Below are 138,544 nucleotides of genomic sequence, written 5' to 3' on the forward strand. Positions count from 1 at the left end.
GATGTTCTAATTCAAATATTTTTATATTATATATTTAGTTAATTTATTTGTTTCTCTTTAGTTCATAACTTTTTTAAAATTAATTATAATTAACTTTTTGTATTATATATTTTTTTGTTTTATTTATTTCTTCAATGTTTTTATTATCTGTTAATTTATTAACATATTTGCTTTTATTATTGTATATATTTAATATTGATAAATTAATATGTAAATTTATATTTTCTATTTTATTTTGCTATATTTTTTATTATTGAATTTTTTTGTCAACAACGGATGATACGAAAATAATAATGATTACTATTATATCTAACTCATAAAAAATACTATCAATTATGTTAAAAATGATTAAAAATAACAAATATTTCAAAAAAAAGTTTTTAAGCATAACATAAAAAATTATTGTTTCCCTTTTATCTAAAAAATAACTTTATTTTGTTGACATATACAAAAATAATTGTTAGTCCAATATATTTATGTAATAATTACTTGAAGTATGTAAAAAAAAAAAAAAACTAATAAAAAGCAAATGATTATAATAAAATTAATAATTGTGATTTGTTGTTCAATTAAATATATATATATATATATATATATACACACACACCACCTAATCAATATTATGATAAAAATAATTATTAATCTTAATTATTTAATTGTAAATTTTTGAATTTTTATCAAACAAGAAAAAAGCGATAGCAAAATTTTTAGTATTTGACAAACAAATTGAAGGAAATATTTTTTAATGAAAAAAAAAATTTATAATTCTTGAAAATTTATAAAAATTTAGACTTCTTTTAAATGAACAATATCATTTATAATATATTATGTATAAATTATCATTTAAATGTAACTTAGTATTTATAAATATATAATTATATATTAGATAAATAATTAAAAAATAAATTTAAAATTATGAAAAATTTAATAAAAATTCCCGTATATTGTATGGGTAAAAAAGTTAGTATTGATATATAATAATAAATGAGTTGATAATTTAAAACACAAAATGATAATACAACATAAAAATAATACGAACATATATATAAATCTGACATTATTTAAAATTTTAATAACAATTACATATGAATTTGATAAAATTTAAAAAATATATTTCATATTTTGATATCGATACGAATTACGACATATAATTTTTGTATAAAATATAATATTAATATATAAATTATTAATATTTTATATAACATAAATGCATGAATTATTAAATTTGAATAATCTAAATAAATTATGATTTAATTTTTATGAAAAATATTTAAAAAATACAAACTTGAACACATCAAATGAGAATAAATACCCTTAACATCGTTCCGAAAAGATATTACATTCGGATAAAATCTTGAAATACCTCCAGTCGTATTATATATATATATATATATATATATATATAGAGAGAGAGAGAGAGAGAGAGAGAGAGATTGGGTCAGTTGCCGTTTTTCGGTCGAACAGTTTACTTTTCACGAGGATTAGTCCATGATTCCATGAGGGGAAATCGCCCACTATTTTACATGCAACTGGATCAGCCAATTGACCCACTCCATGAAAAATTTGGGCTGCATTTCTTTACGCTTCATGATCTGCCCTTTTTTATTTTTAAGCAATCCACAATTACAAAGTTGAAGCTATAGATCGTCGACGGGGGCTAGTTTTGAATAATTTATTTATTTCAATAAAAAAATAATTTCTTTGTCAAGATATATATGATTTTGAGATAAGAAAATTGATACAATTTTTTTTTTGGTTCAAATTTCAAATTTATTTTATTGAATATTAATAGTAAATAATTCAAATATCCTTTGACCTTGCATTCCATGTTTCTTTTTTTTTTCTTTTTTAATTATTTGGGCGACGAATCTCATAATAATTGATTTAAACTTCGAAAAATTTAATATTTTAATGTATTTGTGAACAACTTTTTTTATTAAAAAATTAAAAAATATAATTGTATTCAACCATCAAGGTTGGGCGGTATGTTTTATAAGAGATGACATAAATGAAATGAGACATATTAGCTACTCTTTAAAAATAAATCATCAACAAGTATGTAATTTTTTGATAAAATACTAAAATTTTAATTTTATTAATTAAAAAGTTATTCATTAAAAATTTTTGAGAGTTAAAATCACAAATAACCATAATCATGCTTAATTAATTAAATCTAGTTTCATAAGTAATTAAATATTGAAATTTAAACCATTAGATAAATATTGTGCGCGTGCAACGAAAAATAAGACCCAATTGCTTCACTAAAAAATATATATATTTTAAAAAGTCAAGATTTAATTTAATTAATTTATGTAATTATTTGTAAAAAATAACATCCAATAATTTCATAATTTAAATCTTCAACACTTATAATATCATTTCATATTCTTAATTTTATGATAATTTTTGTAAACAAAAAAAAATTTCTTAGAAAATTTAATAAAAAATTGTGGTCAATATCAAGTAGTAGCACCACATGAAATATTTCATGAAAAACATATTTCACTGTTTTATGATAATGTATTTTAAATTACATAATTAATGTACCCTAATGGCTTTCATAAATTTCATTTTTCATCCTTAAATAATATAAAATGTTTTAAATTAACAAGTTACAAGTTTTAATCAATTTTGGCTATTTGATAATGATCAATTGATCACTTGTCAAAGGGTTTATCATGTGAAAACATGTTTTTTTAACCAAACATAACTTGCAAGGTTAAGTGAGAGTAAAAGTTACATACAAATGTGTGGGAAATGTTATAATAATTATAATAATCTTAATATTTCTCTTCCATTTACATCGATTGTGTCTTAAATATTTATTCAATTATGTCCATTTCCATTTCATTTATATATTGGTTATTTTGTTTGATAATTTAGCATTAAAAATCTAAGTTTATGATTATTTTTTACAAAATTTAAATTGCCTATTAATTATGTTATTAATATTTTTATTTTAAAATATGTTTATTTATTATATTTTAAATTGTCATTTCAATATTTTTGTTGTTAACAAATTTTATCCAATTTATAAATAAAAATTATAATTTTATTAAAATTTTTCATTAAGTGGATTTGTTTGATAATAAAAATAGACTTTTTTTATAGTATAATAAAAAAAAAAAGAATTAAAGTTTACATTGAATTGCTTTATCTTTAAAGTTTTAATGTTACATTAAAATTAAAATCAACAAAGTTTAATATGATATATTCTTGAAAATGGGATAAACTTTACATGTGAATGAAAATTTTATTTAATATGCACTTTATTAATGTAAGTTATTTGTACAATGTGCAATTCTTTGTTCAACATATAGTTATTATTAAAAAATAAAAAAAAATACAATCCATGTTTAATATATAATTATAATTAAAATTTAAAACAAATAAAAGACATATATTCATTTGCAACCCACATGAAATCAAAAACTAATATTTTGAAAGCAATCATTATTTGTTTTATCTGTTTAATTATATTATTTATTTTCATTTTAATTTATAATTATTCACTAATAAATAGATAAAATTGTATTATTCCTCATCAAGGTCAACATAGGAGTATGGGGATCTTTATTATTATGAAAGAAAATCTAAGGAAGTGGCCAAACTTGGATGCATGTTGAAGGAATGTCTTTAGGCACTAATCTTTTTATTTTGTTATTTGCAATTAGTGACCTAACATATTTCTACCCACTCCCTAACAAAATTTATTGAAAGTTAAGAAACAACTCAACAATTTTTTTTAATATTTTTTTTGCAAACCTAAATCCCAATTTGTCCTCCTTAATTACTAAATAAAAGGTTCAGGTCTCATTCTATAATAAAAAATTTTTATTTTTATAAAAATTATCAAAATTTAAAAAAATTAATATTTTACAAAAAATCGTACAAAAATTAATGACAAATTTTTTTTTTGCAACCACTTTCTTAAACATAGTTGTGGACCTATTACTTTTATAAAATAATGGTTTGTCCTTACATTTGTTGGTTTCATAACTAGTCCCCCAACTCATAAATGCAAAAAATTTAAAAATTTTACATTAATTATATTTTAATACTGATTTTATTTTAAAAATTTGTGTATTAATGCTTAAAATTCATTTATATATATACATACACTGTTTTTAATCGTTGAAATGTTTCATTAAATATATATTCTTAAAATTGTTTATTTTGCTGTTTTATTAGCAGTATTTAATAAACGGATCAAAACAGCCCCAAAAAAATTGGAATTTCTCGAAAAAAAAAAAAAAAAAAGGAAAGGTGCTATGGGAAGCTACCTGACAAGTACATAAAGACCACGTGGCGGGAAGCAGAGTGACGCCAATCTGCCTTCTGCACGTGCCTTCCCTTTTTGAAATCCACAACAAAAAGCAAGGGCAAAATCGTAATCGAGTTAACCAAGGAGCCATGATCCAAACCCCACCGCTGGTCCACAACGCGCTGAGAAACTTCAAAAGACGTTGACGCCGCAAAAGATTTGCGGGACCGCTTAATACCGCTAAAAAACGCTCCTTCCCCGTCCCTGCGATTTTTCATGTAGTTGCCGGTTTTAACTGTTCCATCAAGCACCGTACATCTTCGGTTCTTTCATTTTTTTAAAAAGATTACATGTTGTTCCCATTTTAACCCTTTGTTTACATTCAAATTCTCATTTTTATCCTTGGTTTCAACTTTATTGGACGCGCAAAGAAATAGCACTTCTATTTTTGCTCTTCCAAGCCACGTCTCTTCTATTCCTCTACGACGAAGTTCGTAGCAACTTTCACTGCATTAAAATTCATTTTTTAAAAATCAAATTATAAGAGGAATTTGAATTTGAATTGAATTCAGTTTTTTTTTGTTTGATATCAGAAATTAACGGTTAGAAATATTGCTACTATTCAGCATTGAATGTTCTATTTTATGGCCTTTTTTCGATTCAAACTCTGTTGTTTTTAAACTGTTTTTAGACTTTATTCGGTTTGGTTTTTGCAGAGCTCGAGTTTCGAGGTGGAAGAGTACGGTTAACGGATTCAGATCAGAGCAGAATGGAGGGAAAACGACAGTGTTTTGGTACTAAAGTTGATACTCTCTGTTCCTTTAACTGAACTGCCATTCTTCTTTCGAGGTAAAAAAAGAAAGCAGAAATGAGAAAATGAATAAGAATTTTTTTATTTATTTATGAGTAAAAGTTAAAGATTTTCGTTGCTTGGCATTTAAGCATAGTTGGTAATCACTAGGGAAAATTTTCTGCTCTGTCAGAATTAAAAATCAATATTTTTTTTTGTTTTTAAAATGAAATTTTGGGAGGTTGAAGATTAGAGAAGGAGCGTTTGATCTTAACTACCAGTTTCATTGAATTTGTTTTTGTTTTCATGTTTTAAATGTTTTTTAGTTGATGTTTAACCTTAAAAATAAAATAAGCATCAAATCATTGTCAGGTTGGTTGGATAAAGGCTTATGATTAGCTCGTTGTTGCTGATATAACCCGTAATTAGCCTTTATACTCATGGATCATTTTCTTTAGTTAGTTGGATTGATAATCATGATTAGCTTCTTGTTGCAGATAGGCTATGGTTGTGAAAGGTTGGGCCTAAGCCTAATACATCTTTGGCAACCACAACAACCTTGTTTTAACTTATACACTGTCTTGCATTTTTGGCAAAGCAAGAGTGAGTGTGTATTTGACCTGTTGAGTTTGATTTTTTCCTCTTTTTGAGAAATTCATGGGTCTTTTTTTGATTTAACGTGAGTAATGACAAAGGAGGAGAGTGAAAAATGGGGGCAATTGGTGGGGAAGAGTTAAAGAAGTTGGAGAAGGAGCAGAAGGTGCAAATGGCAGGTGCTCGTGAGGAGAGAATTCTAGTTGTGGTTAGGTTGAGGCCTTTGAGTGACAAGGAAATTGTAGCAAATGAAGTTGCCGATTGGGAGTGCATCAATGACAGTACTATCCTATATCGGAACACCCTCCGGGAAGGGTCCACATACCCTTCTACCTATACATTCGGTAAGCAAATTCCCGCTGTTTTCATGTTGGTTCTCGTCTAAAGAATTTTGTTGTGTTAAAGTAGGGATAACCGACTCTTAGTTTCTAACGAATTTGCTGAAGTTGGCATTTTTTTACTATGATATAGTTAAATGGAGACTAAATTTATCCTTTATAATGCCTGGCTAATTGAACCTTGGCCATCTTAATGATCAAGATCTTGATGCCTTTTTGTATAATGTACGTTGTTGGCTTAAGTTTTGGAAGCATCAAACTTGAAAATATTTATTTCCATTATGTGCTTGGGATTTGGAAGCAGTTTTGATCAATAGAGTTTCATTATAAGAGTTTTATGTTGCTGTTTATTTTTTATTCCTTGTTATTTTGGGGACAGATAGGGTATTTCGGGGTGACTGCTCTACAAAGCAAGTGTACGAGGAAGGAGCCAGGGAGATTGCTCTTTCAGTTGTTAGTGGTATTAATTGTAAGTTGGGGCATTGGCATCTTGGTGTTTGATTTCTGTTGATAAACTACTTGGTGAGAAAAAAAGTTTTCTCTAACAATTTTTTGTTCCTTCTATTCTCCAGCTAGCATTTTTGCATATGGACAAACTAGCAGTGGGAAGACATACACAATGACTGGAATAACTGAGTATACTGTTGCAGATATATTTGACTACATAAACAGAGTAATGAAAGTTTTAACTCATTTTAGTTCCTTCATGTTTGTTGCTTTTCCCATGCCTAACACTTAAAAGTGTTTTTCACATAATACTGATGTCATCATTGCAGCATGAAGAGAGAGCATTTGTTTTGAAGTTCTGTGCAATTGAGATATACAATGAAGCTATCAGAGACCTCCTAAGCTCGGATAACACTCAGCTTAGGCTACGTGATGATCCTGAGGTGAATACCCGCATCCTTATTAGTTTCATTTTATCAAGTATATGGTTGCACTAACAAGTTCTTCTCATCAGAGAGGAACCATTGTGGAAAAAGTTACAGAGGAACTGCTGAGGGACTGGAACCATTTGAAAGAACTCCTTGCAATTTGTGAAGGTAAAGCATTTAAAGGAGTTCTCTGTTTACCGGATGATGTTAAAAACTTGCACTTGTTATTAAATTTTTAATGCATTGCATTGTTGCAGCTCAAAGAAGGATAGGAGAAACCTCCTTGAATGAGAGAAGCTCCAGATCTCATCAAATTATAAGATTGGTATGCTCCTCTGTCTTTCTCCTTGTGTTGCTTGAACATTTAATTGCTAATAGCTTATGCGTAGTAGTGACCAGTTTTCCCTTCCCTTTTAGCTTAGCATGATGTGAGTTCTAACTTCTGTAGACAATTGAAAGCTCTGCTCGTGAGTTCCTAGGAAAAGAAAATTCAACAACCCTTGCAGCAAGTGTGGTATGGCTCATGGAATTTACTTTCACATTTGCGGTTCACTAAATAAGTAGTTCTCAAATGACAAAAATGGTAAGCCATGCTAAGATGGTATTTGAATGCAGAGTTTTGTTGATTTGGCTGGAAGTGAACGAGCATCTCAGGCGTTATCCACTGGGGCAAGACTGAAAGAGGGTTGCCATATAAATCGTAGTTTACTGACTCTGTCAACTGTTGTTCGAAAGCTAAGGTTGATTGGATTATCATATTCAGAATGCTCTTTTTTTTTTTTGTTTCAATCATCTGCAAGAGATTATTTAATAATTCTAAATTCTTTGGGCATAGTTGTAGATTGTTGGAGTAGTTATTTTGTTACTTTGAGGTTGATTGAATTCCTCTTTCCTTTTTGATTGTCACTCTTTCAATTTTAAAATCAAACAGAGAATTTGGGGCATAGTTTTATGATAGTTCTCTTATTTAGACTCAGAGTTGAATCTTTCTCAATGACACTAATATTTGAATCACTCTTTATTATTACATTTTTGAGTATTAGTTCCTTGAATCCAGTTGTTTAGTTTGTGTTATTTTCAGTAATAGCTACCAAAAGATTCTGGTCAAATACAGAATATTGATGATTTTCAAAAAAAGGCAATGTCTTCATAAAATATTGTCACCTACTAATTGCCCAACTCATCATTGTGGTTCTATGGTGAATGCAGTAAAGGTAGACAAGGACATATCAATTACAGAGATTCAAAGCTGACACGCATACTGCAGCCTTGTTTGGGTGGCAATGCCAGGACTGCCATCATCTGTACCTTGAGCCCTGCACGAAGTCATGTTGAACAAACCAGGAACACTCTTCTGTTTGCTTGTTGTGCAAAAGAAGTTACTACAAAAGCGCAGGTCAATGTGGTCATGTCTGATAAGACCTTAGTTAAACATTTACAAAGAGAGGTGGCCAGGCTAGAAAGTGAACTTAGGAGTCCTGTTCCTCCTTCCTCAAACAGTGACTATGCAGCTTTACTAAGAAAGAAAGATCTTCAGATTCAAAAGGTTATGCTCTGCATTTGAAACTCATTTTCAAATATAGTTGGACATTCTACCATGTTTACCTGTAAAAAAATGAATTGGTGTTACATATCACATATTTATTGCTGAAATGCTTCACACTGTGTGATTCTTAAGTTCCGTTACACTTGGAGAGTTGGAGTCATATGCATTGCGCTCAATAGTGACTGGAGGGGGTGTTGGGGTTTGACTTTTTGAAAGCATTTCTTAGTGACTATTTAGGTGAAATTAAGCTAAAGTTTTTGTTGTTCTAATAACCTGTACGTAGTCATGTCTTGAGAGTATGCATTTTATTTCTTGGTGTTTATAGGTTTTCACACTTCACTTGCTCGATATTTTAAGGAAAGTCATACAGGTTCCAAATGTTCTTTCAGACCTCACATAAATCATCCCCTTTTGGAAATTTGGGGAAAGTGTCGAGGGATCCTCTTTAGAAGCGGAATTAATTCTTATTTTTTCCAAAATAAATGGATTAACAGATTTGCAACATAGGCAACTACGCCTCCTCATCTTGTCTAGCATGATTTCGTTAAACATAAACCTGCTGGTGAATCGTGCATTCTGGTGTTCAAATTATAATGCTTGGATGATAGAAAATTGGATGCAGGATGGGTGAAGCTGGACTATAGCATACAAAGAGATACTTTTGCTTGTAGGAAATTAGGCCGCAAGCAAAACTGTTTTGTCTTCTGATTGAAAAGCCTATTACCTGTGCGGTATCACATCTGGGGTGTTGACATGTAAAATATGGAAGGAAAATCTTCGGCATTTTCATGTTACATGTTGCCTAACATTGATTGCATGGCTTTGCACTATGCAGATGGTGAAGGAGATTAGAGAGTTGACTAAGCAACGTGATCTTGCTCAATCTCGGGTTGAGAATTTGATAAGGATGATTGGAAATGATCAAGATTCAGGACAAATGGTATATGTTATTGCTTTATTCTATATCTTTACATGTTATGCCGTTCGCTGAATGTAGTGCCTAGTTGCTATATTATTCATTAGTTTTTTCGGAAGTATATTGTTCATTAAATTTTAATTGCTTAGTCACTAGTTAATGGTTCCTTTTTTTGTCGCTAACCCTTCTTTCCCTTTCTCTGATCAGGCAAGGATCAATTGCCATCCCAATCAACAAGCTGGGGATGCTTGGGAAGATGACTATTCAGCATCAGAGTCATCATTTTTGGGTGATTCTAATCGATTGGATGTGCATGTTCGAAACTTGAATTCGATCCATCGTTATGACACAGAAAGTGGGAGTAATCTTGAGGAGCCCTATCATGAGCCTCTGAACAATCATGAAGATCATTCCATGTCTGATTCTGGGCAAAGTCTGGATAAGACTCCAGGTGAAACTGCTTATGACCCTGAGGAATACTGCAAAGAGGTTCAATGTATTGAGGCAGAAGAATCAGGGAGGGATAATAATTCTGAATCTCGTGCCTTACCAAATGATGAAAGTGATGGAATGTTGGCATTGACACTGTATGGAGATGGAGATGTGGCTGGCCAGGAAACAATGTCTACCCCAGTGAATGGAGATAGAGAAGCAAATCATATTCAAAATGGTTTTGTGTATGATGCTTTGGAGCAGAGAGTCCATAATGTGCAGAAGACAATTGATTCTCCTGTTAGTTCTTACCCTAATAAATCATCCCCAGATGATCAGGTAGCAGATTTGCCAAGTTCTAGAAGCATAAAGTTGACCAGGAGCTGGAGTTGTAGAGCAGATGTCATGGGTGGTACATCTCCTTATACTGACAGAGAACATATTGAAAGCACCCCGACTAATGGGTTGGAGAAAAACTTCCCTGGAAGACCAGAAGGTTACCAAAAGAAGTTTCCTTCATTAAATTATGGTACCAATAATGGAGTGCTCTCCAGGAATAATTCTCAGTCTTCTCTTGGGAGTGCTTCCATCAAGACTTCTGCAGATGACGATATTACTAGCATTCATACTTTTGTTGCTGGACTGAAGAAGCAAGTTGCTAATGGTCAGGTGAGAATATGCCTATCATTTTCCCTTCCGTGTCTGGGGAAACTTTAATTGTGCACTAGGGCTGTTGGGCAAGTGTCACTTGATTTCTTTGAAATTTTTTGGTACATTCATCATAGGTTCAGGGCACGGGGCTAGCAGCAGATGACTCCGGAAAGAGTATGAAAGATGTAGGATTGGATCCAATGCATGAAGCATCAGGCACTCTTCTGGATTGGCCCCTGGAATTTGAGAGGCAGCAGAGAGCAATAGTTGAACTTTGGCAAACTTGCAATGTTTCCTTGGTTCACAGAACCTATTTCTTCCTGCTCTTTAAAGGTGATCCAACTGATTCCATTTACATGGAGGTAGAGCTTAGGAGACTTACCTTCCTCAAGGAAACATTTTCTCAAGGAAATCAAGCTGTAGAAGATGGTCGCATTCTCACACTGGCTTCAAGGTTCTCTCTCTCTCTCTCTCTCTCTCTCTCTCTCTCTTGCAAGCACTGATAGTCCAATGGACTTTGAACAATGATATATTCAAACACAGAGTTCATATCAAATTCCTTGTTTGAACACAGGACATATATCTCAGTTTGAAATCTCTTCCAATAGCGCAGAATTTTCTTCTATGAAAACTCCATGAGGTTTTCATACTTTCAGTATCTAGTGTTGGATAATGAATGTTAAGTATGCTTTAGTGCTTGTCTTGGAATTTGGACTTGGGACAATTAGTAAATGTTTGACATTTCTTCATGGTGACGTAGATGTTGTTTTATTTAATTTCTACGTAAATAACCTTTCTTTATCTGTTACTTTCTCGACACAGTGTGAGAGCTCTTCGCCGCGAGAGACAAACCTTGAGCAAGCTGTTGCGTAAAAGATTTACAGAACAAGAGAGACTGAAACTGTATCAGAAATGGGCCATCGAGTTGAACTCGAAGCAAAGAAGGCTCCAGCTGGTCAATCAGATATGGAGCAATAACAAGGACATGAATCACGTAACCGAGAGTGCTGCCATTGTTGCAAAGCTGATTAGGTTCGTGGAGCAGGGAAAGGCCCTCAAGGAAATGTTCGGACTCAGCTTTACTCCTCCACGCCCAAGGCGTAGATCCAATGGTTGGAAAAACAGCATGGCATCCCTTTTGTGAGCCTGTTTATGACCATTACCATTTAATAATTAATGAATACGAGGATCTGCTGGTGCATTTTATTGATAACATCTCCTGCTTGTATTCCCTAACCTTTCTTTGCGTTAATTTTCATTATTTTTGAGTAATTGAATCCGAATATAATTAATTTGATTTATATTATTATATTTAAAATATAATATCTATGTTTAATGGTTGCCATCTTCAATCTTCTTCCTATCCTCATTTTAAACCTAAACATAAAAATTTACTATTTTAATTTGTAAAAAGAAAAATCAATTTGATATATATTTATTCTTTTTATGAACTGATGTAAAATTTTTCATAAAAAAATATTTTAAAATATAAACTAAAAGCCTTTTTATATTTAAAGATGAAATATATTTTTAGTATCTTTAAAATAATTATTTAACTATTAATTCTTTTAATTCAATCATATTCAATTTTAAGTAAGTGATTTTTTTAGTTATTCAACTGTTAATTTTTTTGATTTAATCATTAAAATTTGAGTAAATAGTTTTTTTATTCATTTAATTGTTACTCTCTAATGATATGTTAACATAACAATATTACATGTCAAGTAGTATTGTCACTTCACCTGATATAACATTGATGATGGGTTTTTTTAAATTAAAATTTTTTTTTCTAACATAACAATATCATTTGATATTTGACAGTTGACATGATATTATCACATTAATAAATTTTTAGAAACTTATAATTAAGTAATAAAAAATTATTTACTTAAACTATAATGATCAAATAAAAAAATTAAATGACCATTTTAAAAAAACTATGAGGGTCTAATTATGTGTTTTACTCTGCATTGAAAGACGAAGAACGCTGTCGTTTTACACCAAAACTATGCATCATTGGAAAAACAGTTTTTCATATCCCATTAATTCAAACCAAAACTTTCTTATAAAACCACCAATGATTTCAATTGGATTAGATGTTGAGTGTTTATTTTAGTAATTTTTGTGTGGAAGGAATTTGTAAATGCATTTTCGGATTCATATGTTTTTTAAACTTTCTTTTGAAACAATTGAGAGGAAAATAGCTTGAAATTTTGAATCTGAGATGAATTCTTGTCGAAAACCAATTAACTATTAGTTAGGAATTCAATTTCTTCTCGGATGATAATTTGATGATGACCAGTGAACTTTTATTAGCTGTGAGAAACAAGTAGGTGAAGAGAAATGATACCAAACTATTACTATGTCACTTCGCCTCTCATTGCTTAGTTGCTTCTCTTTTCCACTCACATTCTTGTGTTTGGTCACTACTCACGAATAGTTGGTTATTACTGATTAGGTCTTGCTGTTGTTATGACATGTGACTGAGAATATAGGTAGGTTGCTTATGAGGTGCTTATTTTCCAGTTTTAAACCTGTTATGTTGTTTGAAGCTAACATATTATGTCGATTTTCGGTTCCTTGGGCTCCTGGTGGTTCCAAGTTTACTCGAAACCCTGTCCCGCCGTCTGGGGTAATTGTTACGATTCATTTCTTTCTAACCAGTGTGCTATTTCTTTTGTTTCACATGCTTCCCTTACTTCTCCACAATTCTTGTTGCACGTATGCATTCCAATTTTTTGAAGTATTCATGTGTCTAAGCCTTTGTTAGTGTAAGTGACTCTTTCTTAGCATTTAGAGTAGACATGCATTCTAGAGAATAGTAAGGTTCTTTCTTCCCTCTGCTTCTTAAAACTATTTCTTCCTTTAATTAGTTTTTATCTTTATCTTGATCAAGTGTCAAATTTTGATCTATATTGCTGAAGAAAGGTGGGGTGAAGGGAAGGGGGGAAGTCATCTTGTCCCATAATGGGCTTGCAACCTCCCAATATATGTGGTGTCGTGTTGTTTTATGTTGTTGATTACCTAGCTGACCTAAATCTTTCGGGTCCGTTAGCTACTGTTACTAAATTTCCGATTAGCTTTATTGCTTTTTATACAGTTCTGGTTTTTCATTCTTGATGCAGATTGAGATTGTCTACGATTATGGTAGAGAAGACAGTGACTAAAACATTGATCTCTTTCATCCCAAGAAATAAAGGTTAGCCATATGCTTTGTTATTTAGATTTACATCATTCATTGTATAGTTTCCTTAAATAAAGTGTGGTTTGTCTCAAATAACTGGCCACTTCTTGTTAGCACTTTCTTAAAAGTTTAGTTGTAAAAATCTTTTGGATTCATATTGAAAATACATTTTTATGTTAAGAGAGGAGCTTCTCCATCCGTACAGCAGATTGTAAGTGTGAAAAAATGTGAACTGACTTTGAAAAACAGTTTCATGGCTAGAGAGATTTGTGTGTTGAAAGCAGTAAAAACTATTTTCGATTTGAATTCGAAAGGGTTTATGTTATATGTTTTATTCTAGCTCATTTAGGAAGTGATTAATGTGTTCTTCTGTCACCAAATCAAATCTATGGGATGATATTTTACATGTTAGTCTCTTCCCAAATTTGAATGATGTTTTCAATAAGGTTCCAATCCTCCCCCAAAGCATCCTCTCTGATGAGAAAATCCCATGCAGATAGTGATTAAAAGAGTCTCTTTCCCCTGCCCTCCCCATTTGGCTATTTCTTTAATGTTGAACTTTTATTTTTTGGTTGATGCAGGTCTGGAGGATCCTTGACCATAATGAGCGATTGATAGCAGCAACTACTTTGCATTCATTCAAGTGAAATGAGATGAAGCTTGAATAACATCTCTGTTGATGCTTCTTTGTACTAATTGCAGTGTCTCTGGTTTTTTGTATAAGATCATTGCTCAGATTTAAGGTACCAAATGCTTGTTGACCTGGCATAGAAGTATGATGATCATCAATACTTCTTGTGATAAACTATTTTTCTCTAAATTTTATATGCATCTTTTGTCTTTCTGGCTACTGCATGCCGTTGGCAATTGGGCCATTGGAGACATTTCGATCAAGGGTGCCCGTTACAATTTGCTATTGTTAGGAACGGATATTTAATTAGCATTAAGAAACGTGTGGGAACCTAGTCAAGGTTCAGGCTGAATGACAAAGTGAAAAGGGAAAATTCGAAGGAAACCTAGTCAAGGTTACTTGCATGGTTGTTGGTAGCAAGTCTTTCCTTCTTTTGCAGATATATTAATTTTAAAATAGATACTAAAAGAAATGACACAGTTAAAAATTTTATTAAAAATTATATGAATTTGATAAAAATTAAAAAAAAATGTGTTTTATGTTTAACATATTGATTTAAATTTTATATATAATTAAAGAGAAGATTCGTACAATACTGTGGGTTTATTTTACTCATGTTAATAAAATTGTTAGTTATTAAAATGAAAGATAACATAAAGATAATTGCATCAAATTAAAATCAAAATTTTAAGTTATTTTATAAGTTTGACATTAGAATGGTTGAAAAAAAGAGAGTAAAAATTATATTAATATGTACCTCTGAGAGAATATGGTATTGAGTTGTCCCATCCCATCACCCAGAGTCCTAATATGAACACTGAGATAGTCATCTCCAGGGGCGAAAGTAATAAAAAATGGGTGCCTGTAGGTTCCTATGTGATCATTATGCTAAAAACAAAAGTATCCCTTTAACAGTGTTTGTTTAGGGTTAAAAAAAAAACCAATTACAGGATATGTTGAACCCATATTTTGAATTTGAAGGCTAAGGCTTACCATTGGAATGGAAACACCATAGCACAATTGACAAACATGTATTGTTCACTCTTGTATCTGAATCCATGAGGCTTTGACATGTGAGGTGCTAGTACATTTTCAGGATAAACAGCCATATAAAGATTTCAATGATAGAAATAAAAATCCTATTGAATTTTATTTTTCTAACCCAAGAAGTTAAATATTGCATTGGATTATGTAAAATGAGAAATTGCTTACCTTCTATATTGTAACAGCCTCAATGCTCGTCTAAGCAGCCTGGTAAATTTTTCACATAAATAAAGGATAACTGAAACTACCAAGTACATCCATGTCTGTCATTTCCAAAAGAATCAAGTTAACAGGGATGTTTAATATATATAACGTTGAATTGTTGGGATTTGATTTCATGATCATCGCTTACCTTTTTTTTTTTTTTTTTTACCATTTTTAGGTCAAGAAAAGCTTAATTTCATGCATGATAAGGAGAGTGTAAACAATAACAAATAGATGGTGAGAGTACCAAAAGGCATTAAAGCCGGTTAGCTTCTTGAGAGGCTTGAGAAGGTTCATCCTACCACGCTTGAAGTAAAGCACAGCTAATGTGAAAACTAAAACCATTAAAACCACAATTACAATCCCAATTACTCCTTCTGTATGCTTTACAAAATGCCAATAACTCTTGGGTTCTCCAAAATATTTTATCATTGGTTCATACTTATCAGGAGTGGCAAGAAGCAGGTGGGGAAAATTACATGCCAAATGGGAAATTGCATGTATGCCAACCCCAATTGAAATTCCAACCGCTATCACTTGTAATCAAGTAATCAAATAAACCCCATTAATGAATTTAAAACCTTATATTCTTAACATATATGAACACATGTTCACTGTTACCTTTAGGAAATTGAAGTTGTCATTAAAAGGAACAACAACACCTAATTTTGTCTTGTTCCTTAACCAGGTGATGGTGTTACGACAGATTGGTAGCAAAATTAGAGCCACATTCAATTTAAGTATCTCAGCTACATCTTTAGCAAAGCAAACACAATGCCCCATCACTTCAAATACATCTTTCTTCCTTCAATATTCCATATATTTGTATGTACATAGGCCACACATAACCCCAATCCATAGAGCCATTACCCCAGCTTTTTGCTAGTTATCCTACAAGAAATACTTGGTGTTGCGGCAAAATCTCCTCACTGGATTGTTGTTATATGTAGGCTTAAGCTTCTAGCTTAGAATTTTATCAAGTTTTGACTTTCTCCTCTTACATATTCGTTTGGTGCTTGTAGCAAAAGCATTTTCAAATTGTTTATTTCTTTAAAATATAAAAATTATAGTCATTGAATTGAAGCTAAAAAGTAAGCATAGAGCTAACAACAATAGTGAAAGAAATGCTTCAATTTACCATGATGTATCCTAGATGGTCTAGGTCTAATTCTTCCATAATCAAGGTTGCATATTCCTTAGCTTGTTGTTGGATATTGGAGAGTTTGTTTGCAAATGCACTGAGATTGATTATTTGTAAAAAAATTCAACAATGATGAAATAAATTGTAAAAGTACACCAACAATGAGATAAATTCTAACTAAAAAATTATCAGAACACAAAGCACATACCTAATCATACTTCTTTGATTTCATCTTTAGTTATTCTTCCATTTGTATCTTTATCCACCTTGCAGTTTGTTAACCGTTGGATTTAAGACCAAGCTCTGAAGGCTATGCAAGGTGTATAGCTTATTGATAAATAATTAATCTATGAAAAGTTTTAAAAAGAAAAAAAAATAGCAAATTCACATGTCAAAAAAAGTTTGAAGCCTAGCATCGAAACTTGGATTTGAGATTTGATCCCAAAACTCTTTTAGGTGAGCCTTATCAATTGAATCACCTTGAATGTTTCGTTTTAGAGCAAGTGCATCAAACAATAGTCCTGCAAACTCCTTTGACTCCATTCCTGGCCATTACATCGATTCACACAATTCTCATTGAATTAAAACATCAACAATATTTACTCATTTTCCTACTCCCAAAAGTACCTTTGACTGCATATATTTCTCTCCCACTTTTTGTGGCTATTGCTTACCTACCCATCAAGGTTCAACAACACCAACCTCCAAAATCACATTAAAATGGCCATAATAAAGAAAACCCATCATCAAAATGATCATAATAAAAAAAATTCATCTTCTAGAAAATCTAAAGTTCCTATAAATTATACTACTGATGGCCATTATAGTAAGAGTCTATAACTATATTGAATATATAGATTGTTATTCTTGATGTTTATATGCTTAAAGTTATATATTGTTATATTAAATTATATTATCTTGATGACTTTTATATTAAGTTATATATTGTTATAGATTGTGATTTTATTAGAAGTTTATAATCATATCTACAAATATGAATTTTTTTTTTTCTAAAAAAATTGCATGCAAAGCAAAAAGAGTATACTAAACATGCAAAGAAAATAAAAATGAGAAAAAAAAATTACCCATTTATAAAGAGTTCAATCTCAGATAGGCCATTATAGAGAACATACCAAATAAGGCAAATTGGGATTTGCAAGATCGATGCAAGAAACAAAATTATTACCAAATTGGCTTCTTTTGTTGTGACAATTTCTTTCATTAAAGTGTGTGAGATATAAAATACCAATATCAACAAAATCCTTTTAAGACCTACCATTTCATCCAGTATACAGATTAGCATAGGAAACAAAAAAAAAAAAAAAAAACCCAAGCAATGATAAGATAACATACTGCCTTAGCAGCATCTTTTGCTACTTTAAAACACCTACTTCGTTATTGATTCATTTTAGCTAAGAGGCAATGCCATCTACCGTGAGTTTCCAGATAAAAATCTAGTATCATCAAATAAGTATAAATATACTTTATTTGCAGGTAAAAAATATCCACAAATCTTTCAATTTAAAAGAAGCACTACTCCAAACAAAAAGTTAGTATTATCAAATTAGTATAAATACACTTTATCTGCATGTCAAAAATATCAACAAATCTTTTGATCTAAGAGAAGCACTACTCACCAATAGTCATAAATAAGAGCTTTTGAGGGCGGACCATAACAAATAATCCATCAATGTAATCAAACATGCACTAAAATACTTCATCAAAAGTTATTGGTGAAGGCTGCATGAGACGAAATCAAATTAACCAAATTACATTCATTATAATAATTTCAACGAAACTTAATACTGGAAATCTTAATGAGTTAAAAGGGTTAAACCAAAAAAATTTGTAGAGAACATGCAAAATCAAATCTCTAGGAAAATCAAAACAATCGTTGTATTTCTAAAGAACATGTAACATCAAAACCAAAATAATTTGCAAAGAAACAATTAAATACTCACCTAAAAAAAATCATTACCTTTTATAGCACCTGTACACTACTTTTATTTGATTTTTTCTTTCAAATTTTTTTAATATATATATATATATATCATTGCTCAGATAAGAAAAGAAAAAAGAAGAGAAACTAAAAAAAAAAGGGAAAGTTTGAAAAACAATGAAACAATTGAGAAAATCAAAGAAATAATTGAAAGATTTTTACTAAAATTATCCTTCCTATCGTGATATAATACATTATTGAGTTATTCTTATTAAAACTAACTCAAAACAATTTTTATATTATATAATAAAATTTTATATTTTATTTATATTTGATATAAAATAAACACGATAAAAATATATTAATTATCAAATTTATTTTCTTGGTATTGGCTTGAAAGCTTAACAATGGCAAATTGATCGAGATGTTTTGTTTGACATTGAAAAATAGTAAGGCTAACAACGATGTCAGTGTCAAACTTCTTATCCTTGATTACTTGAAAGTTAATAAAATTTAAACGGAAGTAACAACTCTTGCTCCCACCTCGTTGTTCTTCTCCTTAAAAATAGACCAAAAAGAAGAATTTCCATCAAGAAATCATTAACTAATTGTACGAGACAGAACGTCCTTGTACGCCATGAAACAAACAATGTACAAGTATTCCCTGGCAGATGGAACGTGATAAAAACATGATTGAAAATTTTGCAATTTGGTGGGTCACACGATAATCCGACGGACAAAAGGAACAAAGCTTTACGCAAATGGTGAATGCGAGGGGGCAAAAAAATATATCACGATAAACATTTGATCCCGTCCAATTCACAACCTTGACAAGACAAATCTTGGGTTTGAGCTCGTTTGATCATCACCCTGCAAAATTCTTATTCTATCCCCCCATTGAAAAGTACATTTTTTCAAACCATTACCACAGGCATCAGCCAACGAAAACGATTAAAAGCGACTCCAATTTCGACGTACATTGGTGATTCCTAGACAAAATTTTATGTCATAGTAAACTCCTCCCTGTTTCGTTCGCCTTCTATCTGTTTTCTCTTGCAATGGAGGGTGAGAAATTCAGGACGAGGATGAAGAAAATGAAACGCAGGTATGCTACAGCTACGTCTGCATTGTTGCGTATAACAGGCTCTGTGGCTACGATGGTATTGCTGTTATGGACCATTTGCTGCGGGTTTCAATTGACGACGGAACCTTGGCGGTACACTGCAGTTGCTGCTCGGGCTTTCCATGTTGGAATCACCACAATGGTCTTTGGTTTGTTGTTTCTGATCGTCGGACTTTCCATTCTGGCAGACCTGTTTCTGAATATATCGCAACAGTTGCCAGAGCTCTCTGTCACGCATCAAGGTAATAACAAGGTGCTTAACTCTTTTCTTTTGTTTTTGTTCGTTTTGTTTTGATGCATCTGGCTTTGAGAAAACATCTTATGATGGAAAAATATTACAGAACTTGATAATTTCTAGGATGAACAGAAAGTATAAACTGAGAAATTTAGGTCAAAATGCCTGGGGTTATTTATGAACATGGCCAGAAAATTTTCACGGTGAAATCTGTTGGTAGTAGTCAGCCAAGGAAAGACCAACCAAATTCAAAGAACCTCGAAGGTGAAGCTTGACTTAATTGGTGCATATAATCACTCTTAGCTTGATTTAAATTTCAGCAACTGTAATCTTTTTTTTTTATTTTTTTGTTCATAGACTGTAATCTCTTTTCTATCAAGAAAAAAATTCAAAGAATACCTCCCAATGCCTAGTCAATAGGAATCTGCTTAACTAACGTCAACCTGATTTTACTTTGGGCACTAGTTAACATTTAGCTTGTCGCTTAGTTGCATAGGAGAAGTTACTTTCTTTGTGTCTCCCAAGAAACAGGGCAGGAGACAAGGACGATCTCCAAAGCTATTGCCAAGGCCCTCGTAACTGTAATCACAATGTTGGTGATCTTGTGGGCAATGTACACCGGATTTAGGCTTGCAACTGAATCAGGAGAGAGCAAGCATCATCTCCTGACGGTTTCAATTGGAGTCACCACAATTTTATTTGGCTTAATTTATTTCATCATTGGATTTGCCATTGTTCTTGAGCTTGTACTAGAATTTTGGACCCGTTCAGAATAGAAAGGAAACTGGCTTTCATCACGCTTGTAAAGCAGATGTTAAAGTGTTTTCCTTGACATTACTTGTGCTGCATTTTTCCCATGTACTAATACTGAGATTAAAGGAGAATTCAGTTGCTGCAAACTTGAGCTCTCAAGCAGATGCTGACTCACAATTGCTTCATCAAAATTAGAATACACAGGCAAAAAAGTGGAAGATAACAAATTTAATGTTTGGAAGCACGGACGGGAAATGCTGATTTTTAGCACAAGGATTGTGAATACACAAATGAATAACGATCTCTCATCTCTTCTTCTACTTAAGATTCAGCAGGTGCTCTTTGTCCTGTGATACAAATAACATATATATCCATGTTGATGCGTATAGCAGTATTCAGAATCACATCCTTTCCAAAAATCTGGATATGAGATATCCTCCATGGTCAATTATTTGAATTTGCAAGACCATGCTTTATGTTAACACTATCTGATGCTGCATATGAAGACTAAGCCCTTCAATTATACCAGGGACATGCATCAAATTCATATCCTTCCATTTAGTGTACATAAAATCCAGATCAGATCTCCAATAACAAGCCATAACCTTGTAAATCCTAAAACCATAAATTACGTACCAAGTTTCCACACCAGGATTTAGGTGCAATTCAGCTTTTGGTTTTTAGTCAAAGAACTAACCAAACCATAAAAATCATGACACTCAAAAATTCCAGTTTGAACTCATGAGCAGCAAGTCTACTGAATCCAAAAGCATTCAATCTAGATGCTATCTATTCAAGGTTTGTTCAACCATTCTAATCCGCATCTTTGAAAGACTGTGCAACATGTTCTGTTTTAGTAATAATTTAAGGTGTGAACCAGTGACAGCAGTTAGCAGCTTTTCACTTCTAAAATGAGGCCACAAAAAGTAAGCTTTGAAATTTCTCAAAAAAGAGTTTGGAACCCATGCCTAAAACTCATAAAAAAACCATAAAATTGTACAAAAATTTCATAACCATAGAGAAATTTTAGCTTTATTATTACAGCTTTTACAAAAGCTAAAGCTTTTACAAAGAGAAAAAGGATAGTTTTTTTGAAGACAAAGAATTTTTTAGATGAGCTTGAAAGGCAGAGGCGAAGGGGTGGACCTGGGAACCTCGACCTTATCCTTGATACGCTCTATCTTCTTCTCCTTCTTTGGTCTGGCGTTCCCATACGATCCTTTAAATCTCTTTCCTTTCTTTGTCTTCTTGTCACCCCTGCCGCATAGGATCGGCACTCCCGCCGCTACCCCACTCGGCGAAGCAGATGTTAGAGAAGGCCGCTGCGTCATCATAACTCTCCTTGCTACTACGCCACACCACTGCATCATCGCCATATCCTTGTTTCTGCTTCTGCTGGCAACCTCTCATTACCATAGACGGAGGCTGACAACAGAAGCCTATAATCATTTATTCCTTAATGGGCTTCTTGTTGCTTTTAGTTGGGCTCATTAGAACAAGCCTGTGTCCAAATATTATTCATTCCAGAGCCTGGGTCCAAAAATGAACCTTCCAGACCAAAGGTTTCAGGGATTGGAGATTTGCTTTGGGCCAATGAAAATGTGTAATTTTTTTCTTCATGACTATTTTTCCCGGTTGAGAACAATTCAAGAAAAATGTTGAGCTTTAGTCCAGAGTCCAGAACAGGAAACGGGTGATGGAGATGGGATTTAGTTTGCTGTGGCTTGAGTGGCTCCCAATTAAACATGAGCATCTTTGGTGTGTGTTTCTAATCACACTAAGTTACCTCGTCTTCCTCTCAGGCTTTAAGCTAACAGCCTGACTGTAACTGGGAGAGTTTCCTTGGAACAGAAAACCCACGAAAATGGTGGTGTTTTGCAGTCCCACTTCTCTTTCATGGACTCATTTCATCTCTTCTTCTCTTCACATCCCTCAATCTTTCTCTGTAAGCCCAAAATTCACCTTATTTCCTCTTCTTTTATCATACATTCTTTTTGCTTTTAAGTAGTAGTTCTTTGTCTTTTTTTTGTGTTCTTTTAGGTGGGTGAGACTAATAGATTCAGGGTTTTTTGTGGAGCTGCTCCGTCCCAAAGGGTTTGTTCTAACAAATGCTCACTTCTATTAACTTCAAAGCAATTTTTTTTGTCTCCCAAGATTTGGGAACTATTACATTTCAGGGGCCACAAATGTGATAAGGCTTCATGGTCATGTTGGGTGTTGTCAATTTGTCATGTTGGATCAATTACGTTCCTTGGAGATTTTGTTGACTCTTTGTAGATTGTTGTAGGATAATCAGATGGCTGTATCAGTGACAGGAGCTACAGGTTTTATAGGTAAAAGATTGGTGCAAAGACTGCATGCAGGTAACTATAGTTATAAATTGAAGACTTCTTTTATATTTAACTTGTTTCAGATTTTTTAGCCACAACTTGACTTTAATATAATTGAAATGCAGACAACCATAATGTTTGTGTCTTGACACGCTCTAAATCCAAAGCAGAGTTAATATTTCCGGGTAAGAAGGTAATGAGTACTTTTGTTTTTGCTCTAATTGCTTTCTACAGGGAGAAGATAATAGAAATTTTATTGGCAGAAAAGGGTGAACCTTTGAGAGTCTAAAGCAAGCATACAATACATACATGCAGATGTACATATACACATACGTAACACTTATGCATAGACATGAATGTACTTACATGTCTTTTTTCCCTCTTAAACCTTAATTGTTTTTGTTCTTCTTGGCATTTGCAGTGAAGAACTTCCCAGGAATCATAATTGCAGAGGAGGCAGGGTGGAAGGATTGCATTGAAGGATCAAATGCTGTTGTAAATTTGGCTGGAATGCCCATAAGCACAAGATGGTCTCCCGAGGTTGGTTTAGAAGAATATCTTTCATCTTAGTTTTAGTATTATGTTGCTAGATAGACACAAACATTTTAGCCCAGGAGGGAAGAAGCTGTGTCTAATGTTTGATTTGCTATCATATTCCTGCATGAGTGACACCTAGATTTTTCCTTCTATTTCTTTTTTTTTTTCTTTTAATCAAAGGTTTCAGACAATGCAAGGATACAGAATTCTCAGCCTGATGCACACGCACACACACTCATTTGATTGATGACATCTGCTAAGTGATGCAGCAGATATTGACATTTCTTCAGTGTTCGACAACACTTAAATTAAGCATCAATTACACTTTCTATCAGTTAGGTCTCTGTACATCACTATTCAAATGGATATCTTCTCATACATCCTTAAATCCTGTATAAATCCATTATTCTTTAACTGTATTGCAGATTAAAAAGGAAATTAAGCAAAGCAGGATCAGAGTCACTTCAAAGGTTAGTCTTTATCATTTTTATTGTTACTCTCTGTGAGTTGGAAGCACTTGAAAGATCTTTCTTGTTCTTTTTAAAGCAATGTCTTTCTGTAACCTCTTAACTGTTTTTCCACTGCCCATTTTTGTTGATTTTGAAAGGTTGTAGATTTAATAAATAATTCACCTCAAGGAGTTCAGCCTACTGTGTTGGTTAGTGCAACAGCCGTTGGTTATTATGGTTTGTATCTATTACAATTTCCCCTTTTTTCCCTATCCTGTCATGAAGCACTGATCTAGGATGGCCAACTTTTTTATTTACTTACACAAACACGCATTTATCCATACATCCATAAGGTTTTTAAGGTGTGGAACACAGTCCATTTCCTGCATGAGAATTGATCCTATGAGCAATTAAATGCTGTAAACTTTAGCTGCAACTGGCTCCTCTAATAGGCGTAATTTCACCTGTTTCTCTTTCCTTAATGCTTATTGCTTAGGCACAAGTGAAACACGAGTATTTGATGAGAGCAGTCCATCAGGAAATGATTACTTAGCTGAGGTAAGGAAAAGAAAATGATTACTCAGCTGAGCTCTGTTGTTGCGATTTACTAATGCAATTTATTTGTTCAGGTTTGTAGAGAATGGGAGGCAACAGCGCTTAAAGTAAATAAGGATGTAAGATTAGCACTTATCCGCATTGGAGTGGTACTTGGCAAAGATGGTGGTGCTCTAGGTATGGCTGATGTTCTTTGTTCTCTCTCTCTCTCACCCCCACGCACATGCCTGTTATAATTAAAATCAATTGGGGTCTCAGCCAATCTAGTTAGTCTTATTTACTTATTACTAGTAAAATCAAGATATGATTTCTGAACAAAATCAAAGCCATTATAGTGTTTTTAATTTGGCCCAGATAAAAGAATGCTTTATGCATTCAGCTGGTTACTTTAAAAAGTTTTTCTTTTCAGCTGCATAGGTTGATCAAATCTCAAAGAACACAATATGCATATTCTTTCTTTTTAATTTGAGATTATGTACATATTCAGTTTCATCAACTTTAAAGAAATTAGAATCAAGTCTTTCTATCTTACATCTTTGAGCCTTTGCAGCTAAAATGATCCCTCTCTTCATGATGTTTGCTGGAGGACCTTTGGGCTCTGGACAGCAATGGTAGGCTATCATCTGCATGCTAAGGCACCATTAAATCATCAATTTGCTATTAAAATGCTTAAATAATTTGAGAATCTCCCGAGGATGTGGAATCATTGTTGAAATTGACTTGTTGATTTCTTTCCTTCTGCTCATATTGCTTTTGCATGTCATATTGTTGGTTATATTTCTTCTTATACAGGTTTTCCTGGATTCACTTGGAGGACATAGTGAACTTAATATATGAAGCTTTATCCAATCCATCTTATAGAGGTGTATATTCTTCCATTCATCAACTAGATCATTGTTCTTGTTTTCCATATAAGAGTGTATTTATTATGCTCTTTGACTTTTTCCATATGTTCATCCTCCTTTTGTTTACCAAAATCTCAGGAGTTATAAATGGAACTGCACCAAACCCTGTTCGATTGTCAGAGATGTGTGATCAATTGGGAAATGTCATGGGCCGACCATCATGGCTACCTGTGCCAGACTTTGCCCTCAAGGCAGTACTAGGGGAAGGTGCTTCAGTGGTAGGTGTTTTCCTTACTCTCCCTGTTCTTCCGTTTCCTTTCTTTTCCCTTTTTTTTTTTTTTTTTGTTTCTTCTGTAACTCCATTCATCCAAGACAATTGGATTTATTGCAGGTTCTGGAGGGTCAAAAGGTGCTTCCTGCTAAAGCCAAGGAGTTGGGTTTCCCATTTAAGTACCCTTACGTCAAGGATGCCCTCAAATCCATTCTTTCCTAAGACTACAAGATAGATGCGTCGTCGTATTCTTTTTTTTTTTTTTTAATGTTTTTTGGTAGAGGTATAACCCATAGCTACCAATAGAATCACTGAATTTTTTCTTTCTGCCTTAAAGAATCACCCAGTTGGAAGCTTTTGATTTTCTGCTGCTTTTCAATTGAACAAGAATGCACCACTGCAGTTAAACACTGAAATTCCGGAAATCAACAGAATGCTGAATAAAAAAACAGATCAACAGTCGTCAAATACAAGTGCAAATTATAGCAGGTTGATTTTAAGATCCTCTTTCTGTGCTCTTAAATCTTAAGATTCACAACAGAATGGAACAAAAGTTTGGGTTTCACTTCTTCATTTTGACACGAGAACCTACAGTTCTGTCATTGAAGATGAATATATAATTCTGTTGCTTTTCTTCATCGACGAAGACCCACGAAAGACAACATATTGCGGATTAATTTGATCAACCCTTTAATGAGAACTTTCTACCTGTAAATGGCTTGAACTTCGGATCTTCCTTCTTTTGAGGCTGCTCCTGTTTAGACTCTTTTCCAGATTCCTGCAAAATCATAGAAATAACTATCTTATATCTTCATTTTTTCATAAATAAAAAAATAAAAAACAACATATGATAGGTAATGGTAAGCAATTTGGCAAAAGGAAGATGATGCAAAAATGCTGAGTACCTGTTTTGTTTCCTTAGGACGGTTGACATTTGATCCAAATACAAGCTTGCCATGAGCCTGGCGTGCAGTAGTTTGCGAACTAGATCCTAAAGAAGGTCGGCTATCATTCCCATTTCTAACAGCAGGTCCCTTGCCTTTGGACCCAGACAAAGATACTGGTGGAGGCTGCTCCTTCAGAGGCTTCCCATCCAAGCGTCTTCCTGTACCAGTAAAGGCACTGAACTTTGGTTCAGCCTCAGCAGGAGCTTCTTCAACTGAAGGAACAAAGATGGTTTTTCTTAGAACAGAACATAAACCATCACTAAGATCTATCATGAACTTGAGTCAACTAGCCTACACAGGTGTGTCTTTCTAGATATCTCACTAGTCTACAGAGATCCAAACATGGCGAGAAAAAACATCATAACAAGCATAGTTTTAGAAACATAAAATTGTACCCAAAAAACCTTAAAAAAAAAAAAAGAAGAAGCAAAACTAACATTAAGATAAACCACTCAAATCCTGAACAATGAGTTAAGAGCAAGATAAACCAGTCATGGTTTCTAGCAAAGAAATTAGCTTTTCACCTTGAGACAGTGCCGTGCTTGAAGAACGGGGTATAGCAGGCCTTTCTGGTTCCTTGTAATCCAGGGGAGGAGCAAAATCCACCTCACAGTCTGTCTCAATGATACTTATTGCATTGGATGGCTTTGTCTCGATGATATCTATGTAATACTTCTTATTATTATATGCCACCATAATACTGTCCCCAGTGGTTAAACAGGAATAATTCCTCAGTGTTGTCTCTAAGCTGCATAATAAAAAGAAAAGTCAAATATAAAGTGAGATACCTAAATCAACTTGGAGAGCAACAAGTAGAGTAAGAAGAAAAAGTCCATAATAGCTAAATTATATGGCACGAAACAAAAACACAGATTCAAGGAGCTACGTTCCTCACAGCCAAATACAGAAACTCATTTGGCTTACATGAAGCTAAATTACACAAAATTGTCAACATATATGATACAGTATATGAATTGATGACAACACCCGTCTCAATTTTGAAAATTCCCTTCTTAGCTGAACATCAAATATCAAAGAATCAAGCATACATATCTTCAAAAACAACCCACTCACATAGCTTTGGGGTTTGAAATATCCAGAAAGTCCTTCGTGTGGGGTTGCAATTTAACATATGTTCCCTTTGGAAGAGTTACATTTTTCACCCTCACAATATCTCCCTCTTGTAGGAGCAAATTCTCCATCATCTACATGAAAACCATTGAAAACAACGTGGCATAAGTCAGATAAGTAGAAGATTTCTTAGATTCAGTGGACCTAAGCAATGCCACAATACTACTAAAGTGAAGCACATACAAACCAAAAGATGCATTGCCTACCCAATATGGCATATAGATCATGCCTTCTTCTGCAATAAACTCTAGTACTCCACAGTGAGAGGCACGCTCAGCAGTATCATTCCGAAGCTCAAACAACATTGGATAATCAATATGCAGAGATGCTGCATAATTTAGTAACACATTAGCATTCTGGATGATAAGGTCATGACTCGGGAGGAACCAAGACTAATTACACAAGTTAAATTAATGCCACAATTAAAACAACTACCTAAGCGATCAAGGGCTGACGGAGGCATTATAACTGAAACAACAATGAAAAAAATATATATTAGGAAGTTGCACGGCAAAAGGAACATATTGCACAACTAAAGCTATGAAAACTTACTTTTATCACCACTTTCAATTTGTGGCTGCAGGAAAACAAGGAAAAATTATAGGATCACAACCATTAGAAAGGTAAGAAAACTAAAAAATTTGCAGGATTAGAGATCATATACCTTACAAATAACAAATCAAGATGATAGGTTTTCCAAACTAATGACAGACAAGATAAAAAAACATTCTACTTTTCAAACCTTTTCAATGAAAGATGCAGGGTAACATCGGTAACTCTGCTCAAATGATGTCCCATGATAACCATATCCACCGAAAAACTGTGAAATCAAGCAAAGGATACATTAAAAATTACTAGTATGTACTGTCATCTCGCATCTATTGTAATCCAAATTTCAAAACTTACTGATTGAGTTAATAAAAATTCCAATGTCACAAAAAACAACATTGAAAGCTACCCATTACCCTAAACCGCATTCATTAACACTAGATAATAGAAACAGTGAAAAAAAGGTAATGTAAAACTTACCATCTTGTAATGCTGATAAACGGTCAAACCAGATAACTTATTGTTCAAGTTCCCTAGTTCCCTACAAGAAGAAGATCAAATTGATCAAATTATAAAAAAAATATAACCTAATTCACTAAAATTAAGAATAATGGTCAAAAACATTAATATGCACAATTTCTACAATTCTTTCTCTTTAGAATCGAAAGAACAGCAAATAAAATCAACAAAAAATTTTAAAAAAAAAACTTTGAACTGTAAAGCTCGTATTTTTGAACCAAAATTGAAACTTTTTTCCTCTTAATTCAGTTGTCAGCCAGTTAATTCTGTCCATTATCGAAAGCAAAAGGCAAAAACGAACAGATCTTAAGCCTAAATTCAAACAGATAAAAGAGTAATTGAAAGAAGAAAATATAAATACCTGAGAGATAGAGAGAGAGAGAGAGACGTTCTTTAGGAGTGTTGATCGGTGAGGGAAAACTGGTAGTGAAGAAGAGGCAAGATTACGTCAAGTGGGGAATCGCCTAAGATGCGCTTTAACTGCGTTTTTTGCATGCCACCATCATATTCCGCCACGTATTCATTTAAAAGAATTAAATTATTATGATCCATTTTAACTACTGAAAAAAATAAAGAAATTCCCTTTGGGGCCTAACGCAAAACACAGATCATACAACTTTTGGGCCTATAACAGTTAAGATGCCCAATGAATTAAAATGCCGAAGCTTGGAAAGGGTATTTCAATCCAAAATCAGCCAGCAAATTGCATTATTCCATATTTTCCTACGAAATTTTGGCTTTTTCTTGGCTATGTGTGATATTTTTTATCCATATTTTCGATCATGTAAAAAATTCAACATTCTGTTAACAATATGCGTGATGTTGGATTAGATATCGAGAGATAACAAAATTTGAACTTAATCCATTTGATATATGTAATTAAGATGATATTTAATTTATATATTTATTTTCAGATTACGATATTTTTTCGTAAAAAAAAAAAATTTCTGATATCACAAATCCACTCAATCTCATGATTTGAAATAGGAATTCCTAATATGAACATTTAAGTTTTAACTGTTGGAATGTGTTGTTAGAGATATCAATTAAGTGAATATAATAGGTACAAAACCCTAAATCAGGAGGCATCTGCATCCCTCTCTTCTTGTTACTTTGTGATATGCCCAATTCCAGCCAATGTCAATCAAATTTGTTAAATATTCCAAATGTTAAGAGCCCCACCTCATTGCTCTACTTGTGTGTGACCTAGAGGCACAACTCCATGGATTCAGCATACCACTTGGCAAGAATCAAATATCTTTACAATCTGAAAGAATCTAATATCTATACATTCTTAATTCGATTCAATGCTATGAATCATGATGCCAGAAGCAGCACCCACCTCCCCCTGATTTATGTATCTGCTATCAAATTCAACTGTAAAATCATTAATATTCTGGGCAAATCTATCTTCATCGATTCTAATATATGACATTCTACTAGAAAGTATGGTAAAACAGTAACAAGTACATTGATTCCAGCTAAAAAACATCCAAGCAAATCGACATGTAAGATTGTGCTCTTGCTGTGTGTCTGCAAAAGAGCTACTGAACTTGAAAAAAAGTAGTCATTCAGGACATGACAATCTACCCCCCCCTTGGTCCATGTTTGGATGTCAGAGCATGCCAAAAAAGTTCTATTCAGTTAACAATCAATCATCATAATATGTTACTGAATCTTCATTTTGGTTATGTTATGCCAATTCCATTTTAAAGTAATCTCCAATAATTCTGGTAGGTAGCAACTTGTTTATCTTAGATTTGACAGAAATGAATTATTATTGTACTAGTACCTTTTTTCTGTCTAAATTATTCATTTCTTCTTTCTTTGAACAAGTATCGAACCAAGTCTTATTAAGATGAGTGATAAAGAATCTTCTCACAAATAATTTAATCATAAAACGCATACCCCGAACCAATTAAAAAGCTCTCACCAAGCAGCCAAGTCATGCCTAAATTATCATAGAAATGATCAAAGCTTATATTTTACAAAGATAATAACAATTCAACTCTTTACAAATCTGGCTTACTACTCACAGAAAAGAGAAATTTTCGTTACTTTTTTCTTGATTTTATCTGTTCACGAATGCTTTCTTTATTCTCTCAGAATATTTTCAAATCATCATGAAGAATAAAGTGAAACAGCTCTGGTTAAAATTGAAAGCAAAGCACAAGATGGATGGATAAGCATCCAAAGTCAAATTACCTATCATGGAAGCAAACAGTCCTATTCTCATTAGCTTTTAAGGCTTAGCCATCTATAAAGAAAAATCATGGTATCTTGACTGTTTCTCCTCAAAAAATTGCCAGTATATTCAACGTGTCCGAACACTACCATCACCCTTCAAAACCATAATACTAGATATTCAATATTTTTCTTAATTGTAGAATCAATCCAATCCTTCATCGGATTTCTCTGGTTGACCATGTGACTGCTGTTTGGAGCAATCTCATCTACTCTTGCAATGCAAAATTTACATCACAAGCACCAAAACTTAACGTCTTTTATCCTAATAGTTCAGCCCTACGTCCCATCTTAACCACAAAGCGGACCTGAGTCCAACCAGAAGCCCACAAAATTGAGGTCAACAAAATGAAACCATAAATAACTCAAGGAAGGAGCAAGCGAATCAAACCACGCTTCACAACGCACAAAAGGCAGGTACCCCACATTCGTTGCAAAAGAAGAAAAGAAAAAAGGAAAACCTACCTTGAATTCGACGAATTCAAAATTGAAACACAATTAAAAGCTTCAGGCAATCGGTGGGACTCTGGTTTGGGTCAAATGGGCAGCCGTTGCAGTTAAAGCAAAGACAAGATACAACACAATCAAACTCCGCATGTCATAATTTCAGAATCTTGTTATCTAACCTTTTCTACAAGTAACATGCATAAAGGTTCAAAAGAATGAAGAATAAGGGAGCAACATCCATCAGAGTAAAAACAAGAATGAAAGCAAAATCGAAAATTTTAAGCTAAAACAGAGAAAGTACACTTAAAAGAAACATGAACAAGAGGGAATAAGATCCCATTTTAGGAAAAGGGTGGATTCGGTTCTCATCCCTCCTTCCCCACAAAACGCAAAAGACCCTGTCTGCTAACACCTTTTGCTCACTAGAGATGGAAATTAACAATTAGAAGGGGAAAAAATTAAAACAATGAGACATCCAATGACTGACAAATCATGGGATAAGGCAAATAGTAAAACGCTGCCTCAGGCGTAGCAATAGGACCACTGCTCGTCCTCACCAGCCCCAGACTCCACGACATCGTTGTAATCTTCCTCATTGCAATAGTAAAAACCATTGTTATTCATGGCAGTCAACGAACAAGAAGACACCGCTTCGAGATAAGGCATGTTTTGGAAAGAGCGAGCAAGGCTGCTTGCTAAAGTAGCATTGGAGCCATCATTGCCATGGTCCTGTCCAAAAAATTCTTCGGCACGGTGCTTGAGAGTCTCGAACATGAGCTCGGGCTCGTGCTGCATCACCCGGAGGACATCCCCACATGATGGCCCAGGCATCGCCCGCGTAACGGCGAAGCTATATGGGCCATCACTTTGCGACACCCTAACAATACTTGGGCCACCAAACAGGTTGTGGACTCCACCGAGGGCCTCCTCGTAAGCCCCACCCAAGAACATCCCCAAATAGTACCGACCATTAGCACCACCACTGCTACCACTAACGTTGCCTTCCAGCTCATGCAAAGGCAAGCTTGTTTCACCTCCAATGAACTTATCAATCTTTCCATCACTGTCGCAAGTTAAATCAGACAAAATCCCTCTCACTTCAGGCTTTTCATCCAATCGATGAATCGGAACTATAGGAAATATCTGACCAATACTCCAAAAATCAGGGATCGAAGTGAAAATCGAAAGATTCACATGATATGTCCTAGCAGGCTCAGATGCACCAATCACTTTTGAAACAAAGTCACATAACCCATCAACAGCAGCAAGTTGTTCAATCCCCAAAGTCCCTTCTTTAAACTGTTCCACGCATCTTTGCTTCAACTGATCCGCATAAAAAAGGCAGGTCTCATTTTCATGTCTGATTGCTGCATCACTCAAATTCCAATAATCAGCACGAGCATCCTCCGACAGCCCCTCCATTATAAATGGAAGGTTAATTTGGTTCATTGCTGGGTTAGTAGGGGCAGTAGCAGACATAGCCTCAAATATCAAAATAGAATGATGAGAAACGATAGCTCTCCCACTTTCACTACAAATAGTCGGATGCTTAACAGATTTACGGTCACAAACGAACCGAATTGCATTAACAACAGCTGAAGCATATTCCTCAAGGCCATAAGAAACAGAGAGATCCGAATTACCGGATTTTGACCCATCGTAATCGATTCCAAGGCCGCCTCCAATGTCAATAACCTTCATGTCAGCACCGAGACGGACTAATTCAGAATAGATCTGTGCAGCTTCACCGACACCATCTTGAAGCAAAGCTGTTGTAGGGATTTGGGATCCAATATGGAAGTGCAACAATTGCAAACAGTCAAGCATCCCCGAATTGTGAAGCATTTTAACAACCCTCAAAATCTGGGTCGTTGTTAATCCGAACTTCCCTTTTTCACCTGAAGTCGACCCGAAATGACCCGAGTGTTTGGTTCTCAGCTTAGCTCGGACTCCAATTACAGGTCGAACAGAAAGCTTTTTGCTTAAGTCAATGACCAAGTTCACCTCCTCTTCTTGCTCGAGAACAATTACAGTGTTCAACGCGAGCTTCCTTGCTAGCAAAGCAAGGGAAATGTATTCAGCATCTTTGAAACCATTGCAAACCAATAGCGCTTCTGCGTTTCCTTTGCAAAGGCAGCTCATGGCAAGAAGAAGTTCCGGTTTTGACCCGGCCTCCAGACCGAACCGGAATGGCGCTCCGAATTTGACTATGTCTTCAACAACGAACTTGTCTTGGTTACATTTCACTGGATAAACGCCTTGGTAATGAGACTCGTAGCCTTGGGCTCGGATGGCTAATTCAAAAGCCGATTGAAGAGACTCGAGCCGGTTTTTCAGCACATCAGGCAAGCGAACAATGAGGGGAAGCTGTAATCCGAGTCCACCCACCGATTTCGGATCCGAAACTTTCTTAACGATTTTCAACAAGTCGATTTCTTGGTGGGCCATAGTGTCCGTACCGTAAGGCCGGAGGGTGATATTGCCGGAGTTACCGACGGAAAAGTAAGGGGCACCCCAGCCATGGATACGGTAGAGATCGGAGGACTGAGCGGGGGACCAATGGGTTGAGTTAGAATTAGAAGAGGCGGCGGTGACGGTGGTGGTGGTGGTGGAGAAAGAAAATGGGACCGCCGCGGTAAGGGAGCTGTCCCCGGCAATAAAAGCCGCGTAGCCAGGACGCGCTACGGCAGCATCTACGCAGCAAGCTAGGGCCGGCATCCCTATAACGAATCCGCGACGATCTAAAATAGGATTTGAAAAAGAAAAAGGGAAAACAAGATGTTAGATTTGATAGTTTTCAAAAGGTGGGGGCTTTAAAACCCGCCGAGGCCGAGGCCCCGGCTACCCCCTCAAAAGAAGCAGTAGAAGACCCTATTATAACCGGAGCAACACCCTCTTTTTACCCTACACTTAGAAATCCCCACGCCGACCCTTCAGAAGAAGATTTTAACGGAGTCAATTTTTAAATTTTCCTTTTTCCTTAATGTGAAGCAACAAAATCTATGCTGGAGTTCACCATTCAGGTTGATTGATAGAATGTGGGAGAGGAAAGAAAGAGTTTTTCCCCGAAAAAGAGGGAAAATTGGAGGAAAATTAGCGCTTTAGCTTTATCCTCAAGCACCACGTCTTTCGAAGGTAAGTGGGCGAGGATTGCACGAATGGAGATGCTCCTTTATATAGGGGGTTTCACGGGCCTATTTGGGCTCCAGGTTTGGACTTCGGGGGCCGGAATAAATATCTTATCAGTTTCTCGTCTACTATTCAAATTTTCGTTACACTTTAAAAAAATTAAAGATTTTCCTAACGATTAATTAATCAGCGTCGAGTTGCCGCGTGGAAATGGATACCCTTTTACTTTTCGTTCTGTCATCAAAGATTCAAAGATCACTCAAACCGAGGGAACGAGAAATTGGGGCTGAGGTTTTTCGTGAAATGTTGTGCGATATCTTGGGACGAAAGCAGCATGAAGTTTCTTCTGATATGCATTTCTTTAAATGGCTGTGATTCTACCACGTAGTCATTGCGTGCAGTGGCCTTCTAATTTCTTGACAAATTGTTAGCTTTTTCTTTTAAAATAAAAGTGCAATAAATTGAATTTGAGTCTATATTAATATTAAATTTAAATTTGAATTTGATTTTAAATTTTATGGTTGAAATTTGACTCAAATTAAATTAAATTTTATATTTTTAATTCCAATATGATTTAAGATCAAGTTATTCGAGTTCACTTAATTAAATTCGATTAATATGTAAAAATAAGTTTAATTTTTATATTTGATAAAATTTTGATTATTTATATTTGAGTTTAATATATTTTATTAATTAAAATAATTTAAATATATTAAAATATAAAAATTCAATTAGACTCGTGAATTATTCGGATTGAGTATAAAAATACTCGAACTTGACTTGATCAATAAGTCGAACTATTTAAGCTCAAGTTTGACTCATTAATAATCGAATCAAATTTGAGTTTTATTCGAGTCAAATCTGAGTAATTTATAAATACTAATGTATCATTTATACTTCTAATAAAAAATTTTAAATAAATAAAATTTAAGATTTTATTATATATAAGCATATGGATGTCATGTGGAATAGAGTCCCTACACAGAAAAAAAAATTGATTTAAAATTATAATATTAAGTTTTGAATTGATTTTTTTTATTTGATTTGAATTAAGGTTAAATATTAAATATACATATTAAATTTGAAAAAAATTTTAGATCGAGATATAAATAAATTGAACCAAATTATATATTTATATATATATTTTATATATATATATATAAAATAAAAATAATTATTTTATATAAAAATCTATTAAAATTTTATTAAAAAAATATATAAAAAAATAAAAAAATCAATAAACAAAATCAAACAAATAAAATTCGATTCAAATCAGATTAATTTCAAAAAAAATCGACAAATTCAATTTTAATTTTAAAAATTCATAACAATATATATTATTAAAAAAATTGAATTAAATTTGATATGATTTAAATCGTTATCATCTTTAATCATTCTTTGACCTCTCATTAATGGATGGATTCATTGGTTCCTAGTTAGGATTGCTCTAGATCTATAATACATTTTTCTATTTTCCATAGATATGGTATTGATTTGATAAATGTCAATTATTTTATTTATAAAATTCAAATTTTACTTTGTTGTCATTAATTTTATTGTGAGAGATTTGTAAGGTTAATGTAAGTATATTCAATAAATTTACAACATGCCCTAACCCTAAAATGAATAATTACTCATCTAAACTTGATTTTGGATTTTTTTTAAATGTTGACCTACTATTTTTTTTATTATTATTGCTACTAACTAAAAAATTATACATACATAAAAATATGTACATATACATATATAATTGATTTTTTCTCACATCAGTATTTTATTTAGTAAAAATTTATTTTTTATTATTTTATTTTTAAAAAATACCATCATAAAACATCTATTTATACATTTTCCATGTGTTTATGGTATTATTTTTAATATATATATCATATTAATTTTAATGTAATTTTTGTTATATTTTAGTAATTGGTAATTGCATGAATTCTTAATGTGAGGTGTAAGACACTCATTTTGGTTCTTGAATTTGATGTTTTATATCGATGATAATTAATTCACTTTCTACATTTATTTAATCCAGTCATCTTCCTTATAAAATTCAACAATTTCCTTAAAAACCAATAATCCAGCCCAACTTAACCAAATATTTCATAAATCTGTTAAATTAAATCTATCCCTTAATTTTTATATAAAATCAAAAGAGATTTACTAACCTTTCATGATTCATCAAAAAATCAAGACTAAGAGAAAAAAAAAATGAAGGTTTAATATACTTGCTATAATTTGTGATTGAGATTAAATCCACGAAAATTTGTATCTAATTTACGAAAAATTATTTATTTTATTTAAAAGTTTTATGATTTTATGCTAAAAAATAAAAATATAATATAATATATATGTAAATATTTAAATGTCACATAATCAGTGTAACAATTTACAGTTATAAAAATATTTATTATAATTCTAGTTTTAATATTGTGGTTAAAGGTATTTCAATTTTTTTGTTCAAAAAAAAGTTATTATCTAAAAATTATTGAACTTTTATCTTTCTTGATAATTAAATTAATTATTAAATTCATAAACTATTATATAATATTTACGCGTAAAACGAGATATTAAAGAAATCGTGAGAAAATGAGGTGGGGGAAGCAAAGCATTTAATCGGTGAGCTAGGCGCAGGTGACCGGGAGTAAACGTTATCCGTAAGAGACTATTCAATTATGACGTTTAAAATTTGGTTTCCCAAAAAAAAAAAAAAATCACGTTGACACCTTGATACATACCTGACGGTTTTATTTGACGTGCATGTAATACGTAAACGCTTACGAAATTAAACGGGCAACTCTTCAAAATATCTTGCTGAAAAAAGAGGAATTAGGCCGTTTGGATTTTAACGTACCTCTTACGTAATTAAATTTTAGGATAATTAATTATTTTAGTGTTAAATTAAAAAAATTTTAAATTTTAAATCATAACAGTAATTGTTTTTAATGTACAATCTATTCTTATATCTAATTTTATCAAATTTTTTATGCATACATTCAAATAATTTCATTATTGCAATATTTAATTTTACATGCTCTTTCTGTCTTATTTTTTTCTTTTTCAAATTTATGTTTTTTTTTAATTTTTAAAATATTTTTTTATATTTTAAAATTATACTTTATAATTTTTTTGACATTAAAAATCATCTAATTTTATTTGGTTTTCATCTGGCCACGTTCATTTGGTATAGACTAAAAAAAAAAAATTCTAGAGGGGGCACTTCCTTTCTAACTAAACGTGCCACGACTGGCGCATTGGGTTGACTCTTTATCCATTTTTGTGGTTGTCTCCAGGCCTCAACCCACTCGTGTTCTCGAGATGACCCTGCCTCGCCCACAATAATATAACTCATCTAACACAGAGAGTTGATGGTTTTTTTTTTTTTTTTTAACTGTTTTTTACACAAAAATGTCTTAATTTGAAGATAAAAATTTAAATTTAAATATTAAATTTATTAAATATTATTTTTTTAATTTACACGTGTATTTTTGGATAAAAGATAGTTACTAAACATTTGTATAACAAATTTATTGAGTCGGCGATCATATTCATATGTCACCTTTTATAAATGAGGCATAAATTTTATATTTTAATTATAATGTTGGTTCTTGCCTTTAGTTTTGACTAAATAATAGAGCATATAAAGTACTAACATTCTTTAACTCAATTTTTTTAGTTTGAGAGAAAAGAAATTCAAATCCAACTTTTATTATATTTCTATAAAAATAAAGATAGATTTTATCTCAATGACTTTCTCTTTTTATATATATATATATATATTTATATCTTTAGTAATTATATTTTTTATTAAATAATATAAATTGTTTTTTAAAATTAATTAAAATTAATATATTTTTATTAAAATATATATTAATATATATTTATAAAAAAGTATTTAAACATATCAAATAAAATTTAAAAAAAATAAAATTTTATTTTTTAAAAAATTATAAATACAAAAATTACTCATAACCATTAAATATTTATAAAAATTTGGATGAAAATAAATTAAAAATATTCATTTAATATAACAAAAATAAATATAATATAAAAATTTTAAAAATAAAAATAAATAATATTATGCTTTTCTTGTATCCTACCTACTATCATTGACATCTTGCAAACGTGAAGGCCAAGTAGATCGTGCTCCATGTGCCAAGACTTGTTATTGAACATGACATTCGCAGGTTTTACCCGCAACTGATTGAATTTTTGACCATTTGACTTGGGAATATGAATTGCCCAATGCCATTGTTTTTGGTTTTTGGGCATTGTCATATGACTTGTCGCAGCCCCGCCGATGTTGATTTTACATGGGCAAACTCGTGAGTCCTTTTTGAACAAAATTAATAATTGGCGACAACTAAGGTTACAATTAAGGTTGGATTAGTTTTCAATGTGTTTAGTTTTTCCGACATGTATCTGTTAAATGACTCATATGAGTGGTGGAGGAAATTCCCACAATACCCAAATATCATTTTAACATTAAATCCATTCAAATGAAGCAATTTGCCTAAACAATTAACTTGTCGCCAAGGGTTTCTTTGTCTTTGTAGACCCTTTGATTTGAGATTTTTTAAATATTGTTATTGAAAAAGTCTTACACATCTTCCCCAAATCTGAATCCTAAGTCCCTTACACTACGTTTGGATTGAAAAGAAGAGAAGGAAAGGAAAGAAAAATAAAAGAAAATAACGAAAATAAAAAAATCTTTTCTTTGCTTGAATAAATTTTTAATTTAAAAAAAAAAGAAATAGATGAAACTTAATAACCTTTGATTTTTTTTATAATTCTCACTTTTTTAATATCCTAATTTGAGAAAAAAGCTAAAGAAAATAAAGTTGAAAAAATTTTATTTTTATAAAAAGACTATTATATCAATCTTTTTATTAATATTAAAAACTTAGTAAAAAAACTTAACCACATCACAATCTTTTTGTAATTTTTTGAAAGCCATATATTTTTTCAAGTAAATTTCACATGTATCTTCCAATATAAAATTTTTTTATAATTTTTTGATGATTTGATTTTGATGAATGATTGAATATGAATAGATATATTTTTTGAGTTTATGAGATGTAATATTTTTATATGATTGCATTTTTTATATTTAATAATTTTTCTATGAATACATCGTCAAAGTAATAATGTGTTGAAATTTTGATAATAACAAAAAAATCTATCAATACATGTTTGTAAAATATCTTTCTGTTTCACTTAATTAAAAACCACTGACATAACAGCAATTGTAAAACCATATAAAATAGCAAATATATCATGATCCATTAGTGCTCTAAAATCACAACTCATTATCATTCAATTTTATCTTAATTTGATATTAAAAAATCAATATTTCTAGAATAAAAAAATTGAAATTAAAATTTAGTTTTAAATAATTTAAATGTTATTTTTATAAAAATAATTATATAAATAAATTTAATTTAATTTAATAATTTTTAGAACACAAGAAAATGATAAATTGATTGAATCAATTATTCAAGTTTACACATCAACAAATGAACCAAAAACATAAGAATTTTTTATTTTGCATAATACTATTTTTCAATCTCCTAAATATTGTGTTGTTTGTGTATTATCTCAAATTAATGTTTTATTTGAAAAATAATTTTATTTTATTTTCTCTCAATATTCTTAACTATATTTATTATCTTTTCTTCAAATTAAGGGTAATTCCAAATATTATTGTAATAAATAAAACTTAAAATTCAACCCATTCAAAAGAAAATCAGTACAATGTTTGGAAGAGGAAGTAGTACCAATATTGCAAGATGTACACTAACTTTTTTGGTATGACATAAAAAACATATATGTTTTTTTTTTTAAATCACAATATTAAAATATAAAGAAACATTTAAATTTATTAAATATTATTGTTTAAAAATAATTATATAAAATAATTAAAACATGGAAAACATGACTATAATAATAATAAAAAAATGCATGCATGGATGCATACAAGCAAAAAGAAAAAGGAAAAAAAAGAAATAATTGGTGCCTGTGGTGGAGTCCATTCAGAAGGATGAGTTCTTCAAAATTGGTGTCCTCAAAAGTCCAAGGTCCAAAATTTATGGGATTTTATTAAATGTTGGTGTCTTAAATAAGTTTTTTTTTTTTCCTATTTGTGGTGGTCCATGCAGGGCAACCCTCCAAATACTTTAATCTAATTCTTTTAATTTTTTGAGGAAATTTATTTTCATTTTCTTATAAAATTTAAAAATTATTGCATTGTGTAATTTTTTTATGAAAAATATTTAAAATTTTATTCAAAGTCATGGTTTTGCTGCTCATGATTAAAATAATAGAATTTAGAGGCCAAATGAATAAAAAATTTACTTTATTTATTTGATTATAAAATCAACATATTTTAATTACATTGACATCGGATCCAATAATATATGATGAAAAATTATTAAATACAATAAAATTTTTTAATTTTATAAGTGGAGATAGGATAATAACACATATTATTTATATATTTTAAAAAATAAAATATATATCATCATCTTAATCTCGCTTATAAAATTTAAAATTTTTATTATTAATATATCAAATAATTTTTTTATACATAATTATATATCCTTTTTGGGTCCTGAAAAGCTCTTTCAAGAATCAACATTTGATATAAAAATGATCTGATTGAATGGTATATTATCTATACGGTCCAAAAATCTGTTCTTACAATTTTATAGTTTTTAAAGATGTTTTGATGTAAAATTTTTTAATAGTGCTCTCATTTTATAATTTTTTTTATTTTTTAATACTAAAACTCTAAACTTTAAATTTAAACGTTTTGGTAATTCTTTAAAACTCTTTGATCATTTAATATATATTTTTTACAATAGGTATTTGATTAAAATAGTAAAAAAAAATTAAACTATTTTATTTTTTAAAATAATTATTTTTATTTTTATTATGGCCAAATAAATTTTTATTTTTTTATTTGTATCCAACTAAATTTTCATTTTAAGTAAAAAATTAATTTATATTAAAAATTTATTTAAGTACAAATTAAGACTTATGTGAATATAAATTAAATATTAAGAGTATATTTAAGTACAAATTAAGATTTATTTGTGCATCCAATGTCACCCTCGAGCTAATCGCATGTGACAAATTGATAATGTTAGGCACTCAAGTATTTTGTATTACAAATGATTTCATAATCTTAAAGGTGTAGGTAGGTTTTTAATTTATTGAGTTCGAATTGATACATAATTAAGCTCGAGCTTAAGCTCAACTCTAAATTCAATACTTGAAACTTGACTCGAATTCAATCGAGTTTTATTTTTTTAGTTCAAACTCGACTCGAAATAAAAATTAAATTATTCGAACTCAATCAATTAAGCTTAATTAACATGTAAAAATAAATTTAATTTTTATATTCGACAAAAGTTCGATTATTTATATTTGAGTTTAAATTCAAGTTTGAAATATTTTATCAATTAAAATAATTAAAATATATTAAAATATAAAAACTTAATTAGATCGCGAACAACTCAAGTTGAGTATAATAATGTTCAAACTCGATTTGACCCATAAGTCAAACTACTCGAGCTCAAATTTGACTCGATAATAATCGAGTTAAATTTGAATTTTATTTGAATTGAACCCAAATAATTTATGAATATTAATGTATTATTTATAACCCTAAGTATAGGTAATAGAAAAATATGACTTTTTATAGTACATCTTATAATTATTGGACCCAGCCAAGCCAACCCTAGGCCAATGACAATTTTAGTATATACTATTACTAGTAGCATGTCACTTTTTCTTCTGTGATATTAGTAGCTTCCATATCATTTCCAATTCTTAGTGGCTTTTGCCTTTGGACCACCACAACTTGTTCATAATTAAAAGAGAAACTTTACCAGAAAATCGTGACTCCCCAAGAAAAAAAAAAAAAGAAAACACCTTCGCAAAATGACCTAAGAAACAATAGTTCAATAACCTAAAATTCATGCTTGTCATTGATGGTGTCACGAATCCCACTACGAAAAGAGATGACAACGGTTTTGTATTAATTGAAGTGCCAATGTAGATGTGCATACATGTTTATTAAGAAAGATAATGGAGTGAATATTTATTATTTTTAAAATATTTATATTCAAATTTATTTAAATATTTGTTTAAATTTAATATTACTATTTAAATTTGAATCCATTAAAATATTTATTTATTTAAATTTTTTATTAAAATATAAAATAAACAAAAATTTAATTTAAAAATTGAGTTCACTTCTAATTAATAATAAATAAAAGTTATTTTTTAAGATCCAAAATCTCTTACAAATATAAAATTTTATATATTTTACATTTATAAATAGGTAACGGGTTTAAAAATCAATTACTATTTACTAAAATTTAAACAAATTTTGATATTGAATATCCAATAAATATTATTTGTATCCACTTCGAATCTATCATAAACAATAAATATTTTATTTAAATTCATTAATTATCTGTTTATAATTATTTAAAATTAACATAAACAAATCAAATAATAATAAATATCTTTTTATTTATTATCCATTGTCATTCTTAATCTCTATCAAAACGTTATCGCATGTTATTTAAGTAATATATAATGCATTGATGACCCAAGGTACCGAAATTTTGATGTTGATCATTATACAAAACTTTAATTAAAAAAAAAAGACCACTTAAAACCCTCCAAGAAAATTGTGGTTTGTGTTACAAAAGAATCATCTATGTCTTCATTAATGTTTATAATAACAATACTTTTGATCTTGTTAGGTTAAAATATAACTTCACCTAAATTGACATTTGTCTACAGATCTCTGCCAAATAATTATAATAATAATTTAAAAGTAATCAGCTATTTTTACTTTATATTATATGGCCCTTTTTAAAGTGAATCTCACTTTCCAAGTTCTAATTTAATCGTGTTTTTTTTCGTTGAATAACTTATCATTTTAAAGTTTTAAATTAAATTATTTATTTTTTTATTATACCTTAATGATCACAAATTAAATATTTTTTTTTCTGATCATCTGATCGTAAATTTATGTCAACTGGTCTATTTATATACCAAAATTCCCACTACCTATAACGATGATTAAGGTGGTGCACTAATTAAGATTGTTTACCTCTTAATTAAATATTTCATGCCATCCGAACGTTTAATTTAATAAATAATACGTATTTTTAATTAAAAAAAATCGAACCCTTGTTTTTTCAAATAAAAAAAATTTGATTGATTTATCAAATATTTATTTTTTAATTCAATCAAGAAAATATTTCTAAAATGAAGAAACAAAAGGTATAAATGTTGCTTTGCCTTGCTTTGCTTTGTTTCCTTATGGGGTTAGGAAAACGCAGCTCTATCTTATTGTACCAAAAGTCAGATGCTTTGCGTTTCTACATCATTTACCTAATTTTTTTTTTCTCTTCTTCTAAATGCATCGATTGGATTACATACAACGATGGGATGTATGCTCTCTTATCTTCTTATTCAAAGGGTTCCACAGCATCAAATGTTGTTTCGGCTATATACCTAATCTCAAAGGCAACTTTAACCCTTTTGACTCAATGAGGGAGAGAAAGAGTCGACTGAGGATCAATGTCATCTGTTTCATTGCAATTTCCAAAATTGGATAAGGGAGGAAAGGATACGGAATAAAGGATGTTTTAATCCAACTCGAACAAGAATTCTATATATTAATGCTTTACTTGTTTTTATGAAACTCGCAAATTTTTAGTTTTAGTTGAACATTTCAATCTGTTCATATTAATTTTGTTTTTGTTGTCATTCTTATCTTTGATGGTCATGAAAAAGAGGTTTGTTCATTATAAAATTCAATTGGAACCAGAATTCTACTGGAATCTAGTTCATCATTTTGGAAAAGGCCATAGAAAGATTTCAATTCCAAATCTATCTTACTCTTTTGGGGATTGGAATACCAAAAAAGTGTGTGATTTCAGAGCAAGAGAAGAAAAAGGAATTAAAAATCTTATAAAAATTGATCCCATGCAGTGAAATTAAAATTCCATTAATAGTTTCAGCTTCTGCAAAGAGACATTGACAAATGAAAATCAAACAGGGAAACGTTTCAGACATTTTATTAAGAGAAACTCAATTCTAATTCTACAACGAGGAAAGAGCAACCGCTAAATGACTGCTCAAGTAGTTGCTTTCACCATTGTTAATGTGAGCCCTGCACTTGCTATCCAATCATAATGAACCTGAGCATGCTCGATACTCGTTTCCGTACAGTACAACAGATAGGCAATAAAAGAATACTAAGCAGCTCTGCGAGCATCTTATTCTGCTCTGGACTGGCCAGCTCGGGAAGACAAAATGATGCCAACGATAAGGCCATAAAGGGCCAAAGCTTCAGCAAAGATGAGGATAAGGATCATTCCAACAAAAAGTTTTGGCTGCTGTGCGTTAGCTCTGCAACACAAAACCGTTCAAACATTATTGGACACAAATTAATTGAAAGAACATGTTTGATTTCACGAAACATTCAAAATATCATCCATGATAATAAAGAAAACATATCACAGATGGAGCAATCTGAAGGCCATATCAAACTGAGTAAATGAATTGCTATCTTTGTGTCATGTCAATATAACATTATCACTTTATCAGTAATTTTCTTATGATTAGGACACTCGGACTCACAAACTATAGCTTTTATTAGATGTCACCATCATGGCAATTTCCTGACACTTTCATTTACTTAAAACAGCGCTAATCTACCATTAGTGCCTAAAACCCAGAAGAACTGCATCATTGTAGTAGGAGCAATGTCTAGAGACGAGAACAGTGTTAAAATCAACGCAAACCAAATACGGGAAGAGTGCGCTATGCTAGTAAACTCCACAAGGGCATAAAGCAACTATTAAAAGTATAAATCAACATTTTCACAACAACTACATCTGGTGTTAATCAACATGTCCAATCTAAGATAAAAGCACCATACCTGACACCAGCATCACCAACAATTCCGATTGCCATTCCAGCAGAAAGCCCAGCAAGGCCACAAGCAAGACCCGAGGAAAGATGGGCATAACCATCGAAAAGGTAATATGATTTGGCCTTAGGATTGATCCCAGTACTAATAATAACAGCAATAATCAACCCATAAATACCCAAAACACCAGCCATAACAACTGGTACAATAGATTTCATCACCAACTCAGGCCTCATCACACCCATTGAAGCCACACCCACACCACTCTTAGCTGTCCCATATGCAGCTCCCATACCTAAATTCACAAATTCAATTTTTTTTTTTCAATTCAAACAATTCTGAGCTTATTTCAATGCAACATTTTAATTAGATCTACTGACCTGGCAATCTAAAACACAACACAATGACACAACATACATACAATACGAAAATAGGAAATGAAAGTGACACGGATTAAAATTTTAATAATAATTATATGAGTTTAACAAAACCAAAAAAATGTATTTTATATTTTCGCATCGACACAAATTATGACACGTAATTTTTGTGTAAAACATGATAAAAATACACGAATTTCAATATTTTATATAACATGAATGGACGAATTGCCAGGTCTCATCTACATCTAAAAGACTGCAATTTACATGAATTCTGTCATTTAATTCCAATAAAAACTAAAACTTCAAAGCATAAAATTTACTCAGCAGAATCAAAATAATAATTTATTTCATAATTATTCATATCCCAACATCAAAGATCCATATCGGATACCACCAAATTTAGACATAATTTACAATAAAATAAAATAAAATTCAAGATTCTTTTATGAATTGGTTCGCTGAATAATGCTAAAATGCTAGAAACAGTGATCCATCAATTCTCTATCAGACAATCAAATAAATGGAAATTATCATAGATGCAATTTAAAAGAATTAAAATTAACAGTAAATTTATGAGGCAGTAAAGATTGGTTACAGGAGAAGACGAGAGCAGCAGCGGCGCCGAGGAAGCCGAAGAAAGGTGCCGTTTCATCGCCGCTGAAAGTAGAAGACATTGTGGATTTAGTGGATCTGAGAAGATGTCGTTTAGATCTGAAGAAAACGAGTCGAGGGTTGCTGTCTTTCGAGAGAGCTTTTGATCTCCCTCTCTGACTCTCGTTTTTGTTGCCGTGTAAGAAGAAATGAGCGGATGGAAATTGGCCATCAAATTTTTGTAGTCCCAAACGGGCTTAGTTAATCCCTTTTTTTGGTTGATGGGCTAACTGGCCCAATTTAGCCCATTAGGTCCATTCCCCACTTTTGTTTTGCATATACGAAAGGTCCAATGCTAATTAGTTTAATAATAATATCATTACAAAAAGAAAAAAAAAAGAAAGTCTCTTTAGGTAATTAGTTCCATATATTTAAATAAATTGAAAAGAGAATGGGACTTCCGCTTAGAGTTCGTCCGAATCTTGTCTGATTTTATATGTTATTAAATTTGAATTTGATCTTATTTAATTTTTTTTTGTTTTTTTATATTCGAACTCGATATCGATTTGATATTATATAAATCGTATTTGATCCGATCTGACTCAAAATCAATAAAATATTATATTTTAAAATATCATTATATAAATATATATAATTAAAAATTTTAAAAATAATTTTTTATATAATATCGAGTCGAATCGAGTTTGCCTAAAATTCGAATCCGATCCGACCCACAATTGTTTCATAATTTTACCCAATTCGACCCAAAACCCAAATTAAAAAAAAAAAAATCGACCCTTTAGGGTCGAGTCGGATCAAACCCGTCGGTGATGGGTTAAATTATTGACCCTACTTTCATTGGCATAAATTTTATTCAATTGTGTTTTCATTGTAAGGTGAAAATAAATTTATTATGATTCGAAATTTAATTTAATCGATTTATGCAATTATATTTAAAATGTGATATTTAAAATCTAAAATATAAATTTTATTAGTTGCAACCTATTTTTCTATCTTCAAATCAGGACCTTTTTAGTATTAAAAAAAAAAAACAAATTTCTTCAACTACTGATCCATAAAATGAAAATAACATGCAACATTGTTATACCATTATTATCCGTTCATTGATGCCAAGGAGCATCATCAGGTTTTTTTTCTCACATACAAACGTACATAAACCCCACATTTCACCTTTCCTCCTACTAACATGCTTAAAAACTTATTTACACAACAGCTGCATGAAATTACAGGCTACAGCCAACATTCAGAATTAGTTAAGGGTTATAAACATTAGTAGACGAATGGTATAATGGCAAATCGATTTCTTGGGTAATTTTCAAATTTGCGAAGATACCAATTATGTGTTTCAGCTGCTGCAAACGCCAGATTTGCCACCTGGATGCCACCATTCAATACAAAAATTTCAGTTCATGCACGGTATGGAAGAACAGCTAGGAGGTTTCTATTGTGCTAGAGGGAAAAAAAAAGAAAAACAATACCACAAATGCAAAAAGTAACCAAATGGTCAGATCTCCTCCTCCACTGGCAACCACCAAGCCGGCGTATATGACCTTCATCATTAGTGAGAAGCAAATGAAACCATGCAGTCATTAGAAATACAAGCTGATAAGAATTTTTGTATTTCCCTCGGGGATAGATGGAGAAAGAGAGAAATCTTACAATCTCAGCCAAATAGTGTGGAGATGAAACTATATCAAACCAATCTCCACTAGGAATTGCGTAATCATCAACTTGTTCAGCATGTGCTCCCATTGAACCCTATTGAATATTCAACCTGTCAGCTAATGGGATGGTAAGAGAAGCAAAGGAGCTAGCTTCACATTAATAGACTTCTGCAACACCTTGTGGAAATAATAACGAAATATCTTGTTATAAATAGAATTGTAAACAAGTTCAATTTGTTGTCTACAAGCATCTGTCACATGTTATTTTCAGCGCTTTGATCACTTTGACACATTGCAACAGCAACATGTGAAGTTGGTGACATTGACTTACAAGAATTGCATGACAACGGAACTGATGTATCCAACCCCAAAGAAATATAGCAGTACCAATCCACTGGCGCCAACCAAGCTTCGTAAGAGTATTTACAGATTCCCACCAATCAATTTCAATGGCTGGCATCTTATTCTTTCCTTTAACGATGAACTCAGACACCAGGTTCAGAGTAAATTTAAACACCTCCGGCGCACAAGTGCAGCAAAGTGACAGTGGTGCTGCTATGTAGTAACTAACCATGGAAGAATTGTTTGGGAGGAAAACAACAACAGATCATCATCTAAAGCATTCTCAAATGAAATCATAGCCATCAAAATGTTTTGTTTAGATCATCTAAAGAGAACAATATGCTGGAAGATGTTTAAGAAACTCACAACAAGCCAGTTAGATAGGCAAATATGTGCATTCGAGCTGAGGGCCTATAATTGGATACATTAAATGTCTCAAAAAGGCGTCTCACGACTTGAGCTTCCAGTAATAAAAGTAGAAGAACGATTCGCCAGACCCTGTATCTGTGCTCAAGTGGTCTCAAATGAGATTTCTGAAATGAAAAGATATGTGATCCCCCTGTCAAAAGGCTAGCAAGATGTGAAAAATGAAATGAATCAGAGGACAGTGGTGCCATTCTATATGCATACAACCATGTTGTAAGGAGTAAAAGGGTTGTCCAAACAACAGCCACCACGTAAAAATGAGAGAAGAATCTCTGAGGAACAGTGAATTTCTGCAATCCAACGAGGGAAAAACAATGTTACTCAGGAACTTACCCCAAAGAGAACGTTATTAGAACAGGGAAATTGATTAAAGAGGAATATAAAGTAGAACATTTTCTATGCTAAACTTTTAAAATATAATGCTTGATGTCTGTTGATCAATTGCAAAAGCATAATAGGAAAGATAAATTTTTTCCAGGTCAAATAAAATTTTGGACTTGCATTAGAGACTTGTCAAAGCAGACTTGAAACCCCATGTCTGTCCACTAGTCTCACTGCAGATCACAGTTAGCCTATGCTGAGCAATCTTTAAAAAAATAGCTGAAACTAGAAAGAAGGAAAAACAAACGAAAACCAGCTTATTCATTTACTAGGCAGCTGAACATTTTCAGTTCAAGAAAACCATGGTCTCATTAAACATGCAAAAATGGCACTCATTTGAAAAATTCCAATAACCCTGAACTCAAAACTAACATTAAACGAGAAACATCATAAATTTCTCGACTTCTCATAACTTAAAAATAAAGCAAAAATCTACAAATATAGAACATGCATAACTTTGCTTTCCTCGTTTCCAAAGACATAATAGAACTTACGTAAGAAGATTGTTGCATGGTTTTCCCTCTGTTTGCAAACCTCGAGGCAAGTTGATGAAACGAACTCAGTTTAGAACTGGGTATTGAAGCCACAATAATAGGCAGCGTAACCGCAATCCAAGCGGCTCTCAACAATGTAACAAGACCAAGCTCCATGTTTCACTAAAAACCCAGAAAAAAAAAAAGAAACAAGCTTTAGCCCTAAGAGATATTAAAAAAAACGACATTGTCATTGATGAAGAGAAGGGAAGCCAGCACCACTGATGCGTGATGTGAAAGAGATTCAAGACGTGCTAGAGTATGCCAGCTTACATGATCTAAAACTGTACGTTCGGAACAACTCGCTTCCTCTTTTGCTTTAATTGCTTTGAAATTCTTTTTTTTTTTTTTATTAATTTAATCAATTCTTTAATTGCCGGCGAAGTTTACAATACTAACAATATGAGATAATTTTTTTATATTAATGAGAAAACAAAAGATAAATAAAAACTTTTTTTAACATACAAATCTTAATCATTTGAAAATCAAATAAATAATTCAAGTAAAATAAAAAGAATTTGATGTATTATTATTTGTAAAAAGATTGCAGAAAGTGAAGAGAAAACGCCGAAACGACCACGTTTAAATCCTTAGACTGGCGACTGTTAAAACGCCGTCGTTTTTGGGGGAAGCAAAATCATTTCTTCAAACGCTTTTCACAATCATTTCAAATTTTGAGAACGAAATTTCAGGCTTCTTCGAAATCTTGCTCCATTTCTCAGTAAATAAAAGAAAAAAAAAAAGAGTAAGTTTTATTATTTTTTTTCTTTTTTCCTGTTCAAGATCTCCCAATTTCTTTGTTTTTTCTTATGAATCGAGCATTTTTTTTTTTAAGTTTTTAAGCTCAGTTTTTTTTTTTTTTTATTATTATTAAAAAAAGATTTTCAATAGTGGTAAAAAAACCCTAACTTTACTGAAAATTGGAACTCACCTGAGTTCGATTTTTTTTTACATTTTCTTGTTCATTTTTTTCTCTTTATATTATTTATTTTTACAGCTTACTGATTAGTCCTAGGATCGGTTTAATCATCTCGGATAAAGGAATGTGCTTATTTAGGGCTTGCATACATGCATATATGTTGGTTTCCAGAGTTTGTTTTTCCTTTTGAGTTTCGTTTGAAGTGTGCTAACTGATCTGTGAAAGAAAAAATCATTCTTTTTTATTTAATTTTTTCATTAACATATGTTTGGGAAATTAGGAATTTGCATTATTCTTGGACTGGTATGGAAATATTCTACAAGAATTATTTGGGATTTTTCTTTTAGTTTGTGTGCCTGTGTTTTAATTTATTTTCCAATTCAGGTTGTGTTAAGAGAGATACCTCTGAAACTTATAACGATTAGTGATTGAAAAATGTGGACTTGAGTTCATTTGGCACAGATTGTGTCAAGGGACCGCTTATTCTTGAGCTGCTGCCTCCTGTTTTCATAGTCACAACTTTCTTCAAGCTCATGGGGCTTTTTTGGTGCCTCCTTTTGATGCTTTCCTTCTATGTGAACTAACCAACATAAGTGTTAGTGAGTAGTAGAACATTGTTTGACTGCATTCATTGTAGGTATCGGCTTACCATTTTTTGCGGCCGGGATGCTCGTCAATCACTAGTGGTTGTTGTGCCTTATTTGTCTGCTTGCCCCATTTGTTAACTATAATGTGTGCACATGTTCTCCTTTTTTGCCTGATTTTCAAAATTTTTGGAGAAAGCTGTGCTAATTGAGCTCGAAATATTCTTAATATTGTCTAAAATTGCTTGGTATTGACTTTGATATGTTGCAATAATTGTTTATCAGAAATCTATTCTAAGTTCACTAATAAGTTTGTACTCTTGTCAGGGAGATACCGTAGTTCGTTGGGTTTCATGATATGAAAAAAAAAAGATGAAATTTATGATTTTTTATTCTTTCTTTTGGTTCTGTTCTGGTGATTGTCACATGTACAGCTTCTGTTTAACTGTTAAAAGTTTATACTTTCTGTGACTTTTGGTTATTTTTCTTTGTTTACTTGTCGTGGCTGTTTTTTTTCCTTCTCCGAACTGCCCGCTTTCAAAGTGGAATAGCAGATTGTTTGGTTTTCTCTCAATTTTCAGAAGATATTTGGTTGCGGGTTTTTGTTGATTTTTTTTACTTACTAAGATTTAGAGGGCAATTCTATTGACTTAATTGCTATTTGCTTCACAAATTGCTTGAAATTGAACTTTGGTTTTTTCCTCATATAAACAGATAGCACCTGCTACATGCCTGAAACTTGTTAACTTTTGTGTTTGCATTAAAGTTCAAGGAGTGGATTGGCTTCTGAACATTTTCTAGCTCAATTCAGACTTGATATTAGATGGCTGGTGGTGGGCAACAAGAAAATGGGAGATATATGCTGGATTACTACAAAGGAGTACACCCTCCGGTAAGAAGAAGGCAAACAATTCCACACTGGACCTTGTAGCTTTAGTCTTTATTTTATTGTTCAATACTTGATTTATCTAAGTAGGATGCAAATGATACACGCAGTGGAACATGATGCCACAACATCACATGAAAGAACAAAGTAATGCCTTGGTCATGAATAAGAAAATTATGTCCATACTTGCTGAGCGGGATGCTGCGATTCGAGAACGGGATATTGCTGTTTCTGAAAGGAAGGAAGCCCTGGCTACACGAGACGAGGCCCTCCAGCAGAGGGATAAGGCACTTGCTGAGCGGGATGGTGCCTTAATGGAGAGAGATAATGCTTTAGCTGTGCTACAGTATCGGGAAAATGCCATGAACTTCCCTATTGGTAGTGGTATTCAGCGCGGAGGAAAATGCATGCACCCCACATACCATTCAACTGATATGGATGAAACTGTCAACAGTGAAATGCATGTTACTGATGCCTTTCCAGTATCTACCATTGCTTGTGAAGAAGGCAAGTCTTGTCCTGTAAAACGAACAAAGGAGAATAAACCCGTTTCATCAAAGTCACCACAAAAGATGAAGAAAGTGGATGAGGATTTAAGTAGGCAAGCTGGTACTGAGGTAAAGAAGTGTAAATCTGAGGGGAATGATCAGGATATTGGGTTGAACATGGAAAAATTTGATGAAATCAGAATACCCGCGCCTGTTTGCACATGCACAGGAGTTCCCCGACAGTGCTACAAGTGGGAAAATGGTGGATGGCAGTCATCTTGTTGCACTACCACTATGTCATCATACCCATTGCCGCAGATTGCAAACAAGCGCCATGCGAGAGTAGGTGGCCGGAAGATGAGTGGTAATGTCTTCACAAAATTGCTTAGTCGCCTGGTTGCTGAAGGCCAAGATCTTTCAATACCGCTGGATCTCAAGAGCCACTGGGCTAGACATGGGACCAATCGTTACATCACCATCAAGTAGCTTATGGACAAACTTAAGCGTGGACTATGTTTCTGTCTTGGAACCTCTCATTTTGATGCAGTCTAACACAAGGATTCCATGGAACTTGGATTGAATTACACGAAAAGGAATGGAGCTTTTGGATAAGAGGATGTTTCTTTGCTCCATTGATTTAGGTTTTTGTAATTCCTAAAATGTTAATCTTCATTTTACAGGAGCTTACACATGCGGCAGTCTAGATGGCCAGAACAAAGTGGTTCTATAATTTTCAGTCAAACTTATATTCCCTTGGTAATTGTTAGAATCCAAATGGCCTTCCGGCATCCTAGAAAAGGATCATCTCGTGCATGCGAACAGGCCCAGGAGCTGATGAAACCAACACTTTCTTTGCCTTTATCTCAAGTTCCTACGGCATGTAGCAACTTTAAACAGTGAAACTTTTAGCGTACAACTATATATGTTGTCTATTCGATCATTATACTCTCAGAAGATTTCAATTTTGATTTATGGTAAGCATCAACTTATCAATTATGAAAGTGGGGCAGAAGGCTCAGCCACGTGCCCGTGTGGACATTGACCGCAGGACATGCCAGTATAATTTTGATCCAAAATTGCTGTGGCAGTCTCCAAAGTCTATTGTCGAAGCGTTCCATCAACCGTGAGGTTTTTGTCAGATATTGGATGTGGGGTTCTCTCCTTTCACTATCTTATCATTTTGATGGCGTGTGCGGTATGCACCATCCATGACATTAACTGAACTTAATTTGAGTATATAATTCTCATTTCCAACATGTTTGGATTGTGATCAAATGCCATGACGTTGCACAAATGGAGTTTAGAATGTTTGTTGATGCAAGTATATAATGTTTTATTTGCAACCAAGTGCTAGAAAACAGAAAAGAATTCACTTAACTTATGTTTAGATGCAATTACACTTTTAATGAGATACAATTAAGTTTCAAACATCAATGAGATTTATTTAATATAAATTTTTTATTAATTTTTTTCAATCATAATTATAATAATTTTTATTATTTATCATCTATTCAAATAAATCTTTAATCAAATACCAACAAATATAGATCAAAGTTACTAATGAGAGTCTCGCATTTGTGCATGGAAGATCAAAGCTGACCCACCATTTTTTTAAGACCAAATCTCCCAAAGATTTGTTCCTTCCAATTTGATAAAGTTTGATTGACTTGGTGATGACGATGGGAAGCTCCGAAAAAAAAAAACTTACGAATTTATTAAAAATTTCGAAAAAAAATCTTATGCTTTGCTAAAAAAAAGTTGAAAATGTGCGAGACAGTTTCCTTTATGACAAAAAAAAAATTGTACAATTTCCTTTAAACGTCGTCCTTTTCTTCCAGGCCAATTCATTGACAAAACGGCCTCTCACTATCACATTATTAATGGGTTTGAGTAATTCAAAGTGGGCCCAGCCCAAAAAGTGGGCCTTAATTTCACTTTAGTTGTTATTGTTGATATTGACAACTGCTTAAATTGGAGTGGATAAGCTTATCACAGCACCGAAAATTCGCCACGTGTTTAAGAAAGCGATATTCACGTATTTCGTAACACGTGTCAATTGATCGACCCCTTCGCAATCCGGTCAAACATGGGATGTCATCAACGTTATGGATCGTGCCACGTGGGTAACAGCACGCACTTGTCGGGAAGTATGGATAAGGCATTCAGGCTCGTAAATGTCGCCCTAATATTTTACATATTCTACCAATCTCATTTTTTAATATTTCAAAATTATATTTTTTTATATTTTAATACCTATAATTTTTAAAACTATTTATATATTGACATGTAAAAGTTTATAAATTTGATTATGAAATTTAAAAATTAGACCCATAAAAAAAATAAAAGGCTACAACGTTAACATATAAAATAATTATTTTTTTAATATAAGAATGAAGTTAATGCAGTGTGGCATGTAGAGCGTCATTGGACCCCAAAGCTTTTGGACTAATGTATTAATAATTGTGCCTCACTGTATTATATTCGGTTGTTTTGAAAGGTACAGGCTGAATAAAGAAAGAAAGAAAGAAAGATGGGAAAGATTGCATTTGATTTTTTATTTGTCCTCAGTACTTTTTTTTTTTCTCGCATGTGAATTTGTTTTGTATTTGATAAAAGTCAGTTTCAGCCTTTCCTTTTTAAAATGATTAATTTTAAATGATATTAAAATATTTGATATAATATTTAAGTTAAAAAATTTTAATATAATATTAAAATTATAATTTATTAATTAATATAATATTTTTAATATTATTTATTGGTACAATAATTATTTTAAATTAATTACGGTAAGAATGAATATTATAATAATTTATATATTTATAATTTAAGTATTATATTATAAATTTTTAAAATTTAAATATTTTATTAAATATTTTATTATAATTCGTAAGTTATATATGATATTAACTCCTTTCAAAAAAAAAAAAAAAGAAAAATTTTACCAAACTATGGTAAGGTGATACTATTCCTAAATTCCAATTCACCGAATCATTACGATTGAAACTCAACGCTTTTAATTAATATTAAGAAAATAATAAGTAAATTAAAGCTTTGCTGAGAAAAAGTGGGGTGATTATAATTAGAGATGTTCAAATTTTGATTTTAATCGAATTAATTTAGTTAATCAATTTAATTCAGTTATCAATTGATTATTTAATTAATTTTTATCAGTTAATTAAAATAATTAAAAAAAAATTATTAATTCAATTTGAAAATCTAATTAATTGAAATATAATAAAATTTAAAAATAAAACAAAAAATTCATGATATGGATAATTGATTTTATAAATTTTTAGAATTTTTAACATAATATTTTGATATTTAAATATTTTATTAGATAATTTTATTTAATTTATTTAAAATAAAAAAAATTAAAATTTTAAAATATTTATTATTCAGATAATTGAAAAAAGTAACTAAACCAATCAAATTAAATTTGACTGATTAATTTTTGAAATTAATAAATTTAATTCAATTAACAAAAAAATAATATAATATAATTAATTTAATTTTAAATAATTCAATTTAAACCAATAAGCATTGATGATAAATATATATATATATATATATATGCATAAATAAATTAAATGATCACATAGAAAAATGTGGTGATGACATGGTTGTGTTTTTGGCAACATTTGCATCTTAAAATTTTGGACAATTGTGGGATTGCAATGTCAATAACCATTATGAGAAATTGTAAACAGTTTCCTAAGTTTTTGTCCATATGAATAATTGTGGGACATTAAGACATTAATTGGGCCGCTCCATAATTTGATTTTATTTTTATATCTTTTGAGTCAGTTTCAGTGCATCAAATTATGGCATTGATAAGGGCAGCTTCATCATTTGAATGAAAGGTTGTGAGATATTATTTATTGCAAGGAAAATCTCCAAATGATGGATTATTTTTATTTCATTAAAACAAAAAAAGGCAAATATTTATACATTCTTTTGGTCTCAACTGCATGGACCTGTCTGCTGGTAACTTAGAACTAGGATCAATGACTTGATATATTTAAACTTTTAGATAAGGATTGAAAAAATAAATAAAAAAATTCGGGGTCCATTTCTTCTTTCTTTATGTCAATCATAATTTGATTTGGTAGTTTATATATTTATAATTATATAAAATATTAAAATTTATATATTCATGTAATTATATATTATAATATTAAAGATCATGATTTTTACTGTAAAAAAATTATAAAATATAATTTTAAGGTTAAAAAGACAAAAGTTTTATATTTTCAGAAAAATAAATAAGATATAATTTTGAGATATTAAAAAAAAATAATGAAAAAGATTGAATATGTTTTAAAAAGAATAAAATCTTTACTAAAACATGCATGTATCGCTTAAATTTTAGTTACTTGTTGCATTAGTAATATGAAATTAGCTACTAGGGTGGTAATTTAATTTATCTTCGACGGATTTCGATCCGATTCGATTTTATAAGATCGATTTTTTTTTAAATCAAAATTTAAAATTAGGTCGGATAAGATTATAAAAAAATCAGGATTAAATCAAGTTCAAATTTTAAATAAATTTAACCTGATATTATATAAAAATTATTTTATATATATTTATATACTTATACAATTAAATATTTATATTTTAAAAATATTTTTTATATTTAAAAATAATATTTTATTAATTTCAAATCAAATTAATTACAATTTATATAAATATCAAATCGATTCAAATTCAAAATATATTAATATAATATCAAATCGAGTTCGAGACTAATTAAAATTCATTTAAATTCGACCCGTTATCAATCTTATTAGTTACCCCGAGACAGCTGTGAGCCTTCTTCTTCTTCTTCAAGTCAAATACGATCACGGAAATATAAGAAAGAAAAACCAAATGGATATATTTTTTTTGTTTTTAGTTTTGTTTGTGTCAATTACAGGACAAATCGAGGAGATAATCAAGCATAAATTGCTTCAATTAATAAACCTAACTCAGCTGGAAGATAAGCTGCCATGCCCAACAGTGAAGAAATCTCATTCAGCAAGCTTGTGGAAAATTCAACGCAAAATTAAATCTTATGCATGAAAAATAATTTACGAAGATAGCCGATGACGTAATTCTTGATTTGTTGATCAAAAGATTTGTTAGAAGTTAAAAAAAAAAAAGTACACGTTATTTAAAGAGAGAAAACAAGTCAAAATAACATCATAAATGATTCTGTCCGAAAAAAAAGTTCGTTTAAAGTTACGAAAAATATATGTATGATTTATTACAAGAAAAAATCAGGAAATGTCGCTATATTACCATATCAAAAAGAAATTCTCTTCTAAAAAAATTTCTCCTAATTTGGTTGGTGAGTCAAAAAAAAATTATAATCATTAACGTTATGTTTAAATAAATATTAATAAAAATAAAAAAAATTAAATAAAAAGATACATATAATCTTTGTTTGAATAATTAAAATTAATAAAAAAAATAAATTATAACGACTATTGTTTGAATAATGAGTAAAAAAAAAATTCATTATAATAATTTTTTTTAATTATAAATTTTTATTACTTGTACTTTTATAATACTCTTTGATCATAATAAGTTTGTTATTTTGTCTGATCTCATAATTATTATTACATCAATAATTTTTAATTAAATAAAATAAAAAAAATATTTTACAAATATGCATTGATAGATTTTGAGTTAATCAATCATCTTATAAACCTAAAAAATATATTTATTCATATTCAACCATTCATTAAAATCAAATCACAAAAAAATTATAAAAAAATTTTATATTAGAAGAAATGTGAAACTTACTTGAAAAAAAAGATGATTTTGAAAAAATTACAGAATGATTGCGATTTGTTTAAGTTTTTTTTTTATTAAGTTTTTAGTATTAACAAAAAAATGAATATAATAGTCTTTTTATACAAAAATATTTTTAATATTTTTTAATTTTTCTTTCAAATTAGGATATTAAAAAAAATTAAGTTTATAAGAGAAATCAAGGTTATTTGATTTTTATTTTTTTATTTTTTTAAAATTAAAAATTTATCCACAAGAATGTGAGTTTTGTTTTCTTTATATTCCTTTATTATACTTTATTTTCCTTATTCTCCCCTCAATCAAAACACATTGTAAGTGATGGTGTCGAGTTTTAAGTTAATGATAAAAATTTTAAGATCATTGAAGAGGAAGAAAACAATTAAGAACAAAAAAAAATTTAATGTTTAAAGCAAAAATCAAATTAAAAGAGGTAAGAAAGAGGAGAAAATAAAAAAGTAAATGAAAAAATGTGGCAGTTTTATTTATAAATGAAAAATAAAATATTTGTAAGATAAAATAATAACATAATTGAGTAAATATGATACGTATATATCAAATCAATTTAAAAATAAAAAAAATATTTTTAGTTATTTAATAATAGTTTTAAATGAAAAAAAAGACCAATTTAATTTTTAAATTCAAAAATACCCATTCACACTATACTTAAAGAAAATATTTAAGAAATTTAAAGGATTTATCATTAATTTTTATACTATTTTTGCATGTTAATGTTAGGAGAAATTCGTTGCGGAGACAAAGGTGTGAAATTGTGAAATGAGGTCGGAATCAAATTGAAATGCAAATTCAAATGAAATTTCTCGTTAATTTCACGCGTAAATTACGTACATATCATGAAATCCGTGTCTCCCATAAGAAAAAAGAGAGAGTTATGATTTTTCTAGAGAGAGTGAGAGAAAGCATTCGTTTCTTTTGTCAAAGTTTCTAGAGTGAGAAACCCAAAACCCAAAAACTTTTCTTTTTTTTTTTTAATTTTAAATTTTTTTTAATGATTTTCCCCAGAGAAAGAAAGAGAGACAGAGAGAGAAAGCGCCTGCCGCTAAATTCGGCGGAGATTTTAGCGGTGCTGCTACCTTGCTAACTTGCACCAGCGCTGCCAACTTGATTTTGTTAAATTACGCCGGGCGGCCATTTTTTTTCCTCCTTGTTTCTGCTCATTTCTTCCTTGCTTTGACCGTACATTTCCGAGATACTTAAACACTACTAATAAATTTTTGCTTTCTTCCTTCTCTATTATCTTGTTCTGATTTCTACTTTACTTTTTTTGCAGATTCTAGAGGGTTTGTTTTTATTATATTGTTGCTGTTTTTGGTTTGGAGTGAAGTGGGTTAAGCTTGAATTGGCCAAAGTTTCATCTTTTTGTCTCAAAGGTGTAATTTTTTTGTTGCATTATTGTTGTTTGTGAGAAAAAAAAGAAAAAAAAATGGGTGACAATGAAGGGGGAAACACTGATGTGATGCAAAGGATTCAATCTTCATTTGGAACATCATCATCTTCAATTCCTAAACAGCCTTTATCAATGAACCATCTTGAAATACCTCAGTTGAATCCTAACCAAGTAGGGGCTGCTAGACATTTCTCTCATTTTGGCCAAATCTTGAACGGTGGTGATGCAACCATTAAAAGAGTTGGTATCCCTCCTTCTCACCCTAACCAGATCCCACCCATTTCACCTTATTCACAGATCCCCGTGTCCCGCCAAATCAGCCAGCAAATGGGTTCTCAGAGTTTTAGTCCGGGGCGTGCTCATTCTCGGTCTTTTTCTCAGCCTTCTTCCTTCTTTTCACTTGATTCATTGCCCCCCTTAAGCCCTGCCTCGTTTCGTGATTCGTCATCTGTGGCGGTTTCAGACCAAATTTCTACTGATGTGTCTATGGAAGATAGGGATGCAGCTTCTCATTCTTTGTTGCCACCCTCACCTTTTTCTAGGGGGAGTTCTTCACGCTTTGGAGAGAGTTTGCCCCCTCGAAAGTCACATAGGCGGTCCAATAGTGATATTCCATTTGGATTTAATCCGATAATGCAATCGTCGCCACCTCTTATTCCATTATGGGGTGCGGGTGGTTTGGAACGATCGGTGTCTGGTAAGGAAGATTCGGTAGTGCCTAAGCCAACTCAGTTGGTGAAAAAGGAAACGAGTTGGGAGAGAGTTGCTGATGGTAATGTGGAAGGAATGGATGAGAGGAAATCGGAAGGGGAAGTTGTGGATGATTTGTTTTCTGCTTATATGAATTTGGATAATATTGATGCGTTGAATTCTTCGGGGGCTGATGATAAGAACAATGGTAATGAGAATCATGAAGATTTGGATAGCAAAGCAAGTGGAACAAAGACCAGTGGAGGCGATATCAGTGATAATGAAGCGGAAAGCAGTGTGAATGAAAGTGGGAACAACGCATCACGAGGTGGAATGAATTCAACTGAGAAGAGGGAAGGGATCAAAAGGACTGCAGGAGGAGACATTGCTCCGAGCTGTAGACACTATAGAAGTGTTTCCATGGAAAGTTTTATGGGGAAGTTGAACTTGGGTGAAGAGTCTCCAAAATTACCACCTTCACCCGGAGCTCGTCCTGGACAACTCTCGCATAGCAATTCAATTGATGGGAATTCAGCTTCCTTTAGTTTGGAGTTCGGAAATGGTGAGTTCAGTGGTGCTGAACTGAAGAAAATTATGGCAAATGAGAAGCTTGCTGAGATTGCAATGACTGACCCAAAGCGTGCGAAGAGGTATCCTACTGTTCAAGACTACCACTTTAATATACGTAACAACAACTTTTTTTTTTTTTTATCATACAAAAGCATTGAACTTAACTTATTGGTTGGTCCTTTTAAGGATTTTGGCAAATCGTCAATCAGCTGCCCGTTCCAAAGAACGGAAGATGAGGTATATTTCGGAGTTGGAGCACAAAGTTCAGACTCTGCAGACTGAAGCTACCACATTGTCTGCTCAGTTAACACTTTTACAGGTGGAGGATTTAGAGCATAGAATGTTATAGCAATATTTCCTACTTTCCTGTTTCTCATTTCTCATCTTCAACTTTAAATTTATGTAGAGAGATTCGGTTGGGCTTACAAATCTGAACAATGAGTTGAAGTTCCGTCTTCAAGCCATGGAGCAACAGGCACAGCTCCGTGATGGTATAATACGATTTTCATTCTCTAAAAACTTTAGCTTTTTTCTTTTGACAGAAAAAAGTGTTTTTATTTTATACTTGTATGGTATGCAGTTATGGAGTCTGACTGGATGTATATGGCAATTTATCTCTTTGATTAGTGTGCTTTAAATGATTTTTTTTTCTTGTGTAGCTTGTCCGTTGTTTTAATGCATTGATCTTCAAGTCATAGTATTGAGAAAATATTCTTTGGCATGCTCCCTGCTGTTCATGCTACAAAATTTTGGTCCTTGAATCAAAAGCATTTCGGAAAAAAGAAAAGCTTTCATTTGCTAGTGTCTCAGGCTTCATGCTTCTTGCCGTCTCATGTGATGTTTTTTGTAATACTACAACTATGCAGTTTCTACTTTTGCAAAACTATTGAGAAAGAAAGATTCATAAATTTTATCTGCGTGCAATGTTGTGAGCCTTTTAGGTGTCTTTATCTAAGTTAATTCTTATCTTGTATAGGAAACATATGGTTTGTACTTTTAACCAATTGTTATACTCCATTGCATTTTCTTTGCCCTTTCCGTTGGTCTTATATTAAGTATCTTTGAGGGAAAGATGTTGTATCAATGAGAAGTGACGTGCCAAACTATTTTATAAAAGGTTAATGCTATCAAGAAATTTCACGGGGTGCTATTTGGAAACTTGTGGCCATTTGTAACAATTCAGTTTCACATCTATAAAATGCTAAGATTTTGGCAGCAACATATTGAAGGTGCGAAATTATAAATTTATGGTGTAATGGCCATAGCTGGAAGCTTAAAATTCACCCGAAATCATATTGCTTGATTAGGCAGAACATCCTGAAACAGTTATTGTTATCTGTTTGCATATCTCTAATAAGATGGTGGAAATATCATTGATACTCGTCTAACAAAAATAAATACCGCACACCCGTGCCTGCTGTTTACAAAGTCTCATGCATGGTAAACGGTTAAACCTGGTGGACTGTATGATAGCTTGTCTCAGAAGTGGAGGTAGTGGTGGGCATGCATGTACCAAGTTGTGCATCCTACAGCTGCATTTTGTGAAATTTTATGTTTCAATAACTTCAATTTTTGTGTTGAACTTGGACAGCTCTAAATGAAGCATTAACTGCAGAGGTCCGGAGATTAAAGCTTGCAACTCAAGAGCCAGGTGGTGATTCCGAGCCCTCTACGGGCATGGTCTCCCAGCAGCTTTCTGTTAACCACCAGATGTTCCAGCTACACCTGCAACAGTCTTCCCAGCGTAACATGCCTCATCAGTTCCAGCACCAGCAGCAGCTGCAGCTGCAGCCGCCACCGACCCAACAGCAGAATGGGAACGCAACTGCAAAAACTGAGTCCAATCAGTAGCTTGTGACTCTGGGAAGAGTTGAAAAGTCACGATGCTTCTTTCACTATGTTATTATTCCATAATTTCGTCCACGTGCATTCATTCATTAGTTTTTGATCTCCAACTTAAAGGAGTTTCTTGGTTGTGGTAATTAGGGTTCAACCTGCATCAGATATCCATTCATCTCGGATCATGGAATGAAGTAATATACAGCTTGAATAATTATATATCGTTTATGGTCATAGCTTTTATTTATTTATTTATGGTAGATAATTATATTGGAATGTAAACATCAAGTTTGACATGATTTGTTGCATTAACATTGGAAGAGTTAAGACTTAAAAACTCTTCTGTCTTTTGATTCATTCCAGTAAGGAGTTGGGTATTCCATTTTTAACTGTTTGCCCGTTGGATTGTCCGGTTTGTTCCATCTTGGATAGCATTCAATTTCTGGTTACTAAAGCTCAATATTACACCAAATGAAGTAAACCAAGCTTTGTTTCGTGTCCAAACTCCTTGTAGTCTGGTATTACACAAAAGATGTTGGGTTGGGGGAGGGGGGTGGTGAATTTCTAACCGCCTTAAAAAGTCGGCTTTGGTGTTTGATGATTCATTAATCAGATACACCACGAAACGGGTTGGATCAGGGTGTTATGTTAGGGCACTGAACACTATATTGTTTATTAATAATATATTATGAAATCCATCCAATTGTCAGGATGGCCGAGTGGTCTAAGGCGCCAGACTCAAGTTCTGGTCCTCGATAGAGGGCGTGGGTTCAAATCCCACTTCTGACATCTATCTTGTTTTGGCTATTTTTTTTTTCCAGTTTATGGAGATGGAGATTCCATTATGGTTATAAAAAAGCTACTCCATTGACCTGCTAATTAGTTCATCTGCAGGTTATATCAGAAAATAAAGCCAGATTTTAAAGCGTATCATGTCCGTTGTCCAGTTCACTGAATAAGTACTCGCTTGCCATGGTATTCAATTTCCAACTCAGAACAAAAGTCACGGCGCTGCAAATTGATCAGAGCACAAATGACAAGCAAAGACATGATAAAGATGAAAGAGCCTACCTATATGAGCAAAATCATTAACCATCCAATTATATTCTTTGCATCTAAAATCAGGCAGATTTTAGTCAGTGAATCGCCATGTGTTTGGAAAGCAAGCTATGATAACACAAAATAGTTGAAAATGAGACGAAATTCCATCAATACTTGACCAAATTAGCATACAGCATGCATTGATATAACCATCATCCAGCCCACCTAACATTTACAGTAAAAGAAAGAAACCTTTCAAAGGCTTGACCCTTGCACCATGCCATATAAAGGATAAGATATTCATTGAGATCCCAATTAATACTGCATGTCTTCCTCTTTCGGAATAAAACTACATGATCGACATAAGGCTATCACAGTAACAGTATGAAACTAGAAAACTATAATAAGGTTCTTATCAGTCTATGCTACTCAAAGCTCAGCCTGTTAATATAATCTAAGACAAAGCAACCAGTTATTTATTTATTCTTCTTGATTCCTCTCATAAACAGGACCACTGTATATGGTTCGAGATTGTTGGAGATCCAACTGATATAATTGATACAACCATCATTAAAAATCTGAGAAAAGAAACCATATAAGATATCACAAATCTATCCTGCCCTGCAATTTAAGAAACAATACATCTGCTTAGGATGTATACAACCAGGCTATGCATGCAGCAAAATGATTCGAGTTTGTGATCTTAAGACAGAGCCAACCTTTCACGTAAAACACCGAATCTGACCTCAGATTCTCTATAGTTTGCACTGTTCACAAATGCATAAACTCATGAAGTTTTTTGTTTCATAATGCCAAGAATTAACCATTCAAAGAGGATGGGATACCCAAAGTTATTCAGATTTCAAACCATTTGATGCATGAAGCAACATCGCAGGAAATATTAATGCTCAAGCCTCCAGAAAGCATAAATTTGAGTACCTGCAAACGACTTCCAGAAACAGAATGCAATAGATTGGTGCATTAAAGGAAAATGAAGAAATTTTGAGACAACTATAGAATACCATAATCAAGATTCAGAACACTATAGAATACCATAATCAAGATTCAGAACACTCCTCCCGTTCCATCGGAAATTGTTGTCATTGCATCTCTAGTTTCAATAAAAACAGAAGCTCATAGCACAAAGTACAATATAAAGGAAAATTTCAGTTGATCAAACATCTTCATTAATCTCTCTAGAAAACATTATAGCTTTGGAAAAACTTATCTCCAATCTTCAACTTGGCCAGCCAATATGGATCACTATCTTGTACATAGGCACTGGAGTTCAAAAAGTTCACAAGGGTTTATGGATTGTCACATGTTCATTTAACCATATACTTGACTTCTTTTATTCATAGATTGCAGAAATTTTAACCCTAAAGCCTATGTAAAGTATGATAGATCAAAGAATTATACACTAAAGAAAGATGGGGCCCGATATATTTTTGTTATTGAAATACTGAAGGAAAAAACTATCAATAAGAGAGGTCAGATACAACAAAATCCATGTATAATATGACATCAATCAAATGTTCATTTGATAGCCCGTTTTTTATTAGCAAAGAAAACAAACCCATACATTAAAGAGATTGGTTTGCAGAAGAAAAAAATGGGACAAAATTGCATAAGCTTTAGATTGTATAACCCTAGCTTATTCAACGAAGAATGTAAAGGCTGTGTTCATATCACCCAAGATATCTATCACTCACCACACATATGCTTGAAACAGCTAAATCTTGCTCGGTTGATACAGGGGATCAATTTGTTTCTCAATGTTGAAATTCTGTGGGCCTTTAACCCAACCTCCATCAATGGAATCAAAAGGTCCGTTCAATCCATCATCCAAGAAATCACCAACCCGTTTCACTTTAACCTCCCTTGGCATAACTGGGTACTTCCCTGAGAAGCAAGCATAACAAAAATTTGGAGAATCACTACCCAACATCTCCTTCAGGCTATCAAAAGGCAGAAAAGCAAGTGAATCACATCCAATAAATCTCTAATCTCCTCCACACTCATTCTATTAGATATCAACTCCTCAGAGCTTGGTGTGTCCACTCCATAATAACAAGATCCAATAATTGGTGGGCTGGCAATCCTCATGTGAACCTCCTTAGCCCCTGCCTCCTTGATCAACCTAACAATTTTTGAAGATGTGGTTCCTCTCACAATTGAGTCATCTACGACCACAACCCTCTTACCTTCCAATACACCACGAACAGGTGAAAGCTTAAGCTTCACACCAAAGTCCCTAATCTTCTGTGAAGGCTCAATAAAAGTTCTTCCAACATAGTGAGACCTGATCAGTCCTTGCTGAAATGCCACCCCTGCTTTGGCTGCATAACCAAGAGCAGCCACCACCCCAGAATCTGGCACTGCAATCACCACATCACAATCAACAGGAGCCTCAGTAGCAAGTATTTCGCCAAAAGCATATCGTGACTCATAAACAGACCTTCCGAAAACAACAGAATTAGGCAGAGCAAAATAGATATGCTCAAAAATACATTGTTTTGGTACAGGGTGGGGTATCAAGCAGAGTGATTGAACCCCGTCTTTTTTATCCACTACCAAAACTTCACCAGGATAAACCTCTCTCTCATATGTAGCCTCAATCAAATCAAGAGCACAAGTCTCAGAGGCAAACACAACAGCACCATTACTCCTCCTTCCCATTACCAAAGGCCTAAATCCAAAGGGGTCACGCACCGCAACAAGCTTATCCTCAGTCACAAACACCATTGAATAAGCCCCTTCAAGCTTCTCGCAAGCATCAACAATCCTCAAAAAGAAAGGCCTAGCCTTTGAAATAGCAATCAAATGAAGCACAACCTCAGTATCAGAAGTAGTGTTAAAAATTGAACCATTATCTTCAAGCATAGCTCTCAAAGCTCTGTAGTTTACCAAGTTTCCATTGTGTGCAACCCCAACAGATCCAAACCTGTATCCAGCAACAAAAGGCTGCACATTTTTTAACATAGAGGAACCAGCAGTTGAATATCTAACATGTCCAATTGCCATTTCACCAGGCAATTCGTCAAGCTTAGACTCATTAAACACTTCAGATACTAAACCAACCCCAGTAACTGATTGAAGAACATTGTTATTCACTGCTACAATACCTGCACCTTCTTGTCCACGATGCTGAAGCGCGTGGAGGGCCAAGTAGCAGAGACGTGAGGCCTCAGGGTCGCCAAAGATACCCACAACACCACACTCTTCACGCGGCTTATCGTCACCAACACCAGAAGAAGAGACAAAATCGTCTTCTGGATCACTTTGGCTAGTTGAAAAGAACTCAGAGATGGGGCTTTTTGAGGAAATGGAAAACTGAGGTTTCTGGGTATGAAAAACACGTTTGCAAGGGAAACAAGAGGGTTTTGGCAGGGTTTTTGAAAAGAGAGAAAAGGTGTTTTTTTGAGGTGTGGTAAGAAAAAAATAAGTCTTTTGGAGATGGGTTTTGAGAGAGCTGATGAAGAAGACAAAGGAGAAAGATTGGCAGAGGCTGCCATGGCTGGTTTCTGTTCAGTTTTGGGAGTTGCCCTGGAGGACAGGGAGAAGTGAAAGAGCTTAGGAAGATGGCTTTTAAAGTGGGCTCTCTTTCTAGGTTTCTGGACTTTAGGAGAATCAAAGCCTTTGTCACCAACAGATTCTCCAGCAATTAGTCAAATTTAAAGAGTTAATAGTGTGATTAAAGTTCAACTTTAAAAATTGATGGTCAACTTTAATAATTTAAAATATAATACAATAACATAATATAAATATAATATAAAAATAATTTAATTTAAAATTTTAATAATAATAATATATAAATTTAATAAAATTAAAAAATATATTTTAAATTTTTATATTAATATAAATTATGATATCTAAAATATAAAATAAATATAAAAATTTTAATATTGTATATGATATAAATATATGAATTATTAAATATAATTCTAATTTAAAGAGTGATTTAAAATTAAGGGCGGAGGCAGTCCAAATGTAGTAGGAAAATGGTCTTATGAAGGTTGGTTTTTGTTTTAATAGCCAAGTGCATTTGTTCGTGGAGGACACACCATCCCACACGGCTATACCAAGTAGCCTTATTGGACTCTTTGACCGTTGTGTCAGTATTCAAAGCAAACGTCTTTCATATTAAATGAAGTGAGCAATATGGTATTTTTAATTTTGGCAATGCTAACGAATTTTTCCATTTTGAACAATGGTTTAATTGACACGAGATTTCACAAGGAAACCTAACCTTCGTATCATAAAAGGAAATGAAAATATTTTAGGAAACCTAAATCTTCGTATCGTTAAAGGAATTGAAAGCATTTTGGCTAACTTTGGAAATGGCTTACGTAGGTAACCAAAAAAGAAAAACATTGAAAGGCAACCAATAAAATCACATCCCAAAACAGGGGATCAAAACAAAACTACTCTTTTTCCTTTGAAAGTGAGTGTTGACTTCCCACCGGCCAAAGACTAGTGGCTAAATAATGTACGAACTAGAGGACAATAGTGGATATTCCCCTATATATATATATGTATATATATATATATATTACACTTTAATTTTTTTTAATTTTTTATGAATAAAATTATTTAATTATTTTTTATAATTGTTTTGAACTTTATAACTTTTTAGAAACGGATTTTTAAAAAATCATATAATTTTTTAAAAATAAATTTTTGAAAATAAAATTTTAAAAAATTATATGATTTTTTGAAAATTTGATTAAAAAAGGTGAGATAATAAAACTTTTACTAAAAATGTTTATTAAAATTTCTCTATCATCTCCTAAAAATGAATTTTTAAAAAATTATTTAACCTTTTAAAAGTTTATTTTCGAAAAATTTTATGATATTTTAAAATTTTATTTTTAAAAAATTATATAATTTTTTAAAAATTCATTTTCAAAAAGTTTATGATTTTTCAAAAATTTATTTTTAAAAAATTATTTGAAAGGAAAAAAATTAAATCATTTCACTTATAAAAAAAAATAATAAAATGTGAAAAGAAAAAGTTAGGGTGCTTTAGCACCTCTCTTAACATAATTTAGGTTTTCTTTTTAAAAAAAAAAGTTAGAGGGCAGACAAATGTAGGTCTAAGAAAGGAAAAAAAAAAATGACACTAATGCAGGCAAGTCCACAGGTTAAAAGAAATATGGGCTTAAATATGTAAGGCCCAAGTCCAACTATCCAATAGCAGCCCATAAAGGGTGTCGGTTAACCATAAAAGGCCCATTTTCCATTTCGGGTCAGAAAAACGAGCTATGCTCCACGAACATAAAAATGGGCAGAACCGCACTCCGTTTAAACCCCAAGACTGAAAAAAATTTATCCAATAAAATTTCTAGGGCTAGAATTTGCTCTATCTTCCGTCAATTCCCAAACAAAGAAGCAAAAACAAAGCAAAGCGATGGCGCCGCCTCCTGGACCTTACTCCGGCACCAGCACTCTCGCTCTCGTAATTTCTTTTCCCTCTTTTTCTTGGGTTCCAATCAAATTCAGTAAAACAAAAAAGAAAAAAAATATAAATAATTGATCTCATTTTCCTTCTTTGCCAAAAAAAAAAAAAATCTAAAATCAGTTCTTCTTTTGGTTTAATTGTTAAGTTATTTTTTCTGTAATAGGTGGCTCGTGCATCCGCTTTCTCTTTTGGACTCGTTTATGGGAGCGTTAAGCTCAAGTACCTTAAGGTACTTTCATTTATTGCTTTTTATTTCAGATTTATCCTTCTTAAGAATGTATTCGGAATTCATGTCATGTTGCCGCAAATGGATGTATATTTGATGGAAACAGGTAATTTTGATATGGTTCTTCCTCGTAGGGAAATGGGTGCTAGTCATTTTAGCTGATAAGAGGCATTGTTGTTTTTTTTTTTTTTTTTTTGATTTGTTTTAGTTTTCGGGGTTATTATTAAAATGATAATCTCATGGTATTGCCATGATCAGATTGTTAGGATGAGATGTTAGGAACAGTTGCTTGCTTTTGTTGTTTTGGAAGTACAAGAGTAAATAGATACGGCAATTTCAAACATAATATAGTGACACAACATGAACACGATACCAAAATAGGACACGAAAGATTACACGGTTTAAAATTTTAGCAATAACTATATATGAATATAACAAAACCGAAAAAATATATTTTATATTTTCGTGTTAACACGAATTGTGACACGTAATTTTGGTGTAAAACACGATATGAATATATGAATTTTAGTTTTTTACACGACACAAATACACGAATCGATAGGTCTAATAGTAAACTTTTTTGTGGGTTACACACTCTTCTTTCGCAAAGAGGAAGTCTGATCTTCTGATCGATCTTACATCCACCAACACATCTTGATTGGCGTAAATAATTTGAGAGGATTTCGAAACATTGTAGATAGAGTTTTGAAAATATAATCTTAGGAATGTAGTAAAATTTTAGCATCTAATGCACTAGGCTTCTAACAATAACAAAAGTTTGTTTTACAACTTGATTTACATTAAAATGCATTTCTACTTTTGATGTCATATGGAGTTTGGACATTTCACTTTGGCAATAGGTGTTGGCTTGTGCCACCTATCCATAGTTTTTGCCAAAACCTGCAATTCTGAGTTAGAATTGAACTGTTATTGTCCTGAGGGGGTAGCACATAAAAATGTGTTTCATGAATGTGGGATTCCTGTTTTTTTCTCTCTGAGATATTTTGGGAATAATATTCTGCCTTTGTTGTATAGATGAGTCGTCAAGACAAACATCGAAAACAAATGCTTACTAATTGCTTTATTTTTATTCTCAGGCAACGGCAAAGTCTCAAAAGAAAGCTGAAGCAAAGTCTCACCACTGAAGCAGAGGCGTTTTGTTCATAGTCGGTTGCACGTGTGTGTAAGTTTGGTGTAGGAATAATGCATATCACTGGGAAGGTACCAGTTTTTGACTTTGGCCTGCAGCTTTTGTGGACCACGACGAACCATCTTTAAAAAATTTTTGAGAGTTATCAACTCGGCCCTTCAAGCATTATTTATTTTTTCAGTTGGCAATGGCACCATGGATGTTTAGTTTCTTTTCTGGAGTTAACATGCAAGCTGCTGGATTTGATTGCATTCTCCCCATTCAAAGTAATAATTCAGTCACTTTTTGGCGCCAAAAATTTGGTGCATCTTTTAGAATTTGTGCTATAAATCTTAACATAGTCTTCATCCTGCATTAGTTCCTACTTGAATCATGCTATTAAGTACTAACACCTACAAAATGGACTTATGCCATTTGGATAGCAGTTGAGAAGGGTTTCCCATCGTGTCATCATGCCATCTTGGAACTGATCCCTCACCGGCCATTTCAATGAAGCATAGTAATCAAAGTATTGAGATTATCTTGAATAATCCTGATTATTCAATTGTTAGTATTATTATTATTATTTGGGATACAAAGCATCTGTTATTCGGTGAGATACCCAAATCTTAATGGTACTAAATGATGGTCTTAACTACACTTACAAGACCTTTTTGGCTTGTATTTACATTTCTAGCAGATAATTGCACCTGATCTCTCAATCTGGTTTGAACCCGCAGATTCTTGTGAGACTTAGAATTAGACCATTGCCTTAACTCTACGACTCTTGCTCCATTCTTGTGCCATGTATTTGGTGTATTGATATAAATTTAATATGATAAATTTTTGTGATTTATACTAATTCGTTATAATGCAAACATATTACGTAAGCAAGAATTATCAAATTTAATAAACAAATAAAGCAATATAAATTTTGGATAGATTCATGTAGTTTTAACTTTTAAGTCACATAAAAATATGTTTTATATCATCATGGCATAAAATTTTTGAGATAGTTTGAAGATTTAAAAAAATTATATTTTTAATGTTTATCAAATTTTCTCTCTTTTAATGCTTCAAAAATCATAATCCAGCTGAAAACCAAAAAAGTTGAAGAAGAAAGTGAAAATTGGAAATTTCTTCGAGAAAGAAAGGGTAATCCCGTGGAAACGTTGATTACGTAAACGACGGGTATTTCTTTTCTTCGGTCTTATCATGATTTGACTGAAATACCCATGAATTTCAAGCGTCATTTCTCCAAAACACCCTTCCAGCTCAAAAATCTCAAAACTAACGCCTTTTCGAGAGCTTCCCATTGAAACCGAAGTTCGAGTCGTTGATATGAGTTGATCTCGTGACGCTGCAACCCAAATCTATCTAACACCTAAAATACGCCATTTTCACCCAAATTCTCGATCTAAACTCACCCATGGAGGAACCAGAAACAAGCATGGTTGAAGAAAGAGAAGAGCTCATGGTTTCACCAAATGGCCAAAACCAAAACCCTTGTTCGAGAACAGCCCATTTTCTCAAACCCATTTTCAGTTCCCTCGATAACCCACTTCCCAAGCTTCCTTCTCAATGTTTTTCTTCTCTGGAAAAGCCTTCTTTTCAACCCAAGAATCTGCCTTTGAGTATCAGTTTTCATGGGTGGAGATGCAGGACTAAGAATTGGCCCACATGGATCAAGAAGATGGCTGCTTTACATGAATCAACCTGGCAGAAAGCTGGTATCCATGAAGCCATCATGAATTCAACTTACCAGATTAAGAGAAACAATGATTTGGTTTTTGGTTTAGCTGAGAAATGGTGTTGTGAGACCAAAAGTTTCATCTTTTCTTGGGGTGAAGTTAGTGTTACACTGGAAGATGTCATGATTCTAGGGGGTTTCTCTGTTCTGGGTTCCCCTGTTTTTACCCCACTCGAAACTGAAGAGTTGAAGCAAGTAGAAGAGAGTTTAAAGAGTGCAAGAATTGAAATTGTGCGAAGCAAAGCTAAAAAGGCTTGCCCTCGTTTGTGGATGCAGAAATTCATGGACACTGGCAGTGAATTTGAGCATGAAGCATTTCTTGCCTTTTGGCTTTCAAGGTATGTTTTTACCAATGCACATGAAACGATTAGGGAACATGTCTTCTCTATTGCAATTCATTTAGCCAGAGGGAGAAGACTTGCGTTAGCACCTGCTGTACTTGCTAGTATTTATAGAGATTTGTGTTTGTTGAAAGATGCGATTACTGCTTCAACTAAATTTGGGAAAGAGGTGTTCACTCTTACCATTTGGTCACCATTTCAATTAGTTCAGGTTTGGGCTTGGGAGAGATTTTTAGAGCTAAGACCAAAACCAAATTTGATACCAAAGGGTGAGCCAAGGCTGGTTCAATGGCATGATGTTAGTTGCAAGGTTGAGAATGTGAGGTCAGCTCTAGAGGCTGCTAGTGGAAGTTTTGAATGGCGCCCTTATGCTACTCAGATTGAAAACTGGAAACAACCTAAGTTTTATAGAGAGAATGACGTTTGTATATCGATCACTGCACGTCTTGACAAAGAATTAGAGTCCTTTGCTCGATGCTTGAAGACCAGTGAGCTAGTGGGACTTGACTGTGTAGAACAGTACCTTCCACATCGAGTTGCAATGCAATTTGGAATAGATCAGGATATTCCAGGTCATGTTCCTCGATCAAATGAGACTCCTGAAATTGCCTGGCTCAATTACTGTGAATCACTCACTGGTGTCAAATTATACATTCCATCTCGGCTCTATAAAGCTGGTGTTTCCGCCCAATACATGAAGTGGTGGAAGCAGTCAGTGCTGGAGAATGAAGGCACCACTAAGGGATTGAAGAAATCAGTAAAGAATGCAAAAGGAAAGAGACAAGGCAAAAGTTCCTCTGGTTGCCCTGGCTTTCATCAGAAAATAGAGAGTTTCCGTGGGAAGACAGAAACTAATGATCCATCTGTTTCTCCTAATTGTTCTATGAAGAGCTCAAAGAAACAAGGAGATAGTGTCAACAGGACTAGTAATGGTAGTGGTTCCCTTTCTTGTTTCCCTCTTAAGAAATCAAAGAGTGTATCCCAGATTTTGGAAGAAAAGCTGGTGGGCAACAACAACTCTACTTCTTCTGGTTCTTCTGGAAGGAACTCAAAGAAATCAGCTGAGAATCTGAAAGGAAAAAAGAAAGGAAAGGAAGAATCTTCCTCGCCTAGTTTTCCTTTAGGAATCTCAAAAGAATCAGCACAAACTTTGAAAAGAAAGGGGAAAGATGATGACAAGTCTGCTTCTGCTGGTTGCAGTAAAAAACGTTTGAAAAAATCAGCAGAGAATTCTAAAGGAATGAAGAAAGATACTCCTGTGTCTGCCTCTTCTAGACTCGGTCTTATAAGCTCTAAAAAATGGGCACATGTTGTGAAAGACATGGAGGAAGATAGCAGCAATTCTGCCTCTCATGCTTTACGTTCAGTGAATACAAAAAAATCACCAAGGACTGTCAAAAAAAAGAAGGCAAGCAGTTCCAGTGTTCTTATTGGTTTCACACCCAACTTTAGTGAGAAGGAAGCAGAGGATTCTACTGAGGATAATAATCTAACAATTGCAGAAATGATAAGATCTTGCAAGAAGCGTGGCAATATTGGAACTAAAGATTGTGATGAGGATGGAAACCCGTCAGGCCATTCTCAAAGTCTTTCATCAACAATTGCAGATGATGAGGTTGTTAAATGTTTGGAGCCATTAGCAATATTAGCAGAAAAGGCTATGCAGGATGAATCTGTGCTGAAAGGAGTAGGGGGAACTTTTGAGGGTGCCTATAAGAATCAGAGAGAACTACAGATGGTGCAGGAGGAAGTTGTGATGGGAGAATCAGAAAGAACAGTGAAAGGTGCAAATGAGGACAATCCGGAACGGCCAACCTACAAAATGCTACGCATCAATGGTGTTGAAGGAGACTGCAGTTGCTATGCGGTTGACATAGCTGGATTATCACTAGAAGCTCAGATTAGCAGGCTTGAGAAACTGGTTGAAGAGCTAAAAGCAATGAGATCTGCTTGCAAGTAGTCAGTCTAGCCTTTAGCATCAAGATGTACTTTACTCATTTTTCCTTTTCTTTTTTTCATTTTTAATTTTAAAAAAATACTGTTAGAATAAGTGCATATGATTTTCATTGGTCGGTTTGATTCGGTGGAAACACATACAGTAAAGGAAGCTGCTAAGCTTTGATTTAGCAAAACATTATCTGTAAACACTCAGCAGCACATTATCTGTAAAAACTTATCTTTATTGATTAGGATAAATTATGAGTGCTATGACATTCTGATGATTTGCTCCTAGTCACAATGATGCATGTCACTCGAATTACAGAGATATTTAGGTGTTCAAGTTGTTTCACTGTGACTGTCCGATATTCTCAAATCATGGTCACTCAAAGAACAAGTAGTCATATAGATACGATGTTTCGTGCTACGCGATATATATTTCTTTGAGATATGATGTAAACTGTATAAGACGTGCCTGTCTTTGATTGAACATCGTCAATCTTTTATGTTATATGGAGTAACAAGTGAAGTAACGGGCGTTAAAAAGCTTTTTGTGCAGGAGATTTGAAGATTTATTCATCAGCACTTGACATCCATAGGCCTTCTCCTTCACTGGAAATTCAGGCATCATATTTGCTTATTTAAAAGAACATTTATCATTGCCATCCCACCGTCCTGGGAGGCTGCAGTCCTTTAAAAGAATGACTGGCTATTCCAATAGCCATTCAAGGTATATTCCGATCATTGAAGTGCGACTTGAATGCACCATTGCAACCAAATCTAGTTCAATTAAAGGATTGGCTCTTGGGTCAGCGACCAAACCTTGTCGCTGCCACCTTTGAAGCTGCCCACCAACAGCCATATCTGGTATAGGAACAACACAAGTGACTAACCGATAAAGCAAAAGAAGGAAGGAAGATGAAAAAGAAAAAAAGGAAAAAAAAAAAAAAAAAAAACGAAGTGATTGGGGGGAGATAAGGAGAAAGAGCCTCTCGACGATCATATCTACTTTGGCATCCATGAACGAAGAAAACTTTCAAACCAAACCAAAAGCAAGGAAACTTGTTAGGATCACCATAGTTATTATACCACTTGTTATGTCAAATGTTTCAATCTAATCACACTAACGAAAGTAAAATCAAACAATCAATCAATTATATAAGAGATAATAATTTAACTTGATTCGATACAATCGACTTACATCCACGGATGAAAAATAAGATCTGATAGTTATAGAGAATTACAAACATATATCAAAATATATCAACCACTCAACAATTAATATTCATAAACTTTTTTAATCTCTTTTAATCTTATGAAGTATTTTTAACTTAAACAAACATAAACTTTTATGCATTATTTGAACACAAATAAACACATACCCATATATATCCATTCATCATATTTACGTGAACTTTCTCAGTCTTCTTTAGTTTACTCTCATCCATCATACAAACATACACAATATATACTCATAAGATGTAAATCTCCAGAAGTCTTATAGGTTGTTTATCCCATAAAATTTTATAACTCTCTTATATTTTTTTCTCGTACCTAACATTATAGAGACTTCACATATTTATAATCATACAAATTTGACTATTAAGAATCCATTTCCTCTTAAAATTCTTCTTATTCAAGTCAAACTTACGTATTAAGAATATCTTTTATCTTAAAATTCTTCTCTTTTTTCTTATAATTTTTTTTTACAAATTAAATTTACTTATTAAAAATTTTCTTTCTCTTAAAATTTTTTTTATTCATTAAACAATATTTAACAAATTTTAAATAAATCTCAAATAAATTTTTTATGTAATTTGAGTAATTATTCTTGACAAAATAATGAAAGAATCCAATGTGATTTTCAGTAAATATTGCATTCAACCAAACATAACCAGTGAACCGCAGATTTTATGCCTTGTAATAATGGCAGCCAGCACGCTCTCTTATGTTTCCTTCTGTCAGGTTATGAGTACTCCATAATGAAAGATCCACGGTCCTGATCTTCAAAGTTGTTTAACTTTTACTGAATGATGGGGCCTGAAAACGAAAGACTATGGTTTCCAGGAATTTAAACAGGTGGTATGATAATTTATATGGAACTTAGTACTTTAAAGAGGCAAAAAGAACGATACAGATTAGGAGACAAGGTAGAGGTGAATCCACTACTAAGCTGATTATGAAAGCTATAAACTTAATAACAACAACTTTAGCTGATAAATTACTTGACTTGATTGCTTTATGGAAAGTGGGATTAGTGTATAAGAATGGCTAGTGGAGCCATTCTTGTAACTTACAAATTTCTTCATCCCTGTCTTCCCTCTCAATGATCGATCTCTCCTTCCCTAGTTGGATGAAATATTTATGACAAAATCTCAAAAACCGGCCTTTTCTTCAGCTCATAATCTTCCTGTCAGGTTTCTGCACTGGTTTTTTTTTGTGCCTCTAACCAGATTGAATTGGTTATCCAAGGTTTCAGTTTAATATAAAATTCTAAGTTGCCTTGGCTACAGCAAACATCGATCACTTCCTCTTATACCAAAGGATTAGGCTTAAAACTTGAGTGAATGTCCCTAAATTATCCTTCCAATCAGCACTTTGAATTAAACATGGCCCCCAGCAGCAATGCATATATTCCCTAAATCATGCATTATTTGTTATTTTAATCAGGATTACTGAGTTAAAGAAAACATACTGGGGAGACGAGATCACGGGAGTAGAAAACAAAACATAAAACAGCAATTTTTTTTTTGTTAGTTGAGCATCGATGAGCAATGATAAAAATTGAGAGGCATGATCAGCAATCTTGCTGCCCATAATTCATAATTCATAAACACCACTTCTTGAATTGAATGATTTGAAAAAGTAATAGAGAGAGCACCAAAAACCTGAATTAAAAACTGATACTTTTAACATAAATTAATTATAGTTGTTCTGAAAAATAATTATCTAGCATGCATGTACTCGTGTCACGGGTTAAAACTTAAGCTTCAAATTCGTGCGGCTTCAGAATCTGGACATTCACTCATCTGACGTTTCAGATCAGTCTAATTGTCACGGTTCACATCTTGTGAGGAATTGTCCGCTCTGGCCCCCATGACTTCACGGTTTTATCTTACAAGTTTCTCTCAAGGTAAAGGTGATGTGAACCCTTTTATAACCCAATGACCTTTCTATTATGTTTGATGTGAGATTCAAGGCTCTTCTTTAGATCTTTGACATTCTCCCCTATCTAACCTCGTGACACACTTGTCACGGAGGTCGGTTACCTTGCCTATCTGTCTCGAGGCACTTGACGTGAATCGAACACTATAGAGCTAACTCTGATACCACTTGTCACGGGTCGAGACTTAAGCTCCGAATTCGTACGACTCCGAGACCTGGGCATCCACTAATCCGACATCTCAGATCAGCCTAACTACCATGGTTCATAGGTATTGTCCGCTCTGGTCCTTCTGACCTCATGATTTTATCCTATAAAAGGTGTCTCTCAAAATAGAGATGATACGAACATTTTTATACCCCAATGATCCTCCTATTATGTTCGATGTGAGATTCAGAACTCTTTTTTAAGTCCGTGACACTTGCATGTTGTTCTTTATTTTGGAACTGAAATGAATTATCTGTATAAATGTCTTTTGAACATGAAGGAGGTTGAGAATGCAAGACATGCAAGTTAACGTCAGTCAAGGAGTTTTGTAGGTGATATAGGTGTTTTGCATTTCAATCACAAACAGAATATAATCAAATCATATCATTATAAAGGAGCAATAAAGAAAAAGCAATGGCTCGATACCTAATATCTAGTTATTTATTGCATAGATGATGATGCTTTTCCCCAAATTATATATAGTGGGTTCTTTGATTAAAATTTAATTTTTATTTTTTTATATTTGAGATTTTTAAAAATTAAATTTTGATCATTAAAATTAAAATTAATATTTTATAAATAAATTACAGATAATTGATATTTTTATTTTTGTTTTCCTTCCAACATTTGAAGAGGAAAAAAGGAAGTGAAACTCCTACTTTTAAAAGAAAATCATTCAAAATACAAATATCAATAATGTGCTTAATATATTTACTTTACTCTAAGTAAGCCAAGAGTGACTTGTTTTCACTCTTTTCCCATTTTTTTAATCCAATTTATAAAAATTCTATTATCATATATAAATTGCCTACTTATCAAGAAACTAAGAAATCTAAGTAAACTTAAAATATAAAATTAAATACTAAATAAATAAAAATTCAACGAATTAAAGTATTCATTAAAACTACCTAGTCTCGTTACCTTACTTATAGAGATCACATGATTATGATAATGAGTGTATATGTCATATCTATTCAAATTTAGATTAGATAAAGTTTAAATTTGACTTGATCATTATTAAGTCAAGTTTAATGTTAAGTTTAAATAGTTCAATTTATTAAGTAAGTTAAGTTTAAGTATTTTAATATTTGATTTAAATAATTTGAGCTATTAAATTTTAATATATTTTATTATTTTAATTAATTTTATTATTTTATTTTATATATATAGTAATAATAATTTTAACTCAAATTCAAATTCAAAATCAAACATATAATTAAGTTTAAAATTAAATATGAAAATTGAATTTATTTATTATAAATGAATTTAATCAAATAAATTTAAATAATTTAATTTTTATTTTAAATAAATTTAAAATTTGATTGAACCCGAATTAAATTTTTAGCAATAAGTTTTGAATCAAAACTCAAATTCATCCTCATTATATAGGCTCAATAGCTATGACACCGCCGGAAGTATGAAACAACGACACAATCTCGTAATTATCCCAAAGCCAAAGGGCAATTTCTTTAGTCATTGACCTTATTATACTTGCCTCCGCCCCTTAATTCAACACAAAAAATTCTCACTCCACTAAATCGCTCCCACTTGTTCACTTTTTCTCTCACTTTCTCGGAAAATATTATCGTCGCCGACTAACATTTCTTGCTATTTTTTTCTGTCCGTTTCTTGGGAAAAAATCTCATGCGATGGGAAAGTGCCAGAAAATTCGTCATATTGTTCGAATCCGACAAATGCTCAAGCAGTGGCGAAGGAAGGCCCGCATAACGGCCAGCAACGGCAACAACAAGAAGAATAACGGACACGCGCCATCTGATGTTCCTGCTGGACACGTGGCGGTATGCGTGGGAACCAGTCTGAGGAGATACATCGTATGCGCGACGTACCTTAACCACCCAATCTTCAAAAAACTCCTTGCACAAACCGAAGAAGAGTACGGTTTCAACAACGTAGGACCCTTAACCATCCCATGCGATGAGTCGCTCTTCGAAGAAATTCTTCGAGTTGTGTCCCGATCTGACTCATCATCAAAGTCGGGCCGTTTCTCTACTTTCAAAGATCTTCAGGGATGCTGCCACGTCTGCATGAAGAATAAACTCGGGTTTTTCAGCGAATCTCGACCGTTGCTTCATGGCGTTGCCCGTTGCCGATCCGTCTACTAAAAGCTTTAAGCAACCCAGCATAGAAGTACTATAACTTCTGGGTTGACTCAACTGAGTCACTCGAGTTGGAAGGGCTAACAGCTATAATTTCAAAATTGAGTTTGATGGATATTAATTATTATTTATTTGAGTAATTAGTAGGTAATTTTTAAGTTTTTTAAACGCTTTGATTATGTTGTTGGTCAAGGAGATGACAAAGAAGAGATTGAAAAAGTTCAAGTGTATATATATATAAATAGGAAGCGTTTTATGTTAGTGTAACTTTTATTTATTATTGGATCAAAATTATTAAATTTAAAAATATTATTTTGATTCAAATGAATTATAAATTTAATTTTGTTGAGTCGAAATTTTGTAATTTAGTGTATATTATTATTGCTGAATTATTATTAAATTTGTATTGTATTTAAATTTGTGTAGTTTCGTATTAAAATATAACAAATATGAAAATTTTTTTTTTATATAGGGAACGGAGAAATTTGAACCCAAATATGATTTACCAATGGTGCAAGCAAATATATCAAGTAAAAATTCAATCAGTAAAGATTTGCTTAAAAATTCAATTCTTAAACTTGAAGTATGGATCATATAATTGACAAAATAACTTAAGGTTGCTTCTTAGCAAATGCCCATTGAGGTAAATGAGAAAATGCTGTCAACTTGAATAAAGACTATGTTCATTGACAATTGAAATTTACGGTAAGGTAATGGTAAAAGAGAGTAAAGTGTTTCTTTTTTAGTGTTTGACGGTAGTAAATTTTAAATTTGAGGTGAAGTTAGAAAACAATATAAAAAATTATTTCTTAATAAAAAAATCACAACTTAAAAATAAAAAAATTATAATTATAAAATTTTGAAATTTATACCAATTATTAATTGTACGAACTAATTAAGTTTTATTTTAAATTTTATAAAAAAATTTTATTTGTCATGTCAGCTATTACTTTCTAATCTTACAATGGTGGAACCCTATAAGGGAGGATAAGATTAATATCGTACAACTTAGATTGTGGAAAAAGTGTGGGATAAAAAGCAAGGAAAAGGAAAGGCAATTGACAGTACTACTTTTTAATCATGGCACCAATGCTTCTACCAATTGCTATTATGTTATGTTGGGTGGTTATTCATCAACCACCACTGCACTCGCAAGTTCTTTACGTTTTGCATCCACAATTCTTCATTGTAATGAAGGGTCTGTCTTTCTTTCTTTTTTTAATTTTAATTTCACTTTAAATCAAAGAAATGTTAATTAATTTATTATTTAACCAAAAGCTAAAATATTTATGAAAAAAAAGGCTTTGTGTTATTTTTTACATTTAATTAAAATTTATGCATTTATAAAATTAAATTTGTTCACAAATTCGATTTATAAATAAATTTAATAATTTAAAATATGATATAATGGTATTATACGAATATAATATAAATATATAAATTTTAATATTTTATACGATATAAATTATTAAATCTACTTATTGTTAAGAGTTTGAGATTATATTAAGATTGAATTGTAAATTTTATAAAATTTCGTTATGTAGCTAAAAACAATATTGTGCATGATTTGAATGAATAATTATTTTTTAACTTGAGGCTGAATTATGCTAAACTTGTAAGTATGATATTAAGGGTCTAATCCAGTGTTCACAGACAAAGTTGCATGAAATTGACAAGCCTGTTCTTAAATAAGCTGTGCATAGAAAAACTGGGGGATGCATTTGTCTTGCAGTTCTTGTAATTAAGCAAGTCACATCAATCAAATAGAATTATAGAAATTAAAAACTTCTTTTTGGAGGGTGCAATACAAATAATTCAATTAAATCTTTGTCAATCAAGAAAGAAACCATTTCAAGTGTTCACAATTCAAGGGTCTAAAACAGTTCAAGGAAGAAACCTCAGGCGGCTACCTTGTTTTAAGCTGAAAGCAGCTTTACTATGGAACTTTCATATTCTCTCAACAAACCACAAATCATATGCATGCTTTTTTCTTAGGGCGGAAACGATACCACATCTAATAATCAAAAATTGAATTGAAATTTTATATGTAAAGGTTATTTTTATCCAGTCAAGATCCTGTCAAAACGTATTTATTTTTAAAAAATGAACAATATTTCACGACTGAGACAATTAATTATCCTTGTGTCTTCGGTGCATCGACAACTTATCAAATCAAGTGTGGAATTGATTGAATTAGATAATGTTTTAGCCTTTTTGATTAAGCGATTGTTAATGTCGTCTTTTCATTTTGATAAAAAAGGGTGACAATTTGATAAGATTCCATTCACATTGAAAAATTATATTTAAGATTATTTTAATTAAATCATGATCATATATGAAATCAACAAAATTAGCAAGGTGAAGATGACAAAAAATTTAGTAGGTAACTAGATTCATGATTTGTTTTTTTTGTCTCGATTAAATGTATTCTTAACAAAAAAAACTAAAAAAAATCCACCAATCAAGTTTATCTTAAAAGTCGGCCTAACCATCGTTATCCTTTTTGATAGAGACATTTTATGGTCTAAAACAGCTACGCCAACGGTTTTCAATTAAAGTCTAACTTTGAAATGTATTAATTATTTAGTCAAGTTTTTTTTTTTTTTTTTGTAGTATTATTTTGATTTGAAGGTAGAAGAGATGCAAATCATTGGAGTCCATTTTGCCGATGAATGCGCATGACTTAGGGGAGTTTTGATTTCATTACATTTTTAATACGATATAATTAAATTTATCATATCATTAATTAAATTTAAATATTAATTTTAATAAAATATATTTAATTACGATTATAATAATTTTTTTCAATCATAATTTAAAATAACTTTTATTATTGGTGTTAAATACTTATAATCTGTACTTGTGATTACTTGATAAATTTACCTAAGCCCAACTTTTTTTTTTTAATCTAAATCACATTTGATTCATAACCCATCTTCCTTCCCTAATTTCAAAACTTGTGATCCGTTCTTTGCTTACGTACCCAACATTCTTTGACAAGCCATGTTGCTGTGGTGCACATTCTAATGTTTTTTTTTCTTACATGTTCTTCACTTGATTTGACTTAACTTCAATTTGAAATCGGAGTCCTCTCTTTCTATTGAAACCTGCATTTTATGAGACAAAAGTGAAAGATGGAGAAAGAGAGAATGAGAGATGGAGCTTGTGAAGCTAAATAGGCTTATTGTAACCTTGCTTTACTTAACTTTCAACGTTTCTCTGGCAGTTGTGTGACAATCCACAACCTGTGAGGAAACAAACTTTATACAAATAATCTAACCCAGAAAATTTTAAAATTCTTTCGTCTAAGTTAGAGTCACTAATGACTAATCATACATAAAAAAAAAAAAAACCCAAATTAATGGTTTCAAAATAGTAGCAAAAACCAAAAAAAGAAGAAAGAAAAAGAGTGATCAAGAATCACAATGAAGAATGATGTTAAAAAAAAGAGAAGCTAGCTATTTATGAAGAGAGTTGGAAGGAGAGAAAGGGGTAGAGGGCCAGAGGGCTCTAATGGGGGCAAAGCCGAAGGACATACTACGGGTGTTTTGGGGTACGTGTTATATGTGCAAGGACTTGGTGGGAGCTAAAACCCATTTGCTTTTCTATTCCGTGTTGGCCCTCTTATTGACAACATCAACTCTTTTCATATTATCTACAATTTTTTTATTATAATATTGTAATGAACCAATCATTATAAAAAATGTTAAAATATGATTAATTAATTGCATTATAATAATTACAGTTGATATGCTATCATAGATCCTCCCTTCCGTCTCTCTCTCTCTCTCTCTATCAAGTGATTTATCTAGCTCTAACGTTGTGATTTTCAACTTTTTTCTTCTTTCTCCGTCTTTGCAGTTTAGGCTGTTGATAGCAATAGCAATTTTCATTTTCATTGCGATGCAGATCGGTACTTTTGGCCCCTTGTATATATTTCATGTAATCAAAATGGCCGTAAAGGCAAAAAACTCGCTAATAGTTTTAGCAAGTAGTTTTGTTAGACCAGTTATATTGAAAAAGTTTCCCGGATTATAGAAAAAAAAGCTTGTCTGATTTATATTCTTTCTTATCCAACTTCTTGACCTAGTAACTCCCCCGATCCCATCGCCCGTCCTCTATACAAAAAAAAAAAAAAATCTAAGCTGTATCATCTCCCTGTCTCTCTCCACCTGAAATCACGGACCAATCATGGCTATACCGGAGAGTACAGCAGTTTTGTTTGTTTTGATTGTTTTGGCTTATGATTCTGTGGTCTGAGAGGCAGAAAAAAAAAAAAAAATCTTCACAGCATTATCCAAAATTTTTGCAGAAACCCATGTGTTTTTTACTGCTAGTTTTGCAGGTTGTGACTATAATTCATTGGCCTTTTACATGGTCAGTGCTCAGTTCAGTTAATAGATAGGACCACCCTTGTATCTTTATCCTATATTGTTTAATATAATTGAGTAATCAATTCCATCACCAACACCGTACTGTGTATTTTTCCCTTATGCTGTGACGGTCTCACCATGTTTCTAATGACAATGAATTACTGAACTGAGCACTGGTATATATAATCGAATCGAAAAGAATGAGAAAAATATTCCCCTCTGATAATTTTTTAATTGAATTGTCAGTGACCTCTCAAGTTGCCGTTGATCATCTGGCCGGGCAGATGTTGAGTCTTAATCAAATTGGTTACTGCTTCTAAAACTTCAAAAAAATGAGTAAGATGATCTCGACAATGCGAAGAATGCATTGTGAATATAAAATGAACAAGAAAAAAAAAATTATGGTTATTTTGGTTATTATTTGATTATCCATTTCAGCAGTGTTGGCTGCTGGAAAGTGCGTTCCAAGGGTAGATGGGTTTGCATGTGATCCTGATGAAATCTCAAGGCTCCACCATCAAGTAGGAAAATATTTATAGTTCGGAGACATACTTGCTACACTTCAAATGTGCACCACTGATATCATCCTAGCCTTGTTCCATTTCAAGCAAGTTATATCTCCATGCTCTAAGGCTCAGAAAGTGATCCAAAAAGGCTAGATTTAATGTCTGATACGGTAATGTCCTCCATTTCATCTGTCTTCTCTTTTTGATTTTCTCAGGCTTGACCCCTAAAAATGTTCATGACAAAACAGATCATAATAAACCCCGCAATGGCACAAACACAAACATAAGTACATTGGTTTAAAGCACTTAATGGAATTCCACTAATATGCAACATAAATCCATAGGAATAAGTAAAAATCCCTTTTCTATGATCACAAAATCTGAATCCCAGTTTCTTTTGAAAAGGACCCAAAAGATTAGATTTTTTTTTCCCAAGCAAAAAACTACTATAATATCAATCAATTGGCATGCAATGTTCCAGGCATAAACTTGTAAGACAAAACCCTGTGAAGTGCACGTGAAGTACGCCCTCCTAGTAGCTCTAGAGTCTAGTCTCAACTAGACTTAAAACGAACCACCAACCTGGAAATTGAGGAGGTTATCAAATTGTTGCAGACACACAAAGAACAAAAGATTGGCAGCCAACTCAAATTTGAAGTATCGGTTCCACAAACTTTCTCTTCATCACTAGTTGTCATTGTGGTTACATTGAGCAATCAGCATAGTAAGGGCACGACCTCATTATGTGATCAGCGGTGTATAAAACCTTGTAAGTAGATTTGGTAATTCGTGTACAATGTACCTCCGATATTTTTAAGGGCACTTACTAAAAATTTATTCATTATATGATTATATCAAACCAACCTAACCTTTGTGTTTCCAATAAATTGAGAATTAAACCAGAAGAGGTTAAAAAAAAATTCAAACCGAAGCTCGAACATGGTTGCGGCTTCTGCCTTCTTATTCAAACATAGTCTTGAAAGATGATTTAAGAAAAGATCAATTATGAAATAAGATAAAGAAGAGCACCTAGACAACCATATCTTGAACATCAAGCCTTGTATGATTTTTAGCTTTATGAAGACTTGACAGTACAGAAAATAGGGCCATGATGGCCGACATGTTATATCTTAATAAAGTGTTAGACTTTAATTTTAGTGATCAGATTCAAATCTTAATAACTTTAAATATAAAAAAAAATAAAAATATATGCACGATGATCCTAAAAAAAGGTTATTAAAAGTGTACCAATGTCTGCATCGTGATGAGTTAATTAACTCGTGCGAGTGCTTGTAACACTGAAACAGAGGTGACAAAAATAGGGAAAAGGAACAAAGACTTAATTTTGATATTTGCAATTGAACAAAACAAGGATTTTTTTTCCCCTTGTTCTCTTTTCATAAAAATACAAAATTACAAGTTTGATTCTTTGATTTGGTTCGTGGCTGATAAGAATAGATTGTGTCCAGTTGTTTTCACCATCTCTGGCTCTTGTCGTTCATGAGGCTTTCCCAGGCGTAATTGATTAATCCGGAATCTTCAAATGCTTCAACCACAGGAACTTGGACAGGTTAGGTCGCCTTTTAAGTCATGCCGTGGTATTTGAAAAACGAATGACCTGTTACTGAATGTTCCACTAATGAAAATAGCTCGCAATCGTGATTCTAGGCAGAAGGCGATGACAGGTGAGTCATACATCACCCATTATATAGGCAATCTTCAATGGCTTGACTTGCCTATTCTTACCCGTTCAACTGGAAAGTGACATTAATGAAAGTCTCTTCTCTGCATGGAATTGTCAAACCAACCATAGGGTGATCAAAGCGAAACTCTTCTTCAGCTTTACTCAACAAAGCTTGAAATGAAGGTTGGTTCAAGAAAGTTACTGGAACCACAAATCTTTTCTTTTGGGTCTCCTCAACATAAACTGCGAGGAAGCCTTTTGGTACTAGATCTCCTTCTGTTGAAGCTGCTTTACTTAGAGCAAAAACAGAACGGCGCAGAATTTGCTTTGCAATAAAACGAGTAGCCATTGCTTGTGATGACAAATATAAGAGTTTCAAGTATGTAAAAGATTTAAAGAGAATTGCTAGATAGAGAAAACTTTTGACCTGAGTGTGATGAGCCTGGGACAGAAATGAGTGGATATATATAGATTGAATGGTTACAGGAAAGGAAATGCTATGATTCTTGAAGTGAAACTGAAAGGCCGAGATTCATTTCCTGGGGTTGCTTGTTTGGGTAATAATTCATGATAGCCTCCGCCTTTCACATGGCCTTGTTTACCAACAAACTAACAAAGATGAGAACCTTAAAGATGACAAATGGACAGTTGGATGCTCGATGGCCATGTATAATGCAAGCCCACCTGTCGTCTTGATCAGAAACATGATAAAGAAATATGTTTAGGGAGATTGCAATTGTAGAGAGAATAAGACGCTCTTGCTATTCTATTGCCTAAATTGGTGTTATTTTCTTTAGGATCTGTAGAATTCAAATTTAAGTTTTTACAACATGAATTGGGTGTAATTACACTTTCTAATATAGTTTCTAATGTTTATTCTTAATGGAATCAATATTTTTAACAGAATAATTATAGTCAAATCAATCATTTTTCGTCCAAAACATGCTTTGAAAATATTTGGAGTTTGATCTCGGTACCGGATAAAAAAATTTTGCTCAGCAAAAAGCAAAACAAGGATAGGGTTCAATTAAGAGGCTTGGGTCAAAAAGAAGGTAACGGGCCTAATGGCATATGATATGAAGCCAAATTACCCAAGCCCATCTTTCTCAAATGTTACTGTTTTTCAGGTTTTGTAAGTTGTATTGTATCCCAGTAAATAGAGAATTAAATACTGACTAATAACAATAGCATATGTGATATTTGTTTTCCTGATTTTCTTCCTTTCAAGTTTCAAGGTTTTCTAGTTTCTCTGCACTTATTTTACGGGAAAAGTCAGGGTTACTTTTCCGATGAAGCGAGTAGGATTCCAGGCTTGGATTGGAGCCAGATTGGTGTTTTCAGGTATGCTGTGAATACTTACCCTAATGCTGCACGTTATTGAAGAATAGTTTTTCTGATAGCGGGTTGATCTTGTCAATGACTCAAGAAATTGATGGTCGCTGCTATTCTTTATTCCAATGATTAACAATATTTCAATATTCGTTTCATCGTGCCAATTTTTGAAAGATTGGAAAGTGTAACACTTACTCCTGAAAAGGAGCAATCTCAAGTTATCAACTTAACAATATTTTTGATAAGAATAAATGAAAGGAAAATTTGGGAATAGAACCACTTAAATTTGTATTAAAATAAGTTCTCAGTAGAGTATACATTTGGTCATCTCTTTCTGCCAAAATAACAGAAGGATGTACATGAATGGAAAAAATTGTATCAGCTGATTATTTTTTAGCAGTAGACAACTAATTGTAACGCAAGCGTGAAGTGAGATCAATGAAGACCTCTTCTCTACAAGGAATTGTGAGACCGCCCATAGGATGATTGAATCCGAATTCTTCCTCAGCTATACTTAACAACTTCTGAAATGAAGGCTGATTCAAGAATGAAATTGGAACTACAAATCGCTTCTTTTGGCTCTCCCCAACATAGACTGCAAAGTATCCTTTGGGAACATCTATTAAGGTGGAGGCGGCTTGATTTGCAAACAGTTTCGACTGATGAAGAATCTGCTTGGCATGCATAATTCTAGGCACTCGGATAGCCATTGCCGGTCGTAATTTGGAGAAGGGTTTAAAGAAGAACGGTAATATTTGCTAGTAGAGGAGGATGTGAGAATGCCTTAGCTGTGGTGTGGATAACGCCCTTGTATATATAGATGGAAGAATGAATATAGGACACTAATGATTTGCAGATTGAGTGGCCAAGACGCATTCTGGTGGGGTTTGGTTAGAAGACATAAGAAGCTCAATATCACATGGCTGTGTCTTCCAACAGATCATCAAGAAATAGGTGGCTATTGTGACTGTACATCTGTTAGATTTATGCATTCTTGCCCAGCCATTCTAAAAGAATAACCAACATTTAATGGATCCACTTGAAATCAAGGAGATATAAGATAGGAAAACTTTCTTTTCTTGATGTTGGTGACATGCTTACTAGGTATATCTGTGCATCTGTGATATCAATCCATTTGTGTTCGACCTAATGGGCCTCTTCATATGATATTGTCTGCATAAATTGGTTTTCTACACCTGACTTCATTGTCCTTTGCTCGGATCAATAAACCATCTAGTTGGACTAGTTTAGTTTGTTTGTCCTCTTGAAGGTTAAAGCAATCTGGTTGGACTTTTCCTCGGCGGATATACAACTATACAAGAAGCTTAAAGCAGACGTAAACGCAAGAATATATCAGAATTTATAACATGTCCCAACGCAAAATCACAGGCATGTGTTCCTTTGGTGGAATAACTTGTTAGACAAACACTTCTGAAGAGCGCCTGAAGTGTGTCCTAAAGGCTACAAATAGTCCTCATCAAATTATAACCTGGAAGAGAAAAACAATCTTAAGCCTGACAACTCACGAAATTTCTGGTATATGTCGCCAACTATATAACCTTACAGAGGAAACCTGTTTCAACCCACATTTCTGGCGCTATATTTGTTGAGTTATCTTTATATATTGACCATTAATTATTATAGCCTCATTCTCACCTTTTTTTTTTAAAAAATCTTAACTCTTTGGCTAAAAAAGATGTCAGGTCAAAAGGAAATTAATTCTATTCTAGTAAGGACATGAGAGCATCAAGATCAAGTCACTTTGTCTAAATAGTTATTTTATCTAAAAATGGATATCATCAATCCTGAAGATTGTAGGAATGTAGGATTGAATGGCAAAATATTCCTGATGATTGTCGCCTTACATTCCAGTCGCTGAGCTGAAACTGAATCCTATAATTACTGACATCAATATACTAGATACAGCCATTGGTAGGAAAAAGAAAGAGGTAAAGGAAAACTAAAGAAAAAATATACTCAACTTTGGAGATGACAAAATAGAAAAAATTACAATAAGTTGGATTATGTCAATAGTCTGCTATTTGATGTTGTTTTCAGCCATTTGTCTATTACTTAGTTACAGAAACATGAGTGGAGTGAAAGAATTTGAAAATTTTTCTTGTACATGACTATTGTTGATTAAGCAGTAATAACAATAGAATCAAAACATATTATCATATGTACAGTTAAATATTAAAGACCAAACAGAAGAAGGGGACCATAGGAAATTCTAAAAAGAAATGAAAATTTCGATAGGATGATGCGTTTCATACTGTAATTTTTTCGAATTGATTGAAAAGTTTGATAGAAGTTACAGGAACCACCATCTCTAATTTTCCACTTAGGGAGACCTTATATCTACTCCCCAAGGCAAAAAAGGATGGCAAAAAAGTGTTTACACGGTATTAGTGATGTTTACAAAATTGTATAGGCTGATCTGTGTTAATTCTCTCACAACACAATCAATTCAAGCGAGAGGTAATATCAAGAAAGATTTCTTCAACACAAGGAAATCTGAGACCGCCTGTATGATGACTATATCCGAATTCTTCTTCTGATAAGCCTAGCAAATCTTGAAATAAAGGCTGGTTCAAGAATGACACTGATATCACGAACCTCTTTTGGTTTTCTCCAACATAAACTGCAAAGTAGCCCCAGGGAACTTTCTTTGCACTGACAATACGAGGCAAGCGAATAGCCATTTTTTGATGGATATGTTCCTTTGGAAGGGAAGTACAGGAAGATTTAAAAAAATTAGTAAAGTGAAGGTAAACGACTTTAGTACTTGCGAATGTGAAGATAAGTGTTGCCAATGAAGTTATGCTTACTTGTATATATAGATGAAAGCTGTACAAGGAAAATCATGTTCCTGTATTAAGAGGGGGATGTGAAATGAGTGGTGAAGGGGCAATTACTGTGGTCTGATCAGTAATGAAAGAGACATGGGTCATGAAGGGAATCACATGGCGTTGTCTTCCAATTCATTATCAAGAATTCCATGGCAATGGCTGGAAAGCAAAGTTTGCCTACCCATTCCGGCAAGACAAACCGACCAAGGACCCACTCAAAATATGGAAGACTTGAATCCGTCAATAGGTTGTTCACAGCATAAGAGTAGTGTTGCTTCGCCATTTGCGTTAGAGGCAAGCTTGAGACATATAATGTCATACAATACAATGACAGGAAGCATAATAACATGGGCTATCTCGACCTTCTATGCTGACTTACTACAATATGGAGCAGAAAAGAGGTAAGAGTTTATTTTTGTTTTGGGCTCTTTTTGTTTTTTGGGCATCCAAAAAATTGTTCTTTCCTTTTCTGTGGATGTTGAGACACATTAAAAATTGGGGAGCTGAGACAAGTTTTTCAAGGTCAAAATGGTATTGGGTTATCAGAGGAAAATAAATCCAACTTTTAGAGATCTACAACATACAAATTCTTGGAAATAACACTTTTTTTTGTTAATTCTTGTGGTATCAAAATATTAAACTTGAAATTGTCATCTAATTTAATTGATAAAAGTTTATGGTTATATAAAGAATTTGCAATTATAAATCATATTTTTATCCAATGAATGATTAATTATTGATTTTTTTTTTCTAAAAAACTCCCAACAAGATAGATAACAACTACAAGAATTTGCAATTACCGTTCTCTAAACCCCTCGTCTTCTACATACTCCAAATTTCTTATAGCAATGGCTATCTGAGTGCCTAGAATTATGCATGCCAAGCAGATTCTTCTCAGTCGAGACTGTTTGCAAATCAAACCGCCTCTACCTCAACAGATGTTCCCAAAGGATACTTTGCAGTCAATGTTGGGGAAAGCCAAAAGAAGCGATTTGTAGTTCCAATTTCATTAAATCAGCCTTCATGTCGGAAGTTGTTAAGTAGAGCTGAGGAAGAATTTGGATTCAACCATCCAATGAGTGGTCTTAAAATTCCATGTTGTGAGGAGCACTTCATCCGTCTAACTACATTATTAAACTGTTCATAGTTGCTTGCAGCACAAAAAATAGGGTGCAGAAACATTAATTTCTTTCTTCTCTTGCCTACATTGAGACAACATGATTAACAGTATTTGAAAAATGTAACACTAAATCCTGAAAAGGAGCAATATCAAGTTACCAACTGAACAATGTTTTTGATAAGAATAAATGAAAGGAAAATTCGACAATAAACCACTGTAATTTGTATTAAAATAAGTTCTCAGTAAAGTATACATTTGGTCATCGCTTTCTGCCAAAAGAACAGAAGGATATACATGAATGGAAAAAAAATTGTATCAGCTGATTATTTTTTAGCAGTAGACAACTAATGCAAGCGTGAAGTGAGATCAATGAAGACCTCTTCTCTGCAAGGAATTGTGAGACCACCCAAAGGATGACTGAATCCGAATTCTTCCTCAGCTATACTTAACAACCTCTGAAATGAAGGCTGATTCAAGAATGAAATTGGAACTACAAATCGCTTCTTTTGACTCTCCCCAACATAGACTGCAAAGTATCCTTTAGGAACAACTGTTGAGGTGAGGGCGGCTTGATTTGCAAACAGTTTCGACTGACGAAGAAGCTGCTTGGCATGCATAATTCTAGGCATTCGGATAGCCATTGCTGGTCGTAATTTGAAGTATGTAGAAGATCAGAGAAGAGCTTAAAGAACGGTAAGATTTGCTAGTAGAGGAGGATGTGAGAATGCCTTGGCTGTGGTGTGGATAATGCACTTGTATATATAGATGGAAAAATGAATATAGGAAACTAATGATTTGCAGATTCAGTGGTCAAGATGCGTTCTGGTGGGGTTTGGCTAGAAGACATAAGAAGCTCAATATCACATGGATGTGTCTTCCAACAGATCATCAAGAAATAGTTGGCTATTGAGACTGTACATCTGTTAGAATTATGCATTGTTTCCCAGCCATTCTAAAAGAATAACCAACAATCAATGGACCTATTTGAAATCAAGGAGATATAAGATAGGAAAAGTTCTTTTAGCTGATGTTGGTGACATGCTTGGTCGATATATCCTTGAATCTGTGATATCAATCCATTTGTGGTCGACCTAAAGGGCCTCTTCATATGATTTTGTCTGCATAAATTGGTTTTCTACACCTGACTTCATTGTCCTTTGCTCGGATCAATAAACCATCTAGTTGGACTAGTTTAGTTTGTTTGTCCTCTTGAAGGTTAAAGCAATCTGGCTGGACTTTTCCTTGGCGGATATACAACTATACAAGAAGCTTAAACAGTAACAAGCAGCCGTAAATGCAAGAATATATCAGAATTTATATCATGTCCCAACGCAAAATCACAGGCATGTGTGCCTTCGGTGGATTAACTTGCAAGACAAACACTTCTGAAGAGCGCCTGAAGTGTGTCCTACAGGCTACAACTTGTCCTCAACAAATTGTGCCTTGGAAGAGAAAAACAATCTTGAGCCTGACAACTCACGAAATTTGTGGTATATATCGCTAACTATATAACGTTACGGATGAATCCTGTTTTAACCACTTTTCTGGTGCTATATTTGTTGAGTTATCTTTATTTGTTGACCATTAATTGTTAAAGCCTCATTCTCACCTTTTTTTTAATCTTAACTCTTTGGCTAAAAAAGATGTCAGGTCAAAAGGAAATTAATTCTAATCTATTAAGGACATGAGAGGATCAAGATCAAGTCACTCTGTCTAAATAGTTATTTGAACTAAAAATGGATATCATCAATCCTGAAGATTGTAGGAATGTAGGATTGAATGGCAAAATATTCCTGATGATTGCGGCCTTACATTCCTGTCGCTGACCTGAAACTGAATCCTATAATTACTGACATCAATTTACTAGATACAGCCATTGGTAGGAAAAAGAGACAGGTAAATAGGAGAAAACTAAAGAAAAAATATACTCAACTTTGGAGATGAAAAAATGGAAAAATTTACAAGTTGGATTATGTCGATCGTCTGCTATTTGATATTGTTTTCAGCCATTTGTCTGTTACTTAGTTACATAAACATGAGTGGAGTGAAAGAATTTGAAAATTTTTCTTGTGCATGACTATTGTTGATTGAGAAGTAATAACAATAGAATCAAAACATATTATCATATGTACAGTTAAATATTAAAGACCAAACAAGAAGGGGACCATAGGAAATTCTAAAAAGAAATGAAAATTTCAATGGGATGATGCGTTTCATGCTGTAATTTTTTCAAATTGATTGAAAAGTTTGATAGAAGTTACAGGAACCACCATATCTAATTTTCCATTTAGGGAGACTTTATATCTGCTCCCCAAGGCAAAAAAGGATGGGAAAAAAGTGTTTACATGGTATTAGTGATGTTTGCAAACTTGTATAGGCTGATCTGTGTTAATTCTCTCACAACACAATCAATTCAAGCGAGAGGTAACATCAAGAAAGATTTCTTCAACACAAGGAATTCTGAGACCGCCTGTATGATGACTATATCCGAATTCTTCTTCTGATAAGCCTAGCAAATCTTGAAATAAAGGCTGGTTCAAGAACGACACTGGTATCACGAACCTCTTTCGGTTTTCTCCAACAGAAACTGCGAAGTAGCCCCAGGGAACTTTCTTTGCAATGACAATACGAGGCAGGCGAATGGCCATTTTTTGATGGATATGTTCCTTTGGAAGGGAAATACAGGAAGATTCAAAAAACTAGTAAAGTGAAGGTAAACGACTTTGGTACTTGAGAATGTGAAGATAAGTGTTGCCAATTAAGTTATATTACTTTTATATATAGATGAAAGCTGTACAAGGAAAATCATGTTCCTGTATTAAGAGGGGGATTTGGAATGAGTGGTGAAGGTGCAATTGCTGGGGTCTAATCAGTAATGAAAGAGACATGGGTCATGAGGGGAATCACAAGGTGTTGTCTTCCAATTCATTATCAAGAATTCCATGGCAATGGCTGGAAAGCAAAGTTTGCCTACCCACTCCGGCAAGACAAACCGACCAAGGACCCACTCAAAATATGGAAGACTTAAAGCCGTAAATAGGTTGTTCACAGCATAAGAGTAGTATTACTTCACCATTTGCGTTAGAGGCAAGCTTGAGACATATAATCTGTCATACAATACAATGACAGGAAGCATAATAACAGGGGTTATCTTGACCTTCTATGCTGATTTACTACAATATGGAGCAGAAAAGAGGTAAGAGTTTATTTTTGTTTTGGGCCCTTTTTTTTTTTTTTGGGGACCCAAAAAATTATTCTTTTCTTTTCTGTGAGCATTGAGACACATTAAAAATTGGGGAGCAGAGACAAGTTTTTCAAGGTCAAAATGGTATTCGGTTGTCAGAGGAAAACAAATTGTAAGGGCCAGCTTTCGGAGATCTACAACATACAAATTCTTGGAAATGACACTTTTTTTTGTTAATTCTTGTGGTATCAAAATATTAAACTCGAAATTGTCATCTAATTTAATTGATAAAAGTTTATGGTTATATAAAGAATTTGCAATTATAAATTATATTTTTATCCGGTGAATGATTAATTATTGAATAATTTTTTTTCTAAAAAACTCCCAACAAGATATACAAACCACTACAAGCATTTGCAATTACCGTTCTCTAAACCCATCGTCTTCTACATACTCCAAATTACTAATAGCAACGGCTATCTATGTGCCTAGAATTATGCATGCCAAGCAGATTCTTCGTCAGTCGAAACTGTTTGCAAATCAAACCTCCTCCACCTCAACAGATGTTTCCAAAGGATACTCTGCAGTCCATGTTGGGGAAAGCCAAAAAAAGCGATTTGTAGTTCCAATTTCATTAAATCTGCCTTCATTTCAGAAGTTGTTAAGTATAGCTGAGGAAGAACTCGGATTCAACCATCCGATGAGTGGTCTTAAAATTCCACGCAGTGACGAGTACTTCATCTGTTTAACTGCATTATTAAACTGTTCATAGTTGCTTGCAGCACAAAAAATAGGATGCAGAAACGTTAATTTCTTTCTTCTCTTGCCTACATTGAGATAACATGATTAACAGTATTTGAACAACGTAACACTAAATCCGGAAAAGGAGCAATATCAAGTTACCAAATGAACAATGTTTTTGAGAAGAATAAATGAAAGGAAAATTTGAGAATAAACCACTGTAATTTGTATTAAAATAAGTTCTCAGTAAAGTATACATTTGGTCATCGCTTTCCGCCAAAAGAACAGAAGGATGTACATGAATGGAAAAAAAATTGTATCAGCTGATTATTGTTTAGCAGTAGACAACTAATGCAAGCGTGAAGTGAGATCAATGAAGACCTCTTCTCTGCAAGGATTTGTGAGACCACCCAAAGGATGACTGAATCCGAATTCTTCCTCAGCTATACTTAACAACTTCTGAAATAAAGGCTGATTCAAGAATGAAATTGGAAGTACAAATCGCTTCTTTTGACTCTCCCCAACATAGACTGCAAAGTATCCTTTGGGAACGTTTGTTGAGGTGAAGGCAGCTTGATTAGCAAACAGTTTCGACTGACGAAGAATCTGCTTGGCATGCATAATTCTAGGCACTCGGATAGCCATTGCTGGTCGTAATTTGAAGTATGTAGAAGATCAGAGAAGAGTTTAATGAACAATAAGATTTGCTAGTAGAGGAGGATGTGAGAATGCCTTGGCTGTGGTGTGGATAATGCACTTGTATATATAGATGGAAAAATGAATATAGGAAACTAATGATTTGCAGATTGAGTGGTCAAGATGCATTCTGGTGGGGTTTTGTTAGAAGACATAAGAAGCTCAATATCACAGGGCTGTGTCTTCCAACAGATCATCAAGAAATAGTTGGCTATTGAGACTGTACATCTGCTAGAATTATGCTTTGTTTCCCAGCCATTCTAAAAGAATAACCAACAATTAATGGACCCATTTGGAATCAAGGAGATATAAGATAGGAAAAGTTCCTTTTCTTGATGTTGGTGACATGCTTGGTTGATATATCCTTGAATCTGTGATATCAATCCATTTGTGGTCGACGTAACGGGCCTCTTCATATGATGTTGTTTGCATAAATTGGTTATCTACACCTGACTTCATTGTCCTTTGCTCAGATCAATAAACCATCTAGTTGGACTAGTTTTGTTTGTTTGTCCTCTTGAAGATTAAAGCAATCTGGCTGGACTTTTTCCTCCGCGGATATACAACTATACAAGAAGCTTAAACAGTAACAAGCAGCCGTAAATGCAAGAATATATCAGAATTTATAACATGTCCCAACACAAAATCACAGGCATGTGTTCCTTCGGTGGATTAACTTGCAAGACAAACACTTCTGAAGAGCGCCTGAAGTGTGTCCTACAGGCTACAACTTGTCCTCATCAAATTGTGCGGTGGAAGAGAAAAACAATCTTGCGCCTGACAACTCACGAAATTTGCGGTATATGTCGCTAACTATATAACCTTACGGAGGAATCCTGTTTTAACCCACATTTCTAGTACTGTATTTGTTGAGTTATCTGTAGATATTGACCATTAATTATTAAAGCCTCATTCTCACCTTTTTTTTAATCTTAACTCTTTGGCTAAAAAAGATGTTAGGTCACAAGGAAATTAATTCTAATCTATTAAGGACATGAGGGCATCAAGATCAAGTCACTCTGTCTAATTTATGGTTATTTGATCTAAAAATGGATATCATCAATCCAGAAGATTGTAGGAATGTAGGAATGAATGGCAAAATATTCCTGATGATTGTTTCCTTGCATCCCTGTTGCTGACCTGAAACTGAATCCTATAATTGCTGACATCAATGTACTAGATACAGCCATTGGTAGGAAAAAGAGAGCTAAAGAGGAGAAAACTAAAGAAGAAAAATACTCAAATTTGGAGATGAAAAAAAAAAAAAACAATAAGTTGGATTATAACTGTAGAAACTTGCACCCCAACCTGAGGTATTATTCGCTTTGACCTAAAGATCTCACGATTTTGTCTCACAAAAAGAGTCTCACAAGTTTGAGATTAAATTTCTATATATATATATATATCATTCTTTATTCACACATCCTCCTGATGTGGGATTGGGGGCGTTACAATCTCCTCACCTTTAATGCTTGACGTTCCTGTCAAGCCGAGTCCATCCATAGGACCAATATCACACCAGACCACCGTGTAACACTTAGTGACTCTCACGATTGCGGACTGGTGACCGCTCTGATATCATTTATAGAGACCTGCACCCAACCTGCGAGGTATTGTCCACTTTGACCCAAAGGTCTCACGGTTTTGTCCCACAAAAAACGCCTCACAAGTTTGGGATTAAGTCTCTACATATATATCATTCTTTATTCACACATCTTCTTGATGTGAGATTGGGGGCGTTACATTATCAATAGTTTGCTATTTGATGTTGTATATTCAGTCATTTGTCTATTACTTAGTTACATAAACATGAGTGGAGTAAAAGAATTAGAAAATTTTTCTTGTCCATGACTATTGTTGATTAAGCAGTAAAAACAATAGAATCAAAACATATTATCATATGTACGGTTAAATATTGAAGACCAAACAAGAAGAAGGGGACCATAGGAAATTCTAAGAAAAAAAATGAAAATTTCGATAGGATAATGCGTTTCATACTGTAATTTTTTCCAATTGATTGAAAAGTTTGATAGAAGTTACAGGAACCACCATCTCTGATTTTCCGCTTACGAAGACTTTATATCTGCTCCCCAAGGCAAAAAAGGATGGGAAAAAAGTGTTTACAATGTATAGTGATGTTTGCTTTACAAAATTGTATAGGCTGATTTGTGTTAATTCTCTCACAACACAATCAATTCAAGCGAGAGGTAACATCAAGAAAGATTTCTTCAACACGACCGCCTGTAGGATGACAATATCCCAATTCTTCTTCTGATAAGCCTAGAAAATCTTGAAATAAAGGCTGGTTCAAGAATGACACTGGTATCACGAACCTCTTTTGGTTTTCTCCAACAGAAACTGCAAAGTAGCTCCTGGGAACTTTCTTAGCACTGACCATACGAGGCAGGCGAATCGCCATTTTTTTGATGGATATGTTCCTGGAAGGGAAGTACAGGAAGATTTCAAAAAACTTGCAAAGTGAAGGTAAAGAACTTTAGTACTTGAGAAATAAGTGTTGCCAATGAAGTTATTCTTACTTGTATATACAGATGAAAGCTGTAGAAGGAAAATCATGTTCCTGTGTTAAAAGGGGGATGTGGAATGAGTGGTGAAGGGACCATTGCTTGGGTCTGATCAGTAATGATAGAGACATTGGTCATGAGGGGAATCACATGGCGTTGTCTTCCAATTCATTATCAAGAATTCCATGGCAATGGCTGGAAAGCAAAGTTTGCCTACTCCTTCCGGCGAAGATAAACCGACTAAGGACCCACTCAAAATATGGAAGATTTGGATCCGTAAATGGGTTGTTCATGGTATAAGACTAGTACTACTTCGCCATTTGTGTTAGAGGCAAGCTTGAGACTTATAATTTGTCATACAGTACATTGACAGGAAACATAATAACATGGGCTATCTTAACCTTACTGTGCTGATTTACTAAAATATGGAACAGAAAAGAGGTGAGAGTTTATTTTTGTTTTGGGCTTTTTTTCCTGTGAATGTTGAGACACATTAAAAATTGGGGAGCTGAGACAAGTTTTTCAAGGTCAAAATGGTATTGGGTTATCAGAGGAAAACAAATTGTAAGGGCCACCCGTCAGAGATCTACAACATACACTAATTCTTAGAAATAACACTTCTTTTTTTGTTAATTCTTGTAGTATCAAAATATTAAACTCAAAATTGTCATCTAATTTAATTGAAAAAATCCGTTTGTGGTTATATCAAGAATTTGCAATTACCGTTCTTCTTTAAACTCTTCTTTGATCTTTACATACTCCAACTTACTAATAGTGTGGCTATTCGGATGCCTAGAATTATGCATGCCAAGCAGATTCTTTGTCAGACGAAACTGTTTGAAAATCAAGCCGCCTCCACCTCAACAGATGTTCCCAAAGGATACTTGGCAGTCTATTTTGGGGAAAGCCAAAAGAAGCGATTTGTATTTCCAATTTCATTAAATCAGCCTTCATTTCAGAAGTTGTTAAGTATAGCTGAGGAAGAATTCGGATTCAACTATCCAATGAGTGGTCTCACAATTCCATGCAGTGAATAGTACTTCATCAGTCTAACTACATTATTAAACTGTTCATAGTTGCTTGCAGCACCAAAAATAGGATGCAGAAACATTAATTTCTTCCTTCTCTTGCCTACATTGAGACAACATGATTTGAGATAGTAAAAGCAGAAAAAAAAAAGAAAAAGGAGCACTCTCTTTAAATTTTATTCTGTAAGTCTGGTTAATTCAATTAATCCCATGTAAACATTCTTTAATTGGTAAAAAAGAACAAAAATTGCTTGGCAATAAGATCATTATTCTTTGCTCACAAGAAAACCTGATGTTCTAAGCAAGTTTGATTAATGATCAATCCTTTTATTATATTTTATGACAATTTCTAGGTATTAGCTACTACAAAAACAAAAAATATGCCTAAATTGCAGGCTAAATTCAGATCAAAATACTAAGTAAATTTCGTGAAATCGGGCAACTTAAAAATTAAAAAAAAAAGGCCTAAATTGAATGTCAAATTCAGATAAAAAAAACTGCCCTGAAACCGTCTTTGGCCAACTACCTAGGTTGATTTATAAATCCTACCTCATCCATTCTCTGCAATCTTCATCCTTCGTCATAACAGAGTGTTACAAGAAAAATAAATCTTCAATACAAATGAAGTTGAAGATAAGAACTCTCAGAATTATTTGCTCTAGCATAAAATACAATATTAACATATTTTTTTTATACCTTTAAAGAAACCCAAACAGGAAGCAAAAATTTTGGACCCTTCAAACTCATTTACAAATTTCAGTACTATAGCTACAATTATGGAAGATCAAACTACCCAAAACCAAATCAAGATCACCAGAGCTTTAATTATTGGCATTGACTCACGCATGATTTATTCGAGAAGTGAGATTGATGAATTCATCTTCAGCGCATGGAACCATGAGACCGCCCACTGGACAATCAAAACCGAACTCTTCCTCAGCCTGGCTCAACAAGGCTTGGAATAAAGGATGCTTCAAGTAGGATATTGGAACCACAAATCTCTTGTTCTTCTCTTCATCTCCTACATAAACAGCGAAATGGCCTTTCGGGACGTTTGCTACACCCGATGTTTGGTAAAAGCATTGGTGCTTAGAATGTGACCATCTTCGGATAATTTGCTTTGCATGAAGCATCATCTCAGGCAATCGAATTCCCATTCTCTAGCTTTTCTTCAGCTCAAGTAAGGCAGTTTTTTACTTTCTGGTCTTGGCGTTTGGTTATATATAGGAGAGACAAATATCAAATGAGGAGCTCAGAAAATTGATGCATTGATAATTTTGAATGCATGAAAATATCAACATGTACTTTGTCTTTGCTCTTGGAATTTGTATAATATTACAACTTGGGCCTAAAAGGGACCCCCAAAACTATTTATACGAAGCTCGCCCACTGGTTTTCACATCCATAAAAGCATTTCTCTGGGCTTTTGTTGCATGTTCCTTATGTCAGTAACTCAATTAAGTGGTTAGTTTTCTCTAGATCCGGGAGTTCATGGTTTTTCTCTCTTTCTTGTAATGATATTGATAGCTTGGAAATTTGATAATTAATTTCCTTGATTTGAACTTGGCCTCTTCTTGTTCTATGAGCTGCTGCCCATACCTGTTGCATGCATGCTTGAGCAGCCTTTTCCCTCTCTTTTTAATGTTTATCCAATTCTTTAATAGAAAGATAGAGCCAATGCGTGTAACGGTGAATTGGTGCCCGATATATGGCGGATGGTTAAGTCGGTCAATCAGTGTATGCATGTGCTTATGAATTGTATATTATCCCTGACCCTCAAAAATGGTAATTGCCCACAGCATGATATCCAGTGCAAAATAAAAATTATATTATTTATCAATTAATTAAAAATTAAGATTCAAATATGAGATAAAACTAAAGAACCAAGACATGCTTAAACAATATTCTAATATCAGTTTTTATTATAATTATTAATTATTATCAGATTGATTCATAAATTTCCCAATTTTAATCATAATTTCATAAGCGAATTCATTTATCTTGGCATACGTACACTAGCTATAGCTATAGCACCGTGTGGCAGGAATCAAAGATCAATTTCTTACTAGTTGCTAAGCATTACCTCTCTAGTCCAATGTTCTTGGCATGCCTTACGGGAACATGCCTATCCGCTGCCAGCTAATCAAGGATGCTAGCTTGGACTGAAAGTGAGTTTCAAATTTCAATACATTTATGAGCCAAAACAGGTGTCCGTTTATAATTAGGATGATGTAAAAGTTGTCGACCGCAGCATGGGATATGATAGGCATCTTACCTAGGCTCTTAATTGGAGATACTAGCAAGAACACATGAACTGTTTGGTTTTTACACAAAAAATCCATCAGTTGAGCATGTTACTCTGGATTTTCCAATGTACGGCCCTTTGGTTTGCCAAACATAATGGTTAACCTACTTTAGGAGTGAGCTTCTTTGGACTAGATCAGGTAAGTGGATTTATTGTTAGGAATAATAATTTAAATCTCATAAAAAATTTATTTTGGATTGAACAGATATTATTTGATGGATAAAAAAATTTTCAAAAAAAAAATTTTTAAAGAAAAAAATTTTTAATAGGTAAGTTTAACTTGCAAAAAAAAAATTTTTAAAAGGAAAGAGATTCTTAATAGGTAAATTTGTATCCTTATAAATATGTAAAGTCTCTACAAAGTTAGCTATGAAAAAAAAAATGTAAGAAAATTGTAAGATTTTATGGGATAGACACCTCATAGGAATATTGGAGATTTTCATCTTATGGGTGTGTATGTTTGTGAGTAGACTAGAGGAGATTGAGAGGGTCACATAAGTATGATGAATGGGTACATATGGATATGTGTTTATTTGTGTTGAAAGGGTACATATGGGTATGTATTTATTTGGGTTGAGAATACTTTATAAGATGAGGAGATTAAGAGTGTTTTATGAGTATTGATTATGTAATTTACGTAAAAAAAAAGAGACTATTTCAAGTATTTTTATAAGTGGAGGGACTCTTTAATAAAGACTAAAAAATGCACATGACTTATTAATAAATAACTCAAATTTCAGTATAAGGTTAACTTATTCAGTTTTCAGTCAACGACTAACCTAAAGAAAAATACAAACTTATTTTCCCTCTGTTTCTTATACAGAAAAGATAAATTGAAAGATTCTAAGTGAAGGGAAAGAACAAATCTACAAGGAGAATTATCAATCAGAGGTGAGTAAATAATCTCTTTCAATTTTAAAGTATTGATTGTTAAGTCTTAAGGTGTAATTTGTAATCGAGAAACCCTAAAATTTTAGGGTTTCCATTATCCCTCTTTGGGTAGATGATTTAGGTTTTAATTAGGGTCTAATTAAGTATTTAGAAAGTTGGTAATGTGATTTTATTGTTGAAACAAAAATTTGATGGGAATAGAAAGGAAAATTTTGTTTCGTATGAATTTTGATATGAACCTTATGTTTACAGTGATGGATTAAGGTTATATTTTGTATTAAAGGATTAAATACTGCTATGATTATTATATACCATTAGAAAAGCATGTTGAATCTACTTTCTAATGAAACAAATAGGAGTTGAATTCGAGTTTTCTATGAAGAGTACCTAATTTTTACCTAAGGATGTGCAGGCTGCCTAGTAGCAGCAGTAGAGAGGAATTGCGAAATTCCTTTTAATTTTTAGACAAGGATTTATAGGTTAAGCCATACATGTTTGAAAAGCTTATTGAGTCTACTTTCCAACGAAATAAGCGAAATTAAATTTGGAGTTTTCTATAAATAAATATGTAATTTTTATAAGAAGGTATACAGGCTGTCTGACAGCAACATATGACGTGAATTTCAAAAATTGTTATGATTAATCACAAGGAATCATGAGATGAGCCATATATGATTAGAAAGCTTATCGAGTCTAGTTTCTAACGCATTAAAAAGATTTTAATTCTGAATTAGATATCTTGAGATATGATCATTTTAGTAAAAGTAGTGTAGGCTGCTAGAATTAATTACTCGAGTTATTTCTTATTTAACTTAATTATTTCGGTATAAGTGGTCTCAAATGGGTTGATTAATAACTGTTATATTGAAATTATCTTGAATAGGCCATTAATTACTGAGTGAGAAAAACTGCGTGGTGAAATCGAAATGAGCTAAGTAGAATGTCATACACTTTACTTATTTTCGAATCTATGTATATATGTATGTTTTTAAATGAATAAATATTTTATTTCATTATTTTTTATGTATGAAAATAGGATCAAGCATATAATTATTTTTTGTTTCTCTATATAAATGATGGATAATGCTTATGAATGAAATGAAAAAATGATTTATGTTTAAAGAATGATTTTGTGATGGCTATGTTTTTACATCCCTGGAAAGTGAGATCATCGATACCAGAACTAGTTCTACGACCCTGACTAACGGGTTACAGTAGTTAGCAAAAACATGATCATACGGCCTTGCTAACAGGTTATAGTAGTTAGTGTAAGGCCCTAGCTAGCGGGTTATAATAGTTAGCAATGATCATGAGGATGAAATTGTCGATACGGCCAATGTCAAGGGTTATAGCAATGACCGTAGCTAATGATAAATGAATGATGATGATGGTTTGTGATGAATGATTTTTATAAATTGATCCAAGATTTGGTGACATATTTTAATTCTGATTTTTTATCTATGAATGCTTAATAGAATGCTAATTTTTTAATTATTTTTGACATTATGAGTTGATAAATATTTTAAGAACGATCTATATAATACGTATGAAACTAATGTTTGATCCGATAAGGTGTGTGAGCCTTTACTTACTGAACTGTGATTTGCTCGTTCTCTATTTTCTTTTCTTTTATAAATGTTATGAATGATAAGTATGATTAGCTTGAGAAAAGCTAGAAGAATCGAGCATTGGAGAACTACTTAAAAATTAAGATTTTATGAAGTATTGTTTCTTTTAATTGTAATACTCAACTTTGAACTTTTGGAGACTTGTTATTTAGTTATTTTTGTTTAATGAGAACCTTATTATATTTAAGAGTTATTCAATGGTTATGGATTAGGCTTCGTATTACTTTGAGGTTTTACTTTAAAGTAATATGGTCGTGTTATGTCTTGATCTCAGGGCGTGAAGATTATTGAGAAGTTGATGATTTAATTTGTTTGTTTGTAATTCTCTACAACCAATAGATCTTGGTTCTCATTTGTAGATTGAACCATATTAAATTATTATCTTTTATGTGTTTGATTTTGATCTCACTAGTGTGATTGGATTAGGGCTTTTTGACTCAGCAAATGGTATCAAAGCTATGGTGATCCCCAATAAGTGGTATTATCTCTAACAAGTGGTATCAGAACATGGTTCGAGGCATGAAAAGAGGCAAGCTCAGAGAAGCTTAATTCAAGAGAAAAGTTTGAGTTCATGTTTTGATAATTAAAGATTGATTTTCATAAAGAGTAAAAACACACAAGAGAAGATGATTGTGAGACTTTCATTATAAGTGAAGCCAAGCATGTCTAGTATAAAGACAGATAATTTGATGAAATTTGAGTTAAGATGGAGATTGTTAAAAATAATGACTCAAATCTCATAAGAGATTTGTTTGAGATTGGACAGATATTACTTGTTGAATAAGAAGACTTGCAAAAGAATAATTCTAAAAGAAAATGAATTCTGAATAGGTAAGTTTGACAGAAGAATTCTAAAAGAAAGAGATTCTTAATAGGTAAATTTGTATCCTTATAAATAGGTGAAGCCTCTATAGGGTTAGATATGAAAAAAAATATATAAGAAAGTTATAGGATTTTATGGGATAGACATCCATAGGAGTATTGGAGATTTACATCTTATGGGTGTGTATGTTTATGAGTGGACTAGAGGAGATTGAGAGGGTCCACATAAGTATGATGAATGGGTACATATGGGTATTATTTATTTGTGTTGAAAGGGTGCACATGGGTATGAGTTTATTTGGGTTAAGAATACTCTATAGGATTAAAAAAAATTAAGAGTGTCTTATGAGTATTGATTATTAAAAAGTTGATGATTTAATTTGTTTATTTGTAATTCTCTACAACTAATGAATTTCGTTTCTCATTCGTGGATGTAGGGCTATTAGATCAAATCACATTAAATTGTTATCTTTTATGTGTTTGATTAATTATTTGATTTTACTTCTACTAGTATGATTAAATTAAGGCTTTTTAACCTAACAAGTGGTATCAAAGCTATGGTGATTCCTAACATCTACTACATGCAAGTGAGAGCAATTGGTAGATGAATTAATATATAAGTAACAAACAAATAATGAGCTAAAGAACGGATGATGCAAAGTGAGCAAAGCCATGTGATTCTTTGATGCAGTGGGTCCTCTCTCAGTTGTCAATCGACTGACAACATAAAACCATTTGGTCTTTGTTGAATTCACCTTGAAACCTTAAGGACTACTGAGCCATTTTTTTCTATAAAGAACCGGATTCAATCTGTAAGGTATTATTTCTTTTTGAATCTGAATGTTTCATTATTTTGTCTCACAAAAGACACTTTACTTGTTTTAGGTTTAGATCTTACATATATATCATATTATATCAACACATTTTTCTTATGTGGGATTGGAGGCGTCACAATTTCTCTACCTTTAAAGCTTCTTATCCCTGTTAAGCTAAGTCTACATATATATCATATCATATCCACACATTTTTTCAATGTGGGATTGGAAGCATTACAATCCATGTCAAGTCAAGTTCAACCATAAAACAAAAATCACACTAGACATTAGGATTTTAAAGGTGGCTGCCCATCGTATAGCACTTAGTGACTCCTACGATGTAGCACTTAATTCTCGTCGATTGGTGATCACTTTGATACTATTTACGAAGACCCATACGTAACCTATCAAGTATTATCTATTTTGATCCGAAAGTCACATGGTTTAATCTTACAAAAGGTGCCTTATAGGTTTAGCTTTAGATTTCTATATATATATCATACCATATCCACACATTTTTTCAATGTGAGATTGGAGATGTTACAATCTATCCACTTGTAAAGCTTGACATCCTTGCTTGTTAAGTCAAGTCCAACGACATGACCAAGATTACACTAAGATTTTAGAAGTTTTTTCCCACTATGTAGCACTTAGTGACTCCTATAGTCCTATCATGTAGCACTTAGTTTTCATCAACTAGTGATTGCTCTGATACTATTTGTGGAGACCCACACCCAACTTGTAAAGTATTATCCTTTTTGACCCAAAAGTCTTAAGATTTTATCTTACAAAAGGTAGCTCACAGATTTTTAGGTTTAGATCTCTAAATATATATATCATATCATATCGACACATTCTTCCAATTTGGGATTGGGAGAGTCACAATTTTTTTACCTTTAAAGCTTGACGTCTTTGTCAAGCTGAATCTAACCATAAGACCAAGATTACACTAGCTGTTAGGATTTTAAAGGTGGCTTTTCACGATATAGCACTTAGTGACTCTCATAATCCTGTTGAAAATAATGACTTAAATCCCATAAAAATTTATTTATGATTGATTAGATATTACTTGATGGATAAAAAGACTTACATAAAAAGAATTTTAAAAGCTAAGGGATCTTAATAGGTAAGTTTGACTTGCAGAAAAAAATTTTAAAAGAAAAAATTTTTTAATAAATAAATTTGTATACTTATAACTAGGTGAAATCTCTATAAGGTTAGAAATGAAAAAAATATGAAAGAGAGTAATAGGATTTTATGGGATAGACATCCCATAAAATTACTAGAGATTTACATCTTATTGGTTTATATGTTTAGATATTTATGAGTGGATTAGAGGAAACTGAAAGAATCTACATAGGTATAGTGCATGTGAATGGACTAGAGGAGATTGAAAAGGTCTACATAGGTATGGTGTATATATGCATAAGGATATGTATTTGTTTGGGTTAAGAATACTCAATAAGATTAAAAGAAATTGAAAGAGTCTTATGAGCATTGATTGTTGAGTGAGGTTGATATGATTTGTATGTTTGTAATTCTTTACAACTAATGAATTTTTTTCTCATCCATAAACATATGTCGATTGAACCGAACTATGTTAAATTACTGTCTCTTGATTGATTGATTGATTATTTGATTTTACTTTTGCTGATATAATTAAATTGAGGCCTTTTGACTTAACAATGGTATCAGAGTTGTGGTAATCCCTAACAAGTAATATCAGAGTTGTAGTAATATCCAACAAGTGGTATTAAAGCATAGTTCAAGACGTGGGAAGAGGCAAGCCCAAAAGAACTTGATTCAAGAGAAGAGTTCGAGTTCATATTTTGAGAATTAAGAATCAGTTTACGTGAAATGTGAAGATATACAAGAGAATATGATTATGATATTTTTATTATAGGTAGAGCCAAGCATGTCTAGCATGAAAATGATGATTTAATGAAATTTGAGTCAAGATGAAGATTGCTAGGAATATTGACTCAAATCCCATAAGAGTTTTGTTTGGAATTGGTTAGATATTGCTTGATGGACAAAAAAATTTACAGAAAAAAAATTTTAAAAGGAAAGAGATTCTTAATAGGTAAGTTTGTATACTTATAAATAGGTGAAATCTCTATAGGGTTAGGTACAAGAAAAAAATATAAGAAAGTTGTAGGATTTTATGGGATAGACACCCCATAAGAGCACTAAAAATTTACATCTTATGGGTATATATGTTTGAATATTTATGAGTAAATTAAAGGAGACTGAGAGGGTTCACATAGGTATAATGCATGTGATTGGACTAGAGAAGATTGAAAGAGTCCACATAGATATGGTGCATGGGTACACAAAGGTATGTGTTTGTTTGAGTTGAGAATACTCAATAGGATTAGAAGAGATCAAAGGGTCTTATGAGTATTGATTATTAGTAAAGTTGATATGATTTGATTGTTTAAAATTTTTTACAACTAATTAATCTTTTTTCTCACACGTGGACGTAGGTCGATTGGATTAAATCATGTTAAATTACTGTTACTTGATTAATTGATTGATTATTTGATTTCACTTCCACTGATGTGATTGGATTAAAGATTTTTGGCCTAACAGGTCCCATGATGTAGCACTTAGTGACTCCTAAAATATAACACTTAATTCTTGCCGACTAGTGACTGCTTTGATATCATTTGTGGAGACTTGTACCCAACATATGAGGTATTATCCACTTTGACTCAAAAGTTTCATAATTTTACTTCATAAAAAGCATCTCACATATTTAGATTTAAACATTTACTTAGGCACATCATAGGTTGGTTTCTGTAATTTCATAACTAATGAAACTACTAGTAACGAAACAAGCTAATGATAGATGAATGAATAGAAACCCCACATTAAAGAAACAAGTTATCAAATCATTTTCATCTTAGTGAACAGCTACAAAGAAGGCTCTAGCTCCTAGTAGACAAAAAGGCATTAGTTGTGAAAGTACATCATGAGAGCAAAGACGTTTGGGATAGTTCCTCAGAATTTCTTGATATGGGATTGGTATAAATTCTCTCCGGATTCTAAAGGTGACTTTTTACCGTGTAGCACTTAGTGACTCTCATGATATAACACTTAATTTTTGTTGACTGATGACCATCTTGATATCATTTGTGAAAATTCGTACCTAACCTGTAAAGTATTATTCATTTTGACTTGAAGACTTTACGATTTTATCTCACAAAAAAAAATTTTACAAATTTAAATTTAAATATATATATCATATCATATCCATATATTCTTTTAACATAAGATTAGATACATCACATTTTCTCAATACTATTCATAAACGAAGGATCCCAGTTTGACCAAACGGAGCAAAAGTAATTCAACTCAAACACGACTGCTTTCAACCCTTTTATCCAAAACCTAGAATTCATGGTTCCGTCAGTCTTTTAGGTTTGATGAAAAAGTTGAAGACCGCCACAAATAACACGATAAGTGCTTGGCAATACCTAGAAGGACGCATGAAATATGTGTATTTTTTAGTTTTTATACAAAAATCTTTAAGTCACTCGAGAATATTGCTCTGGATTTTCTAAAGTACGGCCCTCTGTTTTCTCAATCAAAATGGCTAATAAACCTGCTTTTGGAGTAAGCTTATCTTGACTAAGGGGTTAGTAGGTCTATTGCATCATTGGTCTGGAGCAATTTAGTGGATGCATTGTAGATAGATATAGATAATTAAGAAACAGTGAGAAAATGGTTGATTCAACTGAGCAAAGCCATGTGATTCTTTGGTGCAGTGGATCCTCTAAGAACTCACAGCTGCCAATATGGATACGACACAAGCCAAATTGGGTTTTCGTCGAAATTGAAAACTATGGCACTTCAATGTCTCCTTCATCCTCTCCAAACTCTATAAATGCCAACAGTTTTACAGCCTTCGAGCTCCAGGAACCTGACAAAATTTACAAGCTTTTTTTACTATAAGCTCTAAGTGATCTAGTTCAATTTCATTTTCAGAAACCAATCTATAAATCCTTGTTTTTCTGTTTTCACTTCAAATAAGACATTATGGGTGTTCGTATACCGTCCATGATTGCCAGCGCCAAGCAAATTCTTAAGCTACAGCTTCCTGTTACAAAAGAGAAACCAGATGTTCCAAAAGGCCACATTCAATTTATGTTGGGGAGACACAAAGAAAAAAGGTTTGTGGTTCCTATATCAGTCTTAAACCATCCTTCATTCAGAGACTTACTGAAGCGTGCAAAGGAAGAGTTGGCTTTAATCATCTGATGGGTCGTCTAACAATTACGTGCAGAGAAGATGCCTTCATAAATCTCACTTCTCGATTGCATGCCTAATAAAAGGATGAAGATTGTCAATACTTCACCATTTTGTTTTCCTTTTTTTTTTCGTTACGAAGAGAACAAAAGCTGCAAATTTCTTGGGATAATGGGACGTTGAAAATCAAAGAAAATAATTTATAGACTAACTTTAAGTACTTTCTTTTTCCTACCAACCAATTGGGGTTCGTCAAGCTAGTCGATCTTTCCATATACAATCCATTACTGATAACAAAAACCTCACTACTTTCAAATGATATATCTATGATGCTGATTGGTTTTAGGCATCAAAATATTTAAACTTTGATTTTTTATCTTCAAGTTTAATTTCTTCCAATTTCTAGCTAGTCTTACAGAAGTGGAACAAAAGGGCTCTCATTCTCTTGTTTCTGTTTTTATGTGTTATTAATTTTGAATAAGAAAAGAAAAATAGAGTATTGCTATAGTAAAGGCAAATGAAATTTGTGAGCAACATATTTTGAAAAAAAAAAACTTAATTTCACCTAACATCAGAAACACTACAATTTAAAGCTTAATTAATAACGATCTACTAAAATCATGGTCCTAAGATTACGCCATGACTACAAATATGAATAACAAAAAATAACCAACACCAAAAAACAAGAACAATTTGAAACATTCAACTAAGCAATGTTTATGAATACATATCAGCAGTTCTAAGCATGTCTTCTAACACTCCTCCTTACTTTAAGAGCTGCAAACACCAAGTTTTGTCTTTAGAAATTCAAACTCGATAACTGGCAATGGCTTGGTGAAAACATCTGTAACCTGATCTTTTATTTTGCAGTAGATAAGAACAACAGCTCCATCTTTCTGTACTTCTCTTAAGAAGTATAACTTAATATTAAAATGCTTAGTTTTCCCATGAAATACAGGATTTTGAGAGATAGCAATAGCAGTTTGGTTGTCAACAAGAATCTCCATGCTTTTCTCTTGCCATAAGTTAAGATCGATTAAAATCTTTCTCAGTCACAAAGCTTGATTAATAGCAGTTGTTGCAGCAACAAACTCTACTTCAGCTATGGATTGAGCTACAGTTTCTTATTTTTTTCAGCTCTATGAGAAAACACTAGAACCAAGTGTGAAACAATAGCCTTAAGTGCTCTTCATATCATCAATGGAACCTCTCCAATCACTATTTGAGAAATTAACCAGCTTAAACTCTTTGCTCCTTGTGTATTTAATGCCAAAATCACATATCTAAGTACCCTCTTTGTAGCCTTGAGATGCTATTTGTTTGTATAGTGTATAAATCGAGACAAAATGCTTACAGCATTCAAAATGTCAAAGCAAGTTGCTGTGATACATTAAGCAACCAATCAGGCTTCTGAAATATGCTTGATCAATCTTCTTTGTTCCATCTTCTTTACAGAGCTTTTTCTTTGAGTTCATCAGTATGCTCATTTCTTTACATTCTTCGAGTTTAAACTTCTTCAGAATCTTTTTGGCATATTTCTTTTGATAGATGAAGACTTCATGTTCATTCTATATGATTTTCATTCCAAGAAAAAAGGTCATCAATCCAAGATTTAACATCTCAAAAAACTCCATCATCTCTTGCTTAAACTTTTCCATAATACTTGTGTTGTTTCCTATCACAAGTAGGTCATCACATATAGTGAGATGATAAGATTGTCAGCTACATTGTGCTTGACTTATAATATTGATTCAGATAAGCTTTTAGCAAATCTTAACTTTTGTAAATGTTTATCAATCCTGCTGTACCAAGCTCTTGGAGCTTGCTTCAATCCGTAAAGTACCTTTTTAAGAAGATAGATATTGTCTTTTTCTCCTTTCTTTACGTAGCCTTTCGGTTGCTCTACATAAATTTTCTCCTGCAAAAAATCATTAAAGAATGCTAACTTGACATCTAACCGGTATACCTTTCAATTCTTTTATGCTACAACGGCAAGTAAGAGCCTAATGGTGTCGAGTGTAGTGACTGGTGTGAAGGTATTTAAGTAGTCCACACCAAGTATTTGAGCATATCCTTTAACCATGAGGCTAGCTTTATACTTGTTGATTGAGCCATCAACATTAAGCTTGGTTCTATACACCCATTTAACTCTAATTACCTTTCTGTTTTAGGGTCGATCAACCAACTACCATGTTTTATTCTTTTTAATAATTAATAGCTCATTTTTCATTGCAGCAATTCAATTTTGATCCGTCTTAGCTTCTTCATAATCTATAGGTTCACATACAGCAATATTACATCTTTGATAAACATCATAAAGTAGTCTTGTGCCTCTAATAGGACTGTTATCCACCATTTCATTCTCTCAGTCTCCAATGCTTTGTTTTACTGTGTCCAAAACAAAAAACTTGAGCTTGGGCTCTTTTGAAGATGGATCCATCTTCTTTGCATCATCCCAGTTTCACTATTCGTCTTCCATAAAGTGCACATCCCTGCTTATCATAATTTTTTTAGTTTGTGGTTGGAAAACTTTATAAGCTTTTACAAGCGAGCTGTAGCCAATGAAGATGCTTGGAAGTGCTCTTTTATCCAGTTTATCTTTCTTAATCTGTGGAACATAAATGAAGCACAAACATTTAAATATTTTAAAGAAATTTAGAGATGGTTTATAACCATACCATGCCTCAAAGGGTGTTTGATCCTTCATTACTATTGTAGGAAGTTTGTTTTGCAAAAAAAAAAAAATTTACTCCCAAAATTGCTTTGGTAACTTCTTCTCATATAGCATACATCGTGTCATCTCCAATATGAATCTATTCCGTCTCTCATTTACTCCATTTTGTTGTGGAGTGTATGGAGTGATTAATTGATGTTGGATGCATATCTCCTCACAAAAATGATTGAATGCTTCAGAGGTGTACTCTTTGCCATTGTTTGAACTGAAAGTTTGAATTCTACAGTCATTCTTGTTCTCAACTCTGGCTTTAAAGTTTCAGAAGACTTGAGCCACTTCTGACTTATGCTTCAAAAAGAAGATCTAACACACACGGTAGAAATCATCAATAAATGCAACATAATAAAGATTACCTTTCAGAGAAGGCATTCTTTGTGGGCCTGCAATGTCAGTATGAATTAATTGTAGCTTCTTTGATGCTTTCCATGTTACCTTAGGAAATGGTTTCCTATTTTGCTTTTCAAACTGACATGCTTTACAGTTTAGAATATGATCATCAAGTTTTGAAAGATCATTTGTCATCTTTTTAGATTTCATCTTGAGTCCTCTGATGATGATAGTGCCCGAACCTCTTGTGCCATACTTTAGTGATATTTTCTTTGATTGGGAAAGCAGTTTGCTCCTCCTATGGATTTAGAACAAAGCTTTTTTTTTTCATTTTTACTTTGAAAATATCTTGGCCAATTGCATCTTTAATCAAGCAACTTTTGTCTTTGAACATAACTTTATAACCCTTTTCAATTAGTTGTCCAACACTTAACAAGTTTTGACCAATTTCAGGAACATACAACACATCAAAAATGAACTTTGTACCTGAACAAGTTAAAATTACAACTGTTCTTTTTCCTTTCACAATTATTTACTTGCCATTACCAACTCAAACCTTTAATGAGTTTGCGTTGTTTAGTTCCCTGAATAGATCATTGTCATGTGTCATGTGATTAGTATAACTACTGTTTATTAGCCAACTCTCACTTGATTCGATGCCAGAGAAATATATAGCTACGAACAAATGATCCTTCTCCTCTTGATCGGTAATATTTACCTCTTCACCATGTTATCGATTTTTGTTTTTATAGATAATAGCTTCACACCCCATCTGATTGAATTTATTGCACTTAACATCAAGTTTTCTCCGGCATCTAAATGGAGAATGACCCTTCTTTTTGTAGTGTTCATAAAGTGGATAACATTTCTTCTTATTTTCATTTTTTTCTTTTGCATTGGCTAATGTTGTACTTGCCCCATTTTTTTCAAAATCCTTCTTCTTATTCCTTTTATTTTTTGCCATGTTTTGATGCTTGGGTGCCAAAGCTCCTCGGTTGTTGTATCCTTCCTCATCAATCTTCCTTGTTCTTATGCTTGCAATGCATTAAGCAATTATGCTAAGAAAATTTTTTATAGATCTTTGGTATTCTCCAAGATAGTAATGGTTGCTTCATATCTTTCAGGTACTGTAACAAGAATTTTTTTTAAAATTCTTAAGTCAGTAAATTCAGATACAATAAGCTTTACTTTGTTTGTGATATTAAAAAGCCTGTCGAGGTAATCTTTAATTCTCTCGGAGTCCTTCATTCTTTAAAGTTCAAATTCCCTGATTAAGTTCAGGACTTGCATCCCTTTAATTCTTTCATCTCCTTCGTATTCATTCTTGAGATAATCTCATATCTCTTTTGCTTACTTCAGAGACATGATATGAGTGAAAATGGTGGATGAGACTGCAGCAAACAAGTAGGCATTTGCCTTTGATTTCTTTATCTTATTTTCTTTCTATGCTTTCATCTGTGCCATGGTGGGATTGTTTAGAAGTGCAAGAATTTGATAGTCTTCTTCCACTGCTTCCCAAAGATCCAAAGTTTTCAAGTATGTCTCCATATGTACTACCCAAATCTGGTAGTTGTCTCCGTCGAATACTGCCAGAGCAATTGTGGAGAGATTGGCTTTAGCTTTTATGATGCATCAAATTCATACACAGATCCCTTAAGAAGAAAGCTCTAATACCAAATGTTATTAATTTTGAATAAAAAAAGAAACACAGAGTATTGCTATAGTAAAAGCAAATGAAAATTGAGAGCAATGTATTTTGAAGCAAAGAAAACTCTATTTTATTTAACATTAGAAACATTACAATTTAAAGCTTAATTAATAACGATCAATAAAATCATGATCCTAATATTACGTCATGACCACAAACATGAATAACAAAAAATAACCAACAACAAAAAACAAGAACAATTTGAAACATTCAACTATGCAACGTTTATGAATCTGCATTAACAGTTCTAAACACGTCTTCTAACATTATGGACAAAAATTAAATGTTCTGTCAAAACGTAATGAGTTATTTCATCCATTCTCTTTTCTTCTTTCTTTTATTATTTTGTAATAACTCATTCTAAATGTTTTAATGAGATCCCTTAGTAATACATTGATCTCAATGACCAGGATATTAAAGTGAGAACTACAACAAAATCAAAGAAAATTGAAAGCAGTAAAGTGTAAAAAGCACAATTAAGAAGATTTTTTTTTTTTACGAAAATTTCAAAAGTAAATAAATTATTCGATTTTTCAAATTAGAATAGAATATGTAATACTTGATGACTTAAAAAACAATTATTGTAAATCATGCATTTTAAATAACTCCAACAATAAATCATTAGCTGAACTTGCATCTAAAATCACCCGTATAAAAAAAATGATATTATCAATTGAGCTAACCTCTTAGACAATTAAGAAGATATCGATATTGGGAAATGTACAATATTATTGCACACATCTTTGCGCATTGTAAAAGGATATTCCCCAAGTTTATATTTTGGTCATGTTCTTGATATCAGTCGCTCTGGATCCGAGAATCCATCAATATTCATGGTTTTCTTTTTTTTATTAAAAAAAGATAATCATGGTAAGATGGTGGCCTGAAACTAGCTAGAAATTTGCCCTTTTCTCAAATTATAGAACCAAGTCCAGGATCCTATTTCTATGAAAATCTTTTGTGTAAGAAATAAGAATTAGTGCATGTGAGAGCCCAAACTTTATTGGCAGGGTGAAATTTGGTCAATCAGTCCATGTGCCCTTACCAAATAATTGCGCAGAAAAAATGGAAATTTCCATGTGTTACTCCAATCGTGTATCTATCAATCTTTGAGATTTTTAATTTCTTTCTTCCCCTCCAATCATGAACAACATTGAAAGCCTTCAAATCTTCCTAAAAATTTTCTCTAGATATGGTATTTTAATCCTTAAACAAAACCCAAAGAATAAAAATTATGAATATTTTAATTTTAAGAATAGAATTCACCCCATTGTTATGATTGATCTCTCACAGTAATATTACAATTTTCAATGTCCATCGTTCAGAGGTTGAATCGAATATTGCCATGTAACGGATGGTTCCAATCATGGAATGGAGAAAATGAAACCAAAGAATAATATTCTTATTGCAAGTGCTTAAGCTAAAGCCATACCCAAAAAAGTGCCTAATCCAACTCTAATGATCTATATTTGATGTCTAATTGTAATGGAAGCCAACCGTATGTGACGTCTTTGATGAGACTATGGAGATAGCAACAGGGGGGGACTCACGTGAATATTGTTTTATTTTCATCCAAAAACTTATCACATGAATTTGCTGCTTTGCAATCAGAGGCATCAACATTGACCAGCCATGGCTGTGTTTATATTTAGACAGTGACTTCAAAAAAAAAAAAAAATGGGTCTCTTGGCTGCACCATTAATATTCTAATAGTAAATAGTTGAGAGAGAAAGAGGAGATAATCGAGATAATTGGGCAACGCCATGTGAGTATTTGAGGGGGTGGGGTCATCTTTCGATTTCAATAGCAATCGAATTGGCCAATCTGGTCAAAGACCTTAGTGCTATAAATACAAACACCAATGAGTTCAACCTGCAAAATTACAAGTAGTGCAACTAAATTTCATTCCCAGTACTTCAGTTAACCAAAACCCACCTAGATCAGCTCGTTCTTTTCTCAATTCAATTCAGGATCAGATATGGGTATCCATTTACCTTCCGTGATTCTTCATGCCAAGCAAGTTCTCAAACTGCAGTCTAGGAACCAGACAGATGTGCCAAAAGGCCACATTGCAGTTTACGTTGGAGAAATCAACAAGACAAGATTTGTCGTTCCCATATCATACTTGAACCACCCTTCTTTTCTAGATTTGCTCAACACGGCAGAGGAAGAGTTTGGCTTCAATCACCCTATGGGCGGTCTTACAATTCCGTGTGACGAAGATGTCTTCATTGATCTCACTTCTCGGTTGCAAGCCAGCTGAAAAATGAACAAAAAAATGCTCTCGCCAGAATTTTGATGATTTTTTTAGTTAAATGATTTTATTCCATTGAAGAATATAAGAAATGTAAATGTAGATAATTTTTGACAATTGACATGACAGTGAGTGGAGAGATAGATTATATATGCTCTCTCCTACCAAGATGTTGTCAACTGATAATGAAATTCTTTGTTTTTGAATCCCATATAACTCTCTTCTATTTGGTTCTTGAGTTTGTGAATAATAAAGATAACTCCATTTATCAGAATTCTGATTGATAGTTACCTGAAAGGCTGGAAGTTAACTTCTGAGAGCCTTTGCACCAAAATAATAAATAAATAAATAGAACAATCAATTCTACATATTGTCAAGGTGATTTATGTGAAATTGAGATAATTTGAGGTACTAAAACCTGGAAGATAGAGGAAAACCCTCAATTGTTACCTTTATACACTATTAATTTCGGGTATATTTTGACAAATTGCAATGCCAGATTGCTTATAGGAATCAAACTATATTTTCATTGCAGAAAACTAAACTTGGCAATTGTGATTTGTGACAGTGTCATTAATTTTAATAATTTCATCCGTTTTTTTAACACAGTATGAAGAGTGACTAGAAGTTAATAGATTGTAAAGATTTAGGCAAAGAAAATCCTTGTATTCTACAGGATTTAATTAAAAAATCTGATTAAACTTTAAATAGGTCTATCTTATCATAATACAGTTCAAAGAAGAAACCAATCATCTTCTTGTTTAGTTTGCAACCGATAATTCTAGTTCAATTAACTTATTTTCATATGGGAAATGGCCTCAGTTTGATAAAATGAGAGATTCCTTTCCACTCCAGTAAAATATAAGAACATGTAGCCAAACCCTATGTCCGTATGGTTTGCTCCTGTAAATGACTGAGCCGACAGGGAAAAGATACATTATTTTCAGGAAAAGAAAAGCTCTTCCCATTTTAAATTTCTTTATCAGTTCTCAGCACCATCGGGTTCTTGAGCTAATGCGACTACGTTAATACACCGATTGTGCCATGGAAATGGGAAAGCTGGGAAGTTAAATCACAAATTCACCAGCTTCCAGCACTGGTTTCATTCCTCAGTTAACAAAGGGAAAAGCTCAACTTTTCTTTTTATTAACAAGCACTTATTCGAAATATATTCACGTCTCTTTGATTTGTTTTTTTTTTTTTTCTTTTGCCTTTATATGTAGAATATTTTACAAAGTGGTATACATAACTTGATGTAACAACCCTCGTACAGTTCTTATTAACCTTGACGACTAACTTAAGGTCCGTCCTTGAATCTGCATTGGACATAGAAGGTTGATTCATAAAGCATCTGCATGCACATTGAAATCCCTCACCAGCCACCACCCTCTTTACACAAAATGACCATTAGATCAGATTCACTGTTCCATTCGAAAAAGGGAGCTTCTGACTTTTCTTTGCACTTTCCTTGGATTCCAAGTTAGCAACCGGAGGATGTTCAGGTGCATGAAAGTGGATGTCATTGATTAAATTGCTAAAGAGGATCAGCTTATGTTTGAGGTAACACAAGTATTTCTTCCAAGTTGTTTCCATGTTGCCAGTTCCGAAGATTCTACTCTTAATCCAAAGACAGATTGCCAGTTCGAATGTTGCGTTGCTGATGGGAGATTCTTTTTCCCAATCGCATTTGGGAGGCATTCCACTCTCCCGGTTTTCCACAGAAAGGAGAAACAATCAGCTTTGGTTGAAACCATCTTTGTAATGCAAGGCCATTGATTCTGATTTTTCCATAGGATTCATTCCCTTGGTATGGTAGTCCAATCCTTCTCAATAATGCAGCAATTGCCTGGCCAACCCTGTCAGCCAAAATTGACATTAGAAATCATCATTCCATTCCAATTCATGAACAAGATGGACTGAAAGACAGATTTGTCAAAATATATTCTCATTGTATGAAGTATAAATTGATATGACACCTCAAGTTTCTGCTGCAAAAATAACTATTATCTAACCACAACAGTAGACAATCAACAGTTCATAAATGTCTATATTTTCTATTCTATTGGAAAATTCTTTTTTGTTCTTTAATTTAAAATATATATATCATGAACCATTAAATTAATAGCATATGATAAAGTATTAAAGATATCTAGCATTGATTGCAGCAGTGTCTCCCATTATATACTTCAGGGGTGTGCGGGGATATGTATGCGTGAATGTTTATGCATGTAGAAACTCCTCTAACCTTCCAGCAAGATTAATTGATTTCTCCCCTTCAGAGGTCAAGATTTGTGTCTTCTCCACGGGCAGTAAGACAGATAGACTAGGTAATTTTGCACCTACACAAAGATCAGCGTACCAAGAATACCAACAGCAATTAGTAATGCAACTGCATAAGCAATACCATCGCATACAAATATTATCCAATTAAATGAGTTATTTGTATCATTTGATTCTAAGTATGACAAGGAAACAATCCATAATCTAAAAATCGGACATGTATAGAAAATACTCAAAGGTCTTCGGATAAATGCTTCTCAAAATTTCAATAAAAAAGTAATCTTATGAACCAGGGATTACTTAAAAGTTGGTGCAAATCCCAGATTAAACAATAAAACAGAATAAAAGGACATCACATTACCAGCAGCAAGCCGATACTTGAGACCTTTCAATATAGTTAAGAGGTAAACCTGACAAATTTTCCACACAAATTAGTATTATGAGATTTTTAACCGAAGCGGTAGGAAGTTTGCTCAAATTAACCACAGTATAAATTGTTGAATGTTATAAAATTTTGGCATTTTATTTATATTTTCGTACATTACAACTATTAAACACATCTTTAAAATTATATCATAATATACCATGTAGGGATTTGGATCAATGAAGAAAAAGAAGTCTTACAAAAAATTGGAAAAAAACAGAAAAAGAAGAAAAACAGCAAGGGTAAAGAAAAAACAGAAACTATCTCAGGTTAATAAAATTCCATTTGTTTAAACTCTATAAGCTCTATAAAAATAAGCAAAGAAAATTATAAAGGCCAAGTAGTTCAAGCATTCATGTTGTTTGTAAACTGCATGGCATATAAATTTCCAATGCACTCTCATAAGGAAGCAGTAAGCCTCAATGCAGGCAAAGATACACTTCCTTAATGATACAGAATTTTTTTATAATATTGCAAGATAGTAGAGAGATTAACATACCTCCGCTGTATTAATTTGCAACTCTCTTGCATCTACAACAATAAGACTTTCTTTGAAGGATACACATGGAACAATCCCAAATGAAGCAGCCTCCTACAAAAGGGTAACACAGGCATTGGATAAATAGCCTCTATTTCCAAAACTTAAGCACAAAGAACTGGCTGATTACAGTTGAACATTACTTAACTCAAGTAATGAAAAAGCACTAGGATCATATTCACCAAATCCATCTATCAGTGAACTGAGGCTAGAGCGTCTTGATGAATCAGCACTAACTTCCAGGGTCTCAACAAGCCTACTTTTCAAAGAATCATCACGAGGGAGCTGCAAACATCCTAAGATTTTTGAAACAATTTCCACGGTAGGTACTGTGCCAGCAACAATAGTTTCACGGTAGACTGCCAGGGCTACTGACGTCCTAAAAACCAAGGAAGAAATCAAGATTAGTTATCACCAAAACTTTTGGTAGTTTTTTAAGTAAATATAGAAGTGAGAATCATACATAGTGCTTCTACAATCAACCCCTTTTTTTTTAACTTTACAACTATGAAGTTGGAAAATTAGCCCTACTCTGCTCTTCAGGTATCACTTACAAAGTAGTGAAAGCTAACACAACTAAAAGGAAGCATAATCTACCCTTAAGTATATGATACAGACAAGTCACAGAACATCCCTCCCCCCCCAACCCCCCCCCCCAAAAAAAAAAATCTGCAATTCTGCACAATTACTAAAATTTGTCTACTAAGATCACTCATAGTGGATTTAATTAACAAAATTCTTAAACTTGTCAAAGGAATCAAGTACCATTTGTTCTCAATATGTGGTTGTCCTGAATTAAAGGACAAAACAGGCTCACCAACCATACAAGCTTTCTCAAATCTTCGCAAGCACATGCCTTCAAAAAGATAATATTGAAAGAGTTATAAAAAATCATTGAAGATATTGAAGATGATGTGTGTGTCTGACTGTGCGTGCAAGCCTGTATGTGTTCATTATAAAATTACCTTCAAATACAAAGAGCATAATGCACAAAATCTACAAAATAAGTTTTTTATTTCTTTTTTCAAATATTATAGCATGGACATAAAGCTAATATCCACAGTATTTGAATGGATAAGAATATTTGAACTTGTTCCAAAAAACCAAAAGCACCACCTAAAACCACCAAATTCTATTCGTCCCAAAAAATAGACTTGCTACAGAAAATATGAAATTAATTTGAGAGGAGGGAATGGAGACAAAAAAGAACATGATAGACACCTACTTCTATTGGATACAGTGTAGAATAGCAAGTTCAGAGTCATTCAAAAGGTAATATCATACCACTATTATGCAATAAAAAGTTCAAACTTACCAATTATGCATCTAGACATAACAAGGTTAGGTGCAACCCCATCTTTTCTTGCCTGAGAAAGGAGCATGAGCCCTACTTCAAGATCATCCTTTCTATTAATGACAGGGTGATGGAGGAAAAAGGAGTTAATGCACTTCAGAGGTTCACCAGATAAAAGCATACATATATAGTTGACGTGTGTCATTGATACTAGCAAAACTCCAGTGTGCACTTACCTTTCACTTTCCACCAAAAGTATGGAGTATGTGATAGTATTTCGACTCAGTCCCAACTCCTTCATCTCCGATAAAACTTCCATAGCCTTCAGAAGCTGATCTGCTTCGCCTGTATTTAGGTCTACTAGTATCATTCTATACTCCAATATCATTAATAAATTATTATGTTCAAAGAAAGCTTATATTATAATTTAAGATTATCACTGCTCTAACCTTTAGCCTAAACCATTAAAGGGTTAAAAGCAATGCAGCCTTTTAAGAAAAGGCATAATACATAAAACATTTATTAATTTCAAACAACTTTCACTTTCCATATGCCAGATTAGATAGTTGCATTGATCTCTATGACAATTTAACAACTTATTTGTTTCAAAGAAAGAAAAGCCCCACAACTAACATATAAACTGATCTTGAACCGAAGTAATCTAGCAAGGTACATAGTAGCAAAGGATTACCTCAAAACTAGAGTGCACATATTATATGTTGTACCATAAGCATATAAATTTTCCATACAGACACCGAAAAGTAACTATATATCCACCTTTTACCATTCTGCACACATTCTACATTTTTAAAACTAAAAGGATAATTAAACACAGCAGCATGACAGACTTCCTTTCCAGGCTATTATGGTTTCAAGCAGGAAACAACATAGTAGCAAAAACCTCACGGAACCTAAAAATGGGTATGGAAATTGGAACCTTGCACACAGATGGACATGGAAATTGCCTTCTCTCATCTAGAAAATTTTTCTCATATCATATTGTTTTTCCCTAGCAGATATTCTATAATCCCATTTCTGCTGAGTTTCAACCTTAAGGATACCTTAATGCAAAAGAGTACTTAATATGAGATGCTAAGACAACGTTTACAAGTTTGTTTCAAAAAGATTTGTCTACCATTAGAGAACTTCCAATGTCAATCATAAATAACAAGACCACATTAAGCCATCACCTTCTTCACAAATATCCTATAAAAGCAATGCACTTCATCAAGTTATCAAGATGGTGTGATAGTGCTGTACATATGTCCATGGATAACATGTTACCACACCTTATAATTAATCCAAAGCTCCAAACATCATTGTATACCTCTAATATATGGACCTAACAGACAAGACAGCTCATGTACTCTTCACAGCTGGAAGAATCTCCTCATTATCATAAAACTTGTAAAGTAAGGAATGCCAATATGAGCAAATACAAGTATACTTTCAAAAGCAGATTGGACTTTCAAAAAATAATCAGATTATTGTATAATAAAGTATTTTCACAAATAATAATAAGTGATAGATGGAGTCTTACACAAGGAAGTAATTAAAGCATTGAGTGTAGAAACTGTTAACTTTAGTTTAGCAGCCTTTATATCCTCATACAGCCGCAGTGCCTTCTGCCAGTTTCTAGCCTGAAATAAATCAGGAAAATTATCATTGTCATGCCAGGATCGGTGGCATTACAAAATTTGTACATAAGTCAAGGTCAATGCCAGACGGCATGCAGCATGTTTGCATGCTTCAGCTGAGAAATATAAAATTCAAATGATTCAGCAAGTGTCCATTTCAGGACCAGGAATAAACCTTAAACATCATGCCTATAAGTTCGAAAATACATCTAAAATAATAATGTACTTTTTAATACATTACATATGGTAATATGCTAAATCAACATTCACAACAAGACTGCCTGATTGGACTTACATTGCTGCAAGCTCCCATCAATGAACTGTATGACACAATCCCAATATTTATCCCCTCATTCTTTGCTTCCTGCAGGATTTCAAAAGCAGCATCCAGCTTTCCAGCATGCCCTGCAACATCTATTAATGCACTGATAAACACCTGCATTAAAGTAAACTTGATTAAGATGACCAAAAGAGCCAAGAAAGAGTGTAATCAAAATACAGTAAACAATGAAAATTACTGGCCAAAGAAAAAAATGATGTCAATTGTCTGAAATCAAGAACATGGCAACTTACATGCAAAATTTGATTGTAGTTTAGCGAACCTCAAGCTAATTAAAAGTCTTGGAAGTTGGAACAAGAATGTGTTAAATCCAGTCAAGGGCATTGCAGTCATTTTCTTTGGGCCAAGAAGCAGGTGAGGTGGACCAATTAGCTTCTGTTGATCAGTTTTGTGGACCAGAAATCAGGTTTAAATTCTCAACCCGAAATATTGGATCTGTACTTAAAGTAGCTTTTCAGTGCTAGACTTTGATGATTAGATAAGATACCAAATTAAGGGAGATATTTCTTTCCCCCGTTGTAGGATATAAATTTAATTATGTGTCACCAGCATTATCTGACAGAAAAGCCCTACACTAAAGTACTCACAGATTTAAGTCTCAAAACAAGAGACTTTGCAAGCTCAAAACTAAGACCAAGAGGAGTATTGTAACAAGAAAGAACCTCACCCTACCCAACACCAATCACGTCTTAAAACACTATTCCCCATTCTCAAGGGAGGGGGGGACCCAAAAGATAAAAAGGAGGCAAAAAGATGGACCAAAAAAGGGCGAATGGGGGGAGGAGGAGAAAAGGAAAGGAAAAGAAGTAAGAAAATACCTCGTCAGGAGCCACACCTTTCCTTTTCATGTCACTATAGACACTGCATGCAAACTCCAAATCACCAGTTTGGCTGCAACAATTAACTGCAATTGTATAAACTTCTGGAGTGCCCCTGATGTTAAATTCATGCATCATCTTGTATACTTCCCATGCCCGATCAACCTTTAAGCAATTTATGCTGAGACATTACAGAAATAAAGGAATACTGAGAAAATAGGAGAAGAATCAGTATGCACACCTGACCAGCATTTGAGCATGCCTTCATCAATGCACCAACAGTGATGTGGTTAGGCTCTATAGCCTGTGTTTCAGCCATCATTTCAGCTAACACATCAAAAGCACGATCCACTGCTCCAGATTGACCACATGCAGTGATAAGTGCATTGAATACAACTCGGTCAGGCTTTACATTCTACCGCATACATTGTTTTCGTCAGTGTGAAGAAAACTATATACATAGGATAAAATAACTGCTAAATAAATACAAAATAAATAATTTATTGTCATGACAATACCTTAGATCTCATTATTCCATAAGCACCAAATGCTTTGGCCACTTGCCCAGCTCTGGCACAACCATCAATCAGTGCTCCATATGTGTTAACATTAGGTTCCACTCCAGAATTAACCATCTCATGAAATACCTAGGGAGTCAGATTAACAATCAGTTTACTAGTAAGTTATACATTGATTACGAAATGTAATCGAAAAGCCAATAAGAACCAAAGGTTCATCAGTTAGCTTTGGTCATCATAAGATATACAATGAAAATTTGGAGAAGCACCATTTATATCAGTTTGGCACTCAAAGACACTTGGACAAACACATTTAGAAAAGAAAGTTGTTCATGCAGAAATTTCAATTTCAAATTTCCAAAACAGAAAATGATTAAATAAGAAATTTCTTTTTCGACAAAATCAATCAGGTTGAGAGGGAAGAATTTCCATGTCAGGGTGGAAACATTAGGTAAAGCAAAATGAGAATGCAAACTGTTGCAGCAGGGACACCCAAACAGTAAAATTCTTGTTGGCACCAAGAAAAGCTAGAAGAAGTTTCCACACCTCAAACATTGTATCAACCTTTCCACGTTTGGCACATGTAGATATTAATGTAGTGTAAAGTTTACAATCAGCTTTGAACCCAGCTTCCTGGACAAGTCGCAAAACTTCAAAGGCTCCTAAATTTTGCAAAGACATTAGATATTCAAAGCATATTCACAAGAAAAGTAGCCTGTTCTGATTGAGAGTCTAAAAGCACCAAACAGACTCACAACACATAATGGACTCACCCTCTGAATCTTTAGAACTTGCACATACGGATGTCAGCATATTAAATGTACTCAAGGTTGGGTTTCGAATCAGCTTTGTGAAGCGGAAAGCTTCTTTAACTGCCTTATTCCTACTGCAGATTTTGAAAAACTTTGCATGATGAACCTGACACCAAAGAATTTGATATTCTCACAAAAGACAATACAAATGTGAGATTAACACTAGTCCTTTTTTTCTCTGACAAAAACAAAGAAATATATCTAAATTACCAGCACTACCTTATTCATATCCAGTAAACCCCTTTGTTCCATATCTTCAAGCAAATCTACACAGTCACTTAACCTAATATGAATCAAAAGACAAGATAAAGAGGTGCAAAGAAATGATAAAAGAAAAAGGAAAGGTTATTAGAGATGCCAAATTAACATTTCTTGATGCGGGATAAAAAAAATGACGAATTTCACCTCAGTATTACTTCAGTTTAAAGTCAAGCTTTTGATATGATAATAAATTAGTCTTACCAAAGGGGACAGATGAAGTTTCCAATCAAGAAGAGAATGGCAAGTTACCTTCCATTTCTTAGTAAATGATTGTAAGAACTGAGATGCTCTTCAGGATGGTGCTTGTTATTAGCAAGCATTCTATTTGGGAAGGGAAACTGGGGAAACTTTCCATCCTCCTCCTGAATCAAGTGTCTTTTGTCATTTTCTCTTGAAGATTCCCTACCCCTTCCAATGTCATTTCTTTCATGAGAAAAACCTCTTTTGGAATATGCCTGAGTTACTTTTCCTTCAACCATATCTGGATGAAAAGTGTCCTTTAAATATGTTAGTAACCAGGAAAGCCAAAATTCAGGACAAACTGCTGAAATATGAAGTAGTGTAAAGAAAAGAGATGTTGATGCTAAACTACAACATACATTAAAAAGGATCATAATGACAGATGTCTTTTTATGGAATAACCTGCAGTTTGGAGACGGTTCACTGATAACTGGGACTTGTTTAGTACACTATTCTGCTTCAGTGAAGAAAAACTTTTGGTATTTGGGAAGAAGACATGAGAAGATGCTGCTTTCAGATTTAGACCATTGAAGTTTGTAGAAGATTTTGCAACCAATTGGTCAGCCTCATAAAAGGTGTGAAGCTCTTCTCTGACAGATTCTCTGAATCTGTCATAATGTCTGGTAACTTCTCCTTCTCCAACAAGGACATCAACATCTTCTATAAGAACTGAAGAAGGCTCTACAGCTAGTCTAGGGAAATCAGCTTCAAATTCATTTACTCGTTCAAATTCTTCCAGATGAAGTTCAGACATTTCTGTTGCAAACATAAGCGGCAGAACTGCTCCTGATTCAAATAGCACAGTAGGTGGACGAGGTAGATCTGTAGTTCCAGATTCTTCAGAAAAATCAGAATCATTAGCATTAAATGCAAGACAATCAGCACCATTTGACTCCAATGCTTTCACCAACATATAATCATCATTCACCACGGTAGTTTCCTGAAACTGTGAAAGCGCCTCTTTACTTCCGGAAGCATCGGTCGCTTCCCTCATTTTCTGTTAAACCATTCTTTTCTTTTACAAAGGTCTCCCTTTGAAGATCCCCGATGACAAGAATCTGACTGTCAGCAGTCGAGATCACCACATCTTTTCCTCCTAGTTGTTGAGGTAAACCTCTTGAGGAACCAGATACCTGAGCAGGGGCATCATATTAGAAAAGCTAGTCACTGCAGGAAACAAACTCAACTAAACCCAAAGGTAACCCAAATTTTAGAAATTGGTGAATCCTAATATAGAAAGCAAAATCATCATAACTACAATGAAAAAAACTGTGCTTTCAAGTTAGTTCTACAACAATTATAATATAAACATAACTACATATAAATTTATGATCAAGAACTTGTTCTGATTCTTCTGAATGTTTAAAAATCCAAACCTTCTCAGTTTAGCTATGCATTCACAACTAAAATTTCAGACTTCATCAGACAGTAATTTCCATAATTATAATAATTGATCCACCTCTTAATAGTTAATCATGAGCAAGATAAAGGAAACCAACTAAAAAAACCCAATTTAGCAAAACATAATATAAACCAAAACAGAAACTTCCAATTCCAATCAGTTAACTCACTTTTCTCGAAGTCTCGCTCTTTCTAGAAAACTGATTGTAGCAAGCAAGAGATAAAGCAGATAATGAGGCGACGCCGATGATAACGAGAACAAAATTGAAGTCGATAGAAGGTCTGACGATAAAGTGAGGCGATCGGAGGCGTATATACCCCAAGTTTTTGTGTTTCTTTCTGAGAGAAGAAGCACCACTGGAAGGCCTGAGAGTGTAGGTGAAACCAAGGAATTGTCGGCTGATTAGGTGGCCGCTACCTGAAGAAAGCAATGGAGAAGAAGGTTGGACGGTTGAGGTTCGGAATTTTGAAGAGAAGAAGATTGTGTTAGAATCCATTGAAAAGAGAAAGCAGAGGAGGAGGCTATGGAGTGACGAAAGGACCAATGTTCTGTTTAAGACCAGTCAAAACACCAACGGATATTGCTGCTGACGTGGCAAATATTGCCTTTTTTATTAAATTTCGTAAAATTGGAAAAATAAATCAATTCCCAACGCATATTTTTTGTCGTTCGCCAAAAAAAAAAACTATAGTTTTCTCGAGAAAATAAGACAAAAGAAAATTTGATCATAAAACAAGAACAAATAAAGCAAGACTTGACAGAAGGACGAATGAGAGACGAACCGTTATCAGAAAATCAAACCATAGCACATAGAAATTGTATATATTTATAAGTAATATATTGAAATTATTGCAACTGGAAAAGAAAATAGAAGAGAAACAGAAATACAAGATTAAATTACTGTAATCAAATGTTGAAGATTTCTTCAAGTTCCGGTGAATCGAACGGGAAAATTTTGAAAGGGATCGTAGAAAACTTTGCAGAGAAGCAACAAAAAACTGGGCTGAACTAATTTAGGAAGCGAAAGGCTTTGCCCGTAGGGATGGCATCGAGTCAGGTTCGGGGCGGGTTTTACTCGCCCCGAACCCGACTTGATTTTATGCTCTATTAAATTTAAATTCGATTCGAATCAAATCAGATGTGATTTATTTAATAATATTTAATTAGATAGGATCGGGTTTTAGACATATCCGATTCCGATTGTTACTTAATTTTATCTGATCCGATTTCGATCCGAAATCTAAAATTCAAAAAAAATTTGATCTTATAAGATCGAGTCAGATCGAAACTCGTCGATGATGGGCTTGATTGCCGTTCCTGTTTACCTCTACCTATTGGCTATTTGGCTTTTCAATTTCTATTGGATTGGGTCCTTCAATTTATAGAATTTTTTAATCCACATAGCTGACCCAAACCCTAACCTCTTGCCTATTTCGCTTTACAATTTCTATTGGATTGGGTCCATCAAGTTATAGAATTCTTTTGAACCGACACACCCAAACTATAACTTGCGTCTTGATTTGAGTTTAGTTGGGCCTTGACTATAATGGGCCCAATAACACTTTAACGTCTAAAATGAGCTAACGGTGCTGCTTCAAGTTTTTCTGTTACCAATAAAAATATGAAAATACGAAAAAATGGTATTATATTATTAATTGAATTTAAATATTAATTTTAATAAAATTTATTTAGTATTATTTTTTTATTTTTTTCAAATATAATTATAATCTTTTTTTTAATATAATTACAGTAAATTTAATTATTATTTTGAATTTTATTAAAATTAATCCTATCACGACACTAAGTAAGCAACTGGGATAAAAAAATAAAAAACTGGATTAAAATTTTCAAAAATATATATGGTTAACACTTTTCTAGTTTCTTCTAGTTTCTTCTAAAATCTCTGTGGAGCGGATGCGTCACATATGATATGAAATAATTGTGGTCCTTTATGGACTAATTTAGGATTAAAAAAAATAAGAACCAATGGGAGCTCGAAACGTCTCAAGAACATAATATTGCTGAGGCTGCAGGTGATTGGATCCTACCCAAAATACAAGCAATTTAGGCACGAGATCAAAACTCGATAAAGACAATCATTAATAGTCGGGAAATTATGTGGTGCATACCTTTCTAGTGTGAATAAACTTGATGTTGCTTTTACTATTTATTTTTTATTTTTAAAAATAAAAAATTGAAATAAGAGACAAATAATAAAAAATAAAAAAAAATCACTAGAACAAAGTCTAAATAAGAGAAAATATGATTGGATATTTCAATCCTTACTATTACATTTTTCCATCTCCACCACACATCAACGATTCATAGTTCACCGACGGTGACAAATGTGCAACAGCAAATATCAGACTCGGCATCCGTCACAGGTGATAAAATGTGATACATCTTCCATCAGATGGTCACCACCTGGCACAGATGGTGACAGAGTACGAACACAAATCACATGAGGGTCGAAAGTCTACGCGTCACCGGCTTAGTAGGAACGACAAAAGTAAAAAGGTAGGAATGGACTTTTTGCGTGGTGCATTCCGGTTATGTCTAATCTCTATTTTTGGAGGCTCCCTAACCGCCCCACGTGTCCCAGCCACAAATGGAGGAGTGGTCTCAATTCCATCTTCTTTTCTTAGGATCTGTTTGGTTTTTAATATATATAAATTTTTCCTCCTTACTCGTTAATAAATTTGATAACTCTAAATTCGTATAATATAAAATATTAAAAATTTATATATTTATATTAAATTTTATATAAAAATTAAATATCATAATTTATTACATAAAATATAAAATATATTTTTTTAATTTTATTAAATTTATTTATAATTTTTATTAAAATTTTAAATAATATTATTATATTTTTTATTTATATTATTTTTATATAATATTATTTTATCATGATTGAAATTATCAAATTTACTTTAAAAAAGGTAAGAATGTGAGTTTTGTCTTGATTATATATCATTTACGGATTATTGATTGATTTATTTTTAATATATTAAATTATAATTTTTATTAATAGATGTAATTTCATGGAATGAACAAAAATATAATGATTTTGACATTGCATTTTTAAATCTAGATAATAACTATATTTAAAGAAATTAAAATCAAGTCACATTTATGTTCGGAGGAAATTATTACTACTATTTTTTGTTGATGTGCTTTGCCTTTCCTTTTTTTTTTTCACAATTACAAAAAGAAAGAAATCCAAAAAGCCGTTTTCATGAAAATGAAACCAAACATGTCTCAACTTTAGCTTAAAGAAGAAAAAGACGTTACGAAACATGACACAGAACAAACAGTCTCCTCAGTGCATTATCTCTGTCGTATAAAACAGCCTGAAGCCAAAGCTCCAAAAGAGAATAGAAGTCACCCACAGGCCAAAGCTAAACCTCTCATAACTTTAACTCGTTTTGGAGTCACGAAAAAAACACAGTGCTTATCACAGGACTCACAAGAAAACCAGTGGCTTTTGCAAGAAAGAAAGAAAAAAGAGAGAGGCAAAGAATTAATGGAGACAAGTACAGCAGCAACAGGAACGCCCCTAGAGAAGAAAAGTGAGCAGGTGCTAGACGGTTCGGATATAATGGAGTTGGTTGAGAACGAGGAGGTGTTTACTAGTTTCGTGGATCATAAGTTCAAGGAGCTTGATAAGGACAGCGATGGTCAGCTTTCTGTGCAGGAGTTACAACCTGTTGTTGCTGATATTGGTGCTGCTATTGGCTTGCCTGCTCAGGGTTTTTCTCCTGATTCTGACCATATTTACTCTGAGGTTTGTCCCCAAGTTTTCCCATTTTTTTCCTGGTATAGTATTTTTTTTTTTTTTTGTCTCCTGGAAAATTCATGCATGTTAGCATTCTTTTCCTAGTAAATACCTGTAACAAGATCAGGAAACTATTAAGGAAAATAGGATGAAAATAATATGCCCAAGTCATTATGATTCATGAAATGAAATTTTGAGTGTAGAGGTAGAAACAGAAACTATTTCAAAGAGGAAAAAGCAGACTACCACTAGGCACTGATGTAATTAAGTTGCTGGAAATTTTCCTGATTGAAGAAGTTAACAGGTAAGGGGTTGCATATTTGATACTCACTCTTCAGTTGTCCGTTTCGTCTTAGAAGCTTTCTAATTCTACCATGCGATCATCACCTTCAACAGATTAGAGTCGGAATATTGTTTACTTTCTAGTTTTTCAATTTGCAATAATCCTAATCTTTTGGTCATCACTTTGTCAGCGTTTTGCTAATGGTTGTCCATGTTTGAATAGAAAGTGATTGTAGTTTGACTAATTGCCTTCTTGGGGCTGTGCAAGAAACCACAAATTCTCAAAATTTCCATTTCTTGCTAGCTCGAGCACACTCGACCTATTGTTCAATTTGGTCGGTGTTATGGGCGACTTTCTGCTTTTCCCACTTGGACTTTTTTTTTGTTTTTCATGTTCCTTTTATCCTCATACAGGGTGGAATCTAATGACGAATATGGTGGAAAATAGGGCTATCTTTTTGGAACTTTATCGTGCATATAAGTCATGAATAATTAATGGGACAAAAGTCCGGTTGTCCTTTGTATTAACCATTTGCCGAAGTTTACCATCAAATACTATATAATTTGTTGATGAGATAAATTGATGTAATATACAATAAGCACAGAATTTAATTCTAGTTAACCCCTCCCCCTGTTAAGGGAATGATACAATTAGGGACAAGACAATGGAGCACTACTCCCATGCCTGAGAAAAGGAAAAGCAGGTAAGACTCTGGGCCATGTCCGAGGTCTGTGTAATTTCTCATTATTATTCTCTCCACTCCACTCTTAGGATGAAAAATAAGTGCATAAGCTGCTGGTTATATATGTGTTTTTAGGTTAGCAAAAAAGTCAATACTTTTTCTGATTTGAGATTGGAAATTAGGAATGGATTATTGTAGGATAGGTTCATCGGAGTGGTGATGGGATATAGAAGCTGACATTTAGACATGTTTTTCAGGTTTTGAATGAATTCAAGCATGGAAAACAAGAAAAAGTGAGCAAGACTGAGTTTAAAGAGGTTCTTTCTGATATTCTACTAGGTATGGCCGCGGGTTTGAAGCGAGACCCTATTTTGATCCTCCGTATTGACGGAGAAGACCTCTTGGAGTTTATCAATGGTCCAAGTTATGAAGCAGAGATGGTGTTCATATTTTCACGGATAGGGTTAGATGATGCATCCCTGCATGACTGCATTATTAAGGCTTTGGAGAAACTTACAGTTGATCAAGGAATGCCCCCTTCGTCAGATTCTTGGGTACTTGACTTTCCACATCTATAGTTCAGTCAGTAATAGTAACAAAACATAGGGAAAACTTAAGCCTTTGTTTCCATCGTTCGTTGACCACTTCTTTCTGTCTTCTGTTGCTTGTGTAGGTTATGAGCAACATAGTGGAACCAGCTTTGCTATCATGGGATGGCAATGATCAAGTGAAACCTGTCTCTCAAGAAACATTCTTGGAAGAATTTAAGAAAGTAGCAGAGCTTGTGGCTCAACATCTCAAGGAGCAGCCTGTAATTGTTGCTCATAGTGTAAACACCTTTGATGGAAGTGGCATTAAAAGACTACTATCTAACAAGTTTGAACTAGACAAGGTATTGCCCTTGTTGTCTCACTCCAGTCTCTGTGTATGTTGGATTTAAGAAGGAATGCTTTTCTCTTGTACTACCCTTGATAATCAATTCTTTCACTTTGCAATGCAGTCACTGAATATAGCTTTAGAAAATGTGCCAAAAGATCAGAATGGGAAAATATCAAAGGAGTATTTACGTGTGGTGCTAGATGTAGTGGCTCCATCAGCTGGTTTACCTCCAGTCGGTGCAGTTGAGCAGGTACTGCAACGATACATCACACTTACTTCTTAAGTTGATCGATAGATATTAGACAAGCTTGCAAACTGCAATATCAGCATTATTTCCCAAGCGTTGCTGGGGACTCCTATGGTTATTTACAAAGAGCATTATCAGAATAGATCGCCTCACCTTAATTTCCTTTTTCTTTGTGGTCAATATAGAGAAGAATACCATATTTCATTCCACTTACTAAAGCTCTTGAAATTCTCCAGATCGATAAGGTTATCACTGATATTTTCAACATGATCAATGCGGATGACGGGAAGATGGTTAAAGAAGATGAGTTCAAGAAACTATTGACAGAGATTCTTGGGAGCACCATGCTGCAGTTAGAGGGCAATCCCATCTCAGTTTCTTCAAATTCTGTTGTTCATGAGCCCCTTGCATCATCCTCATCGCTTTTGCAGCCATCATCCTAGTTGCCTATTACAGTTACCTCATATATATCAGAGGGTAACAAAATAAAATGGGACAACACATTTTGTTTAATCAAGTAAATTATCACTAGAGTAAGTTGTTTGCTATGTGCAGTTCATTGGATTGTGCTAATGGAACATATTACTATAACTTATACATGCAAATACAGATAAATTAGATGGAAGTAAGACTTGTCATTGGCTTTTTAGTTTTTAGAGTAAACCAAAAGCTTCTGTTATCAGCTAAAAACTGCACTTAGACAGAGATCTGCAGAGATTTTGGTTAGCCCTTGGTGAAACCGTAATAAATAATGCAAGAAAAACAAGGTCCAATCCAAACCACCCAGTGCCCATCCCATAACGAACCTCATAGCAGTAAGGCAAGGCCTAGGCACCTTGCAGGATTAAGCCCTACTCCTGCGTAGCCGGCTCGCGGTCACAATAATGCACACAAACTGCCATTGTCACGACAATGTACAGGAGCCATGAATTGTTTCTGTTCATAGTCACATAAACAGCAAGAAAGCTGATTATGTAATGAATAGTTTTCCTTTAAGCAAATAACTAATTATTTAATCAATAATAATTAAACCCATGGTTGCTCAAGTTGAAAAGCACCCCATTTCATCCATCCTTGTCATCCTCGGTACAAAGCCCACTTTATCTCTTTGTCCATATTTACATGTATTTCTATGGAATTGTTTATTTGGGGGGCTGGTCGTACTTGTTATAGCTATGCAAACATAAGCGTTGCCTGTGGCAAATAAGTTCCAGCCGACTAAGAACCCTCAGTCTTCGTGAGTTCCTTTTTTTCCGGTTTGTTATTTTTAGTGATTTTGGTTAAAGCCATTAAATCTGATATTAGGTTAATTTTTTAATCATCAATAATTCAGATTCAGCGGACAGGGTAGTTGCAGGATTTTTATGAACAAATTTATAATGGAACAGGGGATTAGGTTTAAGCTGGCAAGAGAGCTTCCTCAGACAATCGAAGATATTGTTTAAGGTTTCTGTGAAATTTTGTTGGGAACTGTTTGATTGGCTGACAAGGACTATAACAAGATGTTTTGGGCAGTTCATCTTATTGGGCCTCAAATCTTGAGCCGATTAGAAAAACTACTAGATTTGTTTCCAGGGAAAAATATGCCAGTATAAGAGCTTTGATGGATTATGGAAATGCTAGCTGTAACACAATTTTGTATGTGCTGTAGTACATGATAGAATTGAGCTTGAAGATGATATTTTGAAAATGAAAAGTAGAAATTTTCTGCACTTCCAGACCATTCCAATGATTACTTCAATTCAAAAATTGTATGCCTATATAAGAGCCAAAGAACATCATAACATGAAGGAATAGTCTATAATAATTAACTTCATGCATGCAGCAGCAGATTAGCATTCGACATCAAAAATTAATCCATCTATGAAGTGCTTTCATTATAAATATCCACCCAAAGCTTCTGCTTCCCGAAATTTACAAACAATCCACTAATTTCCAGTCACAATATATGTGTCGAGAGCAAAAACCAGAACTTAAACAAGGATACCTAGTCACATTTTGTAACCAAGTAATAATTTTTTTTGGCACCAAGCTCATCGACCACAGCAAAACAGTATCTTCACTTATACCACTCCAGACGGAAGACGGAGAACAAGCTGCCCTCCAAAGACACTGTAAATCATAAATGATTATATAAGTAAACATAATTGAAGTTTAGCTGGACTAGAATGTTTAGTTATATAAAGGTTGTAACGAACCTCTTGATATAATAGTAACAGAAGTCTGCTAAAATGAAAGTTTGGACAATTTCTGATATAAGAACCATAGAAGGCCACAATCCGTAACCCAAGGCTACAAGCAAGTGTCCTCGACTGTCTAAAACCTGTTGAAAGCAGTAGAGAATGAATTAACATCTTAATGCAACCATGAAATGACCCTCATAATAATTCACAACAATGCTCAAACCATCATTATAAAAAGGTTTCCGCTCCACACAAAAATACTTATATTAACAAGAATGTGGCTAATTAAAATGACATCAATTGAAATCTAGAAGCAACAACCAGACACATATTAGTCAATAGGCATTCAATTCAACCTTCAATACCAGTCATCATGCTGGCTCAAACTGTCTATTATTTCCAAAGTAGATAAATTTGCAATAAACAAACTAGTACCATTTAATGCTCATACTGGGTCTCAATTTCAAAATTGCTAAATAGTAATAAAAAAAATTAATCTAAACCAATCACATACAACTTCATGTCACGAGATCAAACCTGCAGAACCCAGTGAGCACAGCTGAGGAACCTTGCAACACCCAAAGCAAATACATAATGAGCTGTGAAAGGCTCAACAATCTGGAAGCACAAAAGGAAGATGAGTTACAGACAGAAATCTTATAAATCTTCAAAATGTATATCTACCATTTTAAGTAATTTGTACCTTCGTATTTTGCATCACTCGCAACTGAGGTAAAACTGAAACAGCTTCCAGATACACACAGAATGCCCAGAAAATCCGGTTCAATAGATTATGAGAAGTTGATGGGTGAATACACAGAGCTAATACTGCACAAGGGACAACCTGCATCCAAAGTCAAAAGCAAGGATATGACTTCTAGAAAGCATTCAAAAGAAGAATCCACTCGAGTAACAAAGAAGTTAATTGTGCAGTTAATATGAGTCCATGCATAAAAACACAAAAAAGTAACACCTTTAATTATTTTTGTTCAATTGGTTACATGATAGTATCTACCGAATCAAAACGAGGAAAAAAGTCCAAGGTTACTTTCAGAGCGGTATTTGAAACAAACAGCATTAAGAACAACTGAGAACAAATGTCATAGGACAATTAGAAAACTAGCAATGATTCAAAGAGCAACACATGAAAAAAAGAAAGAGAACAAAAAATCTCAAAAAATAAGTGCAGTCTTATTTAAAGAAACAGATTGATAAGAAAGGAGATTTATATTTTCTAATTTGCGGATGCTGAAGCCCATATAAGAAATAATAATTTAACAAAGAACACCTGGAAAATACCATCATAAAATGGAGACACTAATTAACCATTTGCCACTGTAAACGTGGACATCTATTTCATGGTTACATAAACTGAAACCTCAGATGAAAGTGGGAATAAGCTTTACTACAAAACATGACCATCTCTTGACTTAGAAAACATAAAATCAAGGAGACAAAGCATGTAGGATTCACTTCTAAATCCAACAATATGTAGGACAGAGCTGCATATATATAATGAAAGAAAAAGTTAATATGACTGATGGAAACTCACAACATAATATATAGCAAAGTTGTCCTTGTCTTCCATGTAGCTGGACTTTAGTTTGAAACGGATCATATAAATAACCCACAAGGTTGTAGCCAATGTGGCTAAATCAAGTAGGGTGTGTATATCATATTCCATGACAAAGCTACAG

General features: G+C 33.1%; 21 protein-coding genes, 1 non-coding gene and 10 pseudogenes across 31 annotated transcripts in view; 15 read left to right on the top strand and 17 right to left on the bottom strand.

The window, feature by feature from the left end:
* Positions 1-4,739: 4,739 nt before the first annotated feature.
* Positions 4,740-11,742, top strand: LOC111282516 (kinesin-like protein KIN-7E). Of its 7 annotated transcripts, XM_089761257.1 has the most exons (16): positions 4,740-4,866; positions 4,981-5,058; positions 5,552-5,657; positions 5,750-5,992; positions 6,366-6,455; positions 6,559-6,659; positions 6,763-6,876; positions 6,948-7,029; positions 7,119-7,186; positions 7,310-7,375; positions 7,477-7,601; positions 8,071-8,407; positions 9,243-9,347; positions 9,531-10,424; positions 10,541-10,860; positions 11,229-11,742. In XM_089761257.1, exons 4-16 carry the CDS (start codon positions 5,764-5,766, stop codon positions 11,548-11,550), a joined length of 2,853 nt encoding a protein of 950 aa, XP_089617383.1. In that variant the 5' UTR covers positions 4,740-4,866; positions 4,981-5,058; positions 5,552-5,657; positions 5,750-5,763; the 3' UTR covers positions 11,551-11,742. The 7 variants fall into 7 exon arrangements, with proteins under 7 accessions (XP_089617383.1, XP_089617379.1, XP_089617381.1 ...); XM_089761253.1 differs by having other exon boundaries at positions 4,981-5,113; positions 5,552-5,992; XM_089761255.1 differs by having other exon boundaries at positions 5,552-5,992.
* Positions 11,743-14,962: 3,220 nt separating this feature from the next.
* On the bottom strand, positions 14,963-17,581 carry LOC111281686 (respiratory burst oxidase homolog protein C-like; annotated as a pseudogene).
* A 1,530-nt stretch (positions 17,582-19,111) lies between these two features.
* LOC111282388 (uncharacterized) lies at positions 19,112-21,515 on the top strand. Of its 2 annotated transcripts, none has more exons than XM_089761260.1 (2): positions 19,112-19,914; positions 20,433-21,515. In XM_089761260.1, exons 1-2 carry the CDS (start codon positions 19,608-19,610, stop codon positions 20,681-20,683), a joined length of 558 nt encoding a protein of 185 aa, XP_089617386.1. In that variant the 5' UTR covers positions 19,112-19,607; the 3' UTR covers positions 20,684-21,515. The 2 variants fall into 2 exon arrangements, with proteins under 2 accessions (XP_089617386.1, XP_022726187.1); XM_022870452.2 differs by having other exon boundaries at positions 19,119-19,914; positions 20,439-21,515.
* Positions 21,516-21,654: 139 nt separating this feature from the next.
* On the bottom strand, positions 21,655-22,177 carry LOC111282389 (small ribosomal subunit protein bTHXm pseudogene; annotated as a pseudogene).
* Positions 22,178-22,332: 155 nt separating this feature from the next.
* Positions 22,333-26,008, top strand: SULA (NAD(P)-binding Rossmann-fold superfamily protein). Its single transcript, XM_022870326.2, has 13 exons — positions 22,333-22,605; positions 22,701-22,754; positions 22,948-23,023; positions 23,116-23,175; positions 23,412-23,530; positions 23,953-23,997; positions 24,135-24,213; positions 24,473-24,534; positions 24,606-24,708; positions 25,082-25,142; positions 25,324-25,394; positions 25,515-25,654; positions 25,768-26,008. Exons 1-13 carry the CDS (start codon positions 22,525-22,527, stop codon positions 25,867-25,869), a joined length of 1,053 nt encoding a protein of 350 aa, XP_022726061.2. The 5' UTR covers positions 22,333-22,524; the 3' UTR covers positions 25,870-26,008.
* Positions 26,009-26,063: 55 nt separating this feature from the next.
* LOC111282300 (ubiquitin fusion degradation protein 1 B-like) lies at positions 26,064-29,334 on the bottom strand. The gene is made up of 10 exons (XM_022870327.2): positions 29,155-29,334; positions 28,755-28,815; positions 28,468-28,545; positions 28,278-28,302; positions 28,161-28,193; positions 27,932-28,053; positions 27,669-27,799; positions 27,119-27,342; positions 26,553-26,806; positions 26,064-26,425 (listed from the first exon to the last, which is right to left on the bottom strand). The coding sequence occupies exons 2-10, from the start codon at positions 28,755-28,757 to the stop codon at positions 26,330-26,332; spliced, it is 966 nt and encodes a 321-aa protein (XP_022726062.1). The 5' UTR covers positions 28,758-28,815; positions 29,155-29,334; the 3' UTR covers positions 26,064-26,329.
* Positions 29,335-31,742: 2,408 nt separating this feature from the next.
* LOC111282050 (arginine decarboxylase-like) lies at positions 31,743-34,636 on the bottom strand. Its single transcript, XM_022869955.2, has one exon. The coding sequence runs from the start codon at positions 34,200-34,202 to the stop codon at positions 32,007-32,009; it is 2,196 nt and encodes a 731-aa protein (XP_022725690.2). The 5' UTR covers positions 34,203-34,636; the 3' UTR covers positions 31,743-32,006.
* Positions 34,637-44,625: 9,989 nt separating this feature from the next.
* LOC111282709 (V-type proton ATPase 16 kDa proteolipid subunit) lies at positions 44,626-46,771 on the bottom strand. The gene is made up of 3 exons (XM_022870921.2): positions 46,549-46,771; positions 45,583-45,868; positions 44,626-45,050 (listed from the first exon to the last, which is right to left on the bottom strand). Exons 1-3 carry the CDS (start codon positions 46,625-46,627, stop codon positions 44,918-44,920), a joined length of 498 nt encoding a protein of 165 aa, XP_022726656.1. The 5' UTR covers positions 46,628-46,771; the 3' UTR covers positions 44,626-44,917.
* An 870-nt stretch (positions 46,772-47,641) lies between these two features.
* On the bottom strand, positions 47,642-50,190 carry LOC111282724 (polyprenal reductase 2-like). The gene is made up of 6 exons (XM_022870960.2): positions 49,873-50,190; positions 48,938-49,287; positions 48,561-48,795; positions 48,225-48,323; positions 48,044-48,115; positions 47,642-47,939 (listed from the first exon to the last, which is right to left on the bottom strand). The coding sequence occupies exons 1-6, from the start codon at positions 50,026-50,028 to the stop codon at positions 47,835-47,837; spliced, it is 1,017 nt and encodes a 338-aa protein (XP_022726695.2). The 5' UTR covers positions 50,029-50,190; the 3' UTR covers positions 47,642-47,834.
* Positions 50,191-50,571: 381 nt separating this feature from the next.
* Positions 50,572-53,838, top strand: LOC111283089 (protein BASIC PENTACYSTEINE4-like). Its single transcript, XM_022871486.2, has 3 exons — positions 50,572-50,656; positions 52,129-52,306; positions 52,411-53,838. The coding sequence occupies exons 2-3, from the start codon at positions 52,238-52,240 to the stop codon at positions 53,272-53,274; spliced, it is 933 nt and encodes a 310-aa protein (XP_022727221.1). The 5' UTR covers positions 50,572-50,656; positions 52,129-52,237; the 3' UTR covers positions 53,275-53,838.
* Positions 53,839-59,453: 5,615 nt separating this feature from the next.
* LOC111282193 (bZIP transcription factor 29-like) lies at positions 59,454-63,477 on the top strand. The gene is made up of 5 exons (XM_022870184.2): positions 59,454-59,778; positions 59,873-61,329; positions 61,436-61,568; positions 61,656-61,740; positions 62,841-63,477. Exons 2-5 carry the CDS (start codon positions 60,026-60,028, stop codon positions 63,098-63,100), a joined length of 1,782 nt encoding a protein of 593 aa, XP_022725919.2. The 5' UTR covers positions 59,454-59,778; positions 59,873-60,025; the 3' UTR covers positions 63,101-63,477.
* A 316-nt stretch (positions 63,478-63,793) lies between these two features.
* TRNAL-CAA (transfer RNA leucine (anticodon CAA)) lies at positions 63,794-63,877 on the top strand. Its single transcript has one exon. It is a non-coding gene; the product is annotated as a tRNA-Leu (tRNA).
* A 530-nt stretch (positions 63,878-64,407) lies between these two features.
* On the bottom strand, positions 64,408-67,768 carry LOC111283083 (amidophosphoribosyltransferase, chloroplastic pseudogene; annotated as a pseudogene). The gene is made up of 2 exons (XR_016342369.1): positions 65,842-67,768; positions 64,408-64,707 (listed from the first exon to the last, which is right to left on the bottom strand). The product of XR_016342369.1 is annotated as an amidophosphoribosyltransferase, chloroplastic pseudogene (transcript).
* A 1,661-nt stretch (positions 67,769-69,429) lies between these two features.
* LOC111281821 (uncharacterized) lies at positions 69,430-71,283 on the top strand. The gene is made up of 3 exons (XM_022869529.2): positions 69,430-69,587; positions 69,754-69,819; positions 70,914-71,283. The coding sequence occupies exons 1-3, from the start codon at positions 69,540-69,542 to the stop codon at positions 70,959-70,961; spliced, it is 162 nt and encodes a 53-aa protein (XP_022725264.1). The 5' UTR covers positions 69,430-69,539; the 3' UTR covers positions 70,962-71,283.
* Positions 71,284-71,995: 712 nt separating this feature from the next.
* On the top strand, positions 71,996-75,268 carry LOC111281820 (uncharacterized). Its single transcript, XM_022869528.2, has one exon. It carries the CDS (start codon positions 72,375-72,377, stop codon positions 74,994-74,996), a length of 2,622 nt encoding a protein of 873 aa, XP_022725263.2. The 5' UTR covers positions 71,996-72,374; the 3' UTR covers positions 74,997-75,268.
* A 4,485-nt stretch (positions 75,269-79,753) lies between these two features.
* LOC111283198 (protein SMALL AUXIN UP-REGULATED RNA 51-like) lies at positions 79,754-80,789 on the top strand. The gene has a single exon (XM_022871648.2). It carries the CDS (start codon positions 79,994-79,996, stop codon positions 80,465-80,467), a length of 474 nt encoding a protein of 157 aa, XP_022727383.1. The 5' UTR covers positions 79,754-79,993; the 3' UTR covers positions 80,468-80,789.
* A 5,868-nt stretch (positions 80,790-86,657) lies between these two features.
* On the bottom strand, positions 86,658-87,735 carry LOC111283204 (auxin-responsive protein SAUR22 pseudogene; annotated as a pseudogene). The gene has a single exon (XR_016342372.1). The product of XR_016342372.1 is annotated as an auxin-responsive protein SAUR22 pseudogene (transcript).
* An 873-nt stretch (positions 87,736-88,608) lies between these two features.
* LOC111283200 (auxin-responsive protein SAUR21 pseudogene) lies at positions 88,609-89,730 on the bottom strand (annotated as a pseudogene).
* Positions 89,731-90,389: 659 nt separating this feature from the next.
* On the bottom strand, positions 90,390-91,147 carry LOC111283207 (auxin-induced protein 15A-like). The gene has a single exon (XM_022871658.2). It carries the CDS (start codon positions 91,056-91,058, stop codon positions 90,819-90,821), a length of 240 nt encoding a protein of 79 aa, XP_022727393.2. The 5' UTR covers positions 91,059-91,147; the 3' UTR covers positions 90,390-90,818.
* A 906-nt stretch (positions 91,148-92,053) lies between these two features.
* LOC149518932 (auxin-responsive protein SAUR21-like) lies at positions 92,054-92,425 on the top strand (annotated as a pseudogene).
* A 105-nt stretch (positions 92,426-92,530) lies between these two features.
* On the bottom strand, positions 92,531-93,593 carry LOC111283203 (auxin-responsive protein SAUR23 pseudogene; annotated as a pseudogene).
* Positions 93,594-94,582: 989 nt separating this feature from the next.
* LOC111283208 (auxin-induced protein 15A-like) lies at positions 94,583-95,085 on the bottom strand. The gene has a single exon (XM_089761261.1). It carries the CDS (start codon positions 94,971-94,973, stop codon positions 94,734-94,736), a length of 240 nt encoding a protein of 79 aa, XP_089617387.1. The 5' UTR covers positions 94,974-95,085; the 3' UTR covers positions 94,583-94,733.
* A 115-nt stretch (positions 95,086-95,200) lies between these two features.
* LOC111283201 (uncharacterized) lies at positions 95,201-96,287 on the top strand. Its single transcript, XM_089760416.1, has 4 exons — positions 95,201-95,289; positions 95,411-95,521; positions 95,629-95,681; positions 95,884-96,287. Exons 1-4 carry the CDS (start codon positions 95,201-95,203, stop codon positions 96,279-96,281), a joined length of 651 nt encoding a protein of 216 aa, XP_089616542.1. The 3' UTR covers positions 96,282-96,287.
* Positions 96,288-96,585: 298 nt separating this feature from the next.
* On the bottom strand, positions 96,586-97,330 carry LOC111283202 (auxin-responsive protein SAUR23 pseudogene; annotated as a pseudogene).
* A 1,512-nt stretch (positions 97,331-98,842) lies between these two features.
* On the bottom strand, positions 98,843-100,161 carry LOC149518933 (auxin-induced protein 15A-like). Its single transcript, XM_089761262.1, has one exon. It carries the CDS (start codon positions 99,363-99,365, stop codon positions 99,138-99,140), a length of 228 nt encoding a protein of 75 aa, XP_089617388.1. The 5' UTR covers positions 99,366-100,161; the 3' UTR covers positions 98,843-99,137.
* Positions 100,161-100,544, top strand: LOC111283210 (auxin-induced protein 15A-like; annotated as a pseudogene).
* Positions 100,545-100,767: 223 nt separating this feature from the next.
* Positions 100,768-101,666, bottom strand: LOC111283199 (auxin-responsive protein SAUR21-like). The gene has a single exon (XM_022871649.2). It carries the CDS (start codon positions 101,651-101,653, stop codon positions 101,336-101,338), a length of 318 nt encoding a protein of 105 aa, XP_022727384.2. The 5' UTR covers positions 101,654-101,666; the 3' UTR covers positions 100,768-101,335.
* Positions 101,667-110,965: 9,299 nt separating this feature from the next.
* Positions 110,966-111,360, top strand: LOC111283205 (auxin-responsive protein SAUR23-like; annotated as a pseudogene).
* A 6,491-nt stretch (positions 111,361-117,851) lies between these two features.
* On the top strand, positions 117,852-118,466 carry LOC111283206 (auxin-responsive protein SAUR24-like). The gene has a single exon (XM_022871656.2). It carries the CDS (start codon positions 117,956-117,958, stop codon positions 118,238-118,240), a length of 285 nt encoding a protein of 94 aa, XP_022727391.2. The 5' UTR covers positions 117,852-117,955; the 3' UTR covers positions 118,241-118,466.
* Positions 118,467-119,344: 878 nt separating this feature from the next.
* LOC111283211 (pentatricopeptide repeat-containing protein MRL1, chloroplastic-like) lies at positions 119,345-129,577 on the bottom strand. Its single transcript, XM_022871660.2, has 19 exons — positions 128,965-129,577; positions 127,796-128,526; positions 127,403-127,634; positions 127,112-127,175; positions 126,854-126,998; positions 126,627-126,742; positions 126,081-126,209; positions 125,804-125,977; positions 125,563-125,727; positions 124,700-124,840; positions 124,308-124,407; positions 123,004-123,112; positions 122,789-122,880; positions 122,239-122,329; positions 121,621-121,852; positions 121,435-121,527; positions 120,873-120,921; positions 120,477-120,570; positions 119,345-120,087 (listed from the first exon to the last, which is right to left on the bottom strand). The coding sequence occupies exons 2-19, from the start codon at positions 128,385-128,387 to the stop codon at positions 119,850-119,852; spliced, it is 2,856 nt and encodes a 951-aa protein (XP_022727395.2). The 5' UTR covers positions 128,388-128,526; positions 128,965-129,577; the 3' UTR covers positions 119,345-119,849.
* A 2,591-nt stretch (positions 129,578-132,168) lies between these two features.
* On the top strand, positions 132,169-135,309 carry LOC111282008 (uncharacterized). The gene is made up of 5 exons (XM_022869876.2): positions 132,169-132,582; positions 133,796-134,092; positions 134,212-134,430; positions 134,539-134,667; positions 134,901-135,309. Exons 1-5 carry the CDS (start codon positions 132,322-132,324, stop codon positions 135,105-135,107), a joined length of 1,113 nt encoding a protein of 370 aa, XP_022725611.2. The 5' UTR covers positions 132,169-132,321; the 3' UTR covers positions 135,108-135,309.
* A 1,136-nt stretch (positions 135,310-136,445) lies between these two features.
* Positions 136,446-138,544, bottom strand: part of LOC111282009 (uncharacterized) — a 3,539-nt gene continuing 1,440 nt past the window's right edge. The window contains exons 2-6 of the mRNA XM_022869879.2: positions 138,400-138,544; positions 137,551-137,691; positions 137,385-137,465; positions 136,863-136,987; positions 136,446-136,776 (exon numbers count right to left, since the gene is read on the bottom strand). The exon at positions 138,400-138,544 is cut by the window's right edge and continues 55 nt beyond it. Of these exons, the coding sequence (XP_022725614.1) occupies positions 136,728-136,776; positions 136,863-136,987; positions 137,385-137,465; positions 137,551-137,691; positions 138,400-138,544 (541 nt within the window). The 3' untranslated portion in view covers positions 136,446-136,727. The remainder of the gene's footprint in view (positions 136,777-136,862; positions 136,988-137,384; positions 137,466-137,550; positions 137,692-138,399) is intronic.

Source organism: Durio zibethinus, chromosome 5 (genome assembly GCF_047325235.1).
Source record: "Durio zibethinus cultivar Kanyao isolate XHJ-2024 chromosome 5, ASM4732523v1, whole genome shotgun sequence".
Taxonomy (NCBI): domain Eukaryota; kingdom Viridiplantae; phylum Streptophyta; class Magnoliopsida; order Malvales; family Malvaceae; genus Durio; species Durio zibethinus.

Bases quoted from the DNA above. Each gene is read 5' to 3' on its own strand.
- LOC111282709 (XM_022870921.2), bottom strand. From the start codon at position 46,627: ATGTCTTCTACTTTCAGCGGCGATGAAACGGCACCTTTCTTCGGCTTC. The intron at 45,869-46,548 runs GTAACCAATCTT...TTGTGAATTTAG, and splicing joins TGCTGCTCTCGTCTTCTCCT to GTATGGGAGCTGCATATGGG. The intron at 45,051-45,582 runs GTATGGTGCTTT...TTTGTGTTGCAG, and splicing joins GTTGGTGATGCTGGTGTCAG to AGCTAACGCACAGCAGCCAA.
- LOC111282193 (XM_022870184.2), top strand. From the start codon at position 60,026: ATGGGTGACAATGAAGGGGGAAACACTGATGTGATGCAAAGGATTCAA. The intron at 61,330-61,435 runs GTATCCTACTGT...GGTCCTTTTAAG, and splicing joins GACCCAAAGCGTGCGAAGAG to GATTTTGGCAAATCGTCAAT. The intron at 61,569-61,655 runs GTGGAGGATTTA...AAATTTATGTAG, and splicing joins CTCAGTTAACACTTTTACAG to AGAGATTCGGTTGGGCTTAC.
- LOC149518933 (XM_089761262.1), bottom strand. From the start codon at position 99,365: ATGGCGATTCGCCTGCCTCGTATGGTCAGTGCTAAGAAAGTTCCCAGG.
- LOC111282008 (XM_022869876.2), top strand. From the start codon at position 132,322: ATGGAGACAAGTACAGCAGCAACAGGAACGCCCCTAGAGAAGAAAAGT. The intron at 134,093-134,211 runs GTACTTGACTTT...TTGCTTGTGTAG, and splicing joins CCCCTTCGTCAGATTCTTGG to GTTATGAGCAACATAGTGGA. The intron at 134,668-134,900 runs GTACTGCAACGA...GAAATTCTCCAG, and splicing joins CAGTCGGTGCAGTTGAGCAG to ATCGATAAGGTTATCACTGA.
- LOC111282388 (XM_089761260.1), top strand. From the start codon at position 19,608: ATGGAGGGTGAGAAATTCAGGACGAGGATGAAGAAAATGAAACGCAGG. The intron at 19,915-20,432 runs GTAATAACAAGG...GTGTCTCCCAAG, and splicing joins GCTCTCTGTCACGCATCAAG to AAACAGGGCAGGAGACAAGG.
- LOC111283198 (XM_022871648.2), top strand. From the start codon at position 79,994: ATGGGAAAGTGCCAGAAAATTCGTCATATTGTTCGAATCCGACAAATG.
- LOC111282516 (XM_089761253.1), top strand. From the start codon at position 5,764: ATGGGGGCAATTGGTGGGGAAGAGTTAAAGAAGTTGGAGAAGGAGCAG. The intron at 7,187-7,309 runs GTATGCTCCTCT...TAACTTCTGTAG, and splicing joins CTCATCAAATTATAAGATTG to ACAATTGAAAGCTCTGCTCG. The intron at 9,348-9,530 runs GTATATGTTATT...TTCTCTGATCAG, and splicing joins ATCAAGATTCAGGACAAATG to GCAAGGATCAATTGCCATCC.
- LOC111283089 (XM_022871486.2), top strand. From the start codon at position 52,238: ATGGCTGGTGGTGGGCAACAAGAAAATGGGAGATATATGCTGGATTAC. The intron at 52,307-52,410 runs GTAAGAAGAAGG...TGATACACGCAG, and splicing joins ACAAAGGAGTACACCCTCCG to TGGAACATGATGCCACAACA.
- LOC111281821 (XM_022869529.2), top strand. From the start codon at position 69,540: ATGGCGCCGCCTCCTGGACCTTACTCCGGCACCAGCACTCTCGCTCTC. The intron at 69,588-69,753 runs GTAATTTCTTTT...TTTCTGTAATAG, and splicing joins GCACCAGCACTCTCGCTCTC to GTGGCTCGTGCATCCGCTTT. The intron at 69,820-70,913 runs GTACTTTCATTT...TTTTATTCTCAG, and splicing joins TTAAGCTCAAGTACCTTAAG to GCAACGGCAAAGTCTCAAAA.
- LOC111283208 (XM_089761261.1), bottom strand. From the start codon at position 94,973: ATGGCCATTCGCCTGCCTCGTATTGTCATTGCAAAGAAAGTTCCCTGG.
- LOC111283207 (XM_022871658.2), bottom strand. From the start codon at position 91,058: ATGGCTATTCGCTTGCCTCGTATTGTCAGTGCAAAGAAAGTTCCCTGG.
- LOC111282724 (XM_022870960.2), bottom strand. From the start codon at position 50,028: ATGGAGCTTGGTCTTGTTACATTGTTGAGAGCCGCTTGGATTGCGGTT. The intron at 48,324-48,560 runs GTAAGTCAATGT...AATATTCAATAG, and splicing joins TCCGTTGTCATGCAATTCTT to GGTTCAATGGGAGCACATGC. The intron at 48,116-48,224 runs GTAAGATTTCTC...CTAATGATGAAG, and splicing joins CACACTATTTGGCTGAGATT to GTCATATACGCCGGCTTGGT.
- LOC111283211 (XM_022871660.2), bottom strand. From the start codon at position 128,387: ATGAGGGAAGCGACCGATGCTTCCGGAAGTAAAGAGGCGCTTTCACAG. The intron at 127,176-127,402 runs GTAACTTGCCAT...GATTCATATTAG, and splicing joins CATTTACTAAGAAATGGAAG to GTTAAGTGACTGTGTAGATT. The intron at 121,528-121,620 runs TTAAGTAATGTT...ACCCTTTTGTAG, and splicing joins GTGCTTTTTCATTACTTGAG to GAGGCTGCTTCATTTGGGAT.
- LOC111283199 (XM_022871649.2), bottom strand. From the start codon at position 101,653: ATGGGAATTCGATTGCCTGAGATGATGCTTCATGCAAAGCAAATTATC.
- LOC111283201 (XM_089760416.1), top strand. From the start codon at position 95,201: ATGAAAGAGACATGGGTCATGAGGGGAATCACAAGGTGTTGTCTTCCA. The intron at 95,522-95,628 runs GTAAGAGTTTAT...ATTGGGGAGCAG, and splicing joins CAATATGGAGCAGAAAAGAG to AGACAAGTTTTTCAAGGTCA. The intron at 95,682-95,883 runs GTAAGGGCCAGC...TAATTTTTTTTC, and splicing joins TTGTCAGAGGAAAACAAATT to TAAAAAACTCCCAACAAGAT.
- LOC111283206 (XM_022871656.2), top strand. From the start codon at position 117,956: ATGGGTATCCATTTACCTTCCGTGATTCTTCATGCCAAGCAAGTTCTC.
- SULA (XM_022870326.2), top strand. From the start codon at position 22,525: ATGGTGGTGTTTTGCAGTCCCACTTCTCTTTCATGGACTCATTTCATC. The intron at 23,531-23,952 runs GTTGGTTTAGAA...ACTGTATTGCAG, and splicing joins GCACAAGATGGTCTCCCGAG to ATTAAAAAGGAAATTAAGCA. The intron at 24,709-25,081 runs GTATGGCTGATG...GAGCCTTTGCAG, and splicing joins CAAAGATGGTGGTGCTCTAG to CTAAAATGATCCCTCTCTTC.
- LOC111281820 (XM_022869528.2), top strand. From the start codon at position 72,375: ATGGAGGAACCAGAAACAAGCATGGTTGAAGAAAGAGAAGAGCTCATG.
- LOC111282050 (XM_022869955.2), bottom strand. From the start codon at position 34,202: ATGCCGGCCCTAGCTTGCTGCGTAGATGCTGCCGTAGCGCGTCCTGGC.
- LOC111282300 (XM_022870327.2), bottom strand. The intron at 28,194-28,277 runs GTAAGTTTTCAT...TTGTTGTTTCAG, and splicing joins AATTGAAAGTGGTGATAAAA to TTATAATGCCTCCGTCAGCC. The intron at 28,054-28,160 runs GTAGTTGTTTTA...TAAATTATGCAG, and splicing joins GTCAGCCCTTGATCGCTTAG to CATCTCTGCATATTGATTAT.